The following is a 144,179-nucleotide window of genomic DNA, read 5'->3' on the forward strand; positions in this document are numbered from 1 at the left end:
GATTCTCGAATCTCTAGGGTGTCATATACCTTAAGTTAGTCTCCTTAACAAACAAATGTAGATAACTAGGTTTAAATCCCTCAACAAATGATGAGACAATCTCTTGACAAATAATAGGATAAGGCTAGCCTTCATGTATTGAAAGGTAGCCATAAAGTACCATATGGATTTATCTTGTCACGCCCTAAAAAAATTAATGTGATTGATGTGAGATATATGTAGAAACATACCTCCTCAAAGTCTTGATTAAGGAAAGTTCTAAATTAAGACATTTGACACACCATTAGCCTAATTATATATATATATATATATATAATATTTTACTTTTCATATAAACCAAAAATTTCTTGCTTTTCATAAAAATTTCAACATCTCTCCTAAAAGTAGGATTTCCTAAGATATCTATAAGAGAAGCCTTGCTCCTCAAAAATATATAAACAATAAAACAAAAGAGAATGAGAACCCTAACTATAGTTAATGTGGAGCACTCTAAATCATATTTCTAAAACATACTATATAGATTTTAGAATTTACATAAAAAGGAAAAATATTCTCATAACTGATCTTCGTGTCAATTCAACAATGAACCTAGCAAAAGTCAGTAGATGTACCATATTGAATAACATCCCAACCATAGCATTTTGCAAAATTAAAATGAATAAAATACAATAGTTACATAAATTAAATGAGAAAGCAATTCAATGTAAATAAAGTTGTAATCTTGAAATAAAAGTTCTATATAACTTTAATAACAAGAACATTCAAATCTATAAAAACAAAGTAGCTATAATATTTAATTTTAATAAGTTAAAATGATTAAATAAATAAATATGAACAGCAATATTTACTAAATTAAGATCAGTATGTGAAAAGTTACCAATTAATTGAAAATTCATATATTTTAGGGAATTTATAAGAATAATTTATAAATGTGGACACATGGTCCATGAGGATAAATAACCAAACGCGACTTATGCCACGAAGACATATGTGGATACACAATCCGCGAGAGTAAGTAACTAAATACAGCTTGAGCTCTGAAACAAACGTGGACATACAATCAACAAGGATAATGCTAACCAAATGCAACTTGAAGCCACGAAACAAAAGCAGGTATGAGGCTTAAGAATAACAAACATGAGAATAGAGTTCATAAAAATCAAACTAGCTAGTCGTTGACCCTGGCATGCCAAGGGCTAATAGAATTGCAGTTAGCAATTAGTGTTCTATCTAAAATCTCCTCTAAATCCATTTTCAAACAAGTGAGGAAGTTATCACTATTAAAATACAGTTTCCATTCTTAAAATCAAACTCGCATGAAGAATTTTGAATGTTAAAAACTTGCCAGAATAAAATTTCGTAACGATGTCCATGCTTGCATTTATTGAGAAACTAATATTACTAAAGCTGATAAAATAATTTCATCAATCTTGAAAGTATCCTTTGTAAGGAAAAACATATACACGGCATAATTTAAATATCCTTCAACATCTCTTTACAATTTTTCAAGATAAAAATAATTTAATTAATAAAGTATTAAATACATAATATAATTGCTATTAAATGATCTATGAAAAAAAAATTTTTTTTGAAAAAGAATTTTATTTATAAATTAGTTGAGATACTATTCACCTAGCTCCAATACTAGAGTTCATTTCTTAGGACCTTATTCAAGTCTCCCTTTGTCTAAGCACCCAAATTAGTTAAGGAACAAAGAGCTGAACATGAAGCTTCCTCACCCCAAATCAATGACCATAGACAGGAGAAAGAAGGAGACACTTTGTATGAAGAAAGAGGAAGAAGGATGAGCTATACTAACAAATGCCTAGACAATGCCAATAGAAAAGGAAGAAGAAGGATTCAATAAAGCATAAACAAGGGAATGATGAACTCATGACTTTGACCTTATCAGCAGCAAATCCATGATGAACCAAAACACCAACAACGAACTGGATTATAGAAAAGAAGAACAAAGGAGATGGAGGATAATAGAGCTCTTAGGTTTGAAGCTTCTCTCAATCGCCAGAATATTCTTCTCCCTAAGCGAACTCCTGCCAGATGATCATGCAATGTATGATGCTCACTCATTTCATAATTTCACAATTCAATTAACACATTGGGTTAAAATACTAAACTAACCCTTGTGAGCATTCTTTAATAATTTCTCAATTACTTTTCATTTCAAAACTCTAATACATATTCTCCACATCACATATTCATCACCAACATCTAATTTCAACCTATAATTACATGTGAGAAAACATTCAAAGCTTAACTTTTCTTTTAAGACACAAAAGTGGTAATTCAAATATATTAATTTCACACATGGCATGTCTAACACACATACATAATCACACAAAGTATTCATCCATATCACATCATTTATTTTTTAAATATAGTTCAATTAACAAGAATTTACACTGAATAGATTCTTTCAATTACCTCAAATCTTTGAGAACAAGTTTACCTCTTAATAATTTGCTTCCAAACTTGCTCTCAAGCCAAATATGGTGCACAAGGTGATTAATCAATAATGAATCAAACCCACAATCATTAACATCATTATTCACACAATATAACCTTTTTACTTAAATCTATAAAATATCTAAAGCCCTTATTTCTCATATCTGGGCTTACCCATTAAGTTTATTAGGTTCTATCAATCCTAACTAACAACCATTAAACTCCCATAAGATCATTAATGTCATAACAACCCTCCTAATTAACTCAAATTTAATGTCCTATTTTTGGACATTAATGAAGCTCACCCACCAAAAGCATGTTAAACCCTGAATCATTAGTTTAAATATCTCCAACAACTTCCATTAACTCCATTTGAGTCAATAAGTTTAAATCCATAGTCTATATGGATTGAAAATTATATCTCTTCAGTAAACCTAACCCATAAACTTAAGAAAAATGGGTTAGGAATGAAGAAGGAAAGGTTAGGAGACTTACTCTTTTAAAATGCCTCCACTCTTCTCAAAATTGAAGCTTTAGCAGAGCAAAGTTATAATCCTTCATTTATGAATTGACACTGTCCCTTTTCTATAAAATTTTGACTGTGCGTTATAGCACACACTATCTATGTCACAGCTTATGGCATAGAGTACCCCTATTATGCCAATTTTGTGACAATGCACTGTAACATATGCTTGTTGCGCTGTGACAAATGACATAAAGAGGCTCTCCCTTTCTTTCTCAACCTATTGCATTGTGGCAGACCATATACGCATGGTATAGAACCACATTCCTCTGTTTTTCTCCTTCTTTTAGGCCTACTTGGCCCGTATTCCTTCCTTACCAAGCCTGAATAGTCCCTTAATCTTTTTTAACCATTCTCTGCATCAATTTCACTTAATTAAACTAATTACTTCATTAATAAACTAATGATTAATATTCACAATGTTACTTTTACACTTATCTTCAAACCATTGATTTCCCCATTTTCAAATCTTAAGGGTGTCAAAATGCCCAGCTCATACCAATCCCTATAAGGAGCTAGTGATACAAGGCAATACCTAACCCATACTACTTCCTGAAGGACAATGGCAATATTACACAACCTATATATATTTACACCAATCATTGGGGCCACTCATGGTAAAAGTTAACCATGTGGATTTAAATTCACTATTCTCCCCGAGGTGAACTTCTACCCAAACATGATCATTTTAAAAATACAATCCATTTTCTTTATGCATATTTTCATGACTCATGGTCAACTTTAACGATAATCAACAACATGCTTCTCATTACATCATATCAAACTATTTTAATATCATCATATAGCACATCCACCCACTTTACAATATTTTCTAAAACATAAACATGTAAATTTCATACTAAAATACATTATAAACATTCCACAACACTCATAATCACATACAAAAGCATATACACAAATTTAAGTTTTTGATTACCCCAACTCTTGGTTTACTAACCAAAAGTACTAGTGAATACCAAACAAAGCCACCCACAAGCTCAAATGCCAAGATGACATATCAATCTACACACGAATATGATCATTATCATCAATAGCTAATCTTCATTAATTTACCCTAATCAAGTCTTAACCCAAAATTCCTATCGTGGCCATCAACCATAACCTTCTAGCTTCCATTAGCATAGACTCCCATTAATCTAGTAACCAACATTATATAAATATATTGTCATTAACATAGCTATTTAACTCTAGGATTTGCTCTAAACACATCATTAAAACACTAAATCACCATTAACAACCTAACCTAATGGTTAGATATTTAAAGAAACACTAATGAAGTGATGAAGAGGGTGGGAATAGATGAAAGGTGGGTGGCATGGGTTATGGTATGTGTTAGGTCCATGAGTTTGAGCCTTATTATGTCAAGAAAGAAGATTGGTGATTCGCACATGGAAAGAGGAATAAGGCAAGGAAATCCTATATCTCCTTACATTTTTATCATGACTGCATATGTATTATCATATATGATCTAATGGCATATGGATAGGGGTAAGTTAAAAAGCATCAAATTAGTAAAAAGTTGTCATACTCTCTCATTATTATTCACTGATGATGCATTGATTTTTATTAATTCTAAAAAAAATTAATTGTAGAGTGTTAAAGAAGGTCATTTAAATGTATTGTAAAGCTTCTAGATAGGCTATGAATTTTCATAAATCATGCATTTTCTTTTCTAAGAATGTAACAGATGGTGTGAAGGGGAAGGCATTTGAAGTTTTGGGCATTGCAGCAAATGAGAATCCTAGTAAATACCTAGCTTTGCCAATACTTTAGGGTAACTCTAAGGTAAAAGCTCTAACTTTTTTCAAGAACAAGATGCTGATGAAACTTCAAGGTTGGAAATAGAGGGCTTTAATGCTTGCTGGTAGGGAAATTTTGGTGAAGACTGTGGCTAATGCTATTTCAATTTTTTCAATGTCTTGTCTTTTTACCCCTAAGAAGGTATGTGTTAAGCTTGGTAGTATGGTGTCAAATTTCTAGTGGGGATAAACAGAGAAGGAGGGACGCGTACATTGGAAGGCTGGGAAGCATTTAAGCAAACCGAAGAGCAATGGAAGTATCAGTTTCAATATTTTGGTAGGTTTAACAGAGACTTACTAGCAAGGATAGCTTGGAGATTGATTCAACACATTGATGAGTTGTAGAGCAGGATACTGAAGGGTCTCTATTTTCCTAAGTGTATTTTCTTGAAGCAAAGAAAAGTGCAAGGGCATCATAGGGGTGGACAAGCTTGTCCGAAGGAAGAGAATTGTTTTTGTAGTGGAAAGTATGGCGAGCGGATGAGTCTTTTCTCAAAGCAAGTGGATACGAGTTGCTGATGGTTTTAGTCTTGCAAAAAGGGAATCAACTGATGAAATGAAGAAATTAAGAGTAAAAGCTATTATACAAAATGGGATTGGAAATTTGATAGGGTGAAGAGAGGTTGAAGGAGGAACATAGAGTACTTATAAAGAGTGTGAAATTGCCTGTTTTAGCAAGTGATGATATGTGTATTTGGTTAAAAAGGAAAGATGGTTTCTATTATGTAAGATTGAGTTGTGAGGTGGCAAGTAGTAAGGAGGAGACTACACAAAAAATGGATCCTAAGGGCTCTTATGATATTCCAAAAAGATATGGGATGCAATTTGGAATGTTGAAATACACCCAAAGGTTAATCTTTCTTTATAAAGGGAAATAAAATACCCCAAAGGTTAAGATAAAGGTAGAAACAGTGGATCATATGTTGTTTCTATGCTCATTGGCCAAGCAGTGTTGATAGTGTTCTCCACTTGCTTTGAACTTTGATTTGATTGGTTTATGTAGGATTGACATATGGTTCGAAGGCTGATGGTGGGGTAATGACGGACCTTTTTTTTTTTTTGTGTTGCTTTGTTTGCTATATCTATTGGGAAATCTCAAAAAATTGGATGTCAGTTTATTTTTTAACATAATGATATTAACGTTGTTGATTGTCTATAAAGGTAATCTAATTGGCTAGAGATTATTGGGATGTCGAAGGGAAGAAGAAAAGCATGGTAGGGGAAAAAGAGGATTGAGAGGGTACTGAGACGGAACAAGCCAACTGCAAGTATGGTCAAGCTGAACTTTGATGCTTCTTCTTGTGTTAGCAATAAGAAGTCTTCTGTAAGAGCAATGGCAAGAGATATGAATGGTTTGTTTTTAGGGGGTATGGGCAAAGTGGTGGAAGCAGATTCAGCCTTTATGGTTAAAAGCTTGGCTTTCATTAAGGCTTTGGTGGTCAGGGATAAATTTACAGATAAGGAAGTTGTGATTGAAACTTATTGCCAAGAGTTGCATAGAAGGTTGACTCACTTGGATGGCAAAGGTTGTGAACGATTTTAGTGTTGATGTATTGCAGATTTGTTTCAGGTTATGAAAATTTAGCTCCAAGTGTAACTTGTCTCTTATTGCTTGAGGTGTCAATGAAGTTGTTGACGTGATTATAGCTCATGTAATGAGAGGAATGATTTTGCAAGGATGGCCATCTCCGTCACCACCCTCTTTGGTTCCAATTGTGGTAGAGGACCTTAATGATGATGATGCTTGTTGTCATGATGAAAGATAAAGGTTCTTTTTTTTTTTTTTTATAGTTTTAGTTTTTGTTGTGCAGTTGGTCTTATAAGTTGTATTTTAGGTTTCTTGTATTCTGTTTTATAGGTTATATGGTATGTCTTCTTTGCTTTTACTTTTAGTCTGTTAGTGGATGCAATTCTTTTTTTTTTATATTAATAAAAATTAATTTATTTTACTAAAACAAACAACATGAAGATGAATAAGAAAAATTAAAATAAATTAAAAAATTAAAATTACATTTTGTTTCATCAAATTAAAATATTAAAAAATATTATTAGGTATTAGGTCATGATAAAAAAAATACAATACATATAATACATTTCTTTATACAGATATATATACTCTAAAAGAGTATTCCAATCCTGCTCTTATAACACATGCTGTTCTACCCTTGCCTTTGATCAAATCATTAGATTCTTTTAAAATTTGCAAATTGAAAAAATTTCATATTGGATTAGACATCGATTGAAATGAAGAATAGGACATCACTTTTAAAAGTCACAATTTATGTTTGGTTTTGTTCTCATTTAAAAAAAAATTTGTAAAGCAATTTTTAAAGAATTATTTTTCAAAACAAAGCAAAATGAAAATCAGTAACTACTAGATCATTAACTTTGCTGCTCCTTCTATGCGCGGCAAGCTTTGCGACCAAGGTAGCTCCAACGGAAAAAAACCTAAGAACCAATAGAAAAACAAAACCTTTTTTGGTTAAGTCCTCACTCAATTCCTTACTAGTTGATTATATTAATTTGAAAACAATTTTGGAGTTAAAAAAAAAATAGTCGATAGTTATAGTCACCGGTGATTAATGGTAATAATCTATAATGGTTTATCATAATTAAAGTTAATTTATAATAGTCAAATATAGTGTGTTTTAAAAATAAAAAAATGAAAATAATTCTAAAATGTTTACTTTAAAACAAAAAAATAAAAAATAAGAACAGTTTGAAAACACTGAAATTCAAAATATTTACCCCAACAATGAATAAATTTGTGTCTATTTTGTGTCTATTTCTGTTTTTCTTTCCCATTTCTTATATGTAAAGACCATAATAGTCCCTATATAAATTCTGCGATGGGCTATCCATTATGTTTTTAAAATTTTGTCTGTGTGTATTTTAGTGTGTTATGTGTGTATTCCCAGGCCCAGTTAGTTGAGTCATACAGATAAGTTGGGTTTTTATATATTTTCGTTTTAATTTTTTTAATATAGTTGATTGTATTTTTGTCTTAAAAAAAAAACAAGAAAAGTTAACATTCATGTTACTTGAGTTATAGCTAGAAAATTATCCCGTCCTTTTTGTTATCACATGTAAATGAGAAAACTTTTTAGTAGATATCATTAATAATTTATAATTTATTTTTAAAGTTCTCGGAAAAAAATTTTATTTATAAGATTAATAGCTATAAATTTCATAGACTCCATTATTTGAAACTGTTGAAGTAGGGTCAATTAGACATTAAATCATAAAAAATTCAACAACTAAACAAGTTTGAAATTAAACTTGGGGAAAGAACAATGGGCATGTGAAATGCCTTTATGATATGTCACTTTATGAGAGGTACATGTGGAAATATTATGTGGCTAAGAAATACTTCCTTCATCCCAACTTATAAGATAAGATTATGTATATCAATAAAACACAATAACAACATTTTACAAACTTACTTTTTTAAATTAAAACTATAAAATTTTAAAAATACCTCTACATATTTAATCTTATGTTGCAAAATCATTTCAATTCTCTCTTATTTAATGGATAATATTAAAAAAATATTATTAATAAAGCCAATGGCGGAGCTACGTTGAACCTATCAGGGATATATGTGTAATGTCTATATTGACATTATCAAACTGAACCCACATTTAATACACACATCAATAATTAGGAGCCCTCAAGCTCCTAAATTATGTTAATTCATAAATATTAAAAATATAGAATAATATCTTAAAAATAGTTGGGATTCTAAAAATCTTTTTAAAAACATGTTAAACCTTTAAAATATAAATATTTATACACAATAGAAGCATTTAAGAATGTATAAGCACTATACACTAGAAAAATAGGGGCAAAATAGTCATTTTTATCCAAAATGAACCATACACTACAGTATGTGCTACATCCACCTTAGCATATGGTACAGAGAGCAATTTCAAGTCCCTGTATCATGCGTCGTGGCGCACGTGCTCATAATAACAAAAATGATGTTATAACAACTATTTTGCTTGAATTTCGAACATACGTCATTTTCACATACAACATTCGATTGATGTGATTCAAGCACGTACATGAAGTTTTTCTCACAATCTAACTAATGACACCAACTTCTTCACCTCAATATAATATTTCTTTTAAAAATTAAACATTCAAATGTAAAATAATTACTTTTTATCACTTTTCTATATCCAATTGTCCCAAATCATAACCTGTGTCATTAGCTATCACTGGAGCCTTAATCACATCCAATAGGACATTATTTACTTGATTGAACAATTATAACAACAATCATGAAATTATAATACATTTTGGCCATCCAAATGCCTTGATTTATATTAAAATAGGGCCTTTTTGCACATATGCACACAAAATCATTCATTGGCCAATTTCATATAATATAACCATTCTAAACATATAATCTTGCCCTTGTATTAGTATTTCAACTTTCACAATCACACTTTACATATTTTCACATCTCAAGCCTAGATACATACACACAATCATATAAGTGCAACAAAAAACATATATGCATTCCTATAGTAAACTTCTTGTTATCACATGTATATAAGAAAACTTTTTAGTAAATATCATTAGTAATTTATTTTCTAAAGTTCTCGGAAAAAATTTGTATTTTTAAGATTAATGGCCATAAATTTCATAGACTTCATTATTTTAAACTGTTGAAGTAGCGTCAATTAGATATTAAATCATAGAAAATTCAACAACTAAACAAGTTTGAAATTAAATGCGGGGAAAGAATAATAGGCATGTGAAATGCCTTTACGATGTGTCCCTTAATGAGAGCTACATGAAAATATTATGCAACTAGAAAGTACTTCCCTCATTCCAAATTATAAGATAAGATTATATATACCAATAAAACACAATAATGATACTTTATAAACTTATTTTTTCAAATTTAAACTACAAACTTTTAAAAATATCTTTACATACTTAATCATTATGTTATAATATCATTACAATTCTCTCTCACTTAATGGGTAATATAAGAAAAGTCTTACTAACAAAACCAGTGGCGAAGTCGCATTAAACTTGGTTTTGGGGGGGGGGGGGGGAGATGCACATCAATAATTCAATGTGTGATGAAGGAGAGAGAAATTGGGAGATGCACATCAATAATTCAATGTGTGATGAAGGAGAGAGAAATTTGAAAGAGTTTAAATCTTGATAATCACGCCACATGAGAAAGAAATATGGAATCTACACCTCCTGTGGTTTGCGTGCTTTACTGTGTTTGACAAAAAAGTCACTTAAATTGCAATAATCACATCCTTTCTATTCATTTTACAAAATGCTCTTTATTTTATATTAAAAATGCAAATATTTTTTTTTATGATTAGATTGTGTAAGATTTAAGCTTTTAGATCTTCTATTTTTTTTTATATTCTACATATCTTACACTTATTATTTGCAAGCCACTTAGTCTTTATTCATATCTAAATATATTTGATTTAAATAGGTTTTTTCATGTATACTATATATGTATGTGTTATAACTTAAAAACTAATAAAATTTAAATATAAATTGTAAACTCACTAACTTGAAAATGTCATTATTTATTTTAATTTTACATATATTAAACAAAAAACTTTCACACCAATGTTTTAAATCATTTATTTTTTTATTTCATATTCAATGTTTTTTAAAACATGAAATCATAACTATAAGATATAAAATTAAAATTTTAATTATTAAATTTTATTTTTAAATATTTTTAAATTATATTGCACCTCCTAAGCTGAGATCTTGGCTCCACCACTAAACAAAATCTTATTATTCTAAAATTGTTTTATATTTTGAAATAAAAAAATATTTTCAAAGGTGTTTTATAATTTTATATAGAAGGAATATTATGGCAATTAACAACTTTAGTTAGAGTTGGGAATAAGGGCTAATTGGCCAGACAGGCTACCCACGAAAAATCACTTTTATAAGAGATTGGGCTTAAAAAAAACACTTTTTAGGGAAATTAAATTTTGAAACTCAACTTTGAATAGGCTTTGAAAAAAGGACTTAGACTCAAGTGGTCCATTTAAAGCCTTTTTATTTTACCTCTAAAAAATAAAAGATATGTTTATATTTTAAAATTAAAATTCTATTATTTATTTTTAAATTTTTAAACATTTGTATTTTAAAAGAGAATATGAAATATTATAATTGAAATTTTTTAATTTATAAAACCTAAAAAATTAAAAAATAATAAAAATGAGCTTATGGGCTCTACCCTGAGCCATATGAATAAAAGTCAAACATAAAAAAAAAAAGATTGATTTTAGGATAATTAGGCATATGAGCTTGAGCCGTCCATTTTCAAGCTATATTCTCAATTGGGCTATACATGGGCAAGCTCAAGCTGAGTATTGCCCTAACTCGATATGTAGTTTAAGATAGCCCGATGCGAAGTGTTCAACTTGCTTTGGCTAGGCTAGATAAAATTTTTTAAAAATATTTTTTGGAAAATATATAAATATTTTTGAAAAATATAATTATTATCATTTAAAAATATCTTTACAAAAACTAACGTTAGAATGAAGACTAATTTTTAAAACTTACATATAATTAACAATTGTCAATTATTTCTACATAATATTAACTTCACAAAGACCTGAAAATAATATGGTGTATGATAATTCTTAACCAAAATAATACCATAAAATAAATATTATTTAAAAAAATAAAAAATGGCATATGTTTGAAGCCTGCCCGGAGGAGCCCCAATGGGTTTTGCAAGACCAAGCCAACCAACCATTGAGTCAGTGTGTACAGCCCTAGTCCTCAGATTAGGTTAAGACGCGAGCTCCTTTTTTGCATCTCATTTAATTGTTTATTAAAAAAAACAATTGTTAAGTCTAACATTTGAGGACTATAAAAGGCTGACGTTTCAAGCCGTTTAACGTATCCATACCTATGTAATCGAAAGAGTCTCTTTCTCTTATCTTTCTCCATATTAATGTGGCCTTCTAGGATTCAAACGCAAGTTTAGATTTGAATCGCTTGAAAACTTCTTTTTTTCTGGCAAAAAAAAAAAAAAGTGGTGTGGGACCAATGATTTAAAATTGGACTGAACTGAACGACTAGACCAATCAGACTATCAACCAAAGTCATTCATGACTTCATTTAGACCAAAAAATCATTTTCATAATTAAGTTGGATTGAATTAAAGTTGAGCCACTATGAAGTCATAAATCAGAGTTGACCCATAAACTAAAATGGCTTTCAAAAAATTAGACAGATTTAAACATAATATTAAAAAAAACTTAAAAATTTAAAAAAACTAAAAAAAATTAAAAATTAGATCTTATTAAAAGAAAATTTTATTTTTGAATAATTCACATATATAAAATATGATTTGAGGCCATTTTTTTATAAAAATATTGACAATTATATATACAAACACAGATACTTTTAAGTCTACTTATATATAATTTAACCAAGATACACCTATATTTGATAAGTTATAAAATTATAATTTATAATATTATTAATTTAAAATCATGTTATGTTACTTGATTAACATACCATAAATTTTTTTCTTGTATTTATAATACATTTAATATTATTTTTATTTAAATATTATATTGTTTGTTCGATCATTGATCTAACTAAATTCAATCATATGAACTATAAATTATTGACCTTTTCAGTTCAATATCGAGTCTTATTTTAAAAATATTGGGTGGGACTCTAATTAAGTGTCTTCAATGTAATTTGAACTTGAAATGTTCATTGGCTCTCTTGCTCCCTTTACAGTGTGCCTGTGATTATATTGGTGGGACCCTAAAGCTGAGCACTGTTGATAAGATATTTATTTGATCACAGTGAAAAAGGACAAGAGAATGAGGCCACCAATGGCCCTCAAAAAAGAGGATGAAATTTCCTATGAAGGCATTTCTCAGACCACTTTATCAAAATGCTCAAATAATAGTCAGCCTCTCAACTCGTGAACTTCTTCATTGGACAAACCATCTGTACCTAGCTATCACTATATATCATCCCATAGCATCTCCGTGATAGCCTAAAAATATATGCCTTTGTTTATTTTACATTAAATATTTATTGACTAAATGCTAATCTGTACATTGCAAACAATTATCTGATATCCAACACCATTGAGTCAGATTTAACTATTCTCATACTCAAATAGAGGTATTTTGTGAATTTTTTTGAATCTATAAAATTCGAATCCTTAATTTTACTAATGAAGAATTGAGTCTCTTCCACTTGATCCAACTGCTGTTAATTAAACAATAAAATCTACATTTATGACTTATGAATAGCATGAGGGAGGGATTTAGATTCCCTCCAATCTTCTCTCTCTTTGAATTTAGTCTATGGGTTCAATTTAACAGCGGATTTAGTGCAACAACTAACATAAATATTGTATATACAACTGTTAAACTATAACTCTACCAACCAAGACAATAGACCTATGGAATCAGGAGAAGATAATAATTTTTTTAAATCAGAAAATTTGTGTTTCCTGTGGGAAATAACTATGATATATATCCCTTCACATCTGTAGTGAAAGAGATGGCAACAAATGCTCACAACCACCACATACAGTACGCCGTGATGAACCAACTACCTCCTGGAATGGGCATTGCAAGCATGCCCATCTTCTATTTATTTCCTATCTAACTTCTCTTTTCAATCTCTAAATCCTCCACTTGCCTTTATATACTCACCTTCACTGTTATTCTTCTACCCATCTCAATGGCTTTTGAAAATGATCACCTTCACATCTTTCAATGGCGTTTCATTGAAATAAATCACTCAAACTTCCACTCATACAGCCATGGCATCTTCCTCCTGCTTTTCTTCTTCTCCCTCATCATTCTGATTGTCACATTGTTCCTTCTCGCCCACTTATGTCGCCAGCGCTTCCGAGTCACCTCTCAAGTACCGGCCAGTAGTACACTTCAGTGGGCAAAGTTTGAGATGGAATCAATGGAGAATAAGAGTGTAGGTGACTCGAATGTAGAATGCTGTATATGTTTGAGTGTGTTAAAGGATGTTGCGAAGGTGAAGGTGTTACCAGAATGTGAGCATGCTTATCATTCAGAGTGTGTGGACATGTGGTTAAGTGCAAACCCTAGTTGTCCTCTTTGCAGGGTTTCACTTGATAAATTTATAACTAATAGTGCTATCAACAACAACAACAATGTATGAAGACTTCTTCGGTGTTTTCTGCTATTGACTCTGATAGATTTCTTTTTCATGGGATCAGAGAAAAGAGGTACTGTAATCTGCAATACATACTGTGTCTTGTGTAGTTGTGACCTTTTTGTTTAATTTTTCATGGAAAGGGTAGTTTCCAGCACAGAAGAAAAACAACTACTTCTCCTCGATGAATATTGTAGGAAGTAAAATAATCAAAGATAAACCTCCAAAGAAATGAACTCCCTAGCGACAGAAACAGAGAGAATTATTCTTTTTAACTAATTAAAGTTCGATCCTAAGTTCTATCAGAAATACTAGTCAATGTGAGGAAATTGAACACTCTACACTTATGCCAGATGTCATTTTCATCAATATGGAAAGTGACACATGGATGTGGTTGGGATAAGAGGAAGAACCCTCGTCCCAAAAATTGAGATGTATAAATATTTATCATATCTATATTATCATTATTTAATAATAAATTTCTATTTCCATTTTATCAAAGAATAAAAGAGACATTTTTAACTATATTTTTCCAATTTCACTCTATTATACCTATCATACAATCTCTACTCAATTCCCAACTTTTGTATATGGATTAAATGTACTTGGTCAGGATTTATATCTTGTTGTCAAAATTGGACCAAACCAGTCGGTTCGACCAATCAGTCTAGGAACCGGCCATATATTCAATCCAAACTTGATAAAAACTAGTCAAAAAGTGAATAACGTAAAAACAGTCAAAATCAACTATAACAGGTCAAAACTGGTAAAACCAGTGGAAAATCCCCAAAAGTGATTTCTCTTATTTAAAAAAAAAAACATTTCAATAACCCAACCCAAAGCTATGTTATTTTATGTTTTTGTTTGTCTTTTGGTTGATTTTTCTTTAGTGTTTATATCTTTGATGATTTATTAGTGACTCTGGTCAATTATGGAAGTCTGCACTATGTCATGGGACCATTACTCTCTCCCTAAAAAGCTAGTTCATTAGAATGTATAGCGCACCCGCTTATATAGCCAAGACCCTCCCCAAATCCCTCCGATGTGGAACCTGATAACTCCCCCAACCAATCTGTGACGCCCCCATCACGGGTGGCCCACCAGAAGGGCCCACTGACTGGGCAAACTTGAACCTAGCTCTGATACCACTTTGTCACAAGGTATTACTTTCTCCCCAAAAAGCTAGCTCATTAGGGTGTGCAGCACACCCACTTATATAGCCAGGATCCTCCCCAATTTCCTCCGATGTGGGACCTGACAACTAGCTTGGTTGGATAATTAATCTAGCATACTTGATGAGTTTGGTGATTTATGACAATAAATAGCATTTTAGGTTAAGCAAGTATGAGATTGTATTAATTTAGCATGTATGGGACTAATGTGAGCAAATATTACAAGATATATTCGGACATGTTTGACAATATCCGAATAAATATTACCTACTAAGTTTTTTTTTCACATGTGTTATTTAAAAAATATTGTTTTAATTGATACTGGTCTAACCACGATTCAGTAGACCATTGCTCTGACCATTTCAATACCTTCGGTTTTGACAACATTAAATCTGTCTTTTGTTTCTAAGAGAAATTAACATTTACTATTGGAAAAAAATCCTTCTAGTGTCTTAAAAAAATGCATTTTTTTAAAAAAAAGGTTAATAATTTTAAAACTAGTAACTATTTCTAAGAATGAGTTTTATATATTTTGATAATGTAAGACTTGATAACAACTTTTATCTTTAAGTATATTTATGATTCTTCAGATTTTAAATTAAGCATAACAAAAACTGCTTCTGGGACAAAAGTAAAACTTGGACTATACTTGAGGGACAAATAAAAGTTTCATGTCAAAAATATTGAAAAATTAAATGTGGTTGGTGGTAGGTTTGAGGAATTGCAGAAGTTTGAAAGACATGCAGCATTACGTTTTTCTAGCCTTTAGTTTCCACCATTTTGTCAAAGAAGTTTGCATCATTGCCCATGCTTGTGTGTGACATCGGTCCCAGCCAACCAAAAATTGATATAAACCCAGAAATATTCAATCTTCCTAGCAAAATAAAACCTTCTATGTTTTTAAGCATTAGTGCCTGGTGTATTGTAGATTGATATAAACTGACACCGTTTATTATTGTAGATTATTGTTCCTAAGATCGCATTATGCAACAATATTCATATGTTTTATTTCACTTTACCATATATCCTCTTTTTCTATTTTTTTGCTTTTTGAAAGTTTAAATATCCAGAGCATTACACAGGCAGGTTATTCTAGTATATTATAAAGTAGTTCTGACCAAAAAGAAGCGGGCAAAAAAAAAATGGCTGGAGTTACTTAAATCAAAACAGACATCTCTAGTGTATTTATCAAATTTTGCAAAGTAATTGAGTCTGAAGAATGGAAAAATTATATATAGGTGATTATGATACAAGAGAATTGCTCATCTGCTCATTTCAGTCCATTAGTTTGTATCGTTTCTCTTGGACGCCTGAGACTCCCATTTGTATCTCTATTATCGTATGAAGGGGGACCTGAAATGAGAAAATCTCACATTAGCAACTTTAGTAGCCTCACGGTTCACCAAAAGTGACCACCAATGCTTATCTATACACAAGACAAAACTTAGATATATGTTTACTATCAGAGCTTTCAATTAAGAGACAGAAAATAAATACTTTAAACAACTTACCACAAAAAATCGAGTTTTCTTTTTTTTAAAAAAGTTCCTCATGTTTTCATAAAAAATTTGATAGCAAACTGCTAAAAAATTCCAAGGTTTGTCCAGATAGGAAATAGTGAACTTCAAAATTTTTAACATCCTTATATCATAAATACGGCAATGTCACAAATTCCCACTTCCATTTAGTTTATAACATGTTATAATAAAGTTTCTATAGGAAGCCAATTGGAATAAACGGCTTCTAAATAGTGCATTGATGTGGGGTGCGCACGCGCGCGAGTGCGTGTGTGGTTTACAAGCTTCTAATTTGTTCGTTTGTATGACGCCCCCCATTTGACAATATCAGTCTTCATGCAGAACAATTCTTGTTTCATATTATAAGTCTTTTAAAAAATCCAAAGCAACATTTACTTCAACAATTTTAAACAAGGGGCAAATTTGGTAATGTAATCCCTACTTTAATGTGTTTATTACATTTCTTAGTCAATGTGTAGCAACCTCGAAAGACCTATATTATGAAACAGAGTGTTATTTTTTTTTCCCCAATTTAATTTATGCGTGACCCACACTAACAGGAAATAATTTTGTCTGGACTCCCACGCAATGCAATGCACAAGACGACAAAACTGGTTACAAACAATCATATACTTCATGTTCCTTACACATGTTTTCTATCAATTTAGACATGTGCATCAACTCTGTATTCTTTCTCAATTTAAAAACGATTTCATGCAATAGGAAGGGGACAAAAAGCGCATCTTTTATATGCACTCTCCAAACGAGAATAAGGAAAAGTTACAAATGAACTTCTACAAAAATACACAAGTTACCTCTATGTGAGGAATTTCTTTCAGAGGCCTGTCAGCAAAATAAGCATATAATGCCCTCAAAACTGCCTGTAATGAGACAGCAAGCAGAGAGCATGAAAAATATTACACCACTCAAACACTGAGACCATATCTTAAAAGGACAAGTTTAACATGACACACAACCTGGTGAGATATCACAACAACAGGCGCCCGTTGTCGCTCAAGCTCAATAATTACAGGCTCTAGCCTGCATTACAATCAGAATTGACAAGAGTCGCTATTACATCAAACAAGTTGAATATTGGATTAAAATTAATGCAAGAAGTACAATTATCAACCTTTGAATTACATCCAGATAAGATTCTCCACGGGGATATCGATACCTAAGCTTGTCTTTCTTGCGAGATCTGCAGTTGGAAAATCAAATTATTTCACAAATTTTGAAGAGCATTCTGCTCCGCTTACAAGTTCCTAGCCTGTGCTTCCCTTAACTGATTTATCAGTCACGTTCAACTTAAAAAGTGAGCATCTGTGCTTGCCAATGGGGGAGAGAGTTTACAAATCTATGACATACCCATACTCCTCTGGCATGTTCTTCTTGATCTCTTCATAGGTCATCCCATCACATGCCCCAGCATTTATCTCGTCAAGTGCGCGCCATTGTATCTAACAAACATAAGGATAGTAATCTCTGGAACACCATTAATATATAATTTTGTCCACTTATCTGCTGATAGTTGACATGACTGCATGCGACCATAAACTTAGGTTGATAAGGATGACACTAACCTTGGGAAATCCAACAATTGGGCTTGCGGTCAGAATTGTTCGTTGCAATGTACTAGTCCATATCTGGATCGTCAGTTACACAAACAAAAGTCACTCACCATGGAATTTATGCACACCTTGTTTTACATGCACTCTGTAAGAGTCCCTAATCACACTCCTAATTACAGTCAACATCCAACACATATACAGCTAGTGGTAGAGTCATCCTAAATATTTTAAAACATGCATTAATTCATGTAAATATTTACTGTATAATTCCTTGTGTATTACTGAATAGAACCGAGGTACATATATAGATGAGGGAAGGAGAGGATAATCTGATTCGGATCCCTCAAATCACTGCTATAATATCTAATCTAATAAAGATAAAACTAATTACAGAATATAAAAGGAAAAATAATGTTATTATCTTAAAAAGGAAAAAAACCCTAGGTTTTGTGTTTTGTGGGTCTAAGCCCAGTAAGACTGAAGGCCCACATCCAACAATTCCAACAAGCATCAATGATCCAATGCACAATTCACACTGTAAGCTAGAACATTCCTAGCATATAACTCATATTCATACCTATAATAATCCACCTCAAGCTTAATTACATGGAAAATTGACATATGATCCATAGTCCATTTGATGCATCCATTACTTTATCAAATCCAATCTATACCTTAAAAATAAAGTTCCAAGTATAAAGTTAAAGTGTTTTAAAATAAATAAATAAATAAATAAATGATTAAGAATGAGTAATGGATATTTATTAGCTCCACCACAATTTTTAACATTTGTTCATTTTTGTCCAGTTCATTCCCATTTCTTCAACATTGCTTTGAAGTCTGAACTTGTTTCGTTATCGTTTCCCCTAGAAAATCCCCCTTCCACACCATAAAACAGTATCTCATTTTCAGAAGTGACATCAATCTTATCTATATAGAGAGGTTTTCTTGTAAAAATATCAAAATTAAATATACGATATAACAGCATTATATGCATGCACGATAGATGCATAAATGAGCAAAATATGTACCTTTCCAGTAAAATATTTGGTTGTGTTTTGGTTTTGTATACAATAAACCTCACGAGCTACAAATGCAAGAATGATTTTGAATGAAATGATATCATCTCGTGTAATCACTATATCATTAATGTAAACGATTGAGTTTGCCAGCAAAAGTATGGCAATACAATAGAGAATGATTGACCACATACTGTTTAAAGATTTGATTGTGAAGGGATGGAATTGGGTTGAAGGAGATGGAGGGTCAGCTCATCACAACCATTCTGAAAGGATATTGAATTGGATTAAGGTATATTTTTATCCCTGAATTTTTTTTTTAAAGAGCACTAGGCACCCTATACTAATAGATATGGCAATTTTACCCCTGAAATATTTTTCAAGAAGCAAAAAACCCCTTCTGTTAGTTCATCGTTAATTTTTTCATTTTTTGCTGACATGACATGTGCATAAGACCCACACATAGTGATAGGTAAAACTCTGATTATATCCTTTGTTGTTAATTTGCCTGTGAACCCTTTTTCTAGGAGCACTAACCATCCTAAAGTCTTTTTCTAGAAGCATTGGACATCTTGAAGCCTTGCTAAAATAAAATTTAAGAAATATTGCCAAAATATTAAGTATTTTAATATTTAATAATTTAAATATTATTATCTATAAATATTCATTCAAAATTTATAAATTATTTTTTAAATATTAATAGCTTAAACTAGCTTTTCAAAAATTTATAAATGACTTGTAATAATTTTATATATCAATCATATTTTTAATATTGATTGAGTTCCTTAAATTTTTTAGGTCATTCTCTAAAATTTTTTTAATCAATTGTCTTCTTCCAAAATATTACTATCCAATTTAATATTTTAATATTTTTATATTATATAATTTTGCATTAAAAATGAAAGGAATGAATCTCCAAATTAACGGAGGGATGTTTTTGTCTCATCTCTCTATCATTTTCTTGTTAAGTAACTTTTTTTGTAGCACATCAATGGAATGAGCAATATCTTTCAAATATACATTTTTTGCTAGCATATTGTTGGTCGTGATCTATCATCTTTCTAATTTTACCACTAATACTGCAATGTACAAAGAGTATTAAATTTGAGTAGTGCAATATTTGCTACAAAAGTTACAAAGAATGATCTAAAAATTTAAGAAACTTAACCGATATTAAAAATATAGATAAGTTCTGACAAACACTAAAGGCATAGCAATCTATGCACAGCCTTGAAGAGAAGCTCGGAGATCAATATGTAAAAAAAAAAAAGTCATCTATAAATTTATGAAAAAGCTAATTTGAATTGTTAATATTTAAAAAATAATAATTTATAAATTTTGAATGAATATTTATAAATAATAATATTTAAATTATTAAATATTAAAATACTTAATATTTTGACAATGTTTATTAAATTTTATTTTAACAAGACTTCAGGGTGCTACACACTCCTTGAAAAAGACTTTAAAATGCTTAGCGCTCCTACAAAAAGAGTTTGGAGGCAAATTAGTATCAAAGAACATGGTCAAAGTCTCACCTGTCATTGTATGTGGGCTTCACACACATGCCATGTTGGTAGAAAACAAAAAAATTAACAATTGACTAACAAAAGGGTTTTTTGCTCCTTGAAAAAATAGTTTAAGAGTAAAATTGCCCCATTTATTAGCACAAGATGCCCAAGGCTCCTTAGAAAAAAGTTCAAGAGTAAAAATGCATCTTAACCTTATTGAATTTAGTGAAAGGAATTGATTTGATTGTGAAGGGAAGGTATTGGGTTTTAGGAGATGGAGGTCAATCAGATGGGCCATCACTGGATACGTACACTAGGGTAAGTATACAGCAGTGGCTCATCTTCAATCATTCTGTAAGGATATTGAATTTAATCGTTACAAGGACCCTGTAATTTGTAAATGGGAAGCTTAAACCATATGGTGTTCATGGTGCCCAGTAAATTTGTCCTCCACCTCCTGAAAAAATTTCTTCACTACTACTCATCGAAAACTTATGGAGAAGGAACAAGGCTAACTTGGAATTGCACTACGTAAGCGTATGGTGAATTTGGTAAGAGACAAATGCAAGAATTTTAAAGGGTTTTTGGCTGGTCATATTGCAGAAGGATTGAGCAGCTCTTTTAAGTTAAAAGTTTTCCATTTAACTTTATCAAATTTTCTGCTAGGATAGTTCTTGTTTTTCCATCTTCTTACTCCACTTCTTTCAGTCAATACATATTCAAAAACAGGGATGTTGCTAGCCCACAGTGCAACATAAATGTCACATATAACACTGGCATTAAAAGGAAAAGCACTAGATCCTTGTAAACATGAACTGAAGAGCGTGTGTTTCAAAGGATTTCAAAGGGCCAAACACACACACATACACTCATTGAATCTAAGAAAGAAAAGCTTACAGAAGCAGTCCGTTCTGATTTGAGTCGCTTTCCTACGAAGTTAGCAAGCTTCTTTGCATACAGCTGTCCAGTCTCACTGTTAAAACAAATTGCAGCGTCTTCTAATTAGAAGTTATAAACTTGACAGCACTTTCATTCTAACAAAAAGAATGTCATAAAAAAATAATAAAGAAACATCACTTTAAAGATAGAGGAACTGCAACTGTTTCACTATCCATCTTTCCCATGCAAGATAAAACTCTATTTTAATTTCTGAATGAAGCCACGTTTTAAAGGCCGTTTGTCCTTTTCAATTTTCCTCTTTTCAAAAATGACCGAGTCACTGAACTCAATTGTGCAATAGAGGAACAGCCCAAAAAATAGAGAGAAAAAAATTAGCATATAAGATTCAGCACACAGAAACTTGGTTTATGAGATTTGTTAACGGAGATAAGAGAACTCTAAGTGAGATCACAAACTTATTTATGCAGGCTCTATGAGTCTTTACTAATCATCATAAATTAGGTCAAGTACGAAGGTAGCATGTCCTCAGACCACCGGTAATTGTTCAGACGACCATACAAGTATGCTGGTTCTTCAACTTCCCTTCTGCTGAACCCAACAGGGTTGTCTCGAACACATGGACATCTGACATTGTTCAGACCATCATTCACTATGCTCGGTCCTGTTTCATGGCGCTCCCCTTAATCCATCGTCCATTTGCATAAAGGAGCATGCAATGGTTACCTCTATAGCTTCCATGTTTGGTATTTTAAAATCTAGGGAGAATTACAACTAAGTCCCACATAAGGAAATTAATTACTGCAAGGCTCATTGACAACTACAATTTAGTTCAATTGTCAACGGATCTTACAGTAATTAATTTTCTTGTGTGGGACTTCAATGTAATTATCCCTAAAATCTAACTTGTCAGGTTCTCCGACTATAACCACAAAAGACTAACAGATCCAAACTAACTATATTGGCCACAATTCAAGCTCGGTATCTTTAGGGGATTTTCCCAATCAGATTTACCAAGGGACTTGAGAACGCTTCTTACTGAAGGTAAATATTTCTCTTTTCAAAGATTCCTCTGGTTGTTGGAGGATTCCTGGCCCTTCTATCTCATTTTTCCTCAACCTCTATAAAATAAAAATACAGGAGTAATCCATATTGCAAGCAAGTCCTGACTTGCACACATGAACTACTACCATTCAATTCCACCTATAACAAGAGCATCCACTCTAGAACTTATTCTATGCATTATCATTCTATCATTCTACAGCCGTCTTTTTTTCCCCCTTTTTGAAAAAAATTTTGAAGGAGATAGAAAAAAGACATAGAAGGAAAGAGGAGGATCTGACAGATGGCTATCTCAGTTGTCTTTTCATAGCATGCTCCTTCAACAGATTCCGTTGCTATTTATGCCTTAGGTAGCTGGTGATTTTCAGCTAACTAACTACCAATAAACTAACTAATCTAACATTAACATTTCCAATCAAAAATATATACTTAAGATTTAAGACTTGTCAGAAGGAACTTTTCTAGATGACTTGCTCCAAAATGTGCTTTAGCAAAAGTGCTTGTCAAAGAAGTATGTGTTTAAACTTCAAAATGGAAGGGCATTTTTAAAAATGCTATAGCACTAACTATTTTACCATAACTATTTTGCACTGAGCGTAGGAGATAAATAGGTTGCCACAAATAACTAAGCTCTCCTATAACACAACTTAGTCCATGAGTGAAAAATAAGCAACATTACCCCAAAGTTTTGGATTTCTAGCAATGCCATTAAGTATAAGATAGGAGATAAGTAGTTACTTCTATAATTAAGGGAAGGGATGAGGAAACAACAATCGGAGGACATAGCCTAGATAAAGAAGGATGGTTGTGTTAGGCCCTCAACAGCCAACGTAAAATTTTGTTCAATATTACATGCATATGGACAATAGACATTTTTGTGCTAATGCTAGGTCGTTACTCGTAAGCAATGTGCTACATGGCTTAAGTACAGTGACAAGTGAGCTAGGGCCGCTGCATCTATGCTCGAATATAGTGTTAAATGAGCAAGGTCTACCAAGTTATTCTAGACAAGCGCGGCTAAAGAAGTTAGCTCATTAGAACAAAATCAGATTTGGTACTTGAAATGTTGGGACCTTGACTAGTAAATCCATGGAGGTAGTAGGATTTCTGATTCATAGAAAAATTAATATCTTATACCTACAAGAAACTAAATGGTTTGGTGAACAAGCTAAGGATATATAAGGTTTCAAGCTTTGGTATACTGGGAATGTAGACACACACAATAGGGTGGGTATCATTGTTGATAAGAAGGGGAAAAAGAACGTGGTAAAAGTTAACAGAATTGGAGACAGAATTATTTCCTTAAAAAAGATTGTTGAACGTGAGATTGTCAATATTATTAGCGCTTATGCACCTCAAGCCGGGACAAAAGCTAATCTTAAAGAATTATTTTGCGAAGACTTGGAGGGGTTGATCTAAAGCATACCACATAATGAAAAGATCTTTATTGGAGGAGACTTTAATGGTCATGTCGAGAGGGAGGCAGGTCACTATGCGAGGGTGCATGATGGTTTGGGTTTTTGAGAGCTAAATAATGAAGGCAATATATTCTTAATTTCTCTTTGGCATATGATTTTAAGGTTGCTAATACTTATTTCAAGAAGAGGGATAAGCATCTCATCATTTATAAAAGTGGAGCTTCAAGATCACAGATTGATTTCTTTTTTATAAAGAACACAGATAGAAGACTTTGTAAAAATTGTAAGATAATTCTTGAGGATGCTATAACAACACAACAAAAGATCCTTGTCCTTGATGTGGGTATTATGAGTAAAAACCAAAAGTGTCGACAAGTTATAACTCCAAGAATTGCGTGAGGGAAATTAAAAGTGAAAAGTGAGAAATTTTCAAGAGAAATCTCTTGGCCTAAGAAATTTGGGAGTTTCGAGGAAGTGCTAACCAAAGTACTAAAAACCGAGCTAATCATTGAACTAGCTAAGACACTAGGTGAAGGGTTAAGGATTCAACCGAGGTCAAACCGAAGATCAAACCAGGACCAGACCAGTCCTAATAAAATAACATAATTAATGATAAATAATAATGATAAATTATTTTACTCATTATTAATATTAATTTATTCAATTTTTAATTTTTCTTATTTTTTCCACTTACTTTTGTCCTTTTCGTCTTTGCAAAAACTTACATCACATTTATTGAGAAGTAACCACACCCTCTCTCACCTTCTTTTTCTTTTTCTTCGTCGTTCAATCTTCCCTCCCCTCATTCTTCTTTTTTTCATGTGATTTTCCCTGGCTTCAAAAGCTTGAAAAGTCACCATCACCACTTGCCCTCTCTCTCTTTTTCCCTCTCTTTCTTCGTTACCCTTTGTCTCTTCCCTCCCACATGCTTCCTCCTTCATCTCATTCTCTCTTCCTTAGTTTCTTCAGACCTCATTTTATTTCCCTTCTTCCTTCAGACGTTGAGAAGAGAAGGCAACCAGATAGTTGAGTCACAAACAAAAATGCCAAGAGAACCGGATAGCATAATCGCAGATGAGAATGCAGAAAGTTGATGGAAGATGTAGACAAGTATGCCACATAGAAAGACGAAGGTTGAAGGAAGGAGAGAACGTATAGGTTTGAGAGGATAGTCGAACGACATCATATTTTTTCTGTATTTTTTATTTTTAATTTTTTTAGGCAACCCACCTAACCCATGGGGTTGAGTGGGTTAGTCCGGTTTTTTTTTTTGAGTCACCCAAGTTGACTACCCCTTCAAAAAATGTCAAACCAAACCAGACACATGACCGATTTGCCGGTTTGACCAGCCAGTCGGGTCCGAGTTTGCAAACCATGGTGCTAACATCTTGTGAGAGGATATGGCCATGAAGGTAAGGAAGGTTACAAAAGAAGTTTTGGGAGAATCAAGAAGTTTTGGTCTGAGAGATAAGGAGTCTTAGTGGTGGAATAATAGCGCACAAAAAAAAATTAAGTATAAGAAGGAGTGTTTTAAAGTCATCCATTGATATAATGAAGATGAAAATTGGAAAAGATATCGTATGGCTAAAAAGAAAACTAAGAAGGCAGTGAATGAAGCTCGTTCTAAAGCATTTGAAGAGTTTTATAATGGTCTTAAGACAAAGGATGAAGAATGAAAAATTTATAAGATTGCTAAGAGTAAAGAAAGAAAATTAAGAGATTTAGAATAAGTCATGTGCATAAAGGATGAAGAGAGAAATGTCTTGGTTACAAATGGTGATTTAAAGACAACTAGGAGACATACTTTTCTAAACTTTTCAATGATGGTGGGGGTTTGTCAATTAATGTGGAAGATTTAGTAACTCTTGGAAGAGAACAAAATTTGTCATTTTATTGAAAGATACAAGCTTGAGAAGTAAAGGAAGCTCTTAAGAAAATGACAAATGGTATAGCCTGATTATATCCCTATTCAAAGCGAAAATGTTTGGGTGAAGAAGGGGTGCGGTGGTTAACTAAGTTATTTAATGAGATCTTATAGTCCAAGAAAGTGCCTAACGATTGGATGAGAAGCACCTTAATTCCTATTTACAAAAATAAAGAGATATTCAGAATTATGCTAACTATAAAAGGATTAAACTTATGAATCATATAATGAAATTATGAGAAAGAATGATTGAGCATAGGTTGAGATTGGAAACTAATTTTTCTGAGCATCAATTCAGCTTCATGCCAGGTAGGGCGACTATAGAAGCGATTTATCTATTAAAGGGATTAATGAAAAAGTATCGATACAAAGGTAAAGAATTATATATGGTCTTCATTGATTTGGAAAAATCTTATGATCATACTGAGAGAAGTACTTTGAAAGGTATTGGAAAAGAAGGGTGTCCGGGTTGCCTATATTTGAGCTATATAAGACATGTATGAGGAGGCAATAACTATTATAAGAATGCCTGGCAACAAAACAAAAGACTTTCCTATAAAAGTTGAACTGTATCAAAGATCACCTTTGAGTCTTTATTTGTTTGATCTAGTCTTAGATATTTTGCCTAAGAATATTCAAGAGAAAATCCCAAAATGCATGCTTTTCGCGGATGATATAGTTCTTATTGCAAAGATAAGAGAAGAGATTAATTGTAAATTTGAGTTATAGAAGAGGACATTGAAGTCAAAAGGTTTTCGCCTGAGTAGGAGGAAAATGGAACATCTATATTGTAATTTTGATAAAAGGTCAGTGAATAGTAATTTGGAAGTTAAATTGGGTGATCAGATCATACTTACTAGAAAAGTTTAGATATTTGGAAGCATTTATTCAACATAATGGGGAAATTAATGGAGATATTGTACATAGGATACAAGTTGGATGGTTTAACTGGAGAAAGGATAAAAGAGTTATCTGCAATCGTAAAGTACCTAATAAATTTAAAGAGAAGTTTTATCGAACTATTATAAGACCGATAATATTATATGGTAGTAAATATTGGGCTTTAACAAGACAATAAAAGCATAAAGTTTAAGTAGCAAAAAATGATAATATTGAGATAAATGTGTAGATATCCATGTAAAGACAAAATCCGAAATGAGTACATACAAAAAAAAGTGGGCATCACACCTATTGAAAAAAAATCACAAAAAAAATCATTTGAGGTGATTTGGACATATACAAAGAATACTACAGGAGGCACCTGTGAGGAAAGTGAAACAGATAACTTTAAGCCCTGTCAAGAAGGGTAGAGGAAGGCCAAAGAAAACACTTTTGACAGTTGTTGATCGAGACCTTTTACTTAACAATATTTCTAAAAGCTTAATAAATTATAGAACATAATGGCATCATATAATCCATGTAGCCGATCCCACTTAGTGAGATAAGGCTTGTTGCTGCTACTGCTCATAGGTATCCTCCTATTTGAGGCACTAAATGTAAGTACCTCCCCTAGCAAGGATTCGATCTTTGGTTCACCACGTTATCAAAAACTAACCCCTTTCACTAGACTCGATCCCCATTGATAAATTTGACCTCCCTTTTCAAGAGTAACTGTTGGTTAAACAAAACAAGCAAATGGCTTTGCAAATTTCATTCAGACCACTTCCTTTCAAGCATATACCTCACTGCAGTATCTCCACCGATTCTCCCTCTTACATTGTCCTGGCTTTCTCCATGCCTAGTAAGTAATATGGGGCGTGGTGTAAGGTGTGTATTAACCTGCAACAGATACATGTTTCACAGTAAGAGGTGTGCTTAGTTATTAAAAAGAAATGTGAAGTTATAAAGCAAAAAATTACAAGTGGTTAAAACTCTATATTATGCATCGCATGTTAAGGATTATGAGAAACTTCATTTATTAATTATTCCTGGGACAACATAATCTTTTAACATGTAAAAGAAACTCCTGCCTCGTGAAAATCCAACATTTCCACATTGCCCCCCCATAGAAATGAAAATAAGGGGTTTTGTACCTGTTGCTTGCATTCCTGGACATATTTTAAAAAAACATTCTGCATAACATTTCTAGGAATCTAAAAACATTTCACAAACTGAACACCCCTAGATGAATTATAAACACCTTGAAAAAACTTACCAAGAAGAAAACAATCCGACCAGGAAGGTAGCCACTAATATTGTTCACCTACATCAAAAAAATTGAAATTATAACAAATTGAAATAAAAGACCAAAGGCCATATGTCTTAATGTGAGGAGCAGAAATCAAGCTGATGCCCTTAAATTCATTTCTTCATTCTATAACATTTCAATTGTTAAAGTGCAGCTACCATATGAACGCATTCTGTTATCTGTAAACTGTTGTACAGGCACATAGTCTATATTTAATGCATAAAATACATAACAGGAAAAAAAAATAATCTTACTTGTATTTGCCCCCCATGTCCACTGACCATATCAATCATTTTAATATAAGATCCTTCTTCCACGGGTTCATAAACCTGGCAATAAAAAAATCCAAATTATTTGAGGAAAAGTTCCCTGGAATAATTACAAAACTAAAAGTGCATTTGAAAGACATGCCTTCTCATAATTAACTAGACGGTTTTTAAAGTCTTGCATCCCTGCTTCAAAATCTGGCCTGCAAAAGTATATTAATTAGGTACAATTTCATGGCAATCAAGATAAAGATGTCACTGTTTTTAGAAGAAATTTTTACTCTTCTGCATAGTCAGGACTTTGCTGAATTTTAAGACGTATATTTCTTTCTATTATGTTTACATCATTGCATATTGTTTCCAGAAATATAATCTACAAGAAAAATGTAAAGATGCATCAGAAGAGACCAAGATTATCTGTAAAAATTTCATATAACATATTCTTAACAATGTCCATCTGTGACTGCGGTACCTTGCATCTTCCTTCAGCCAATTTCATCAGCATGTTTCTTCTCTTCTTGGTGCTGTTCGTGGCATCAAATATCCCAACCTAAAATCAAATTTATAGTCATGAAGAAAACAGGAAAGAAAAAATAAGAACAAAAATGTCAACAAGTGAGCTTACTTGACCACCTTCTTGCATCCAAGATATCATATCTTCAAATGCCAAAGCTGCTACCTAGTGGCATTTAATATATTAAAATGATGTCCAGCGAAAGGAAGTGATGTTAACATTACCAGAATCATCCAAGACAAACAAAATGTTTGAAGTGAGAATTTGATCAGGGTAACATGGCCTTGAAATGTTTTAATACATTAATGCCTATCAATATGAATTTTCCATTAGGATTTTGTATTCTACCTTCTAATCCAGAAATATTTTTCATTTGTCAAGTCTTACTGCGCCATTAAATCACCGTTTGATCATTTTCCTAAGTGTTAGAACATGTCAACCAATCTCCCACTGCTTCTTTTCACCTTTCAAATTTTTTGAGTTCTCAGCACTATGCTTAGGTTCCAGTTAAATTCTTCAAACACAAAATATATTATTGACTTATATTCAAGTAACACAGCTGCATGTGTAACAAAGCTAAACTAACAATGGCAGTTTTTTGAAAAGATTGTGGCGTTCTTACCAATTCTTGCATATGTTCATTCTCACTCATGTATCCAAATTAATAAGCATGAGTCAATCATAACATGTATGTGTATATTGCTGACCAAGAACAAAGATACTTTACTAGATGCACAAGATATAAAAATATTGTGAATCAACAATCATAGAAGCACCATGACACTTCCAAGTTCCAACTATGACTAACAAATCAAGGACAATATAACTTTTAATCCTTCATTTTTTCTCAATTATCACTTTAGTTCTTAAACTTTAACTCAGCACAACTCAATCCTTGTAATTTAAAAAGTTAATGAATTATAGGATTAACTGAGTCAAAAAAAAAAATTATTAAGACTGAGTAATTCCAAGTTAAGAAGCTGTAGGGACCGAGTTGTTTTAAGTCAAAGTTAAAAGACTAAATCAATAATTGAAAATAAGTTTAGGGACCAAAAGTTATATTTTTTCCACTAAATTTTGTCCTATACATATGGAAGTTATAGATATTGATCTGCATTGAATTTAATCTTAAACCAACAAACAATTGGCATAAAGTTACCTCATTGCGGGCTTCCATGCCTTCGGGATTGTCAGCACGAAAAAAATCAGCAGACTGCAGTGAAGATTATGACATGCATTAAGAATCACTCGTGAAAACATGACAAACTAGTAAATCGTATGGTTACAATAATAAAGTTACTGAGAAAGGAAAATAAATGGCCTACCGTTCATGAGAGCACGACAGAGAAACATTGAAAATTTTATGCCCCCGGCATATTAAAAAATTGGTCATGCAACAGATATAGAATACATTCTCAAGGACCTCCTTAACTTTTTAGATGAAATGCTTTTATGACCTAGACCCAGTGAGATCTTCTTTAACTTAGAGGTTTAGAGTTCCACCTTTGCGATGCCCATCTTATTGTAAGCTCTTTCATGTGATTAATTAATCAATGGCAAATATATGCATAAGAATGCATAAACCATTTCACCAATAGTCAGAAGTACTTCAGAAGATTAAATTTCACTTATAAGTAATTAAGTGTGTGTTTGATTTTCAGTTTGTGAAAAGTCCATTTGGTGAGAGTTTATTTAATAAAAATCAATTTCATAAAAATCAGTTGTCGTAATAAAATTTGTATTTGGATACATTTTTTTCAAAAGTCAATTTGATACACTGAAAGTTGTTTAAATTATGATAGTGAAATGTGCTTTTACATGTACAATTACTAAAAAAATATTAATTTATGATGATTTGTAATTTTTATTATACAAATATAATAAATTTGAAATATTTAAAAAATGTGATAAAGATTTTAAATAACATAAAATTTGATCTATAACACTAAAAAATTGATCTCTAGTTATTTGTACTTTTTTAATTTATAATTTTAAAAAATGTTATAAAGATTTGTAATTTTTATGATACATTAATGCTAAAAATTAACACGATTAATTATTCAATTTATAATGCTAAAAACTTAATACCTAATTATTATTATTATTGAAATAATAATTATATTTTTAATGAATTAACTATTTTTTAAATAAAAGAATAAGAGATTAAACTTGGGGTAGTACAGTCAAATAACATCTCACTTTTCAAATCTAATTTTCGAAAGCTCCATATTTTAAGTTGGCCAAAAGTACATTCAATAACATCTGGAAAGGACTTTTTAAATGGACTTCTTGAAAAAATATTGGAAATCAAACAACATTTAACTTTTGGAAAGTAAAAAAGCACTCCCGAATGTTAAAAGCTACAAAACCAAACAAACGCTAAATCAAATTTCATGCCAATTGAGTTTACCTGATTAGTTCCATGCTTAAGGCGGCGATACTGTGACAACAAAAAATAAACGAGTGTCACCTTCATATCTGAGATATTTGACAAAGCAAAACCTATTGATCACAAGGAAGAGTCATGTCAAGAATGTCAGCTACCTTCCCAACATTGAAGTGCTTGGTATTGTGACCTAACCAACGAAGATATCTTGTAAGTTTAGCTGCAGTAAAAGTTTTACCTCGAGCAGGCAAACCCACCTAAAGTAAAAGCAACTAGTTAGAACTATTCGTTTCATTTTTTTAATTAAAAAATTACTAAATCCTCCAAAAGGAACGGCACAAAAGAGTAGCAGACCAATCTCACTGTGGATTAGAGATTGCTCAATCTCAAGTTAGAATTATTCGATTTCATGTGTATTCATTTTGTGAATTTGATGAACTACAGAAGGAAAAAACAATAGTTTTGTGAGTCACTTCCATATTCTAACATGCATATAAAACTCCAACTTAAAGGCGGAAGAAAGATAGATGAATAATTGCTAAACCTCATTGAAATTCAGGATAACTACTCATGCTAGTAAGTACCAGGATAATTGCTAAATGTCTATCCTCCTTGGGACCCAGCATCTGGTCAGCCACAGCCGCAGCTGCAACAGCTCCAGCAGCCGCTGGCATTGAATTCTATCAATGAAAAGAAAGAACACGCAAGCAACCATTTGTGAACAAGTTTACTTGACACTACAAAAGTCTGTTCTCTAGCTTTCAATTTGAGGAGGGGGGAGTCAAATACAAGAAATAAAAAAATCATTCATACAAACCTTGGTATCATTATCCAAATTAAGATTGTTCGTGAAAGTAGTTGAGCCAGATTTTACAAGTCTAGGAGACCCAACGCCCCTATCAACAAAATGTCCCCTCTGACCGTCTTGCTTTTGCATTGCCGTAAATGTGCCCACTGACTTGGATTCAACCATTCCAGAGCCTTGACCCACAATAGATGGATCTGGAACAATAATCTCCATCTCCTAGTAGGAACATCAACTTTATTTACATATCCATCACAGTGAAAGGACAGGTTCAAGGATAATTATGACAAGGAATCCTTGCATTGATTTTGTGGATTTTTAGTCAGGTTGTTATCTGTAGCATACACTATAAAGAACTTATAGTCCACCTCAACCAAGGATGAAACAAAAAACAGGAAGTCAAACCTTAAAAGCTGCAGGTCGATCAACTGTAACATCAACATCCCTAATAGAATATGCACTGCTGCCAGACCCAGAAACTGGTGATCTGGGATTCTCCGTCATGTTAGCTGCATATGCAATTGAATTCGCAGAAGTAGAAGGAGCTGGGACAACATAATGCTCAAGATCAAGATCCAGACCCACGAAAGAGCCATTCTGAGCAAAATATTAAAAACAGAATAAAATTCCTTAGTCGAGTGGTCCAGCAACAAGGCAATGTATTAGAAAGAAAAATAATATAAATTTAAAAACAAAGGCTGTATTTATTGAGGACTTGTCACCTGACACTTGACAACAAACCATTTTACATGAAACACTTCATCTCTCACACAGATCAGAAAAAAATGATATTGAACAAAACCAAGATTTGCTGGCCAAAAGTATAAAAAAAGTCCCACCAGAAACATACAACTGACAGTCTACATGTTCATACAAGGTTTTTAGACTCATTTCTTCTATTTTATACATTGCAATGCAAGTAACACTCTGCTTAACAGCTAACAAGGAGGCAAAGAATTAATAGCATTGCTGTGAAGGACTAAATACCACCTAATGCTCTATTGTAGTCTTACCTCACCACCTGTCTGCGGCGCTGAATTTATGCTGACATCAGGAATCCCACGCACATATGAAGGACGAAAGTTTTCCTGATAAGCCCTCCAACTAGCTGCAAGATCAAACGGAGAAACTCTATCTACTTTAACAAATACTTGATACTCAAGAACTTCAGCATTCTCAAGCCTGAACAAAGCAAGCCTGGTATCCTCCTGCAATGCCCCCCTAATCAGCAGGCGGTTTGAACCCTCCTCAACAATACAAGGTGCATTGTTGTGCTTAGGCTTCAAGAGGAACTTGAAATCCAAAGTTTCTGAAAATGACAAAGAAATTGAAGGCATCAGGCTTAATCAGGGGAGAAGCGTTTGATGAGATACTAAAAGACACAAAGACCAGGCTCTCTACTCGTACTGAATCCAACAATGCTACCCTCTCAGAGTAAGAGTACTGTTTCTTATGCTCAATTAATTCAGAAAACTAATGCCACTGTGTACTGTTACATTGAGTTTAATTTTTTTTGAATGCTTTGAGAAAGAAAAACTACGTATCTTGGGAATGGATAATGAGTAATTAATTATTACATCCTAAAGGCGAAGACAAAACCAAAGAAGTATAGAGAAAAAAACCATATAATACCATGATTAGGAGGAACAACAAAGCTTAACTCCCACATTGACACGGATTCGCGTTCCATTGGAAGCTGATTGTGGTACCAAAAAAAACCCAAAACATTTTAGAGCACCAAAATCACAATAATCATCCCCAAAAAAACGTAGAAGTAGGGTTCAAACAAAATTACTGCTCTTGAAGAGTCCCAGGATCCCACAAGCGGAAGAGAACCAAAGACATGAGGGACAAGCTCCCCTGTGAGCTTACGATTCTCCATCTTAAGCGAGACGTAAAGCTGCCCATCTTCATCACTGCCATTAAACTCACCGTCCGTATTCTTGGAAGCACCAGCCCCCATTACACGTAACCAAGAACAAGCAACAACCACTGCCTGCAGTCTCGAGTGTTGATTATTGTGAATATGAGCGAATGTGGACCATATAAAGGCTTTTCTTCTTCTGGTGGTAATGTGTTTGGAAGCATCGATAATTGCTCAGTCCAGCGACTCAGAAACGAGAAGATTTATGGCTCGCTCTTCTGCGAGCTAACGCTATATATCGCTTTGCGTGGGCCCTAGTACTCGCACAAACACGTGTTGTTGATGACGAGTCTTTTTTTTTTTTTTTTCCCTTCTTTTAATTGACTCATTCTTTCTTGAAAAAAAAATCATCCAAGGACCCTGGCGAGTTATAAACTTTAGAATTTTAGCATTTCACTGCATCTCATGTATCTATATAAAAATAAGACTTTTAAAAAAAGACTTAATTATTCCTAAAATTTTGGATGCATAAATAAGTATTTATTTAAGTTTTAACAAGTAATTATACGTAATTAACAATTATCCTTTCGAGACATGAACAAGTAATTATCCTTTTGGACATGAACAGGTTGCAAAAATTGATCACACAAATTTAATTATATAAGTATTGGTCCTTCATAAATAAATAGTCATTCAGATTTTGACAAGTAACCCTATGCAATTAACAATAACTCATTTAGAATAAACAAGTGACAAAAATTGATAGTACAAGAATTAGTCTTGTATAAACAATCATTCATTTGGATATTAACAAATAACCATACATAATTAACAACTCATTCAGAATTAATAAATGATTATCACTAATAGCACATGTTTAATTATATAAGTGTTGATCCTACATAAATAAATATTGATTTGAATTTTGACAACTAACCATATATAATTAACAACTCATTAAATTATTAAATTTTAAGGGTAATTAAGTCTTGTCTCATAAAATTTTATTTTCAAATAGGTACAGTGGGAGTGTAATGAAAATTTATATTTTTAAGGTCTTTCTTTAATTTAAAAACTCTCCAAAAAGTATTGGATTATATTTTCCCTTCTTTTTTAAATACAAGGCCACAATCTAAGTTGTGCAAAACAACAACTAATTAAATCATATGAGAGCTCAAAAGCATCCTATATCCTAAAAGTAGATCATGTAAAATCATTGTGTTAAACATCTCATGATCAATGTGAAAAGTGGGCCGATCCTACATTAACATATAATCTCTTATCTTTTTAATGGGGCCATAAAGAGGGTGATTCAGGAAAAATTCATTGTGAATGAGCGTTATGCTCTCCATTGAATGAGTGAACACACTAACTTTGGGATAATTCTTGTTTCGACAAATTAAAGTGTTAGTCCTTCCAAAATTGCTAGAAATTTTGTTGCCATGCTTGCTTGAAATCCAATCTATTTTGTGAAACCCTTCAACCAACTTTCATGTTCATCCTACATTAGACCACCACAAGCTCTAGCTTCATAAGGAATAATAGAGTCATCAGTGTCCGATCTAGCCCAACAGGTTTAGGAGGGAACCATTTGGAATGAAGATTTCTCTATTTTGGGATCAAATTGTGCATTATTGCTTCCAGGTTAGAGTAATTGATAATATTGAGTGGAAATGAAGGCGATGTCTTTTCTAGAATCATTTTATTTAGCCATTCAACCTTTGGCTTTTATTAGAGTCATACATACTTAAATGTGACAAAATTAACAAACTTTGTGATTTTTTTAAATAAACCCTCCAATGTCCAAAAGTTAACAATTCTGGCTAATCTAGATCAAGTTAGGTCAGAACCTTTTTAAATGCAGGGAGCGATTCCTTGCTCATCTCTTAGATGAGCACCGCATGCTCATCCAAGAGATGAGATCTGAAAAATTTGGACGGTCTAAATTTAAAATATTATTTTATATTAATTTATTAAAATATAAAATTATAAAATAAATTTAATAAATTTTTTAATTTTTCTTATCTAGATTTAATTTAAAAGGTCTAATTTAACATTAAAATTTGTATAATTGAATATTTTAAATTTTTTATATGTACTCTGTACAATCCAAATATTATATCTTAACTATGGATTGTGTAAAGTTCATATAGATAATCGATATAAACTAATTATAAAAATTTTAATATTAAATTAGACCATCTAAATTAAATCTAGATTGAATAAAAAATTTATTAAAATTATTTTATAATTTTTTATTTTAATAAATCAATATAAAATAATATTTTAAATTTAGAAAACTCAGATCTCATCTCTTAGATGAGAATGCAATGCTCATCCAAGAGATGAGCAGGGAAACCGCTCCCTTCAAATGCAAGCTTTACCATCCAATGTTGTTACATTTTTAAAATTTGAATTTGAGTTCTCTGGTTAAAAGGGTACACTCCCTTCCTAGTTGAACCTAACACTTATTACTCTAACTTCACACTTAATTATTAAAAAATTATAGTTATATTCTTAAAATTATTTTAAGAATGTATGTAACTTTCCAATTTGACGGTTATTTATAATTAATAATCATAATAAATTGTTGTCTAGAAATTCAAACAATAACAAATAAAAAGGTGATAAAATTAAAAAAAGTTAATTACTCAAACTTTACTTTATAATAAGGACCAAAAAAAATTTTAAATTTTATCTTTGATTAAAGACCGAATGGAGTATATCATTAGTGTAATTAATTAATGAAAAATGAAATGAAATGTATATTTCAATCATCGTATTAAAACTCAACCAAAATTGGCAAGTTGAATAAGTGAATTGATGAACCAATTTCCTAGCCAATCCACTCAAGAGTTTTGGACGAGGTTGGCCAAACTGGATTTTATTCTTCCCCTCTCATTGTTGAGCATGAAACAACATCATTTCGGTTTCCGAAAAAAAAAAATAGCAATATGTCAAATTTATGCTTTAATAACTTTGTTTTGTTGGATTATATGTGATTTATATTTGAATATTATAGTTATTTACCTTTAGATTAGTAGATTCTTATTTAAATTTTACTTTTTTCTGGGTTATAACTCATATATAAATTTTTGTATATTTTAATTAATTTATATTATTTTAATCATGATTGAGTTTATTTCAGTTCAATAACAATTAGACTGTTGACACTTAAACCATCATCCCAACTTGTTTAATGATCAAGCTTATTTTCAGTAACTTAATTTCAATTATATTTGATTAAGTTGATGAGGAAAAACATAATTTTTGATAATCTTGTGGATACAAAAATATAGTAAAAAATATACTCCTCAATGGATTTGACATGATCATATGCTTTGATGCTATAGTATTTGGTAAACACTAAACACATAAAGTAGTTTTTAGCAATCAAATTTTATGTAATTCTGTTTAAATGGAATTGGTTGGGGTTCATTGACTTAATTCCAACGCGGTATCATGCAAGTGAACAAGAATTTAAAAATGGGAGAAAATTCATAACTATTTTATTTTATATTATTATTGCATTATTATACGTTGTGCTTTTTGATGGTGAAAATGATATGTGTGGCATTATTGAGATCTTAATTCTTAAAAATATGATTTCAATGGGGGCATAAAAAAAACAGCAAAATGCCTTTTTGTTAAGGAATTGGAATTAAATGCATGTAAGGCCAAAAGAAAAAGAAAATAATGTAAACCAGCCGTTGAAGTCTCTTTCGAGAATACTATTTTGATTCAATTTATAAGTCATTTTTAATATATTTTATTAATATTAAGAAAAATATTAAAACTCATTAAATTTGTTTTAAAATTTAATAAGTTCTCAACTTTATCCCTATTAAATATATTTACTTCAATAATATATTTTTTCTCTCCAATATTTAATGGAGAGTAAAAGAGAAAATTTATAATAAAAATTTAATGACGTGACTTATAAATAGGATCAAAAAATTATTATCTCTCTACCTTATAAATGAGACCAGAGGAAGTATGAGATTCAAAAAGGAGGGATTAAAAAAAACAAACAATTAATATTTCCAATTAGTGGGGGATTTCAATCAAGTTTTATTCTAAATAAATATAGAGCGAAGCTCTTCTAAAAATTTCTTCATAATTTAAATATAATACAAATATTTCAATAATTTTTATCCAAAATAATATTGACCAACCAAACACAAATGAAACATCCATTTTTATACCGAACGTAGTGTTCTCTCTACCAAATGTCATTACAATTCCCATTCCACTTGTTCTTCGTTCACATTTTCGTTCCTGTAAACATTCTCCAAAACAAAAAGATTATATATGAAAGAGAATACAGTTCACTAATTCTAAACATTTATATTTCATGGGCTTTTTTTAATAAAAAATTTATGAGCCGTTATAAGTATTTACTAGAGCTTAGATATGTTTTCAGGCTTAAAGAATATTTGTAAAAGTATTTACAAACATTGTTGTCAAATTCTTGAGTTGATTCTTCAATTTTACTGCTTTTATATATATTCATAACTTACAAAATCATATTTATTTGTTCATAAACTTAGATTTAATACAAACTCACTTAAAATTGTGAGTTAACTCTCCAATTTTACCGTTTTTATTTTTATAGCTTACAAAACCATGTCAACTTGCTTATAAACTCAAATTAAATACAAACTTAGTTAAACTCACTACACTTTTTGATATTTTACCAAGTTAAGTGAGTTACGTATATTGTAACATTCCAAAATTTAATCTAAAGGTTAAATTAGTTACTTGAAAGGTTTAATTGGTTAAATGTAGTAAGTAGAGATTAATTAGGGAGTTTGAATGGTCACTTAAGTCTATTGGACCCAATATGGAATTTAAAATATGGTTTAGGAAGTTATTAGGCTGTCTTGACCCTAAATTATTGGGTATAAGTTAGGGTTTCTAAAATGCACCATGCACCACGATGGAAGTGTTGAATTTTAAATTCTGCAGATGTGTTTCAAGTAGTAGAGATTGAAAGGAAAGTTTGAAGTCCAACTGAGAGAGAACGAATAAAGCTCTACTAAGATTTGCCTTTGAAGTCTTTTGAAGGCTTTCTAAGGCTAGTAATACTGTAGGTAAGTTTCTTCCTTCTCCTCTCTTCTTCTTGCGTTTTCTTGGAGTTTCTAGGTTGAGTAAGTATATATATGCTTTTATATATTGAACTTATATGATCATGGATAGGTGAGAGTTTACCCTAATATTAACAAAGAGTATGATTAGAAAATTCACATGGTATGGTTTTCACTAAACTTGCACACAGTAATTAGCATATTTATTTAATACATGTGCTTAGTATTGTCATAAAATATGAGGTATGGCATGGGTCACGTACAATGCTCTATGTTACTGGTCTCTATGAGACTGGTGTGGATCATGCAATTATGATAACCAGTAATTCAAGAAGGGAGAATTTGTGGTCTAAGGTGAGTACAGGAACCTTTAGAGGGCAAGGCTAACCCAATCACTTGGTATGGAACTATATGAGTTAGTAGTCCATAGATTCAGTCAGATGATATAAAGAGAAGAATAAGGCAGTTGCATTTGATCATGCAAACAATAGCTTAATCATGCATTGTGATTAGTATGTGAATTGCCTTATATGATAATTATGCTCTACTTAATGAGAATGCCGCATTTTAATATACTTCAATTAAAATACTTGATTATTGAGACTGTATAATCTTACTCCCATTTATTAACTCTTTTCCAGGAGACAATAAGGTAAAGGGAAAAGAGGAGGCTTCTAAGGTGAATAACTATAGCTTTTAATGTTGTGAAGTCTCTAGTTTTCTCACTTGTGTAACTGAATACTTGATTTGCCAACCCTAGGATTTTTATTGTAACGTGGATTATTTTGTCATTTGCATGTAATCCTATTTGTTCGACTTGGACATTTTGATTGTTGGCCTTTCATGTTTTTAGAGGAAGATCAACTATGGAAATGCGTATTGCTGGGTATTGATGATTAAGATGATATATGATATGATTATGTATGTGTTTAATGCATGTGGAATGAGAATGTTAATGGCTTATAAGGGGACACTTGGTTGTAGTGCTTTTAAAGTAAATGCTTGTTTGGACACCAAGTGTTCCTAGATCCTCATTTGGCATCAGATTGTTAAAAAACCGAAACCATTAACTAGATTATTAAATTATCTACATATGGACACTTAGATCTTCTTAATCGGAGGTTTGATCTTAAAATTAGGTGTCTCAAAAGTTAGAAAATAATTGATGATATCTCTATGCTATATTGTCATGTACATTGCATCGGAAGGCTTGTTTAATTGTGACAAACATGTCGAGGAGGGGTTGATTATGGTGAACATGCCATAATCAATGAAGTGTCTAGTTCACACCTGTTTTAATTTATTTTAACTTTTAAGTGCTCAATTTTTTCTCACATTTTTACAACGTTTTTACTCTAATTTTAAAATTGTTTTGTCAAGGGCCTTTTCTTGTAATGTTCTATATTACTTATTTTGGAGTATCATTTATTCAAAAGCATTTTTATGAAAATGTTTTGGCTAAGGTTGAACCTTATACCTTTATTCTAATTTCTTAATTACATTGATTTGGTTACTTAATAGAGTTTAAGGTAATTAATGACGGAGGTCGTTACATATATATCATGTAAAATTTGGTTCATAGAAGCAATAGGACCTGATTTAAAGAAAAATAAAAACTAATATTAATAAAAACAAGAAAGCAAGAAATACAAAAAAAAAAACAGAGAGCCTGTTTGACAACCTATTCTAGAAACAATTTTTTGTTCTCCAAAATAAAACAAAAAATAAAAATAATTCTTTAGTAATGTATTTTTAAAAAGTGTTTTGAAGAACGAAAAATAAAATATTATTTAAAAAATAGAAAAATGAAAACATCTTTTAAGTATTCTAAAATTATTGTTCTAAGAAATAACAGAGAATGAGAAAAGTAACTATTTTTATTATTATTTTTGTTATCAAAATATATTCTACAAAACACCAGTTCTCAGAACAATAAAATAAAAATATTTTAAATAAGCCCTAATTTTCTCTATTTTGAAATTTTGATGTCGGGTGTGAAATTCTATCAATACAGATAGATTTAATTTCAATAATTTATATTTAAAATACATTTAAATCAAATTATGACCATATTTTAGATTTTAATTATTTAATCATATATTTTTAATGGCTATTTATTAATAGAGATAAATTTTTACAAATTGAAAATTTGAGTATACATTCTTATTATGAATTTACTTTTACTATCAAATTTGACAACTTTGCTTACACATAAAATTATATCATCAACAAGATGATTAAAACTCATCATCTTATAAATTATGAGTTAAAATTAGTATTAACCAAGTCAACTTTTATTAGCTCATTTTATTGGCCTTTTCCTTTGTCATTTCATAGAATATCTTTTCTTTTTAACATTTTAAAGAATATCTACGTACAAAGTGATCATAGTTTGGTAAGAGAGATAATGACGCAAATGGATTTTTTTTTTTTTTTTGAAAGCCTAGATGGACTTCTTAAAGTGAACCCATTAACCATTTAATTATAATAAGACCAATCCTTGATGGATCCATAAAAGCAAACTAACTGGCTATATCTCCTAAAAGTGTTAATAGGACGGGATGAGATTAAGATAATCCTTGCTTGTGTCTTGTTTCAAAAAATGGAACAAAACAATTTTAGCTCATGTTTAGTCCTATCCTAAAGTTAATTCTTTTCTTCTTTTTTTTCTTTGGTTCGACCTATAAAAATGTGGGCTTCACCTCTACAACACAAAACTATAAAAATTTATAACAGTTCAATTCTCAATAAATTTTTTTTAAAAATAAATTATCAATATTGATTCAAATAGTTACAAACAGAAATCTAAACAACAATTTAAGAGTTATATTTAAAATTTTAATATTTTATTTATAATTAGAACTCTTAATTTTATTACTATTAGAATCAATATTTACAATTGATTTTTACAAATTTTTTGTCAGAAATTTAATTGTCATAAATTTATTATTTTAGGAATTCAATGTAATTCTTCAAAAAAAAAAAGTAACATATGTTACCTTGTAATTAACAAGAGGGGACACATTGCCACGTTTTAAAAATATTAAGGGGCAAAAGGGCACAAAAAAAGTTTAAGCTCTCATATATTCATGAACTTATAATTCAAGGGTAAAAAAGTCTTTTTATATATAATTTTCATATTAAGAAAAAGAACTACAAAAAAAAAAGCAGACAATTACAATGATATATAAAAACATAAATTAATCAACAGCGTGGAACATATTGTAAATGATGCAAAAGTGGAATAGATAGATAAAATAGTTGGAAGGTATAGCAGAATGCATGGAGTGACATTATTTAAAAGACACAAAACGTGAGGCAAGCTTGTTTGTCTAGCATGTTAGGTGCTATTTGATGATATATGAGATATACCTTAGCCCAAGTTGTGGCCTCAATTCACTGAAAATTCTATCATCATCTTAGATATTAGATAACACCTTCATGTGATCCGCCTCCTTTTTTGTCCCTCCAGCTTTACAACCCCACCCCCAAAAGGGGGAGCCTTCTTACCTTCTTGTACCGAAAATTTTTTTTTATGAACTTAGTACATTATATCATTCATATTTTATTCAATAAAATTATATCAATTTAATTAAATAAAATTAATAGTATATTTTTATTAAATGGAACGTGGATAGTATGGTGCATCAAATTTTATGTGCTTGTACTCCCTCTAATCCTATTTATAGAGTAAGGAAAAAGAATTTTTTAGTTTTATTTATAAATCATGTCATTAAATTTTCATCACAAATTTTCTCTTTTATCCTTCATTGAATGTTAGAGAGAAAAAATATGTTATTAAAGTATGTATATTTAATAGGAATAAAGTTGAGAACTTACTAAATTTTAAAGCAAAGTTAATGAGTTTTAAGATTTTCCTTAATATTAGTGAAATATGTTAAAAATAATTTATAAATAGGATCAGAATAGTATTGTGTACTCCTTTTAAAAGATTTTTTAGGGTTATATTTTCTACCATCGGCAAAACTTATTTCTTGTGCTTATAAAAAAAGATTTTTTTGAAGTCTTAAATTAAAAAAAAACCTCTTTCTTTAATCTTCATCATGGTTTATATTCATTGAATATATAATAATATCAATAACATGAAATTATTTAAATAATATCTCTCTCTTTTCATTTTTTCAGTTGGTTTCTAATGAGATGGTTTTTTCAGCTTGATTTTCATAATTCATAATATTTGAATTTAGGATTTTGCTTAAAAATTTTCAAGTCATCTTTTTATTGGACTTAACCACCATTAGTATCTCTCATGAATTAATTCTAATATATTGGATTATTACGTAAGTTTATAACCTTAAATATGGCAAAAGTATATATTTGATCCTTTAACTTTATACAAAGTTTTAATTTTGTCTCTTAATTTTATAAAGTATCTTTTTAATTCTTTAATCCTAATACCATTAACTTCATTAAAAAAATGCTGAGATTGCACTTTTAAATCTTGCAGAAAAATTAAAATAATAATATGTTAATCCAATTATTTTTATTTTTTAAAATTAAACTTTGTTAGCTTTTGAGATTTTTTATCAGTATTTAAAATTGTAATGTCATCATTGTCTATTAATAAGACCAATGCTGAGTTATATGATTAAAAAATACTTTATAAAATTAAAGAAGGAAGGTAAAACTTTACACAAAGTTTGAGGCTTGAAGGTGCAATTTTGCCTTTCGAATTAAAGTTGTGTTTTTATATATTCAAAAAATAAATAAAGAAGTTAAATTTTGCATAAAATCCATTTTTTGGCCAAACATAAAATATAATTCTTAGGCATATTAATTTTAAGTTTTATGTAATATGCAACTAAAAAGTAAAAATGAGAAAAAATATGTTTTAATTGAAAAAATAAAATAATAGAAATTAATAAGAAAATTTTTAGTTTGTGTTTGAATTGATATATTTAAATTTTTATTTAAAATTGAAAATATCACATTTCAAATTTATGTATTTAAAATTCTTTATTTAGATAGTGCAAAGAAATGTGAAAGAGAGAGAGAGATTAAAAATAAAAAATTAAAAGTGACAAGCTTATCTTTATTTTTAAATGTGAAAGTGAGAGAGGTAATAATTGCGAAAATGCTAATAGAGCAACAGGGAGTGTTGAAGCGACTAAAATTTTAAAGGGTTAATGAACAAAATAAATTTTGAAGTATGCGTCTTAGACCCTAAATTCTTAAAATATGTAAAAATAAATCTTAAGCTTTCAACTTCATAGCAAAATCAATCCTAACCATTAATTTTTCTAACGTCATTACTATTCATTTGTTAATTAGTACAACAAACCCTGAACTATTACACAAGTAGCATTCTAGACTCTAAACTTTAAAATTTCAAGCAAATTACCCCCAACATTTATGTATAAGAATGTTGACTATTATGTAGATCAAATTAACCTCAGCGTAGCCTGCTGCGGTGAACGCATCATTGGCCATGGTGAACAACCTATAATTTTGTGAAATAACATTTTTTGTCCCTTTTTTTGCAATATTTTCCAAACAATTAGTATTTCATGCCTCCATATACTCTATAACTCTATTTTATTCTTATTTTGAATAATATTTATTTATTTAATGGTGAAAACTTGATATTTTATTTAAAAAGAAGTTTAAGTATTAGATAATTTTATAAATAACGGATGTGAAGTCTGACGTTTTTATCAAAGAATTTAAAACCCAAATTCATTGGTTAATTAAAATCCTCTAATACTTAAACTTCTTTTTTAATGAGATCCTAAGTTTTAACCAAATAAATGAACATTATCTAAAATAAGAATAAATTAGAAGTATAAAATATATGAAAGCATGAGATACCAATCGTTTAGAAAATATTTCAAAAAAAAGAGGTAAAAAATATCATTTCATAAATTATAGATCGTTTGCCATGGCCAATGATGCGTTCACTGCGATAGGCCATGCTGAGTTTAATTTAATTTACATAATAATCAACATGCTATATATAAATGTTGGGGATAATATGCTCGAAATTCAAAGTTTATGATTCAGGACGCTACTTGTGTAATAGTTTAAGATCTGTGGCGCTAATCAACAAAATGAACAATGATGGCATTAGAAAAATTAATGATTAGAGTTTATTATGTTATGAAATTAAAAGTTTAAGATTCATTTTGCACATTTTAAGAGTTTAGAATTCATGACGCTTTTCATACAATACTTCAAAGTTCATTTTGATTATTAACCCAATTTTAAATAATTAGATGTAAAATGAATTTTAAATTATAATGAAGCAAAGATTTAAAATTTTATATATTTTTACACATCCAAATTTTTGAGAATTTAAACTAAATTCAAATTCAAATTCTCATTCATCCTTACCCAACATTACATCATGTTCTGTCAACACCAAAGTGAGTTAAGGCATTTTTAGGCAAGAAATCAGAAAAAGTGAACTAAGGCATATCCCATCTTTTTACCCCAAAAGCAAAAAGCATATCCCATCCATCCAGTTTCCAATAATCCAATTGATGCATGAGTTGCCTTACGCCTTTGGAGGTATATTGATAACTAACTACTAATAGATATAATATAAAATAATTTAAAATTTAAAAATATCAATATAGATAGTAATGCAAGGAAACGTCAGAGGACAAAGTAATGTGGGAAAGTCATCAGTCATTACTTTGTTTTCACTTTTTTAAATATAAAATAGACTCATTTATTTTATATAAAATATATGAATAATGCAAAACTTATTCAAACTTTTATATTTTATGCTAACTATCAAAGGTACACATAAAATGTTAAAAGATGATTTAACAATTTTATTTATATTCTTAACAAAAGAAGATATTTATGATAATACTGTTTTATTATATTATTATTCATGATATTTTTTCATAAAGAGCAACGGCATGATACAGATTTTTATTGTATATCAAACTTACCACATCGCTAACTTGTTCCTTTGTGTTGGTTGTTCATTTGCAAACAGTTTTTTCAGTTGCCAAAGAATTCTCCTGGTTTCAGAGGTTTATATTTTGTCAATAAAGAATTATCATCTGAAAAATTTTACCCTTATAATATATAACAATAAAAATAGAAAGAGAGTGAGGGTAGGATAAAGTAATATATTTAATATGTAAATTCATTTGCAATAAAAAATTAATTTTTAATATGAAGTCACACCAACAATAACACCACAAGCTGCAAATGGTTATTGCTCTTATCTTTCTCAACAGACCCCCCTCGTGTTTCAGCCCATACTCATATCGCCAATCATTTTCACTGTGATCCTCAACCCAATTTCCTATCCTCAGATTTGTCCTCCTCATTTTCAAATATTCCCAACTTATCCCCAATTCTATTCCCTCTTCTACCCTCCTCAAATCAACATATTTCGAACTTGTCCCTTCATCGTCTTCGTGTCCCCTTCCACTTCCCCTGCCACTAATAGTGGTTGAAGAAGCAATAGAGGTTTCTGTGTTCGACGCCAATGCCCTCACCTCCAACCAATCATCTTCCATTTCCCAATTTGCCCTCGACTTTGTAGCTAGTTTGCGGATTCTGTCATTCGCCGAATTTTCATTGTGGATTCTGATTTCTTCTTCGTCTTCTTCCTTGAATTCGTCTGAGTTTATCAAATCGAGGATGCACCGAGGAGACGACTCTGCGAGCTTATTGGGAGGTGTAGACAGCAAGAATGGATGGTGTAGCAGCTGATCACAGCTCCACCGCTCGCTTGGTTCTCTCCTCAGACACCTGCGAAGGAAGTCGCGTCCGAGTTCTGATAATTGACTCGGAAACTCCGGTAACTCGTCGGAGTATCCAATTCGACTGAGCGTGTTAAAGCCTTCCTCGTCCCAGCCTGGCTTCCCGGTGAGCATCTCGATCACCGTGCATCCCAAGGACCACACGTCGGATTCCGGTCCCTGAGACTCCCGCCGAATCACCTCTGGCGCCATCCACAACGGGCTTCCACGTGGCACGATCCCCACCGCCACCGCACCGGAGGAACACTGCTCCACCGCCGAGCCGAAGTCGGCGAGCTTAGCCACGCCGCCATTGAGCCCTACCAGAACGTTCCTCCCCTTGACGTCGCAGTGGACGACGCCCCTCGAGTGAACGTACCTCAGCGCGTTCACCACACACCAGGTGAAGTACCGCAGCACGCGCTCGTCCACGTCAGCAGGCCTCCCACCATTCTTCGGAGATGCTAGGTCAGCGAGGGTGCCACCTGGCAAGTACTCCAAATACAAGTTCCGATACGACGTAGTAGCGTCGTCGCCTAGGACGGTCACCACGTACGGCGACGACAAGCTCCGAAGGATCCGAATCTCATTCTCCAAAGCCACCACCTGACCCGACTGAAGATCCACGGACTTCACGGCGAAAACCCGACCGTCGGATTTACTCACTCCGATAGTCACAGTGCCACACGAGCCCTTACCTATACAACTGCCTCGAACCCAAGAAGCCATTGAAGAATCAGAGTCGCGTAGAGAGCTCATGTTCACCATCTTTGCTGGGTTTTTGAGTTTGATTGCTCGATAATTTTGAAGAGGGCCCAAATGGGACTATATATAAGAAAGAGCGCGTGTCTGGTAAAACGACAACGTTTCGGTGTTTCTTTCTCTCAAGAAAAATAATATTTTTTTAAAATTTTGTAGAATCTGACGTGGAAATTGTTGGGAGAATTGGATAATTAAGAAAAGCGGTGGTGGTGAGGGGTGACGTTGAGGTGGCGATCCGGAGGTGTGGGGGCAGAAAAACCCAAGTGGTGGTGTGTTGGAAATGCTTTTGGCGTGAAATAAATAGAGCTTGTCTCTTTGTAATGCTTATCCATTCTTCAATTTTTTGGAAGTTTTCTCTTTAAATTACAAAAAATGATGGACTAAAAAATTAAACTTGCAGATAGATAATAAGATCTCATACTTCTTAAGTAAGGATAACCTTTCTTTCTTTCTTTTTCATTTTCACAAAAGTATTATTCAAAATATGATTAAACATTAAATATAATCATATCTCCTGAGTTTAAAATTCAGTTCGTCATCTTATGAGAAATTAATTTTTTTAACTAAACCTAAGTCTCTTTATTAGTAAATATATCATTTCTTTTTTTTTAAATTGCTAATATGTATTTTTTTATTGAAAACAATCTTTTAATATATGATCTAACAGGTATTCAAATTTTAGTTTGCCTCATATCCTATTTATTAATTCTATTTAAAAAATTTGATTTACCGTTTTTCTAAAGTAAAGAATAAGATAAAATAATATTTTATGGTCAGTGAAAAAAATAAGGTAAAATGATTGTCAAATCCCGAAGAAATTAATTATAATTCATTTTTCAATAAAATTTTCTTAAAAGGAAATAATAAATATTAATTTAAATAATTATAACTTTAAGTGTTTTAATAATAAATAATATATTTAAATTTAAATTTTAAATATAACTCTTTACAACTATTTAAAAATTTGAATCAATATTTACAATTCATCTCTTAAAAAATTTATCGGGACTGGACTGTAATTAATATTTTTGAAACTTATACTTCCCAAAAAAAAAAAAAAAGGATTTGAAGATGCGGTTCTTTTTTAGTTAAAATTTAAAGAGGCCGGTGTTATTGTAATATTGTTGGGCAAGGTGAGTAAAATAGGATTAGTTGGGTGTTACCTGCAACGTGGCTGAAAATGGTTGGACCACGTTGAAGCATGTACGATTGATAAAGAATTTATTAGACGGTCGTAGGTTTCACATCATATCATTATCATTTATATTTTACTTAATAAAATGTTTATTTCAAAACTCAAAAGTATATTAAATTTCTTTATCCATGGCATTATAAAAAAAATTCAGGTCAAAAACATAAAAAAATAAAAAATTACCCAAATTGTTATTACATTACATTACATTTTTATACTTATATTATTATATAAATAAAGTAGTACTATAATAGTGTTCAACAATTATTCTGGATAAATCTTCTGCACAAAAAATATTTTGTCTAATTTTTTTCCAGATATTACCTGTTTCATATCATAAAAAAAATTAAAAATTTGAAATTAAACCATTGACCCGCGTCTCCAGCCCCACACTAGCCCCACACTGGATATCAAATGGGAAAATAGTTGTGAAAGACCGTTAAAAAAAATTTATATTTTTTATTAATTGTTATTAATTTATAATGAGTTATTATTAAAATTTAAATAAATATTTATTTATAAAAAATTAACTTAAATTAATAAGTATCTATTTTAATTTTGATAATAATTGATTCTTAATTGATATAAAAACTCTCCAGCAGTCCTTAGTTGATATTTTTTTATTTATTTTGAAAAAATAGCAATCAAGAACTGCTAGAGTAAATTTATATCAGTTAAAGATCACTTATTGTTAAAATTTAAATAGATATTTATTAATTTGAATAAGTCTTTTATTAATAAATATTCATTCAAATTTTAATAATAACTCATTTTAAATTAAAAATAGTCCATTTGAATTTTTTTTCATTTGAATTTTGATAACAATTGATCATTAACTGATATAAATTTGCTCTAACAATTCTTGATTCCTATTTTCCCATATTAAATTGGTATTATCATAAAAAATAAATGAATTATTAGTATTATATTATTTGGTAATTTTTTTAAAAAAGTTTTGCCTGCATGTGAATTAGTATAATTTGGTCCCAAAATCTTGTTCGTGTAAAATTCCAACAGTTTGGCGCTTGATTTTTATTTTTCGCGTTATGTGGATGATACTAAAGAAACATGTCATGTTTTAACTTTAAAGGTTGGAAAATGGATAAGATTTAGCTCTAATTGCTTTGCCAAATTTTATCCAAAAAAAAAAAGTAGTTAAAGTATAATCAAATTGGTATTATAACCTTACCCATGTTTAAATCAGCGAGCTGCTTCGCCCATAACGGCACAGCAGCGCATTTAACACTCGAAATAGAATGCTTAATTAATTATCTACGTAATGAATATTTGACTATTGTTGAATTGGTTAAGGTACTGAATCATGAGTTAATAAAAAAAAATTACAGTCAAAATGTGGTCATATTAGTCATGAACAAAACATTTTATTGAATTGATCAAAACTAGTTTAATAATTTATCGATTCAATCAAACAAGTTGATTCAATTTGCAATATTATGTTAATTATATATGTTTTGAGGAACTCATTTGGGATTAAATTGTGATGATGTGTTAACATAATACTGGATGCTTGATCTAATTAGTAAAGAAGTTATATTAGATTAATCAAAAGTTTAAAATTCGATCATTATGTTATGTCCCACGTCAAAAAGGTCATATAAATAAATGTACTGCACATTTTAATAAATTAGCTTTTTTAAAAAAAAAATAATGATCGCATAACAATTAGAAATGCAACAAACATTAGTGATAGAAATTTGGGCCAAAAGGTGCCGACTCAATTCAATTCAAATTAGTTTGAATCTCTATCAAGTCTCATTAATTTAATGTAAGGGAGGTCTAAAATACCGAATGCTGCACGCAAAAAATTACGGCAAAACCAGACAGACATGCCTTTATTTTTGTTAAAAGAAAAAAAATTATTAATTTCTGAGTTTTATAAGTAAGTTTCGTACACGCGAGCGAACTATAAAAGGAAAAGATCACGGGGGTGCGGGTGCATCTAGAAGGATGGTGTCACGCCACGTGGCGGCATGAGAGAAAGTGGAGGCTGAATTGACAAAATGGGATAGAGAAATGGATATAGCATTACGAAAATGGAAAAGGAAAAGAAGAGAATGCTTGTCCACTAACATGACTCTTGGCCATCAAAAATTCCCTCAAGACTAAACAAAGAGAATATGTCTACCTTTCAAAGTGAAAGTGAAATTTTAATATCATAATTAATAGGCATTGATTATAATAAAAGGGACTATATAATTATTTAAACACTAAGATTCCAAATTAAAAATCTTTGTGAATATAAAAAATATTTTTAAAAATAATAAAGATGGAACGTCCATGTGATTATCAATCAATAGAGACTCATGAGTGCTTGGTTTAATTAGTTGAGAGAGTTAAATTAACTTATTTCAATGTTTCAAATTCGAATCTTAAGATATACAATTGTATTAAATAAAAATGCTGAAAATATTTTTAAATTACTCATGAAGTAACTATTGATAATAAGTAATAACAGTTTCACATAGTGAGAGTTTAAATTAATAAGGGTAGGTGATAGTAATATCCTTAGGTTTCGTTTGATAGTGGATGATGGAATAAAAAAAAATTATAAGTCAAGAGTTTAACTTTTTTTTTCAAATGTAAGAAAAAAATAATATATATAATAATTTCTATTATGATTCTTTACCAAATATTATGGTACTAAATAAAATTATAATTATTATAAAAGAGAAATTGATTTTGGGGTTCTTGCAGATATAACTCATATTATAAGATCAAACTAAATAAACAACCTAACTCATATTATGACTGGTTTATTATATTTGTCAACGATATGCCTTTATATATAAATAATAAATCTCTTATAAATTTTTAAATTTTCAATGATAAACTCTTTATATATCAATAATAAGCCTATTATATATCAATATGAATATGCCATACTCTCAAATTAAAGTTTGTCCATATTTTTTTGATACAAGATTTTTTTTTACTAGTGCACCAATTTATCCATTGATTTTTTACTTTGATATAACAATTAAGAAAAAAAAAACGTTTGGTTCAATGATTAAGCTAATTTAATGTACAAAGGACTAAACTAAATGCAATCAAATACAAAAACATAACATGATATAGGTAGATTAAGTAATTTGGGTTAAATCTGAACTCGTCTTAAAAAAGTTAAGGTTGGACTTGATTATATTGACTTTTTTAAGAAAGTAAGATACTTTAAACTCAATTCAAATAAGCTCAATTGCTGAAATTTCTGACTTTATGTGTATATAAAGTTGATAATTTGGCTAAACCCAATAGGCCAGCTTGAACCCGACCAAAAAAAGTTAGGGTCGAATTTAGTTATATAAGATTTTTAAGATGATAAGATATTTCAAACTCAATCTGAATTGAACTTGATTGACCTAATTTATCAACTCTAGATATAGGTGAGGTGTAACATAATAAGATACTATAGTATAAGTTTAAAATAATAAAAAAAAGAAAACAAGATGAGTGGTGTAGAAGTTTGTGGTGGATGATCATAACCAAGTAACTCAAGACTGTTTTAGTACATTGCACTAGCTCAATTACAACGACATACAAAAACTCCACGTATAAAACAAAATTAATTTTTTTAATTAAAAATAAAAAAGGAATAAATTTTGATTGTTGAATACAAGTATTTTCATGAAGAGGGGACCTACAATTTATGCTGCATGGAGATATGACTGTTTTTCTTGGTACATTAAATTTAATAAATAAGTGCTACTTGACTTGGCTTCCACACACACACACACACACACACATATATATATAAAGACGTGGCTGCCACGTGCTGTGCAAGAAAAATAGTGGTGAAGGTCAGGTTGGGTTGAGAGGAATATAATATATAGTACAAAGGAATGTACTATTTTCAGTATAAACTAATTAATTAGTTCAGATTTAAATAAAATTATTCCTTATGCTCTAATATACAAAGTGACTAATCATGACTCGGCATGTGGCTCGAATTATATTTATATATATATATATATATATATATAAAAGAAGAGAATAAGAATAAGAATGAAAAAAAGTGAAATTTTTTCTTAAAAAAATTGACTATATTATTCACAGTGATATATTTAATCTAAAAATTTACCTTCAAACTCCATCAATATTTGGTATGCATTTCACTGCAAGAAAAATGAGATACACCCATAAGGCAAAGTTGACTTAAATTGTAATTAAATTGTCTAACTAGATTACGAGGCGCTTGAATCAATTTATTAGGGATTAATTCAACTTAACTAGAGATTTTGAGTTTAAATCTTGAATATGCATCATCAATTGAATTTTCAGTGAGAATATGCCTCCCAAAGAGATATTCACAAGCTATCGATCATATTAATTTAGATCAAACACTTGGAATACCAGAGCGAAAGCAATAACAAAAAAACGTCTAACCAGACACAAAGTGAAGCAACGATGTGCATTTTCTTAATTAGATATCAACCACAATAAAAAAAATAAGATTATCCAATATCTAGTTATATTAGTCAATTTAATTGAAGATCACTTTTTTAAAGTAATTTTTTTTTCATATATAGGATCCGAATCCCCAATGTTGTGTAAGAAAGATCGAGTCAATTACACTCAATCTAGCTATTATTTTTATCTTCATGTAATAATATTTCACAAACCAAAGAAGCCTCCATGTTAGTTGATAATTCTAAGATAGCGACAACTGAAGGATAAGCTAAGGGGAAAATTACAATTGGGAATTTCATAAGAACATTAATGATAATTTTAAATAATTTTTAAAATTTCAGTAACAGATCATAATCCTCACTTATAATAAATTATCTTTTCTTGATTAATTTAAGATTTACAATGAACTTTTATAAATTTTCAACTAAAATTATAAAAAATTTCATGTTTTATTGATTTCCCAAGCAATAATAAAAAATCACAAGTCACTTACATTTTATAACTAATCCTCGTAAATTTTTAACTAACATTACAAATAATTTTAAATATATTTTATTAATTTCTCAACTTACTATTTGAATTTTTTAATTGCAAATAAAAATTATAATTTATTATTAAAATTTTAATAATTCAGTATCTATTACTATCATCAACGTTCTTGTGGATTTCTATTTGTCATTGTCCTTAGGCTAATTGAATTACGCCCAAATTCCAACGCAACGTACGTGGAATCAGAATGTGATGTATCAAATGGAAGTAGGACCCCTTGAAATTGGAAAGTCAACCATATGATTGACGGGCCATAAGGAAAACACAGACAAAACAAAAACAAAAGGACACTCTTATGATTCACCATATGTTTGTTCTGTGATTGGCTTTGGACATTATTCGACTTTAATGTTTGGTATGATGTCATTCAAGATAATATCCTGTGTAAATAAGTTTGCTAATGCGTTTTCTAACACTGAATAAGAAGAAAAAACGGCAGTAGTTTCAAAGAACATCTATTTTGTATGCACAGAGCATATTGGCTTTAAACTTTAAACTTTATCAATTAGGGCAAAGGTGACACCTAGATTTTTTCCCCCATAACGTAAGATTGCCTATAGAAATACTCAAAATAACTAATAACAAAAATCCTCATATTGATAATAAAATTTAACCTCACAACTTTACGAGTTTAAATCAAATACTTATCAATTAGACTAACTTTTTGTTGGTTATTTCATCACATTCTAGCTAGGCTACATGTTACACCGAAGCAGAGCTCTCAATACACTAGGAATTTTGTTTGTGGATCATAAATCATAATTATAACTTTCTCAACCAAATTACAGTAACTCAAAAAAGACAGTCAAAATCCTTTTGCTTCACCTCACAGGCAGTGTAAAAGCAAAAGGGCATAATGATATTAAATAACTTACTACCTGCAAAATTGCCGTGCTCTGAGCTCGAGATTTATATACATGACCTTGATCAAAAAGGATTTGGATTCCTTACATTAAGTTTTCTTGTATTTTAAGGAATCAAAATTCATTTAGAAAGAACTGACTACTAATCAGCAATTCTTTCAAACTTTATCCCTCCTTCATCCAAGATGGACAAGTGCTTCCTTTTCCTGGATAACTTTTGAAATCCATTTTGCTCATCACTAAATTGTGCAGCTGTTCGAGCCCGTAGTTCCTCCAGGCTCTCGCCTTCCTTTGCTCTCTCTAACACCTGCAAGTTACGCAACAGCCATAAGTTGAATTTTGAGGAACCAAGGGCTTATTGGGGAAATTACTAGAGGAATAAGGGGTAGTTAGGGAATTTGTTAGGAAACCCAATCAGCATCCGTTCGCATGCATAGGGGAAAGATGGGCATGTAATGGAGTGAATCAGTACTTTGTCTATTTTATTTTCTGGGCTTGGAGGAACTACAGAAATTTGGTAGAAGGGGAGAATAATTATGAAATTAAACACTACACAAGTTACTCAGGGAGAGTTTGAATTTCCTAAACGAATAATACAAGGGAACTGACTTGACATAATTCTTCAAATTATATGTAAACACTACACGAGTTACTTATTGTGTCACAGCATCTGTATGGTGTCATATCCGATACATTAGTTAGTATCCCAGCTTCTCGGGGAGAGTTTGTATTTCTAAACAAAAATAGTAAAATCTATAATGTAAATCCACCTACCAGATGCCTGCCGTACAGGTGGGTGCTTGCAAGAGCTTTAAGTGCATTTTGTGCCTCTTGCTGTGTAACATATTCCACAAAAGCAAATCCTCTATGACTTCCAAACTTCATTGGCAACCTTAAGCTCTTAATCTGCATATGAATTAGCAGGAAGCAATGCATAATTGCAACAATCAAGTAACTAAATCATATGAATCTGGTTAAAAATGAGTTGGAATTTCAATTAAACTGAAGCATGCCAAGAGAAAACGGCATACACTGGGGCAGGATTATAAATTGCACGGGAAGCTTATGCCATAATCTTTTCTGACCAAAACTAACCAGTTGGATGCATCAACTGCAGGTTGATATGCTTCTGTAGAACCCCTAGTTTTCCTCTCAGGGAATAGTTGCATTCAATGACATTTTTGTGCAAGTGAAGAGAGGGATTGTTTGCTTAAAATAGTGTAAAATAATACTTCTGATAGCACATACCTGACCGAATGGGCTGAACAACTGTCTCAATTCCTTCTCTGTCGCCTCAAAAGCTACGTTTCTTATGAGTAATTTTGTTGAGCTTTTGCCTTTCTCAACTGTTTTTGGTACTTGCCGGTCCTTAGCATGGCACAGTTGTAAAATAAGTGCATGCCCATCCAAAACAGTCCCCTAAACAAGGAAAAATATCAGCTAGAGTTGGGATCCTGAGATTGTTATGGCATATATAATCTGATATAATCTGAAGAAACCTGTAAATCTCTGCAAACATTTGTAGCAGTCTCCACAGAATCAAACTCAATGAATCCAAATCCCATAGAAACCTGTTTTCCATTTTTCAAATGCTTCTTCACCTGTTAGCAACATCAGCAACAAATTATCATAAGGAGCCAAACATAACAAAGTGTGAAGTTCTACACACCTGGACAAATAAATACCTTGGCACTCAAAATTCTTCCCTCTTTCACGTGTTCACTAAAATGATTCTTCAAACTCTCATCTGATGTCTTAAAGTTGATGTTCTTGACAAATAGAGACCGTGCCTGAAGCAGATAGACTAATCAATAATACAATAATTGAACAAGCAGAACAAATAAGCAGTGGTTGCCAACAATTTCATATTAAATATGATCTCTATTATTTATGGAATATTACTTTACAGCAGCATCACGATGCAAGAATGCTAAGAGAAGACAAAATAAATACATCGCCTAGTTGGTTTCTTTTGATCAACTAGGCTAAATATTTTGTGAATTCCTGTTAAAATCGCATCATTGCTCAGTTGAATAGAGCACATTCGTATAGAATCACAATTATACGGAAAGCAACACTAGTGAAAAAAATCATCCTGTGCTCTCTTGAGGATTAAAAAAAATAATAATAATTCTGTTAGGAACAAAGTCCAGTAGTTACAACTTTTAAGGAATCAAAATTCAGCATTTTCTTTGAGAAAAGGGACAAAGTTAACAAAGATGACTCGTTTAATGCCCACAAGATGCACATGTTTAAGAGTCACAAATTACTTATAATTTATAACTTCACTTAAATACAATGGTTCAACTAAAACGTTAAGACAGATGATGTTAAATTATCCTAAACCACTCTTAAGTATTTGAGATGACACAAATCAAGCAGGTAACAAATAAAGTAGTACAGACCAGAACGGAAAGAAAGAAAAGAATCTGGTTTGCAGGCTTTCAAAGACAACTTTTAGTCAACTAAGTATTTGCTTGACACATCTACATATTCTTACTCAATCCCGCTTTATTCTCATTTGACTATCATAAATTACATAGTACTTCAAATTATTATGATTATAGAACAAATAGCTACCTTTAAGATAATTATGATCTTCAAAAATGTCATCAAATATCAAATTGAATACAATTCTAAGCAAAATATAATTAGGTCATATAATTCCCACTTTCCAAAAGAGTATCTGATTTGAAGATCATAAGATTTGCAGATGCTAAGGCTACACAATAGAAGTATAATACACCACATATGCGTGCATGTTTTAGAAGGGCAATTGTGCAGCCACATGACAATCAGATCGGCTATCAGTAGAACTCCAAAATAAATAAAAAATTACAATTTAACAATTATTCTCCGACAAAAAAAAAAAAACATGTTCCTTGAACACATACAAGTTTTGCGGAATCTACAGATAGTCAAAAGGGAAAAAAATCTAAGAATATTCTCCATTTGAAATCCACGGATGAGTAGGTTGCTAAAAAGTGAGTTTACAGTAAACAAACCAGAACTAAATGTTTACCCGAAAACACAAGCACACAACACATAAAATACTTAAAAAGACACAGCACACCAAACAGGAACAGGAAATTATTGGCAAGAGAATGTAATATGTCAAACCTCAACTCTGTCCTGATCAATCTCCACATCTGATACTCCTTCCAGATGTTGTTCCAATATCACCCGTTTGGCCTCATTTTCACCAATTGGACCATTCTTTTCATTGTTCTCAGATGTTAAACTTTGGCTAAGAACATTCGAAGGAGCCCATTCCAAATACAATGGCGCATCTCTACAATGGATTCAATATTAATCAATGCAATAGATATTCTTCAATAAATCATGATGGAAGAGCCTTTGGTAGAGCTACAATAGTTAGCAAGAACATTGATATTCATATTCACGAATAATATGAAACCCATAACAGCTTAAAATAATAGTTGTTCATTACCCTTAGCAGGATTTTTTAAAAGAAAATAGATAAAATCCTTGCTGTAAAATGCAATTAGAATCACGGTAGCCTAGTGTATGAAGTATGGGTTAGTACAGGTCTGTCCAGCTCATTGTGAGTCAGTAAGTTTAGTCCAGCTCATGGACCATGCATGCATGCACGTGGACTCAATACTCAATAGAAAGTCAAGCTTTAGAGCTCAGTCCACTGACAAATCACAAAATTAAACCTCATAAATGCTACATTTTTTGAGCTTCAAGTATATATATATAACATTATATAAAAGAAAAAACAGAAGGATGTTGCCCATTTTAGTGGATTCATGTATCTCTGAATTATTATAAAGGCAAATATTATGAAGAGCATGATGTTCATTGTAGCCATCTCTATTTGAAATAAAGAGCATAGTAATTTTAATATATACATTACTGATGGCTCTTCTCACTAGGAGAGAATTTAAATCTTACTTGAAACGCTTGTAAGCTAAACCTCTAAAAGCCGCTCGAGCTTCAGCTGGTTCAAGGTAGACAACCTGAAATATTAGCTCCATACAATTAAAAGCTTTACAAAAATAAGAATATCAAATTTTCAAAGACCCAAGAGCTGGAGAAAAATTTCACCAATATCATGCAAGAAACAAATTAGCAAAGTGCATTTCAAGATCATAAAGGTGTAGCAGATTCATTCATTTACTGCAGATAGAGCAATGCTAAGAATCACTGGACCTAGAGATCTATGAGTAAGAGAATTGAAACATTTTTTTAATAAATTAAATAAGAATCAGTGTGACCTTTGTCTCCAAAATACCAAATACGGTATCTAAATAAAATCAAACTAATGACATCATTAAATCTGAAAAACAGACAAGAAAATATCAGAATACCAAGGCCAACGTCTTTGTTGGAGGCAGAATTATTTTGTCCAAACTCCCAAATTTCCCAAACATCTTTGCTAGTTCATTTTCTGAGGAACCATATGGCAAGTTCTTCACTAACAACACATGGTTGCTTCTTTTCACACCAACTTTTTGGCCATTGGCAAATTCCTCCAGAGACTCCACATTCACGCCAGCATTTTTAAGGGCCTTTTTTGTCTCAGCAATCACTTGAGTTTCACCCAAAGCAATACGCACAGCAAGGTCATCAGCTTCTTGGTCGAGTAAATCACTTTTACTTACACCATATTTACGAGCAATGTTTTCAACAACCTATAAGCAAGTAGTTAGGATGTAAAAGGAGATGTCCGACCAGAGATAAAGAAAGAATGGCCAATGGCATTTGCAGAGTAAAATCAACAACAAAAACACAAAGATATGAATGTTGGAAAAAGACAATTTGTTAATTGTTGCCTCTTTCAATGGAAAATAAAAGAAAAAGATCAGGGATAATAGAACTTTTACCACCAAAAAAAAAAAAAAGCATATGATTGCAAGATAGAATGAGAAATTTCTCTCCCTCCACATTAATCTTCTCCCAAAGAAATGGGGATCAACAATATCGTTGAATTTAAAAGATGAAATGGTATAATTACAGTGAAATAGCCAATGAGATTATTAAACATATTTGATATCAAACAAAAGAAAAGGAAAATACGAAGATAAATTTATTCTCGACTACAACACAGGCCAAATTATTAGAACCATCAGTTGCACATTATTTAATGTCAAGCAACATACAGTGTCAGAGCGCATGAACAGACTATTCCATGCTCTGGTATCTCCACTAGCTTCAGCTGCTTTCCGCTCTTCCTCTCTCTGTTTCTTAAAAGTTCTGGAGCCTTGGTCCACTGATGAATTCTTTCTGCAGTATGAAAAGTACTGTTACAATGATGCAAAGAAAACACCTGATCTTCGCACATAAAATATGATAAATGTTTATATTTTCCATACTCCTTGCTGTCTGAAGGTCTTTGCACAGCTGGCAAAACATGCAACAATCTTCCTTGGAAAATTGAATTGTCTAACTCTTCTAGTGCCCTGATAATCAAATGTCTTAACATCAAATAAATCATTGGCGAAACAAATTTATTAATACATGCCAGCTTAAGCATGCATAACCTGAAAGTAGTTTAACAAGAAAAAGAAATGAGTTTTTTTATATTCTGCATCATATGAAGCAATACTAATTGATAGCAGCCGGCTGACATCTAGTAATGTTGTATTTGCCCCTCAGTGACGCTGCCAATGTACCTTTAATTGTTTGAAGAATACATTTTATGTTACAAGAACCCTCCATGTCATTGCAAGTGGAACAATTCGACTACTTAACCTAAATATAGATTTTTTCCTCTCCAACTCAAAAGCTGACCCTAGAATCCAGATTTCAAGATTGCAACGCACACTGTTCATTTGATCATTGAAATATTCATGAAAATCCAAAAACGTGTCCCCTCACTGCACCTGTATTTTACAGGGAAGGTATCATTAGAACCCACTACCAAACTAATCCTCCAAAGATCCACTGAAAACTTACTCCACACATGAAATACCTACTTTACTTTAATGGGGTGACAATTGTTAAATTCAAAATCTATCAAATGTTACAGAACCCCACCCCCCAGGAAATTTTTTACGCACATGAAAAAAGAAAATTAATTATGGCCGTTTGAAACTCAATGATTCCTTTCAATAGGGGCGGTGGGAATTGAATGAACAGGAACCCCACAACATGTTGCCCAGTAGTAAGATTAAAGAATAAAACTTTGAAATAAATGTGAGCCGATTAATTTTCAAGAAACCATGTGTACCTGGCTGCAAATTCTGGAAGCGTGTAAAGAACATAAGCTATCCCTTTGGACCTTTTTGTATCTTTATCAACAACTAGATGAACCTGTGAGACAGTGCCAAACTTACTGAAGTGTTCTTCAAGTTCCTCCTCACTGTGGCACAAAAAAATAGTACAATGAATAAAAGCCAACTTGGAATTACATAAAAGAAGTTACATTTACTTCCAGAGGTTTCCAGCACTTACACCCCCCTCCTTCAAATTTCAATGTACATTACATAGATTCTAAGATTAGTCACACTATTCATAGCTTATAAATAGTGACTTCGAATAAATTTTACAGCCAATGTGTTTTTTTTTTTTTTCCAAATACAGATACTAGCCTGATTCAATGCTATAAAAATCACCACCCAAAGTTAATGCCTTTGAAAAAATTACAACAAGGTTTGTGGGTGTGACTTTAGATTAAGAAAGAAGGAATACCATAGGGTAAGGTTTTAGTATATATTGAAATTGAAAGAGGAGGGGTTGATTGCAGGTCTCAGTATTAGAGAAGGTGAATGCAATTCATTGTATGTAATATCGACATCAAAACTGAATAACAGAAGCATCGAAAATTACGAAGTCACATATTTTATTTGTCAAATTGTGAAAATCATTTTTTCTTTAGAAAATAATTCAATTGATAAATACCCCAAAAAAAAATCAACATGCATACACATGCATAAATGAAAGAAATAAGAAAAGATATATAAATAAGAAGAATTACGAGGCTGTATATGGCAGATTACGGACAAAAAGTCGACGAGATTCAAAAACTCCTTTCTCATCTGCCAAACATGATGAAGGGACCCCTTGCTCAGGTACTTCATCACCAGAAGAATTAGAAGGGCCTCTAGTTTCAATCTTTTCATGGTCATTATCCTCATTAAAGATATCTTCCTGGCCTGACAGGCCTAAGTTTTGAACACCACATGTTCCTTTCGCAGATTTATCATCACAACGTTCATCTTCATCACAATGATTATCATTGTCTTCTTCATTGTCACTGTCATTGCTCACACAGGCATTGTTGTCTTCATCATCATCACCATTTTCAGAATCAGACCACTCTTTTGTCACCCGACTCTTGAAATATTCCATATCTGAAATGGCATCATCATGGACAAGATTGTTGGGTTTCTCAGATTCGTGACTATCTGAGGACCCATCATCTAATGAGCCACTTTCAAGTAACTCGTCATGCGTTGGAACTGAAAGATCCTTGTTTCTGTTCTCACCTATTTTTTGCTTCTCACTAACATTATCCAACATTGATAATGTATCATTTGCCCACAATTTTGTCTTTGCCCAAGGCTGCATAACCTGAAGGAATTCTTGAAGCTGTGGATCATCAAAGTCATTGCTCTCCTTCAAATTCTCTCCACTTCTTTGTGCCTTAGCACTACTTTTATTTTCAGCATCTTTCTTCACACCCTTGATCACTTCTTCCCCTTTCTTCAATGAATGTCGGCTCCATGGACGAGGAATATTTGGATCACCAACTTTTCGAGCCACCTAAAACAGGCAAAATGAGTCATAAATCATCATCTTTCTAATTGAGCACTGCGGGACACATGGTGCATGTCACCAAGTAACACTGCCTCTGCAACTATGCAAGCCAGCAAAACTATTGCATGCAATTCCATTTATTTCCCTTAATAAAACTATCAATATGATATGGACCACAGGAATGCAATTTACTTCTCACTCCAAAAGAGTGCTCTTCTCCATTTCATGTTTTGATAATATAGAGCCCATTTAAGTATGCCTTTCTAGAGGTAAAGGAACTTTTAATCACTGTCAAAAGTACTTTCGTTTGTCAAAACATATGGATGAATTTTTAATAAAACGGAAGAGCACTTAAAAGTCCAAATATAGCCCTTTCCAGACGCTCAAAATTTGGGCTTCTAAAAAGACCGCTGCAAAAGCTAACTCTCAATAACCTAGCTGTGATTACAAGTGTTTATTCTCTATTAAAATATTGAATGACAACCTCAACAAAAGAAAAGGATCTAAAGAAGGAACTTAACTGAAGTAACAAGAGTTTAGGGTTTAGGCTATGGTAAACAGTCTTGATCATTTAGTGACCTCAAAATTTTATAGTATATCAAGTCAAACGTTACCCAAAAAGAGTTTGTGGTGAATCTTTGTGTATTTACACTCAAGAAGGAGTAGGCAGAGGATTTGCGTACATGTATATTCTGAACAACTTTGTTCAAACTTCAAAGCATTTGTTGTTCGGTGTCAATAATAACAAATAAATAAAGGGAGATAAATAAAATGGGTTTTATCCTTCCTTTGCTTATAAACCCAAAAAAGAGGCTTTGGCTCATGCAACACCTCAGCCAGTGACAATGATTGAAATACATTAGCTTGGAACTTGAGGGCAGGGATGCCACTATCTAAAAGTTGGAGCGACCTTCTGTGCAGGTCATGGTAACAATGAGAGAAATTGTGAAAGAGGAAAGGATCGGTCTTGTGTGGTGAAGAAAGTTCTTATCTGCTTTTCACAAAACCAAAAAGCATAATTCATTTCCAGTAGCTTAATTAGTAACCAACACATCCATCACTTTACATCAAAATAACATTTATAATTTAAAAAGCACTTTTTGGTTACCATATCACCAAAAGTAAAATATTTTTTGCTTCTTACAAAAGCACTATAATAAAATCCCTCGTGAAAGTACTTATTGTGGGCCCAAAATGCTTCTAATCATCAAAGCTCACTTAGTTCAAAACATTAACAAAAGAAGAAATCACATCAAAACTAGTAGAAAATATCACACAATTGCCTCCTACGAGCATTGCGCTTCTCTCAAAAGTATTAAATTTATATGTGTCAAATCACCATACTATCTTTCCCAACAATCCTGCCAATGTACTACTTGTATCTTTCAAAAAACCAAAAGATCAATGACACATGGATAAAAAAAAAGTTACAAGGTCAATGGTAAATAATTATTTTCTTATCATTTTGCAATTTCCAAACCACGCACAAAGAATCACAGAAGAAAGTTTTACATTGGTAATATTTTCAATTCCCATATAAGATACTTCCTCTAAATCACAATGTAGGGCATTGGTAACCATATCACAGAGACAGTTTTTGAAAAAAGTTAGATGAAACCTTAATCTCTTGAAAAACGTATTGTGTCTTTCCAATTATACCTTCATTAAATATCCTTTATAAATGCCTTAATAATGACAATTGAAATTCCAATGTATTTTTTTATCAAAGAAAAAAGTAATAAATGAAACAAAGGTATGGTTGAAAAAATAATTACAAAAACTAACAAATGCCCTATATTTTGGACTAAGCAAGTCTTCTAGAAGATGTTCTACATTGTAATCCAAAGGGAGTATTCAAGTAGATTAATAGTTTTGCCAACTATAACAAAAAATAAGTCCGTACAAGAAACTAAAACAGCAAAACCCACCTCACAAGTGATTCTACATGTATCAAGGTAGGATCTATTGAAATATTTTATAGCTTCATTGGCTTCATCCTCTGTACGAAACCCTATAAAACCAAATTGCCGACTCTTACCATCTCTGGTAGGAAAAAGACAAATACTATCAGTAATCCACAATTAAAGACAATATTATAACATTTTAAATTTTAAATATACCAATATCAAAAAAAATCTAAGGTGTTAAAACAATACTTGGTGCGCATAAGCTTGACATCTGTTATTTCTCCTTTCTGTGAAAATAAGTCCCTTAGACGATCCTCTGCAACATATTTTGGTAGATTCTTGACACATATCCTAGACCTGCAAATATTATCATAGCTTAAGCAAGTACTTCCTTTTAAAGCAAAGTAAAACTTATAGCAGAAATTCTATTGAGCTCAATTATATCTTAAAGTACAGTGTCCTTCTTTTAAATGGCAGAAGAATTTTACTACTCGGCAGGAAAAGAAAGGGAATTCCTCATACATTAACAATGAAATATAGAAAGGAGACAGAATTAGCCCAAGAAGTTATACAATCTTTCAACATATGTAGCATAAAAATTTCTCTTAAGGAACCCATGATCAGCATTCTAAGTATACAAGCTTATAATCATATCATAGAAGATTTAAGGCTTTAGCTCTTTCGGAAGACTCAAAAATTGTACTTTAACCGGATACATGCAACACACGCCAGGAAAGTATAGAAGACACACTTTAATAAATCGTAAAAGCTTCTTCCTACTATATAATCTGAAAAATGGATATAAACTAATACTAGCACTTTAGCTGGAAAGATTGAGCCTTATTTGAGAGGGGGGAAGAAACTTATTGATACAAGAGAGAAATACAAAATAGTCTAAAATCAGAGGGCAAGCTATCCTCAACAAAAGAAAAAACATAGTAAACAACTAAGACTCTCCAACTCAAAAGAGCCTTCCAACCCCATTAAAAGTCCACAGAGACAACCCTTAAAAAGTCCATTTGCCGAATACAGTGACATAAAGAGGTCATCAGAATAATCCTCCCGTGAACATGTAGGGGAAAAAAATCTGGTTCACACGACAAACCAGCAAAAAATGCACACTTCCAAAGAAGAGTTGATGTTGCCATTGTCTTTAATCTTCTTACCCACTTAGAAGAGTTGTAACTAAATCCTATTGCCTTAATAATACAATTCAAAGACTCAGTCCCATCACTACCATTAAGATTTCAAGAAAATGATAATGTCGTTATCATGACAGGTAAGAAAATCAGAGATCGGAGCACAATGGAAGGAAGGTGGGCACCCAAAAAAAAAAAAAATCTCAACATCAGCATGTTATTTTGTCATTCTTCTCGTAATAGAAAATTAATGAGGTCACAGTACAAAAGAACATGTGTTGAGATCCCCAGATAGTTATGCATTGACAGTTCAAATGTTACATGTTGAAACAATATAAATCATTTCTAACTTACATATTTTAATATTCTTGCCCCTGGAACTGATAATTCCACTTTGCTCCTGTGAGTAGAAAAAGCAGAGGAGGAATTACTGAAACTAGGCGTCAAGAATATTCAATGTTGTCAAGACTCCAGAGACTAGAAACTTTGACACTTTAAGGCACAGTGCTGGAAATAATAACCAAGTTGTTGATTATTGTATAAAATATAATAGAAAGGAAAATATGCAAGTAAATATGTTTAAGAAAAACTGAAAAACTTAAAAATCATCATGGATTCATGAGAAATTGTTATGTCAGTCTACCTGAACCAATACAGTAAATTTGAAGAAAGAAAATGCATTTTTCCGGGAACGAAAGCTTAATACATCAATTTAAGAACCCCAAGTTGTTTGGAAAAATTGACAACCTTACTCAGTTTAGTCTACCTTGGGATGTTCTGTGATCTTTTCAAAGCAATAATAATAACACAGGGTCGTCTTCACCCAATAGTCAATACAGCCTTGAAACAGTAAAACAAATCATCAAAACTCATTTGATCATCAACCAAAATCTTAGAATCAAGAATACCAACGCAAATCAGTCTCAATATGCTAAAATCGCGGCCCAAAACCTTTTCCAGCCCTTCTTCAAAGCAAACAGAAATAAAACCCCTCTTCTCCCTCTTACAATCACCAGAAAATTCAAAGTGGAAGTACCTATTCAAAGCAAGTTCCTTATCCTTCAAATCTCATCTAATTATATGTTCTAACTCCTCCCTTTTTGCACTCCCAGAAGTTGTCGCAAATAAACACTAAACTCAGCCACTCCTACTGAAAATCACGCTGCACACAATGAACAGAAATAAAAGAAGCTTGAACATATCACGACTACACAGGTACAGCAGAAGAGAAAGTAGGAAGAATAGCCCAAATACCACACCACACTCGCCGAGACAGAGGAGGAAAAAGGTGGAAGATTCGGTGATGTCGAACGCAACGTCGTAGCCCAAGTTCGACCCACGGCCAAGCACACACACGCTCACCGACGAGGGAGGAGAAGAAGAATGACGACGCTGACGCTGAGCAAGGGAAGAAGATCGCGCTGCCAAACCAGCTTCCCGAATACCTCAGTCCTGCGTTACCTTCGCTCAGAGCTCAGCCGACCCTTGGGGAGAAGGTTTTTTTTCATATGAGAAAAGACAAAGTAACCCTTAATAGCTTTTAAATTTTTATCGATTTCGATTTTTATATTTTTTAAATCATTATATAATTCTTTAACGCTTTAAAATACATTTTAAAAATAATTTATAAAGTGTATAAATGATTTAATATATATATAGCTAAATAAAAATAAATTAATTTTTAAATTAGTTTAGTTTTTATAATATAATCACTTATATTATGTTTTGTTCTAAATTATTTTAAATTTTAAATTTTTTTAAATAATTATACTTCTTTTTATTAGTGTCCGTTTGGATAGGAATTAAACAAAATAATCATGATTTTTAAAAAGTGATATTAATTAAAAGTGACGTTGATAAATCATAATTTTTGCTTGGATATTTTTTTAAAAAAATAATTATGAGAATGTTAGTTATGCCTGGATTGTATTTATCAAAATTATGTTTGGATATATAACTACCTAAAAGATATTATTTTTATAAAGTTGTTGAATTTTCTATAATTATTATTATCAAATATAATTTAATAAAAACACAATCTTGATTTTTTGAACATATAAGCACCTCTTAGCATCTTCTACTTAACATGTGACAAAGAATCCAAATCACGATTAATTGAGAATTTTAAAAAACTGCCCAAATAGTACAATTTGGCTTCATAATCACTTATATGAGCTTTCACCACTAAATCAAATAGGCACTTAATTTACATTATTGTCATCAATATTCAGTGATTCATGTCAATAAATTTTAATAATGTAACCTTCTTTATAAAAAGTAAAGGCCAAATCGATAACCAAAATAAATTTAATAAATTAAATTTGACAAACCGAATTGATAACTTAGATAAACTTAAGAAACTAAAACAATCAAGCTAAAAATAAAATAAAATAATTCTTTTGATTCATAGAGGATTCAAACCTAAAATGGTAGGCAACAACTATAAATGTTATTAGTCTTATGTTGTTGCTCATTTTTGATACAGGGCAACCGAATGATAGCTCATGATAATCTAAATTCACATGGTGTGTTATCTCATGAAGAACAACACTAATCAAAATAGCCTCACAATTAAAAAAATTTAATTCATAAATTCAAATTAAGTATATGAAAATACAAAAGATTGAACTGTTTAAATAGACTTCTAAAATCCTAAGTGATGCAAATCCTAGTTAATATAGGATTCCAAATGGATAGATCATATTCTTAATGAATATATGGTATCCTTATTTAAATTTAAAACAGAATAAATTAATTCCCAAGTTTAAATAAAAAAATAACATAAGATAAACTAATTTCCTAAATTTTAAAAAATAACATTAACTAAACTAATTGGACTTGTGGGCCTGAGTATCTTGGGTTAGGCCCAATATGCTGAGAGTTCTTATTTGTTCTTCTAGAACTGCACTTGCCATTAAGGCATTTTGGTCATTTACAACATTCCCTAATTAGTGAATTTAGACTTCTTTCGTCCTCTTAACTTTCGATTTAGTCATTGGTCCTCAAATGCCCTGCAATAGATCAAAGGTACTAAATATTAGATTCTAACTCAATTCATTGATTCCTATCATTCCCTCCCTCTTGAAGGGGATTCATCCTCGAATCACATGTATCAAATAAAGAAAGGTCTGTAACATTGAATGTAGCTGACACATTCCTATAAGAGCTAGGGTGGTCTATCTTGCAAGCATTGTAATTAATTCATTCCGATACTTGAAAAAATCCATCACCTTTTGGATGCAACTTTGTCCTCCTTAAATTTAGAAATCTCCTATGCTTGAAATGTATTCAAACCCAATCTCCAGGTTTAAAGACAACTTTCCCGTACATTTTGTTAGCTTGTTTATCATATTACTCATTTCCCCCCTCAATTGAAGCCTTTACCTCAAAAAGAGAATAAGAGTAGAATATGCATTTAGACTTAAAGTAAGATTATGGCTCAATTTTCTTTCTCCAAGTATATACTTGTGTATTGGGCTTTTAATATAGTGATTTGGACTTCTAACACACATATTATAGTCTCTTGATTATGGATATCTTTACTTAGGCTTTCCTTTACTTGAATGACACGACTTTAGATAACTAGGTGACAAGGGATACCACATAGGACTTTGTTGCCACATATACTATCATCTAAGACTTAATTGTCATGTAGGATGCCATCATGTATGTCACTAGGGATGACTTCTTGGACACTAACAAGGTTGCCACTTAAGATCACATCATTCTCTACCTATTGAAGAAGAGTCATCCTGGACTCTTAAGGATCTGGTAAGCTTGCATATTTACTATCCACTTTGATCAATGCATCATCAAATCCCTATAATGGAGAATCAACACAACTAGAAAAAGAGTGATTAAAAATGTTAGTAGATAAAACTTTCTCAACCTCTCTCTCTTGTTCCTTTTCAACTTTTGGCTCCTTTTCTTCATTTTTCTCTCCTCATTTTCATTCTCTCCTTCTTCTCTCTCTAACTCAAATGCACTTCTTTGAATATTTTCACTCAAGTTACTCTCACTCATATGTTCACTTTTCTCTTCATGTTTTGAGGGGATTTTCTTCATCCACAAGTATGGTACTTGTAATAAGAAAGGATTCATCTCCACATTTATTTTCATGATTTTCAACATTAAACTTTCCTTCCTCCTTTGTTGATTCAACTTATAACTCATTATCAAGGACAATAATAGCCTTGTATTCTATCTCCTTTGAATTGTAGCTAGTTTTTAAAACTTCTCTTTTTTCTCGACTTACTCCTCATCTACTTGAGGTTGCACCTATAGAGAATATATGGTAACTAAAGCTTCACTAGTTGATACACCTTCACCATCATATTTAGACTTAGATTCCTCCTTGGCCATAAGTGTAGAATTAAATTCTTCTCAGGCCTTAGAATCTTTCAATTTAGATGTTGATTTTGAGTTTTGCTAATTAAACATTGAAGGTTTCAATGTTTCTCCTGAAACCTTTTCTCAATTTTGATGGCCTTATGCACGAACTCTTTCTTATCTATAAAGGTGTACATATCCATTTTTTCTTTGATTTCTAGCTTAAGCCCATTTATAATTCAAGCTTCATTATCTTCATGTACTGCAATTCGCATTTTAAGTTGATCATGTTCATGTACGTGCTCCTTTACAGTCATTAAACCTTGGCTAAACAACCATAACCTTCTTTTTAACTCCCTTTAATGGTAATCAAGCACATACTTAATTCTCATATACTTCTTAAGCTTTTTCTAAGACTTTTGAGGTTCTTTGTGTTGAAATCGATACTTCATCAAGACATCTTCCCACCATATTAGTGAATAATCAAAAAATTGATAAATAACGATTTTGACTTGCTTTTTACTAGGTATGTATAGGATTGAAAGATTTGTTTCATTTTACATTCCAATCAGGATATCCATCTAGATTTCGATTACCCTCGAATGGTAGACATTTAACCTTTTGGTTAGAAAAGTCAAATTTGTATTGAGATTTCCTCCACTTGGAATGAACTTCTTCTTCACTATAATCACTATGTTCATCTCCTTGAGAAGCTTTTAATTCTCTAAGTTTTCTTTCAAGTTAAGTAAGCTTCTCATAGATAAACTTAGCACAATCAACTTTAAGTTTTTTGGAAGAGTTTTCCCCTAAACAGGAATACTCATTCATGATATACCTGAAAGGTTAGTGTAGTAAAAAATTTGGATCTCACACACTTGCTCACATGTTTCACTCAAAAAACAAAATGTCACTCATGCTTATCACTCTTTTAATGGGGATTTAAAGACACTTCACTTAAATTTGATTTGGCAAAGTTCTAAGTGAGAAACGATGGTGTGAGATAATAGTTATGATGAAGCTAACATTAAGTTATAAAGGACATGTAAAGATGAGACACGATAAGGTAAATGAGATAGAATAAGATTGGATGAAATATGATAAGATTAGACATGGTGCATAAAATAAGATGAGATAAAAGAAGATATGGTAAATAAGATATAATAAGATTTACCAAATTAAAAAAAATATATCAATTCTATCTTCTATCAAATTGAATCCCTACTCTCTTTCTTTTTTTTTAATTTTAACTTTTTTTCCCCAAATCAACTTTTCTTTTTAACTTTCTTCTTTTTTCAATGTTTTGCACATTTTTTCCCACAGTCTCTCTCCCCTTTCCACCAAACAATGCAAGCTTTTTCTTTTAAAGCATGTTGCCTTTTGTTTCATTCTAAATCTATAAGGAAAGAAATCCAAAAATCAATAACAAATTAAAAGAGTTTTTTTAATAAAAGAATGGAGGAAAAAATATAAATGGATGAAAAAAAAAGGATGAATAATATATGGAAGAAATAATGAACAAATGAGAAAGATGAATATGATAAATAATAAAAAACACAATGAAAATAAATTATATATAAAAGGAAGGTTGAATGAATGAGAAAGATGGATATGGTAAATAATGAAGAACACAACAAAAGAACACGGTGGAAGGATACAACATGAAAAAATAACCAAGGCTCTAAATATCAAATGGTACGGGGCAACTGTAACATTTTAAAACTTCAAATTTGGAAAAATAAATTAATTAAGAGATAAATTAATTAAAAATATGATTAATTTATTTAATTATATTTTTGGGTCATATTTGACTCTAAATTGAGATAGATAAAAGTCGGATCAAATCAGGAGGCATCGAGAGGAGCAAGATCAAGTTGTTGCTCGTTGCATCATGAGCCACAGCTTGCGTGGCGTGTGCTATGGTGCACGGCACAGCAGGCAACTTAAATTTTCAGGAATCATCAAAAATTGACAGATTTTAGAGTGAAAAACCTAAAGCACAAAGGGGGCAACTTTGGACACTGCTAGGACATCAATTTGGGAGAATTTTAAAGATGATTTGATCCTTCAAACTCTTAGGTAAGTTTCCTACCCTTCTCCTCTACCTTTTCATCTCATTTTCCATAAGATTTGGAAGAGTAAAAATTTGGTTTGATGGGATTAAGCCATGAGTCAATGTTTTGAAGGTTTCTATTGACTCTAAAGGTTTAATTTAGGTTTATTGATCTTGGATATGTGGTAATATGAAGCTATTTTGTTGTTTAGTGGAAGTTGGTTCAAGCTTTATCATGATCATGGGATTTTGAAGTGTGATAAGTTAAGATATTGAGTTTTATATTATCATAGAGTAGAAGGAGGCTTAAAGGGATTGTGTAAGCAAATTGTAATCTTAACAAGCCTCTTTGTTAAGAATATGAGTGAGAAGTAAAAGAATTGGAAGGTTATTGATAGCTAATAGTGCTTGTGTTAATTGAAAATTAACATATAGTAGTTGTTATTGTAGATTGTGGTATGGGAAGACTTATCTTGACACAAGAAGAGAATTAGTACCACAGGTAACCCTTTTAGTAACAAAAGGATTGAGGTAACTAGATAATTTACATTGTTTATTACCTTGTATAAGTTATTCTCAAATTGTTTTTCTATGAATTGTTGAGTATATATATATAAATTCTTTAAAGGTTAACTATTTTAGAAAATAAGTGGAGTATTGCTTTGTGAAATTCTATATTTGAAGTAAATGGTAAGATTCTGTTATATTTGTTGAAAAGTTATTTATATATGGTTAAGTGGAGATATGTAGTGAAATGTTGCATATTAGAGGGCGGGAGGTCACCCCAATGGAGATAGTGAAGATTAAGTCCATATGGCATTGTTAGCACCTCGGGACGCCAGGTGTAGCATTTACTCTCCTTAGTGCCCGAAAATAGGTGTGGTGTTGGAGACTTACTCTCCTTAGTACCCAAAAGGGTACGGAGTTGGAGACTATGCTCCTTAGCATCCGTAGGATGCGGTGTTGGAGTAACAACACCCCAATTACTTGTAATAGGGGGAAACAGTAGTTCGGAAGTAGTTTAGGACACCTTGGCCGGGTAGTCCTACCATGGATGGTGAGCTTGGGGATTATACATGTGGTTTGGTTCTGTGAAATAGCCTACTGGTTCGGTCGGGAGTATTGGAGGACCAGACGATTAGGGATTATGCATGCAAATTTGTGGTGATATTATATGATGTGATTATATTACTTATTTTAATTCTTGCTTATAACTTGACTTGCTAATCAATAATGTAGATTATCTTAGTTACTGAGATTTTTATCTCACCCCATGGTTAACATTTTACGAGTGCTACCAGTGAAACTGAGCCAGGAAGGGAATCGGATAGGGGTTAACATATCTGCTACACTCTTTGCAAAGCCCAATTTTGGTTTGAGTGGTGTATATAAACTTGTTATATGATATTATATGTTGTCAACTAGGAATACATATCATTTTGATTGGTTGCACTTATTTCATACTATGTTGTGTATTTTAGCCCAATATTGTATATGAGGTGAATATGTGATAATTTTTGTGGTAATGGGCTAAAATGCTAATACAAGTGTAAGGAATATTTTATCTATGTGGTGACAATGTATTTGCAGTGTATTATGTGGCAATAGAGGCCAAATAGCATATATGATGTTGATTCGGTATTTTAGCCATATTGGGCATAATAGTCATTGAGTGGCTAAATTTTGTGTTTGATATATTTTTATGTGTTTGATTAGTCACTCAAATGTATTTTGGTCCATTAGACTTGGTTCAAGCCTCACAATGGATTAATGGTATTAGTTATGAGTTTTGGGTACTTGGATGGTTGAAAATTTCTTTGAAAAACTGACTTTTGCATCCGAGTGTCTAAAATTCTCATATAGTGTCGGATCGAAACAAAACTTGTACCATTAGTTAGCTTATTGAATAAGCTTTGCGTGGGCATTTGAATTACTCCAATCGAACATTAGATGTGAAAATGGCATGCATTCAAAGTTCGTCCAGAAAAGCTATCATGACAGCATTGCTGTCATGGACAGGTGCTCTGTGGCGCACGGTACAGCGAAAAAACTTATCTTTTTGTGCCACATGCCGCAGCGCACAGACCACGAGCCACGGCACATGAATCAAAACACTCAAAAATGACATTGTTGGCCCTGTTTTGAAGTAGTTTGATTCCCAAAACTTTTCCATGCTTCCAAAGCTTTTATAAATCCTTAAGTTTGAGTTCAAACTATCAATTTAAAGAATTTTTATGGAATCTTAAATATTTCACAATTATTTTTAAAAGATTATTAGTTTTAACCCTTATATGGATAATGTGAGCTTAGGAGCTCCTAATTATGATTGTTTGTTATGATTGTGTGGTGAATTTTGGTAATGTCAAAGTGGACATTACAGCAAGCAAACGATAGCTCATGATAATTCAAAATCCTATGATGTGTTATCTTACAAAGAATAACACTAATCAAATAGTCACACAATTAAAAAATTTAATTCATAAATTCGAATCAAGTACATGAAAAATACAAAAGACTAAACTTTTTAAATGGACTTCTAAAATCCTAAATGATGCAATCCTAGTTAATCTAGGATTCCAAATGAATAGATCATATCCTCAATGGATATATGGTATCCTTATTTAAATTTAAAACAAAATAAACTAATTCCTAAATTTAAATAAAAAATAACATAAGATAAACTAACTTCCTAAATTTTTTTTAAAAACTAACATCAACTAAACTAATTAGACTTGTGGACCTGAGCATCTTGGGTTAGGTCTGACATGCTAAGAATCTTTCTTTAATCTTCTAGAATTCCACTTGCCTTAAGGGTTTCTTGATTATTTAAAATATCCCTAATTAATAAACTTAGGGCTACGTTTATTCTCTTAGCTCTAGATTTAATTATTGGTCCTCCAATGCCCTACAACGAATGAAATGTACTAAATGTTGAATTCCGACTCGTCCCTTGATTCCTATCAAATATGCTTATATTATCAATCTCCTACCCTTTCCACTCTCAACACACCAATCCCCTTGTGAACTTCTTTTTCACCAACCTCAGATTTTCCAATCTCAAAGTACTTGGTTCTCTTTAATATGTTGCTACCCAAACTCACAATCACAGTAGATTTAAATTTGATCCTGAAACTTATCAGTGTGTTTTAAGATTTGGAGTGTTTGTTCTACTATCATTGTTAGAAAAATGTAAATTAACAAGAAAATTTAGCAAGGGATTGTCTATTCCTCTCTAAAATACTAAGTTAGTGAAAGATATTGATTTCGTAGCTTAACTTAAAACTAGCAAAGAAAATAGTGAGAGATTGTCAATCCCTCTCTAAAATAAGACAATTGGCAAGGAACATAGCAAGCGACTGCAATTCCTTTCTAAAATAAAATAATTAGTGAGAGATTTAGTGAGAAATTCTATCTTTAGTTAATTACTGTAAAAAAAATTAACTTTTAACAATGACTTTTAATTATATCTTTAATTTTTTCATTTAAAAATAAAAATTAATTTAAAAAATTAACTAAAATATTCATAATAAAATTATTTAATATTTAATATTTTCTTTATTGTAAGTTTATTTTCATTAATAAAATAATATTTTATTAAAAATATAATATAAAGAATAATTTAAATAAAATATAAATATTTTTAACATATTAATAATTAAAAATAAAATTTAATATGTGTATATGAGTGTATTTTTATAATATATTATTTGATATATTTATGTAGTTAAATAATAAATATTTAATTTTTCATATAATAATTGTAAGTGCCATTCAGTTTAACTGGCAAAGAAGAAGAACACAAGACTTGAAAGGTATGAAGTCAATAGTTCAAGTCTTGACTTTGGCATAAATATTAATAAATATGTGACATGGTAAGGAGCAAGTGATATGGCACAAGGGGGACAATGTATATGCCATGAGTTGTTGCACATGTGACAGGTGATGGGGCATAAGATGTTAGGTGACATGAAGGTTGATGAGGCACGAGATTATTGGTGACATGTCACAAGTTGATGCACACATGGCGAATGATATGGCATCACTATTTTTAAATATAAGCATACTTAATGACGGACTAATCCCTTACTAAAGTTATCAAATTTTGAATAGCATTAACGAAGAATTTAATCCCTCGCTAAAATTAGTGAGCGACTAAATCCCTTGCTAATTAGCAAGAAAAATACAATCTTTTGCTAAATTTAGTAAGCCCTTTTTTAATTACAAATTCAGTGAGGGACAAAATTCCTCACTAAAATGCAATTTAGCTAGGAAAAAACGCATTTAGTGAAGAATTTATCACTCGCTAAATTTCATTTTTCTAGTAGTTATCCTCTCTAATACTTAAAATCCCAACCTTTCATTTTAACTAATGGTTAGAAAAATATTGAAAAAATCACATTTAAGCACCTCTCAAGAAAATTATTCATAGATAAGAATTAACAACAAATCACATTTGAAAGAAAATAACTCATGTTCCCATTTTAACAATACTCTATTCCGTATTGGTATTTGTTTGTCAATAATTTTTTTAAGGGGTTCCTAGATGTGATTCTCCTAATTTTATTTACTTCTCCCAAATGAAGGGATGAGATTTTAAATATCAGTGGAACAAAAAGAAAAATAAACACCCCAAGGCCTATGTTTTTCTTGTTGAATCTGAATATCTCAATTCACATGTATATAATAATATGATAGAATAAAGTAATTCATGCGTACCTGAAGAATCCATGAGTGTTAGAGAAATCTCGATTACCTCGAGTGCAGGCAGGTACACAACCCTCAAGTCCCCAGAGCCTTCAGAGAGTTCAGAGATAATGAAAGTAGAAGAAAATGAGTCGTGTCTTTGTGGTTACCGACTAATCGTCTTATATAGATCAGATCGGTAACCGCCTTATTAAATAATTAAATAATTATATTATCTATTATCTCTGACTCAGTCAGTTAAGAGATAGGAAATAACTGACGGCTACTGGGTTGTGGGTTGGGCCTCTGCCCATTGGGCTCACTTGTGTGGTCCACCTATCACGGTCCACACAAGATCATAAGGACCAATTTATTGGGCTTATTAATTAATGCTAATTCATAAATAATATTCCAACAATCTCCCACTTGAATTGCATTAATTAAGCAAGTTGTATAAACAAGCCGCAAACAAATTCAGAAAATGAAACTCCACAAAATCACTGAATCCTATGGGGAAACAAGTGATATGATATCTCATAATCTGAGTAAAATATGAAATTTTATTTCAAACACAGCTCAGTAAGATAACAACATAAATCACTGATTCCTATGGGGAAACAAGTAACATGCATAGCGTACCACAACAGAATCATTGAATCCTATAGGGATACAAATGATATAGACGCATCTAACTGAACTGAACATAACTCACAGAAGAAAACAAAGCCTAAAGAGAAACTGCAACAAAGAAGGTTCTCAAACTCCCACTAAACTAGGGCATTAAAGGAATTCATAATACCCATACAAGTTACATGATTTTGAAAAACTTCTACAGGTAAGCCCTTAGTCAGTGGATCTGCAAGCATCTGCGTGCCAGGAATGTGTACCACGCGGGTTTGAGACTCAGCAATTTTCTCTTTCACAAACATAAGTTTGATATCAAAATGCTTTGTACGACTAGAATTTCTGTGATTGTTAGCATAGTATACTGCAGATTTGTTATCACAATAAATGGTTAGAGGACGTGATATTGACTCAACTAGGTGCATGCCAGAAATCAATTTCCTCAGCCATATAGCGTGACGTGTAGTCTCAAAGCAAGCAATATACTCAGCTTCCATAGATGAAACTGCCGTAAGTGTCTGTTTCACACTCTTCCAAGAGATAGCTCCTCCAGACAACATGAAAATATAGCCAGTCATGGATTTACGATCATCTAGACAAGAGGTAAAATCTGAATCTGAAAAGCTAACAATCTCAAGATCTTCTGATCCCTTAAAGTCATAATCAGAATACCCAACAACCTCAAGATAATTTGACCTTCTGTAAGTCAACATATGATCCTTTGTACCTTGAAGATACCTCATAACTTTCTTAGCAGCCTTCCAATGATCCAGACCTGGATCATTTAAGTATCAACCTAGCACTCCAATGGCAAAGGCTATATCTGGTCGAGTACACACTTGAACATACATAAAGCTGCCGACAGCAGAAGCGTATGGTATCTTTCTCATTTCAGCCCTCTTCTTATCATCCTTGGGACACTGTGACTTTGACAACAGCTCACCTTTCTGTACAGGAGCAGGTGAAGGAGAACATGAATCCATTTTGAATCTCTTAAGTACCCGCTCAATATAAGTGGCCTGTGATAAACCAAGAATACCACGAGATCTATCACGATGAATTTGTATCCCAAGAACAAAGGAGGCTTCACCCATATCCTTCATGTCAAAATGGCAAGACAATAGGTGCTTTATCTCATTGAGAAAATTTATTGAATTGCTGGCTAATAAGATATCATCAACATAGAGAACAAGAATGGCAAAATTGTTCCCATCAAACTTCTGATAGATGCACTGATCTGAGACATTCTCAACAAAACCGAGAGAGGTGATAACTTCATCAAATTTTAGATACCACTGCCTAGAGGCTTGTTTTAACCCATAGATGGATCTCTTTAATCTGCACACTAGATGTTCTTTACCGGATTCAACAAAACCATCAGGTTGTGTCATGTAGACTTCTTCATACAAATCGCCATTCAAGAATGCAGTCTTGACATCCATCTGGTGAAGATTAAGATCAAGCTATGCAACTAAAGCCATTACCACTCTAAAAGCATCTTTGGTGGATACCGGAGAGAAGGTTTCTATGTAATCAATACCTTCTTTCTGGTTGTAGCCTTTAGCTACAAATCTGGCTTTATATCTATCAATTTCACCCCTAGCTCCTCGTTTTATTTTAAAGACCCACTTGCAACCCACTGGTTTAAACCCCTTTGGTAGCTCTACAAGCTCCCATACGTGATTGCGGTACATAGAGGCAATTTCTTCACTCATAGCCTCCAACCATTCAGAAGAATGCGAGCTAGAAATAGCCTCCTGGTAACACATTGGGTCTAAGCTATCAATAGCATCTGAATCAAATTCCTGCAAATATACCATGTAATCATCTGGAATAGCAGACCTGCGAACCCTTTGGGACCGTCTCGGTTCAACAACCATATCCCTATCACCCTCTAAAGGTGGTTCATCTTGAGCTTCATTCTGATCCACGGCATTATTTCTATCAACATGAGGAGTTGTCAAGATAGGCATAGGCAAAATACTATTTTCGTCATGCAAGGTAATGTGCCTAGGCACAGAGCTCCCACTGTCTAAGGCATCTTCAAAGAAGTAAGCTCGGTCAGATTCAATTACCCTAGTAGTGTGATTTGGACAATAGAATCTGTACCCACGAGATCCGATGCAATAGCCAATAAAGAAACCATGAATAGTTTTAGCATCAAGCTTCATCTGTTGTGGATTGTAAGGTTTTACCTGTGCTTTACAACCCCAAACTCGCATATGTTTCAGCGCAGGAGTCCTTCCAAAATACAACTCATATGGAGTCTTTGGAACTGACTTGCTAGTAGGGGTGTTCACGGGACGGGACGGGATCGGGACACCCCCGTCCTGTGTCCCGTCCCGAAAAAAATATCGGGACTGAATTTTGGTCCCGTGTCCCGTCCCGTCCCGAAAGTCGTCCCGTCCCGTTAAGAGTCGGGACGGGACCGGGACAAGATCGGGACGTCCCGCCGTCCCGATAAATGGAATAATGTGAAAAAAAATCTGAATAATAATGTTTTTTAAAATTTTAAATTATATAATTTATTAAGTTTAAAATCAAAATAACGCAAGTACATAAATAACAATAATTTAAAATCAATTATTGAATTATATTAATCACAACTACATATTATAATAACAAATGTAAGTGATCTTTATGCTATAAGATTAGCAACAACAGGCAAATCAAACACAACATTAAATAATTGTTCTTCTTCTTTAGTGAAGATGTATTAAGCCAATTACTCTTCTAAAAATAAGTAAGAAATATGTTATAAAGAAAATTTATTAAATAGATAGATATAAGAATAAATTATATTAATATAATTAATATATTATAAAGAAAGATATCACCATGTTTACTCCATGCCATTAAAATTATCAATATAAAACAACTTTAGTTTTAAATAAGAATTACAAGTATTAAAATTATAATTGATATAATTAATATAAGTATAGATTATGTTGATATAATTAATATATTTAAAATAAAAAATAATATATATAATATTCGGGACGGGACGGGACGTCCCGATGGTAATCCCGTGTCCCGTCCCGTCCCGCACTCCTTTCTTGTCCCGTCCCGTAAAGTCCCGTCCCGATTATTTTCGGGCCGGGACAAGACCCGTCCCGATATAATCGGGACGATACCGGGCCAATCGGGACGGGTCCGGAATGAACACCCCTACTTGCTAGGAACTTGATTCAAAATATAAACAGCAGTTTTAAGTGCATCACCCCACAAGAATTCCGGCAGTGAAGAGTGACTGATCATGCTCCTAACCATATCCATGAGAGTACGATTTCGCCTTTCTGCAACCCCATTTTGCTGCGGGGTGCCAGGCATAGTATACTGAGCTTCAATGCCATACTCTTGAAGGTACAAAGCAAATGGCCCAGGGTTCCTACCAGTCTCAGTATATCTCCCATAAAATTCTCCTCCTCTATCAGATCTCACACACTTGATCAACTTGCCAGATTTCAATTCGACTGCTGCTTTAAAGGTCTTGAATGCATTAAGGGACTCGCCCTTTTCACGCAAGAGTTCAATCCATCCATGACAAGAGTAATCATCCGTGAAGGTGATGAAATATCTGAAACCACCCATAGCCGGAGGCGTGATAGGTCCACAGATATCAGTATGGATTAGGTCTAAAGTATTTTCAGACCTCTTTGCCCCTTTGGTCCTAGCTCTAGCAGGGAATTTTCCCTTTATACAGTCAACACAAGTCTCAAAATCTGAGAAATCAAGGTCTCATAAGACGCCTTGCTTGATCATGCGTTCCAATCTCTCTCTAGAGATATAACCCAAACGACGATGCCATAACATAGAGGAATTATCATTGGGCCTTTGACGTTTATGCCCAATAGCAGCATTGACATGAAGATTAGGAAGTTCAAGTGACCAATCATTCAATCGATATAAACCATATATCAAGGAAGCGACACCAACATTAATGGAATCAAAACAAATGTCAATTTTCCCATTTCCTTGGAAGAATGAATAGCCACAAATATCCAATGCAGAAGTTGAAATTAAATTCCTCTTCACAGAAGGTATATAAACAACATTGTTCAAATGTAAAACATGACCAGAATTTAAATACAAAGAAATAGTTCCAATGCATTCAACCGATGCCTTGCTCCCTGCTATACCAAAGACTGACCTCTGTGCCTCACTTGGAACCTTCTGGTTTCTTAGCCCCTGTGGAGAATTCACAACATGTACAGTGGCACCAGAATCCAGCCACCATGAGTCAAAGGAAGTTTCAATGGTGTTAGATTCAAAACAAACTAGAGCTAGAGGGGCAGTTTGAAGAGTTGTACCTTCACTTTCTTGTTTGTTCTTCAATTTGAAGTAATTAGCTTTAATGTGACCCGGTTTCTTGCAATAATTGCATAACCCTTTAAAGGGTTTCTTCCTCGATTTCTCACTCTTATCACCATCCTTCTTAAAGGTTGGATTATTAGGTTTTGGGGCATCATGCTTCTTCCCCTTTTTCTTATGTGACCCTCCAGATTTGCTGCTAGAGCCATGGGAAACATAGTTTATGGAGTGAGAGGAATTCTTCTTTATAGCTTCCTCTTCTTGAGTGACTATCGATATCATCTGGTCAACAGACCATTCAGCTTCTTGTGAGTTGTATGAAGTCCTCAAGAATGCGTACTCTGATGGCAGTGATTGAAGAACACGGTAAACCAAGGTGCTTTCACCCAAATCAATCCCATATGACTTAAGCTTGTTATAGTAATGAACAAGCTTCAGAATGTGCTCCCTGACACCAGAAACTCCGTCGTATTGAGTATTGTCAAGAAGTGACAGATAGTAGTTCTTTTGAGTCTTGTCAAGCTTCTTGTATTTGTTACCAATAGCTTTCAAGTACTCCACTGCAGTATCATTTTCAGGAATGCTGTCCCTAATTCCCTTTTCAATTGTGTACTTGATGATCGCTAGACAGATCCGGTTGGACTCACTCCATTGTTTATGGAAGGCTATTTTAGAAGCACTGGACTCGGAAGAGAGATCCGCAGGCTTGGGCTCTCTCAGAGCTAAATCTTTCTCAGAAATGGTCAGATACATATTGAGAGACTCTTTCCAGTCATCATAGTTAGTCCCATTAAGAGCCTTCACAAAGGATAGTTGCGTAAAAGCAAAAACTGAAATCGCAAAATAGAAAATAGGAAATATTAATTATGCGTGCACAACATAATTATAAAACAGAATTCCCAACAAGCGATTATCAATTATGCAACTATAACCATGCACTAAGAGGGCTCATATACCATAAAGATTTAGCTCATACAAAAGTCCATACAAAATAATGCATTAAACATTTCCATACCTATAGGGTACAATAAATATCTAATACATTAAAGGAGTGCTATTAGCCTATTCTCAAAGCCAATCATCAAAATCACATTAATAATGTCATACCTATGGGGTATGTCCATTATCAATGCTACAAGATCCTGAAGATCATCAATAATTTACAAAGTCACAAACTTTATGACTTTAGAACAAAACAAAATAATTTTAAAGTCCTTAAGGTCTTTTGGGAATTAAGGAACAAATTTAGGACTTGAGTGAAATTTTGAAAGGTTATCAGGGGCAAAGGAGTAATTCTGGAAGAGATTTGGGTCAAAATTGAAATTCTGGAAGTTAAGGGACTGAACTGTGATTTCCAGAAATAAATTGGGGCTAATACATAAATACAAGAAATTATGGGCCCAAATAGGTAATTTAAAACTGGGGCCGAAACGCGATTAACAAAAGTTTTTTTTTTTAACCAGGCCCAAATTTCATCTGGGCCCAAAACACGGAAACCGGATCCCTTTCCTTTGCGCCGCCAGCTTCGCCTTTTTTTTTTGGATTTGGGCCCAAACTAAATTGTGGGCCCATAATCCACAGAACCGGATCCTACGACCCGTTCTGGGTCCTCTCCAGCCGCGAGCTGGAAGACGAGGAGGAAGGGGTTGCCGGCGTGCCAACGGTTGCCGGACGCCGGCGAACCCGAAGCTGCCAATTACCACGACGGTGGCAGTTCCACGGCGACGTCGTGAACTTGAAGAGGTGGAGAGAGAACGCCGGCGATGACAGAATCTCCTTTTTTTTTTATTTTTACCGGCGACCTGAACCAGAAATATTTGCAGCAACTGAAGCTGCGTCTTCCCCTGAATGAAGTTGAACGAAATAGAAGCGTTTGGCATTTTTTTTTTAAGACAGCAAAGTGAGCCAGCGACCGCGGAGACGCCAGTAACAACAAAAAAAAAGGCGCAGGGGAAGGATAGATCAAAGAACAGATAATATAATCAAATTTTATATTTGCAACTCTCTCTTGAATATAATAGGATGATGCATATATGAGTATATATGAATCTCATATTCATTCTCATTTTCAATAATATGGATATATATATAAAGAAAGAAAATATATATATATATATATATATCAACATATGAGAGAAATCTCTATCAATGTATCAATATATGCATTAGAAGAATTGAGATATACAAATTTAAAATTCGTTACCAGGCTCTGATGCCACGTGTTGAATCTGAATATCTCAATTCACATGTATATAATAATATGATAGAATAAAGTAATTCATGCGTACCTGAAGAATCCATGAGTGCTAGAGAAATCTCAATTACCTCGAGTGCAGGCAGGTACACAACCCTCAAGTCCCCAGAGCCTTCAGAGAGTTCAGAGATAATGAAAGTAGAAGAAAATGAGTCGTGTCTTTGTGGTTACCGACTAATCGTCTTATATAGATCAGATCAGTAACCGCCTTATTAAATAATTAAATAATTATATTATCTATTATCTCTGACTCAGTTAGTTAAGAGATAGGAAATAACTGACGGCTACTGGGTTGTGGGTTGGGCCTCTGCCCATTGGGCTCACTTGTGTGGTCCACCTATCACGGTCCACACAAGATCATAAGGACCAATTTATTGGGCTTATTAATTAATGCTAATTCATAAATAATATTCCAACATTTCTTTGTTACCCCTCAGGCGCCAAAGGCCATATTTTGCTTGACATCCATTATCGGCAAATATTAATGTCTACTTTGAGTCTTCCTTTTCTTCTTCAAAATCCACCAAGTCTTCATCCATTGCCTTTCTCTTTCTCTCTTCCTCAAGATCAACAACCCTGTGAATAGAGGAGGAAATATATCTTGATATGTTTGCACCAGTGGAATCTCTACACGAGAATGGAATTACGCTTTCGAACTTGATTATGTCTACACAAGAAATGTCACCAAAGAAAAGAGAACGAGAAAATGGAGTTCATGTTCAGTAGATTATGCAGAAAGACTTTACATCTAGTCTCGTGCATTGCATATGTGACTCCCACTCGAGATAGTTTTCATACGTGCATGAAAATGTTTCCTACCCAATTCAAGAAGGGGAATATTACGGACTTGATTTTCTGCTCATCCTGTGATGAGATTTGGATGATCTAAATTTAAAATATTATTATATATTTTTATTTTATACTGATTAAAATAAAAATTATAAAATAATTTTAATAATTTTTTTTATTTTTAATTTGATCTAGATTTAATTTGAATGGTCTAATTTAATATTAAAATTTATATAATTGTTATAGTTCATGTTCTGAATAATCAATATACATTAATTATAAAAATTTTAATATTAAATTGGACCCTCTAAATAAAATATAGACCATATTAAAAATAAAAAATTTATTAAAATTATTTATACTTTTTATAAATTTTTATTTTAATAAATATAATATATAATAATATTTTAAATTTAAACCGCCAAATCTCATTATAGGATGAGCATCCTGTGATGAGCAGGGAAACCAATTCCGGAATATTACACTAACTCTTAATTACGTTTAAGAACCTAGACTTCTTCTACATTCTGTTAAGGTTCCATTTTCTAATTGGGCTTATGTATATGGGCCTGAACCATGTACTTGTCTACATGATTATCGTCGTTCCCTTTTGATTTTGGATCAGCTGGCTTCAAATTTCACTGGTTCACGTTATTATAATGCCTCTGAAAATATTAATATTAATATTAGTAATAAATTGTTCCTGATTATATATATTTGGATAAATATTTGAGAAAATGTATCAAGGTGAATTAATGATTTAGCACGGGCTAAATTTCTAACATGCTTCATTAACCTGTCCTTATGGTGGATAAAATGGTTCAATTAACAAGGGTTTTGAGAAGACTTTGGAAGGAATTAAACTGGGAAAATAAATGAGAATTGGAAAATTAAAGAGAAAAGGGAGAAGAATAGGGGTTTAAAAGAATGCTGAGTATGATAATGGTAAGATTTTAAATTATTTGCATATATGTGTTTAAAATTAAAATATAAAAAATACCCAGATATTCTTGACCGAAACTAAAAAGAAATAGGTGTGCCAATGTATATATATCACACTACAAAATGCAAATCCCAATCTAAGTAGAATGATTTTTTTGAAAAAAACCAAAATATTGAATTAAATCTAAATAAGGATAAAAGATTTAACAATCTAAAAGAAGGATAAAAAAATCTTTTTTCAAAGAATCTACTCATATATGTATTATTAATTTTGGGGGAACTAAGAATCTGCTTTTTTTTTTTGCCAAAGAATTATGTTTGATTTGTATTTTGAATTAAATTTCTAAAACAAAAATCTTATTTGATTAGCTGTTTTCTACATGTCTAGTTTAAAAATTGTTTCCATTTTTTATTTTTAATTACTCACAAGTATCTTATTGGAGACAATCATATTCAAGACATGATTAGCTATAAACGAGTATTCATATATTAGTTTGTCATGTTGTGAGGGACTAGCCCATTCAACTAGACCCAATCCTTATTAAGTAATTAAGCAAATTACCCCTATTTTGAATTAAATTTCTCTATTTTTTAGGGTAATTAAGCAAATTACCCCTATGTCAAGTAACAACATGGATCATAAATTTGTTTATTGTGAAAATTATTTTTTCAACTTTTGAAAACAGTACAATTTGACCCTTATTGTTAACAAAAGTAACCTTTAACGGTCAGTTAACTAGAAAATGACCTCAAAAATTACATAAAATGACCAACATGTTTTCTCTCTTCTTGGATCCTTATTTGTAATTTTTAAATCTTTTATTATAATTTTTAATCCTTTATTGTAACTTGTTGGTCATTTTTTATAATTTTTGATAATCTTTTGTGGCATTTTGTAATTAGTAAATAATTAAAGTTAACTTTTGTTGATAGTAAAGAACAGATTGTATTATTTTTAAAAGTTGAAAAAAAATGTATACAATAAATAAGTTCAACATTTATGATATTACTAGAACTAAAGTTTAAAAGATAATTTACTTACTTACCTATTTTTTGAATACAAGAAAGAAAAAAAAATTAAAAAAAATAGCTATTTTCATTAAGTGTAAAATACAATAACTTTCCTTCTGTTTTGTTTAAATTATAAAGACCTTCTTTCTATTTTCAAAACCTATACATTATTTTAATTGTTAACACTATTAGGAATATTTTGTTAAATATTCTCAAATACTTAATTTTTTATTTGCAATTACGTTAAAAATTTTAACATTTTTATTTTATCCTTATGATCTAATTTTCTACTATCTTTCCCAACTTTAAAAACTTTAAATAATTATGTCAATATTTAAATAAAAATAAAAAATTTATGTTAAAATTAATAAAATAAAAAAATAAATATAAATTATGTTGAGTAATTTATTATATTAAATATTTATTTCATTAATTTTTTTAATTGCATGTTTGAAATATTATTGTGCACAATTTATATATTTAGATTTTAGAAAATGTTACTAAGTAAATACATTTACACAATTAAACATTTAAAATATAAATAAAAAACTTATGCATTAAATTTTTAATTTTAAATGATTTTTAGATAACATTTATATGGATAAATTAGCCCACTAGTTGGAAAAAAATTTGTACCCAAAAAATATAAATTAATTTTTTTAAAAATTGTGGAATGCAACCAATTTACATTGATATACAATGATACATCATTGACAAATATAATAAACTAGTCATAATATAAAATATAATAAATATTGAATTATTTGCTTAGTTTAGTCTTATAACATAGGTTATATTTGCAAAAGCTCCCATTTATATTTAAAAATGGGATATTGTAGTCTAATAAATATAACTTAATGATCAGTTAACAATTAGATGAATGAAAATGAAATGTTAAAAATAGAGAAAATGTTTGTATTTTATAACTATATATAATAGAGGAGGCTCATATAGATTTCTAAACTAGAAAGGAAGAAGATGTAATTAAGGTAAAATAGAGAGGAAGTTGAAGTATTTTACTCTCTCATTAACGATAAAAGTTGTTATTTTGGTGAAAATCAAAGTAGGGAAAGGCAAAGCATAATGCCACGTTATTGCAACCTCTCGTAGCCTTTCGATTTTCCCCACCAAATTTGCCTTGAGTGGCAAGCAAAGACGTGTAAGTTCCATGAACATTAGCCTATTGGCGAACGATACTGTAACAACTTGTTCATCTTTTGGTTGGTAGCTTTGTACACGGTCTCCTCCCGCCACGCACTAGCCCTTCCACTTGGGGGGAACAAGACTCACGTTGCCACGTGTCTGGTTGAAAAGGAAGGAAGAAAAAATTTGAGAGAATTATATACAAGCCTCACACAATACATTTAAATATAACAAATTTATCGATAACTTGTCATTTTTTTATTTAATTATCAATGGACATTAAAATATTTAATTGCATTGTCTGCGATTTCAAAGTAATTCGCTCAAAATATTTTGATTCCCTTATTTGGATGAAAAACCAAAAGGGGAGGACCTCCCCTCTCATTAATTGGAAAAAAAAAAAATAAAATAAAATGGAGCGATCCTTCCCCTCTGCTATACTTTTTGGACCAAATACCATCTCATTAATTAGGGTCTTGTTTGCTAATTAAAAATAAATTAATTAAAGAAATAAAAATAAAAAATAAGATAATCAAAGAGAATCAGTGCTACATTCATAAAGGAGAAAAGTAATTTAATTTATAGAATTAAGAATCATAATTTATAAAATTTTTAGAGAGTGTGATGATTCTTACATTTATAATATACATTAATAAATTTTATTATATTTATTATTAGGGGAAGAGTGATTTAGTTTGTTCTTATCCTAGGTATTTGCTTAGCCAACCTCCAACTCATCAAAATTAAAGGTATTATAATATAATGGTTTGTAATCTCAAGAATAAATGCCTATAACGGATTAAATTATAAGGTATTAATTTATAAGGGCCTAATTCAAAGCAAATAAACGATATGAATTTACTCAAAATTAAGGCAAATTAATGAATTATACGAACTTGAGAATTAATTTTTCCTTTTTTTTTTCTATATCTTGCCTTCCTAAAAATTATTCATACCAAATATAAATTTACCTTAAAAAATAAGCTAATATTTAACTTTTAAAATCTCTCAAAGCAGAGAAAATTACGTTGAGAGAATAACAATTAAAGATTTTGAAAGAATATTAATGTAAAATAAGGAATTTTTTACAACTTGAACTATAACTTTTTAAAATTTTTAACTTGTAATATTTTTTAAAAAATATTTATTGGAAAGTGTCAGGATATTATCTGTATTTTTAATATTGTACTTATTAAAATAAAAATTTATAAGAATTATAAAAAAATTTAATATTAAATTTGGATAGTTAAAAATACATATAAATAGTCCATTTATAAAAAATTAAAAAATAATATTAAATTAAAATATTTAAATTAAATTTATATTATCTAGATTGGTGATTAATAATTTTATCAAAAAATTTATCATTTTTATAAATTTTTATTTTGATGAATATTTAAAAAATCAAAAACTTTAAACTTGTATGAATTTGATCATACTGTCACAACCTATGTTCAAATATAAGAGAACCCACAAGGTTGTAGAATTTTTAAAAACTTCCAAGATAATAGAGAGAATTTCAGAACTTTCAAGAAGGATCCAGTATGTTCTAAAATGTTCTAAAAGCATATAGAATAATCTAAAATTATCTGGAAAGATCTAGAAAGATCTAGAAGTTTCTAAAAAGTTTTAGAAATTTATGGAGGAATGTGAAGATATCTAGAATTTTTTAAAATATTTTAGGATGTTTTAAAATATTCCACACATATTTTGAAGGTTAATTTCTAGAAATATCTTTATAAATATCTAAATATTTATTGTAGATATTTTTATGGAACACTCTAGAGAATAAATGTAAATCGTAGAATTATATTAGTCTCCACCATCCGTTAAGGGGGTGGAAATTTTCTAGAGAAAGTGGGAGGCCTATAAATATTTCCACAATCCTTAATTTGTAAACAATAAGGAAAGTAATCAAAGTTCTAAGCTCTCAAGTTCTCACATCCAAGCTCTCTTCTCTCTTGTGTGAATTTCTAGTTTCTTTACCTACATCTTGAGGGTTCGGCTGACTTAGCAAAGATCAAAAAGTTGATCACATTAAGGCTAGCACGGTTTAAGGAAAAGAAAGTTTTAAGGCCGTGATAAAGTAGTATCAGAGCTAGATCTGAGTTTGCCTAGTCGGTGGGCCCCTCTAGTGGGCCACTCGTGACGGGGACATCACAGATTGATTGGGAGAGTTGTTATGTTTCACATTGAAAAGACTTGAGGAGGGTTTTGGTTATATAAGTGGGTGTGCTACACACTCCATTGAGCCAGCTTGTGAGAGAGAAGGTAATGATACTTTGACCACCCATGGATAGAATGGTGTGGTCCCCTTAGATGGAAGGCGAGAGAGGTATGCACCGCACTTCGATGAGCTAGCTTTTGAAGAGAGAGTAATGGCCTCGTGACAAAGAAGAAGAAGTATCCTTGCAAAAGGAATCCTAAGTACAGGAATCAAGTCAATGACGAGGGCGTCACTAGATTAGGTGGGGAGAATGTCACAACCTATGTTCAAATATAAGAAAACCTATAAGGTTGTAGAATTTTTAAAAACTTTCAGGATAACAGAGAGAATTCCAGAACTTTCAAGAAGGATCCAATATATTATAGAATATTCTAAAAGCATATAGAACAATCTAAAATTATTTAGAGAAATCTAGAAAGATCTAGAAGTTTTTAAAAGGTTCTAGAAATTTATGGAGGAATGTGAAGATATCTCGAATATTCTAGAATATTCTAAAATATTTCACACATATCTTGAAGGTTAGTTTCTAAAAATATCTTTATAAGTATCTAGATATTTATTGTAAATATTTTTATGGAACACTCTAAAGGATAAATGTAAATCGTAGGATTATATTGGTCTCCACCGTCCGTTAAGGAGGTAGGAATTTTCTAAAAAAAGGAGAAGGTCTATAAATATCTCCACAACCCCTCATTTGTAAATAACAAAGAAAATAATTAAAGTTCTAAACTCTCAAGTTTTCTTATCCAAGCTCTCTTCTCTCGTGTTCAAGTTTTCTAATTTCTTTATGTATATCTTGAGGGTTTGGTTGACTTATCAAAGATCAAAAGGTTGATCATGCTAAAGCCAGTACGGTTTAAGAAAAAAGAAATTCTAAGGCTGTGATAATATGCTTTAAAAAGTATATAAAGTATATAAATATTATTGTGTACTTTGAAGATGAAAAGTTTTTTTTTTTTTATTCATCTCCTTCTTCCAAGGCCTAGCCATTCAATAAAAACTCAACTCACCGTCAATACTCTCAACTGCATCCATAACACAGCACTAGGTACGTATCCATAAATTTTATGGCTCAGATTAATATTTATTAACTTGATGGTCCCTATTTCATATTAATATTTATTTTCAGCGTACTCAATTATCATTGTCCCAATTATCTTTAACTGATAGTTATGCTTCATCTCAGTCAAAACAAGACGCAATCCAAGATGGTTGGCTGTATTTCATATCCAATTGATGGCTTCAAGTTTTCTTTTAAAAAATTATAATGACCTGTAAAAAGATTATTGGACATTTGTTACATCCAGCAAATGGGATAACTTCAGCTTGGTGCATCTTTGCCTTCAAGTATACAAAACGCAACCTCAAAAGGTCAAATCTAATCACTCTTTTAAAAAATAAAATTGAAACAAAAAAGTTTGGTTGAATTAGTCTTGAAAACTTTAATGATCACAACAGGTTTCACTTCACAGGGAAGGAACACTTTCAAAGATGCTTTTAGATTAGTCACAATGAATGGCTAAAAAAAAAAAAAAGAAGGCAAAGAATAAAATGAATCACATTAGGTGCTTATTATCGGTCAACAATATGAAAATTTAATCCAAGTTATAATATTGTTAAATTAAATCTCATCCCTCTAAGGAGTAGAAAAAATTACAAAAAATATGGTCAGATATTTACAAAAAGAATTTAGCTATCTAATAATAATAATAACAAATAACATCAGATCACCACCTTCCTCCTTCATCGCCGCCTTCACCATCTTCGTCACCAAATTCTTCTGCAGAATAATCCAACCTTTCTTATTTAAAGCTTCTTCCAGTCAGAGAATAAAAATCCCCAATGGAACGTAGCCCAGATGAATTTCTTCACCTCTTGACTCCAAAACAAAAAACAAAAAAGAAACTCTTTAAATAAAGTGTTCCAATTTTACTAGCATAACACTTATGTCATCACTTGAACCTCGTGAAACGGACAAATCTACAAGCTTCTTACAGGCCATCAATGGACGTGCTATGTTGCTACCCCTAATGCAAAGAGGACGAGCAATATCCACAGCTTCTTGATTAGTAACCTGAAACGAGAATCAAAAGGAAAAACCATTTTTCAGTTAAATAGTTCAGTGGCAATAAACTAATCAGAACATCATAAATTGAATGTTTGAATCTAACACACCTTATCCCACAATCCATCTGAAGCTAATATCAACAAGTCATGTTCAGGTTCAATCCTGAGAACTTTAGTCTCAGGTTCAGCTATCACCCATTGCTTCATGTACCGATCTCCAATTCCTCTAGAAACGGCTAGAGATCCCTGGATCCTCCAGACCCCGTGGCATAAATCAACATAGCCACCCTGAAAACAAAATTCAAACAACAGTTTAAGCTTTTTGAATCGGAAATGGCTGACACGTCCAGAAAAATGCTATATGATATGAATATCAAGTGCTTACAGTGGTCTCAATTCTGTCTTTCTCATCTTCCCTTGAGGGCCTGTGATCAGATGTGAGGGCCTCTGCAACGCCTCCTCGGCTAATAACAGCACGGCAATCGCCGGCGTTAGAAACAACAAGGTTTCCGTTCCTGATCAGTGCTGTTACACAGCAGGAGCCACCATGAACATCCTCTTTTAAGAAATCAGAATCAGTGTTCAGGTACCCATGTTTCACTGCCTCCTCTATGTCATCTTCATCTCTTCTTACCACTTCATCCATGACGTTCTTTTCTAAGTTACGTGCAGCAAATTCAGCAGCTTTTGAACCTCCGTGCCCATCAAATATGCCAAAGAAAGCCTGCCATAATGATACAAACAAATTGGTAAATACAAGAATCTTATAACTTCTACATCCACCTAGCGAAGCAGATTTCTGCAGACTTGAAAATATTAACGCCCAAATGATTAATAGTCGTTCCCAAATTTCTTCACGTTAGCCTTCATGCATATCAGTATAAATTCCACGACTCAACTAAATCAAAATTCCATTAGTCCAACTGGATCTTTATAAATTTTTTCTGTCAGCCTTTTTTGCATCAGTTATTTCTATTAACATAAGATAAAGGACTTAAACTCCTCCTTCGAATTATTAAAAGGTCAATCAAATCTATTAACCTAATTTTCTCCTTCAAAATGACAAGACAGGCAAACATTTCACAATTATTGCTTCAAACGACTAGATCAGGAAGCCAATCTAAAGTCTCAGAGCTTCTTAATTACCTGTTTGGATTGCCCTTGAAGATTGACGGCAGCAGAATAACGATCTTCCATGTACTCTCGCCTTCCTCTCTTACAATACACAGAAAACCCAAATCCCTCAGCCTCTAAAGCATCTCGAGCCACCGAAGCAGACGGCGTTGCCGGAACCCCAAAAGTGAGAGACGAGACCGGAATATCAAGCCTTGTGGGCCTCTTCCTCTTCAAGACGGTACCGTTAGGCGAGGTGGAAGAGGAAGGAGCGGGGGCGGAGGCGGAATTGGAAAGGCTTGAGGAAGGAGGAGGGGGAGGCTTGAGGAGGCGGAGGCGGAAAGGCGATGAAGGAGAAGAAGGCGAAGAAGAGGACGAAGCGGATGCAGAAGGCTTGAGGTGGGACAAGGAGAGAGATAGCGATTCCGGCGAGGAAGTGATGACGGAAGGCTTGTTGCAGAAGAGGGAAGACGACGGAGAGAAGACCGGAGAGTTGGAGAGAGCAACGGAGCACGACATGGCTGAAGCTAAATCTAGAAGAAGAAAAAGAAGAAGAAGAAGAAGAAGAAGAAATTTGGAGAATCAGTCAAAGGCTGGGTTTGAAAGTTGAACGTTGAGGGTGAATGAGTTTGTTGAGAGAGAGAGAAGCGAGAAAAGAGGGAATATATATAGGGAAGGAGTCGTGGTGGGGCCCAGTGGGACCGGGTAGGTTTCGTTCTATTTGCGTGTTCTCCGATACAATGTTGAATCCTTCTTTGACCCTTTTCATTTGATTTGGCCATAGCCTTCTTCCGTCTTTTGCCACCTCCTGCACATGAGGTACGCGTGTAACGTCAACATTATCACAAGTACAAAATTACAAGTAATTAATTTTACGAACCTGGTAAGAATTTACAGCTATTTTTGCGTACATGTGTAATAATTACCTGTATACTGTAAGATTTTAGGACATGTGTAATTTAATATCATTTTAATAATTATTAAATAAAATTCATAATAATATTTTAAGAAATTATAGTAATTCTCTAAATTTTTTTAATAATTTTAATATTAATATTTGATAATATTTACAATGTTTATGTCTACCTGAATTTTTGTCAAATTTGATTTAAATATTGAACATGGCATCTCAATATTTTATGGGGGGAAAAACTGTGAATGTGTATGATTGGAGAACGATTTTCTATACCATCATTTTTTTATTGGACAACCATTTAACGTAAAAAGAAAAAAAAAAGGCACTTTGCACATATTGAAGAAGAATATTTTTTAATAAAAAAAAAGTTAAGATTTGTAGTCCTACATTCAACTTATAAATATACGATAAGCATTTACAAAGAAACATGAGGAAATCACGGAGTGAACAAAGAAGAGAGAACGTAGACTTTCACTTTATACATATTTTCTTTTTTTTAATTTTTATGTCATTAAGAATAATTAATTAAATAAACCATAGTGAAGTGAACGTGGATGTCATAGAAAAAATCAAAGGAAGGATGATGAATAGTAAATGAAAAAATTTAAATTTACTGTAAAAATATTAAATTATCTTCAAAGGAGACAAAAAAAAAATTACCGTGAAGGAGATGAAGTTAAGGTGGACATATTAAAAGAAAAAGAGTGGAAATAGCGGTAAGCTGAGATGAATGAAAGAAGCAGGAAATTGCAAAGACATTTATTTATTTATTAATTTTTTATTAAATAATAAAAAGTAGACGGAACGCAACACGTTATGCGGAAGAAGTTTAATGAAAGTACGTTGAATTTGGATACAGTCTGTTGACTTCGCCACTCGCTTATTGCAGCTACTTTCGTATGCCCTCGTTTGAGGGATAATGATAGTGGAGGATCTAAAACACAGCTTGATATTCGAGAAATATAATCCCTCGTATTTACCAGAAATTCTTGGAGCTGGCTTTCCTGGAAAGAGCATCCGCTTAGGACCCCCATCAAATCTGAACTGTTTAGATTAATTTAAAAAATTCAAATTTAATATTTTTATTTTTTATGGTTATTAAAATAAAAAATTATAAAAATGATAAATTTTTTAAAAACCTTATTACTAATCTGGACAGATTAAATTTAATATTAATGGTTCAAATTTAATATTTAATTTTTTTATAATTTATATAAGTGGATTATTCAAATGTATAGTTTGATATAAAATATTTAACTTGTAATTTTTTAAAAATATTTTTTAACAAATATTTGTACTATTCAAAAGATATCTAGATAACCAATTTATAAAAAATTTTAATATTAGATTTGAATTATTCATATTAAATCTGCACTGTTTAGAGTATATTTGTCTAGATAATCAATTTATAAAAAATTAAATATTAAATTTGAATCATTAATATTAAATCTAGGCTGTCTAGATTGGTGACAAAGTTTTTAAAAAAAATTATCATTTTTATAATTTTTTTTACTTTAATAAAAATAAAAAATAAAATATTAAATCTCAACAGTTCAAATTTGGTGGAGGAACTCAGCAGACGCTCCTCCAAGAAAAGCCTAAGAGAAGCAAAGCTAAGTCCAAAATTCTTATATTGATCAGGTATATTTTATTATTCATATTCTATCTAATAAAAATAATTTATAATGGTAGAAAGTTGTTAGCTTTAATTTCAACACTTTCCTCTTTACGGATGTAACTAAGATCAACAATCCAATCTTAATAAAGAAAATTGTAGCACTCAAGGATCAAAACCCAGTTAGCATAAATGTCAATATTTCTATCTTTGATCGGATTCAAAGTCTCTAATGAGTCACTTCTCAAACTCACATTCCTATGTCCACCGTCCCATGCTCTTCGAAGATAAAAAAAAACAAGCTCAAAGTTCAATTACAAGAGAATCTCCCTGTAGGATTTTAAGCACGAAAGCTTCCAATGGAAATTGATGATTGTCTTTAATCATGCCCTGCGGCTCATATGATTACTAAGACGAGAATAAGCTCCATCGACATGATGAACAATAACCCAACCTTCCTTCAGCATAGTGGGAGTCCTCACATCCTTCACAACACTCCAACCCAGATGTTCATTATATCTCGAAACAATAGCCTTGGCAAAAATTGAAAACTACTTAAAATATGTGGGGGCAACACTAATTTTTACACTTTCTTATAAGTACAAAAAGAAAATTTCTAAAAAAAATTCAAAGGACCAATGAAACTCCCCCTTGCCCCCTTCATACGTCTCAGCTTGGCACTAGCACATATATTTGTTGGGTGCAAGTAGTGGTATTTCTAAAGACTTTGTCATTTCGGTTTAAAGAGGAGCCAGCAAATAATTACAAACTAATCCTCCTAATAGCCTTCAACTTGCCCCACTGTTGCATTAACATTCAAATAGTGCCAATCCAACATATTACAATTGGAAGAACTTGGGAGAAGACTCAATTTGATGATAGAGATCTACAAGGATTTAATTTCCTCACAATCTCAGAGATCTTAAAGAGAATCTTCCACTTCATGGTTATGCCACACATAAGAGGCCAAATCACTCATGCCTCTAATCTTTCTAGCTTCATTAGTCGAAAACTTATTATGAAGAGTTAACCTAAAGAAAGATGTACATTTATAGAGAATGTTTAGTTTTCAAATTTTGTTTCAAATAAGATGAGAATAATCATTATCACCATTAAACATACTATAAGCAAATTTAAGAAAAAAATTACCATGTTTTTCAAACTTTTATTGAATAGCTTCATTTCCATGACGCCTAACAACCTAATTAGATTCCTACATAACTTTTTCCTGACTGTTTCAAATTTCCATCTGCAAACATGACCTCACCCAAGGTCTATCAATATTGGGGAGTAACTCATCTCCACAATAATATTTACTTTTAATAACTTTAATCCACAAAGCATGTTTATTATTTATCAATCCTCATCCCACCTTCATCATAAAAGTCTTATTTTGTAGACTTGTATGATGAATTCCCAAACCACCTCTCTTTTTTCTCTCTTGGCATACCTCATCATCATGGCCATGTAAGCCTTTATGCCATTAAGGCAATTGCCTTAGGCCTCATAAAAAATTATTTACTCCTTTCAATCATATATATAAGATATTTTTAGAAATAATTTTTTGTCCAAAATATAGGGCATATTGTAATAATTAAATTATTTTTTTATTTTATCCATTCTTAATTAGCGTGAAGGTATTTAATGTAGTTATATTATTATTTAAAGTTAAGAATAAAAATAAAAGTATCTATCACTTTTTTATAATATAAAAAAAACTAACTTTTCTTAAAATATATGAAATGGTTAAAAGTATCTTATAATATGGATCGAGGAAAATATATAGGAAACCCATTAATCTTTCTTCTTATAAATTAATTATATTACGATCTTAATTGTAGTGTGATATATTGGGAATTTATGTTATAATATTATTTGTTTTTCTATTAGTAAAATCTTATCACTCATTCATGGGAAAGTCATAAGAAAAAATGATTTTGCATATGATATGAAATTTAAAAAATTATTAAAATGATTTTTTTTTTTTGACAAGCTGCTATTAAAATGAATGTAAAACCTAATCTTAATGAAAGATGTATAATTCATAAATTATAACACACTAACCCTCTATAATAATTTCACCTTAAGTTTCCAATATTCTTCACATAGCCTTAGCTCATCATTCCAAGTTACAAGATAAACTTTCCTTTTCTCATATGTGGATACCCCAAAAGAAATCCTCAAGCACTCTTTTCAACTTCATCACAAGTAGTTAAAGGAATTCCACAAGTTTGCCTGCATGGGGTAAAGTGACGAGTGTGTCTGCACAAGTTTGCAAGTGAAAAAGCATTTTGCTTTCCAGTTGTTGAATCTAGTTTTGACCTTATTCACAACATACTTGGTAGGTATCTTTTTTAACTCTATTATGGTGCAAGGAAATTCTCAGATATTTTTCAAGATATAAAGTACAACTGAAACCCAGCAAATCATTAAGCCGTGTAATTTTTTTTTAAAATTTTTTTATAAGTAACACGAGTGAACCAAACAAAATTTAAATCTTATTAGAAATCTCAAACATCGCCTTTCTTTTTAATTTACAACTGATCCTCAACTATTTATATAATTGTTCTTCAACATTTTATAACTGATTTTCAATCCACTAAGGACCTAAGCCTTTCATTTTATTTTTACGCTTGGTTTTGTTCCTTTAGACATTCTTCAATGTCATTTTCCCTTTATTTAATACATATTGTGGTCTTAATAAAATTGGTCCATCTACTTGATTAAAATACCACCAATATTGAATTTTTCTATAAATATCCTTTTGAGTCTAGAATATATCTTTTTTTTATTACACACGTGTTAATGTATAAGAAATAATTTTTTTAAATACAATTAAATATTAAATGTAAATATATTTTTTGATGAGAATTTAAATCTTAATTCGCATGTTATAAGAAACAAGCATTTTGTTGTTGTTGTTGTTAAACTTAATTCTTTTAATAACCTAAAATCTTTCTTAATTGTTAGAATTTTTGAGTTATAAGTATCCTAAATATAATGTTTCCAAACCACATCTTAGGGAGTCACATCAATTTCATTTTCAATTCGCAGGTTCCACCTTTAAAAAAAAAACGAAAAAATAAAAATAAAAAGTTGAGGGTTCACACGAGAAGATGAAGATGAGTCAAAGCGGGACCCACATATGCGTGGGTTTGGATTGGGAATTGATTGAGAGTTCAGACTTCAGAGTCAGACCGAGAAGTGTTCAAGTTACCGTTGGAGATGAAGGGCAGCGATTGGCACTCCCACTTTCCTCGTTGGCTCCATGACCGTTACGCGAGCCTCTCTCGTGAAATACCAGAAATGCCCTCACCACCACCTTCAGCACTCCTTGTTTCCTTCCTTGATTGCCTCCGTTGCCGTTGCTACCCTCTCTTCCTATTTACCATTAACACCCTCACTCAACTCCCTTTATTACAAACTTACCCAACTTATACATTTTTTTATTTAAAATGGACTATTAATATAAAATTAGGCTAAGTACACTGTTCCTTTAATATTATATTCCCTCTTGTCCTATGATAAAAACATCTTTTAAAAATAATTTTTAATTTAAAATATAAGACAACTAATAATTAAATTATTTTTTTAATTTTAATCCTTCTTAATTAGCTTGAACGTATTTAATATAGTGGTATTATTATTTAAAGTTAAGGGTAAAAATAAAAGTATAAATAACTTTTTCATGATATAAAAAATTAATTTTTTTAATATGCATGAAACAGTTAAAAATATCTCATAATAAAAATTAAGGAGTATAAAATTTGATTTTAGTATCTTAATTTTATAAAGTATTTTTTTAATTTTTTAACCTTACCATCATTAGTTTTTATTAATAAAAATTTTATATATTAAATTTTTAAATATTGACTAGAGATTTTCTGGTGTTGATATATTAAATTTAATTTTTAAAATAATAATAATTAATATAAAAAATAATTATTTGAAATTAATGGTGGTAGGATTAAGAAAGTGCAAAGATATTTTTTTAAATTAAATGACTGAAATCTTCTATAAAATTAGATAAATAAAAATATATTTTAACTTATAAAATTAATATAATTAATCATATTGCTTGTCACTTTTTTAATCTAATTATTTTCTTCTTTTCCTTATAAAAGGCGCTTTTTAAGGCTCATCATATGTGCCTTAAAAAGGTCTGGGTATATGTGCAGAAATAATCAACCATTTGCCTTGTCTTTGAGCACCCGAGTCAAGGCGTGCGAGCCTGGTATACAACATTTGATTTGTCCCAAGATAAAAGAAATTTGAAATTAAAAAAGAAAATGGGAAGAATTTCATTCAAAAGACTAAGGATGTGACATTATTACAAATGAGGTCCAGATAAATCTGAAACTTTATTGTGAGAATTTGAATCTAAATTAAAATTAAAAATATTAGGTAAAATGACTGAAATAACCTTATTAACTTTATATGTTAATTTCTTATAATTACTTGTTAAAATCTTTACTTTGCATGTTACATCTTCAACACTACATAAAAACTTGTCAACTCAATTATCGCACTTCTTTAATGCGTAAGGTTACTTATTAATTCTCTATAGTTACTTATTAAAATATTTATTTTTTATATTAATTTTTTGATATTACTTGATAACTTGTTAACCCAATTACCGTACTTGTTAAACGCATAATGTTACTTATTAATTTTTTATAGTTATTTGTTAAAATATTTACCTTACATGTTAAGAAGGTTATTTCAATCATTTTATCTTACATTTTAATTTGGGTTAAGATATAATTTTATCCCTAAATTTCTCAAGGAGTAATTTTACCCTTATATTGATAAATAAAGTAATTTTATTCCTGAATTATTTTTTTTTAGGAGTGCTAGGCACCTTGTAGAAGGAATTTTTTACTCTTCAAAAAAATAGTTCAAGGGTTTGAGAAAAAATTGAAAGATAAAATTGCACCTTAACCTTTTCAATTTTAGTTTAGGTTTAAATTCCTGTGGTGAAATTTCAAATTTATTTGGGCCTCATTCTTAATAACATCACATCCATGGTCCTTTAATGAAATTCTCCCAATAAAATAACAAATTAACTTTATTTATCAATAAAATATAATCATCTTCATTGAGAATATATTTCTTCTAAAAATACGGTGATGAAAAATGTAACATTTTTATAAAGTTATCAACACTCAATAACTAATGTATTATTTTTTTACATAATATTAAATTAATAAACTAATTTAAAATTTTAAATAATAAATTAAACAATATTCTTTTTTTTTGGCCAAATGAAACAATATTCTATGCTCTATGTTAAAAGATAAATAGTATAAATATGATTTATTTTAATATTTATATTTAAGGTTGAATGCTTCTAATGGCCGTTTTAATCATAATAAATAAATACATAAATAAATTGGAGAGTCAACAATATGAGTTGATTTGGCTAAGGTGCTTTTACGTCTTCATGGATCTCCTCGCCTTGACCATCTCTATCTACGTCCTCACTCACCAAGTACGGCCCTCCTAAGGCCACTCCAATTTTGGACGGCGAGAATTTTCCTTCTTTATTTTGATCTTAAATACTAATTAATCATATTATTCTTTCTTTACTTACAATTAAATATTCACATGGCTTGAATCTTTATATTTTGAATTTGAATTCGGTCTATGATATAAATTCATTTATTTAACAAGTATCTCAATTATAATTATTATATTTTATTCATATTTAAAAATTATTAACATATACTTTTTTAAAAAAATTCAAAATAACTTTTACAGTCAAAACATATTTCACATATATTATTATCTCTAAAAGTTTAAAATTGATTCTTTACATGAGAATCGTATGCCAAAATCTCTTACATATGGCATATGAGAGGCTTATTGAGTGGATATATTTACATTGGATCTAAATCTTTCATCATAATTTTTATCTAAAGGAGAAAAGATTTCATAATTTAAAAAATGCTTAAAAAATTTATAAATTATTCTCCAATAATTTCACCACGTCAATAATATAATTCAAACTATTCAAATTATACTTTTACTTAAAAGTACAGTTTCATAGTTTGACCACCGTCTCCCTTTCCGGCACCTTCTCAGTGTCTCATCTTCCCCTTCACTGCCAAATAAGATGTCACTTTCTTTGAATCGGTTTTATTCTTTCATATTTTTAATTTAATGCCAACACGATAACTTTTTTTTTTACGGATTTTTATAACATTTAAAGTTAACTTTTTATGTTTGATCAAGATGTCAAATATAATGTAATAGCAATAAATTAAATTTGACATCATGCCAAAATTTATGATCATATAATTCTGTCTTTGTTTTTTAATTGAAAGGAATGTATTAAAAATAAAAAGAGATTACAACAAGATAAGTTATCTTATAGGAACACACTTATCATCCACCACCTTTTGGGTAAAAGTAGGGAGATGATCAGAGGTATAAAAACTAACATCTAACTCATGAGACAAAATAATCAACATGAATATTGGAATCTCTACTAACATGATGGATAAATAGACTCCAATCCTTGTTAAAAAAAAACAAACATCTTTAATTACATCTAAAAAAGGGTGTGATTCCTCACATCCTTTAGTAATCAGACTAATAGCATCAATACAATTACATAAAATATTAACATTGTGCAAACCAATATCACCCCAAAGAAGCAAACCATGAATGATACCAAGTAACTCCACAATCACAGGTGGAACAATAGTAAGTTTGTAGCTAAAACCTTTGACCCAATTACTTTGAAAGTCTCAAATGCTCCCATCACATCTACTACTACCACTCAACAACACTGACTCGTCTACTTTGAGTTTTGCAGCATCACTTCTACTTGTAGCTCTTCCTTTAGTGCTTGGTCTCTCATAAATCAATGAAGGTGCAAGCTTATATAGATCTAGATTTGCACAAGTCTTAAAGAAACTAGATCTCACACATTGGTATTCAATTACATTTGTTATATCATCAACTTTTTTATATAATCAACCTAAAGATCCCAACAAATGTAGTCAAAAAGTGATGCCCAATCTACTTTCTTAGTAAAAGTTGCACCCACTTCATGATTAAGGTTTCATTTTATCCATTCCACCCCATTTGAGGTAGTAAAGCCATTCCAATTCTCTTCATTGACACTACTTTCCATCTCTCTAAGGCATTTGGATAGTCCCGGATAAGATGTATCGAATCTTCAATTGCCTTACACCTAAAAGGGCCATTCCCTTCAGTTGCAAGACCTCTCCTCTACCTTTATTTGTACATATGGGTTCTTCCATGAGCAAACAACTGCATAAAGGACTTGATTTTTGTTGATGGCCATCTCCAAATCATCTTCTAGATACTATTTGTACTTCTTCTTATTATACTTGCAGACAAAAAAAAAGCAGATTTAACAGTAAAATAGTTGTCAGTAGACAGTTTCCAAAAGCATTTATCCTCTTCTCTCTCCTCATTGGGTGGAAGGCATGGATCAAGTAGGTTGTCTTTGGCTAAAATCATGAGTAAAACTTTTGGATATCCTAATTACCTTCTCAATCCATATAATCTGAAAATTCTCTCATTCTTATCCACAAGACCTTTACTCTCGATGACCAATTCAATAAGGGGAACACTCATGATTGACTAATTGTCAAACCAAAAGCTCGTAGAGTTGCCGTTTCCAACTCTCTTCCCAATTCCTTCTTTAAATTTATCCCAAACATTATAAATTTCCTTCCAAGTGAATGAAGAGTTATGTCATTTTGTCACAAAGGGCATACTGCTGTTACTACATCCATGTTTTTACTTTAAGACCTTCACCCAAAGAGTGTTTTCATCACAGACAAGGTTTCAACCAAGTTTTATCACAAAAGCTTTATTTATCTTTAAGACTTTAAAACCTTCACCCAAAGATCATGAAATTCTTTAATTTAATGGCATTAGTATGCATAATTAATTTCAATTTATGACTTTTTTTTGATAAAAATCAATTTATGACATTTTTTAAATGTGTATGAAACACATGCTCATGTTCCTCAAAATTTTTTTAAGCAGAACCCTGATTTTTTTTAATTTTATTTACTATAATAATACAACATTTAAATTGTTATACTCATGGATTAAATGTACGATAAATTTTTACGTTAGAAAATAAAAGGTGAGTACTATTATATATTTTATAATTTTTGATCATTTTTCTATCACATTATGACATATTACTGTAAAGGAATTAGAATTTTTTTAATGCCACAGTTGCTGAACACAAAATTGGTTTCTATGCTTCTCCAAATGTAAATGTTGGATTATTATGTGTGTGGATTTAGGGAGGGATATTGTAAAAGCAAAACTCAGGTTTAAAACAAAAAAAAAATGAAAACACACACACAATATATCAATTCTTTTATAGAATTTTTTTAGTTATATAATACAAGTTGACTTTTTTGCATTACTTGTTTAAACTTGTTTTTTTTTTAGAGCTGAATTTTGAAGATCGAGGTATTTTTATACAGAAAGACTTTTAAACTTGTCTCATTTAAGTCTTAAAAAAAATGAGGTTAGGCTACCTATTTATGCCCTATTTAAAATTATCTTTATAAATGAGATATTTTAAATTTTTAAATTAAATTTAGACTTTAGAAGATGAGTTTATACTTTAAAATTAGAATTTATATTACTTATTTTAATTTTTGAACATTATGATATGTATTTAGAAAAAGAATATGAAATATTATAATATATAATTTAAATTTTTTAAAAAATAAAAATAAATAAATAAATAAGGACATACTGCCTATGGGCCTGCTTTAAACCTGATCAATTAGGACCAAACACGAGGAATAGATCAATTTTAAAATAACAGAGTTTGTAGACTTGAGCTCATATATACTAAGTCCATAACAGTTGGGCCCATAATCATAATTACCTCGCTTGCTTGTTTACTGATTCTATGTAGATTCAACATTATTGAATTGCCCAATTAAAACGGGCAAGCCTTTGTATAAAAAAAAAAGAAAATAAAAAATCATCACAAAATAATGTAGAAATTAACATCAAGTCCCAAACCTTTTATTTTAAATATATTTTACGTATAATTATTTAAATATTCTTATTCTATTTATTTTTTTAAAAAATAACCTCTCCAACTATCGCTGGATTCGATCGAATCTTGAGGTTCCTTGAAAAACCCAAACTTTGTCCTCTTCTCTTGAATCCAAAGTGCAGTGGAAGGAGATGTTGATGGGGCTTGCTGGCTTGCTTCTTCCAGCTCCATTACGTTTTTGTATGTCATCGATCTGTGTTTGCATTTTGATTGTCTTTTTTGAATGAAAGCCGCGCAACATTTCTCTGCGAAGGTGATGAAGAAGATGAGGATGAAAGCCATGCCGGAGACACCTGAAGCGGCGGGTGCATCTGATGGTACTTGCGTTGCTGTGATGCCATGCAGTTCCATTTAGTGGCCGAGGATCGTCGGACATGGAGCTTGACCACGACTTGCCTCGATCGGCTCCGACTAGTGATGTTGGACTTCAAGTTCATGGAAATGGAAATGGGAACTTGCCGGTCTGAGCGGGAATTGGAATGGGAATGGGTTTGGAAGAGGGCTTCATGTTCATGGTGGCTATGGAGGAATTGAGGAGGAGAGAGCGGAAGAGAGGCATCACAAGCTGTCTGTCACGGGCCATTACTTTTTGCTCAAAAATTAAATATGCAGCGCACCTATTTATATTTTAAAAATTCATCTCAAATCCTTTTGACATGAGATATGATAACTCTTATGTTCAATTTATAATGCCTCCTCCATCATGGGTGACCTATTGTAATGGCTCGCCAATTGGATAAAATCAAATATAGCTTTGTTATCATTTTGTCACAAAGTTATTTACTTTCTCACCAAAAAGTTAACTTGATGAAGTGTGTAGTACACCCACTTATATAATTAAGATTTTTTCAAATTTTTTAGATATAAGATGTGTAGTACACCCACTTATATAATCAAAATTTTTTTAAATTTTTTGGATATAGGACGTAACATCTAATGGTCTCGATAAAATGATAACTATCTGGCAAGGGATTAATTTAAAAAAAAATAGAATAAAGATAATTTAGTAATTATACATAAAATACATTAGGATAATTTGCACATTTGATAGGGAGATGGAATTCCTACATGGAACGGTACAGTGATTTTTCCTTACAAGGGGTGAGCCTTGATTGAAGTTGAGCCTTAAAAAATGGGAACATTTTTTTGGGCCTTCTCGTCAGAAAGGAGCCCCACCATTGTCTACATTTGATATTATTTTTTTCTATAAAACTTTATATATATATTCATCGTGTACATTGCCTTTGACCCTTGATTGAAATTGAGCCTTAAAAAATGGGTACATTTTTTTGGGCCTTCTCGTTTGAAAATGAATGGAGCCTCACCATTGTCTACGTTTGATATTATTTTTTTTTATAAAACTTTATCATATATATATATATACTCTCTCTATTAAAAATTATAAAATATTTTTTAAAAGGTTGAATATTTAAAAATATAATATATTTTAAATTTTTTAAGATATAGTCATTATCTTTTTTTAAAAATACCTCACTTATTTTAAAATAAAACACATTATTAAATAAAGGTAAATAAAAAAAGATTAAATTAATTTAAAAATAAGTAACTATTTTATTATTGAAAAGTAAAATTTGGTTAACAACGTCTTGTATTTTTTAATCCACGGAGTACATGATATTCTTACCTAATTTAAATTTGAATATCATCAATATTTTTTCACGAGACACTAGACTTGAAGCATTACTTAACCCACAGTAAAGTATAGTTTTATTAGAGTAATGAGGACAAAGAGAAGACTCTTTCTGTCTAAATTACTACATACATAAAAATTGAGATTTATTAATTTTAAATAGGAAACAAATCTACCAAAAAATTTGTGTTGGTTACCATTGTTTACATTGTGCAATGTATTACTGTATATATAATATGTGCCACAAAATTAAACCAAAGCATATATGATGTCCAATTTTTTTCTGAACAAAACAATAATATAATTATTAAAACTTAAAAAGTTATTATGATTATTCTGACCGTTAAGAGTTTTTTTAAATATGTCTCTCAATTATAATGATTATTTTGTTGTACAAATTTAACGTTCCTTTGATTTTTTTTATTTAAGCCATTCATGAAATTGATTTGTTGATGCAACACAAACCATAACACATGTGATAATTGATTCACAATTCTTTCTTTACCAGCTTTAATTCATGATTCAAAAATATTCAAGTTAAACAAGAATAAAATTTCCTAAGTCAATATCATGTTAGAAAAATTCAAACCATTAAAATCCAATCTGAACAGTTTAAAATTGGATCTAGGGTGTCTACTGCCCTCTTATATTGTCTCATAATGTCCAAAATCTTAGTTGTTTATTTCATCTAATGATCATAACAAATTCATTTAATTCCCCCAACTAAAGGGCTAAAATTTTGGTCATTAGAGAAGACAATAAGCACTTCAAATCCTTTAAAATTACATAAAAAATGAAATAAAAAATACACATTTTTTATATGGTTATCTGAATAGGTCAAATTCGAGTATTGTTAAGTTCAATTTAAGATAATTCTACTTGAGGGTTTTTTAATTCACAAAAGCTTGAATTTAAAACCTCATGTTTAAACGATCATAACTCATTCCATTAAGACTAATGCTTTATGTAAAACTCTTTATATGACCAAATCTCAACCATCTAAATATTAGTTTTATAAATTAAAAAAAAGAAGAGGAAGAGAAGATGAGATAATCCAAGCGTGTATAATATGGTGTAGAACATTGCAATCAAATTAGTAAATTAGTCTTAGCAAGACAACTTAGGGGAGGATCATAATTGAAATCCGTGAGAGCGCCTCAAATCTTTCGTTACAGCTGTTAAGTTGCTTTTGGGTATATGGTAATTTGGGATGTGAAGTTTCGAAAGATGACTGAAAACTCAAAAATTATGTAGTTGTTAATTTAAAGTCAGTAATTCAAACTAAATTTAATAAGTTAGCGTAAATCTATTTAAAAAAATTTAAGATCAAGTTTAAAAAAAAGATAATTTTTTTTATGTTCGGGCTTAACTTAAATATCCAAATAAATAATATATAAAATATATTAAATATTAATTAATTCTTTAAGTTTTATGTTATTTTAAACTAAAATACCATATATTTGAATTTTATACATCATTTACGTATTCAAAAAATATATATTTATATTTTTTATAAAATAAAATAATTAACTTTAAAATAAAAATTTTAATTAAAAAATTTTAAAAATAAAATTTAAGTTTTAGAGCCGCTTGAAACCCAAAAAATTCAAGTAAGATTTAATTATTCAAACTTTTTAAAAAATTGGATATATTCAGGCTTGGGCCGAGCCCAAATTCCCACCCATATGTCACAACTTCTATTCAAAAAGAGAAAAAACCATGAAGATTACGGTGCTTTTGGAGACGTCCAGGATAATGGAGAGATTTTTAGAAGAATCCAAGATGTTCAAGAAGAATCTAAAATAATCTAGAGAAATTTAAAAGTTTTTAAAATGTTTTAGAAACTTAGAGAGGGATATGGATATGTCTAAAATATTCTAGAATATTCTAGAAATATTTTACACATATCTTAAAAATTAGTTTAGAAATATTCATATAAATATTTAGATATTTGTTGTAGATATTTTCATGAAATACTCTAGAGGATGAATGTAAATCGTAGGATTAGATTGATTTTCACTGTTCATTAAGGAGGTGAGAATTTTTTTTAAAAAAGAAAGAGGTCTATAAATACTCCCACAATCTCTCATTTGTAAATAATAAAAAAAGCAAGCAAAGCTTTTAAGTTTTTTTATCCAAATTCTTTTCTCTCTAATGTTCAAGTTTTTTAATTTTTTTATTTACATTTTGAAGATTCGATTGATTTAATAAAAATTAAGAGGTTGACTACGCTCAAACTGACACAGCTTAAGGATTGGAGAAATTCTAAAGCTGTAGCGTGTAGTACTTGTTCTTGTGAGGGAAGCAAAGTCCCACATCGACAAGTTCGGGACAGTTCGCACGCGAAACTCATCATAAATAAGGAAGCAAGCGAAAACAAAAAGGCACGCAGTCACGCCGTGAGCACAGAGCGAACTATTCTTTCGCCTTTTACTAAAGAATACCGTGTGCTCGCTGCTCTTAGTGGCATACGCCTATTTTTGGGAGGGTCCTGCCTGTTGGTAGGGTCCTACATTTCAGTCTTTATTTTTAAGATGAATGTTTTTTAAAACTTGTCTTTCAATTATAATGATTATTCTGCTGTACAAGTTGAGGTTCCTTTAATCTTTTCGCTTTTTGGGCCAGAGGTCCTTTAATCTTTTCAAACCAATCATGAGATTCATTTGTTGATGTAACACAAAACCGTAGCGAATGTGATAATTAATTGATGATTCTTTTTTTGTCTATATTAATTCATGATTCAAAAATATTGAAGTTAAACAGGACTGTTTTTTAAATTTAGAGTCAGTAATTCAAACACGTCAGGCTTATTTAGATCGAGCTTATTCAAATTATGTTTAAAATATTTTATATTTTTTAAAAAATTTATATATTCAAACTCAACCCTAACACTTTTAAACTTGTAAACACTTTTAAACTTGTAACTTATTCAACCCGGTCTAAATATCAAACACTTTTTAAAAATATTTTTATTTTTTAAATCAATTTTAATTTTTAAATAATTATGTTAAGCATAAAATATTATTTTAACTTTAAAAGAATAAAGAAAAAAAATAACTTATCAACTTTGTATTTAAATAACTCTGTTAGTGTTTTATTATATTATGTGCAATTTATTCATGGATGTTTCCTTTATTTATAAATTAATATCTTAGTTGTTTAAATATTACTTTTATCATGATCATATATAAATATTTTAATTAAATTATATTATTTTAATTATGATCAAGTTGATCTCAATTCAATTACAGTCAGACTATTAATTTAAAATCATTGCCTCGATTACTTCAAAGTTTAAAATAATTTTTGGATAAATTGTACTTTTTATTTTTAGAAATATGAGAAAAATAGCCATAATTATATTATATAAAACATATAAAACAAAATTATTTACTTATGAGTAAAATATTATTTTTTAAAATTATTTTTTTAACTTGTTATATTGTTTAACCCCTACATACACAGAATATTTACTTTAATTTATTTTTAATTTTTAAACAAATCTCATGTGGATGATAACTAAATAATTATTCAAAATTATTATTTTATTTGTTATGTTTATTTAAGAGTAGAGTCACGAATTCATACAAGCTCAATTTTTTTAAATTTATTTTTACTTTAAAATTAATTATCTTATTTTATAAAAAATATAAAATACATTTTTTGAATGATGTATAGGACTCAAAACTTTTTTTAAAAAAATTGGTCTTAAAATATAAAAATTTAATATTAAAATATATTTTAAATATTATTTTAAGATATTTTATGGATTAAAAATAATAAAAATATAAATATTTTAAAAATAACTATAATAGTGCACTCAAATATATAGTATTTTAGTATAAAATAATATAAAACTTAAAGAATTAATTAATACTTATTATATTTTAAAAATTTTATTTTGGTATTCGAGCCAAGTCCAAATCCGATCAGAGTTAGCCTGAATTTAAAAATTAATTTTTTGGGACGACAGGCTAGCCTAAATTATCAGCTCTACCTACATTGATGTCATGTTAGAAAAATTCAAACTACCAAAATTCAGTATGAATAGTTTAAAATTGGATCTAGGGTGTTTGCTGCCCTCTTATGTTGTCTCGTAATGTCCAAAATCTTAGTTTTTTATTTCAGCTAATGATGAGAACAATTTCATTTAATTCTGCCAAATAAAGGTATAATATTTTGGTCATAAGAGAAGACAAGAAACACTTCAAATCCTTTAAAATTGCAGCATAAATGAAATAAAAATATATTTTTTGGTTATAGCTATCTGAATGAGTTAGATTTGAGCATTATTGAGCCTAATGAGATAGCTCTATCAAAAGGATTTTTTGCATTCACATAGGTTCGAACTTGAGATTTCATATTTAAATAAGCATAACCCTTTCACTATGACTAATGCTTGTTGGTAAAAATTTTTTATATGACCAAATCTCAACCATCTAAATATTAATTTTATGATTAAAAAGGAAGAGGAAGAGGAGATGAGATAATCCAAGCCTGTATAATATAGTGTAGAACATAGCAATCAAATTGGTAAATTAGTCTTGGCAAGACAACTTGGAGGAAGATCATAATTTAGATTTAAAAATAATTGAAGACCGTGGCTGTGAGTGCGGTAATTTGGGGCGTGAAGTTTGGATAGAGGACTGAATAGTCAATACTCGGAAATTAGAGTTATCATTATGTTATGAGCGAAGCAAAGTCCCACATCGGCGAGCTCAGGACAGTTCGCACGCTAAACTCACTATAAATAAGGAAGTAAGCAACACTCCAGAAGCACGCAGCCACGCAGTGAGCACAGAGCGAACTATTCTTTCGCCTTTTACTAAAGAATACCGTGTGCTCGCTGCTCATAGTGGCATACGCCTATTTTTGGGAGGGTCCTGCCTGTTGGTGGGGTCCTACATTTCAGTACCAATTTTAATGTTCGGTTTCTTCGGATGTAATTATGAATTGTGGGAAAAAAATAACCAAGCTAAGATTCTCATGAGATAATATATTTTGTTTTATTTATAAATTATTTTTACCAATTTTATAAGTGAAATTTTAAACATAACTTTGAAGTAAAAGATAAATTAATCATACAATATTATTATTTTTTTCTTACTTTTTAAAAATAATTTACAGATTTTAATTTAAAATAAAATAATTTCATCAACAAATAATTTATAAAGTGAATTAAATTATACTTTTAAAGTGATTTTTATATACTAGATTATAGGAGTATTGAGCAAACGAAATTACATGGTAGACAGAAGCAATGCTGTTCAAGAAACTTTCACCAAAAGTTTCAATGAAAGTTTGGCTTCCGTTTGCCAAAAATTGATAAAAAAATCTTAGATAAGATCAGTTTGATAAAAATTATTTATTGTAATTAAAGCGATTTAGTTTGCCTAACTTTTTTGGTCAGCCTTAGTTTGTCTAATTTGGAAACCAAATTTGCCTTCAATTTCCTCGTCTCACAAGTTATTTTGATATTACTCCAAAAGTAGAAAAGCTGAATATAAATTTCGAAAATAAACAGGCTGATTGTGGTGGAATTTTTAACTAAAGTCAGCAACATAATAGAGAACTAAAATCACTGATCAAATATTACATGTGGTGGAGAATCACTGATAAGAATAAAGAATACAAATCAGTGCATATGATACTGTAATCCAAGTTACACAGAACCAAAAATCTCAAAACTATGGCGACTCCAAACGTACATTGCTTCTATTTTTCTTCACAATCAGATTCAGTAAACTTCCTTTTAAAACCAAGAAGGCTATCATTTAATAAACAGACAATATGCCATCGTCTCAAGAGTCTGGCATCCCCAAAAAACTGAGACCCCTTTCCAACTATGAAAAGCGCATAGACTGGGCCCAACTTAATGACTAGGTCAAGAATACCAAAATGAAAAGGAAAATGAACAGAGCCAATAAGGCCAGTATCATCATGATCTGGCCCTTCGCACCAGCCTTCTTCATCACCATTGCCACCTTTTTCTGCAAGAACAATAAAGGACTAGATTTCACCTCTTCGTAGTTCACATAATAATATCAAAATTCATACTTCCAAGTTCCAAGCAAGTTTCTAGTTTTCATGACAAGCACTGCCAAGTCAAGATTTTCTAGCATAACCATTTTTATCCAGGAATAAAAAACTAGATGCAGAAACTCACCTGGACAAAATCTAGACGATTTGATGTACTGTCCATTTCAGCACCCAGGTCATCAATAATCTTTTCCTGAAACACCAAGATTGACATTTTACCATGAGTGCATGAGGAACTTGTTACAGAAACAAAGTTAGCCTAAAACCATATCAGGGTAGGAACCAAGCAACAACATAACTTTTTCATGTGGACCCTTGAAGCAGGAACAATGTTATATTTTTTTAAAGAAAAGTAGCAAAACAATGGCACTAAAACCCTCTCAAAGCCATTACCTGTGCAAGGAGTTCTTCATGTATTGTGAGCCCAACACCTCCAATTCTTTGTACACTGGCACTAAGCTCATCCAACTCCTCATCTTGTTGCCTATAAGAACCAATGGATAGAATAACAAATCAAAAATAAAGTAGCACAAGGTGGCAGATTGTATTTTCCCAGAAAAGATCTGCATGCCACACAGCTTCCATAAACTCTTGAGCACTTATTTTATGTTTCTTCCCAAGTTAAGATCATCTACCAATGTACGTCCGAAGAAATTCTTTAATGTCTTTAACTCTATTTTTCTTTTCATCCATACAGAAGGAAACTTTCCAGTGGCAATTAAAAAACCTTATCCAGAATAAAACAACATTTTGAAATATTGCTGAAATGATTAAAAATAATATTAGAAATTTACAAATACTTCCCCATTTTCAAATATAAGAGAAAATAACTAATTCATATAGTTTAAGTTGGTTAAGTATAATAATTAAGTCTGATATTAAAAAATTTGGACTTTATTATCCACATAATAAATGAAACAGATTTGTCCAATACAAATAAACATGGACTTAATGAGGGGGAATTTAGAAAAAAATGCGATAAATGCTTGAAATTTGTAGTTCTGCTAATAAATAAAAACAAAAAGACACATGATAGTTTCTCTTATATTTGAAAATGGAAGGAGTAATTGAGAGGGTTATATCTACATCAATTTTGTTTTTGAATTGCACATAAGGATAACTCAATGACAATAACCGCACACAAGAAATGAGTGAACATGTGCAGTGTGCATAAGTACATGCAAGTAATATGTAGCTCACTAGCGTCTTGGAAAGAACAGAGGGGATGAATGGTCCTGTGTAGACAATATAATTCATCAATTTAAGAGGAAAAATAAATAAGGAAGATTTTTATATTAGGTGAAGGGGGAAAATAATAATTTGATTATGAATCAAGCTTGGTCTGATCTTTGCTGGAGAAGTATATAAGTCAGATAAAATATGAAGATAGTGAGCAAGGTTAGAGAAAAGATAAATTTATGATTCAATCTATAAGCATATGAGAGCAAGATAGGAATGAAGTACTTTATTAGAAGCAGCTGTCTATCCGATTCAGATGATATGAAATCATCATTATCATGGGCAGTGTACTGGTTAGATGTGTCAACTTGATGGGAATTGGGGAGCCTCATCAGTTCTCGGTGCATTTCTACATTACCACGGCTTGCCAAATTTGATCCCTTTCCAGTGTCAACTGTTTTCTTCACCGTGCCCACCTAATAATTACTATAATTATTCAGCACATCCCCACATATCTAGCAATAAATTAAGCATGCAAGAAAGAAGAGAGAGAGAGAGAGAGAGGAAGTAAATGTCTAAACGACAAAGTTGATTAAGATACTCAATTAATCATGTTAAATAGGACTTGGGGAATTAAAGGGAGAATTATATACAGGTCTCACACAAAAGGATTAATTACTACAAGATCAATTAACAAGTGAATTAAGGCCATCAACAACACAATGTGTTATTATTTTTCTTAGTTCAGTTGTTAATAGACCTTGTAAAATTAATTCTCTTGTGTGAGATTTTAATATAATTCTCCCAAAAATCTTCAATGCAAATCATGCTTCTAGACAGCAGATTGCTAATGCCAAAGGCCAAAGCCCCAACAATTTTTTGTGGTATATCTCTTTTGTTTAGCCCAAAAAAAGGTTGTAAAAAGGTAAAGTTGGGTTAACCAGTAAGACACAGTTTGCCATGCACAGAATTAACTAGATCTTCTTTCCTCTTCCTAAAGTTAGGAATGCACTATATGTACCTGGGTACGAGCAGTGCTGGTCCATCTCCTGCGATTTTCAAGCTCCGTATCATCAATGCCATACCAAGAAGGATCTCTAGCTGCCACAGAAATTGCTTTGTCCAATTCATCTACCTTACTATCAAAATAACGGCCTTCAGCAGTTGTTGGATAGGTTAGATTGTAAAGGAACAAGCAATAAAGGACAAAGAGAATTCGTTACAATTTAATTTTCATTAGAATAATGGGGTAAGAAGTTCTGAGACGTCAGAGGTTCTAAAATCACTGAAAATTCCAAAATGACGAAAAAGAAGCAGACAAGTATATGCATGATAATAATCCAGCCATTGCAAACATTTATTTTATCATCATCAATTGAAATTAAATAATCTAGCCACAGACTCTGCATGTCAATGAATTTACCTGCCACTCAATGCTTTCGCAACTAGTAAGCAGCTCCTTTGAAAGATTCGCTCGCTCTCCAGCACCAGAAGGAGTACTTTGCCATTGGTGAAAAGTAGATTGCAACTTATCAATCTACGAAGAACATGAAACAAGTCAGAAATCTTAATGAACGTATCCTATCCCACCCAAAATCTAACGCCACCAACAACAAATCTATTCAATTCCAGTCAGTCATTTCTGTTCCAACCCTCTCAAATCGTTACAAATGCTGCACAATGATATAGATCGCAATCGGGATCTCTTTAAATCTCCAAATCAATCACAGCATCCCGATGTAACCATACAAACATCAAAAAACTGATTCAACAATTACATCGACGACTATTTATTATTACCCAATGAAGCAATTAGATTTCGGACACAACCATGTCAACTCACTGATCTCAAGAAATTGGGTTTCAACTTTCGACCTAATTTTCGACGAAAATTTGCAACGACTTTCCCCAGATAAACAGAGAAGAGAAGACCGCATAATTGTAGAATTGAGAAAGAAACTTACAGATTCTTGAATCTCTTCCTTCACAACATAGAATGGATCTTGAGCTAAGGGCATCTTCTAGATGACTCACGCCCGTGACTGGCGATTGCGATCGGACTAACGAAGACGAAGAAGAACGAAGATAAAGCAGGATTGGGGCCGTAACTCGTGATCGGAGTGAAGAACGAAGACGAAGAACGAGGTCGAGCGGACGGACTAAACTGAGAAGTGAGGAGGAGAAGGAGGAGGAGGAGAAGGAGGAGGAGGCTGAGCGTCTCTGATCTGAGCCACGGAGGAAGTCGCCGAACAAGTGAGGTGTGAGGAGGGCAGCGTGCGAAACTAAGGACACGTTTGGTTGTACGAAGCTAAGGCACCGTTTGGTACGCTGGAAGCGTTTGGACGAAAATGCAATTGGAAAAGGAGATTTATATGCGCGCGCGCACACACACACACATATATATATATATCTCTCTCTCTCTCTCTATAAAAAGCCAAGGAAAAACTGTGTAAGGAATAATCAGTTCATGTCGAAACAAATACTTCGGCAACCAAAATTGGATCTACAAAAAATATTTTACTTTTTTTTAATACAAAGATATGGAGGAACTGTGTAAGGAAGATTAAAGTTTAATCATGTTTAAAGTTATAAAACTTATACAATTGAGAGGTAAGTTATCAAAAATAAAAATATCAAAATCATCATAGGATGTTTTGTGAGTAAAAAAATCAACGCATTTATTTATTTTTTTATAAATATGATCAAGGTTAACTTCTCAATCTCTCATGACGAGCTATCTAATATCTTTAATAATTATATAAATAGATGTGTGTTGCAGCAGTTATTGTTAATGAGCGGCTTTCAAAAAATTAAAGTAGACATTTTTACTTTAAATTGTCGCAAAACCAATCAGCGCATCTATATCAGAATCAAGCTGTTGACATGTTTGCGGTGCCGGATTTATTTTCAAAAACTATTTTTCTAATTTAAAAAATAAAAAAATTATTTAGATAAGCATTGTAATTTAAAATATTTTCAAAAATATTCTTTTTTTGCTTTTTTTTAAAAAAGAAAAGAACTATTTTCGTTTTTTATTTTTCAACACTCATTACATTTTGCTATTATATAAACTCTTTTTAACTATGATCAACTATTAATAGAGTTATCAATAAAAGTTGACCTAATTCTTTTAGGCCCTGCTCTTATAACTTATTTATTGGGGGGCCAAACTTATAAACTCTCTCACTCTAAAATCAACATTTTTTTAAATCCTGATCTTCATTGATAGGGCCCAAGGTTGAACCCAAAAACCTGCTTAACTTTTATTTGTTTTTTAATTAAATTTTTTTAACTATACTAATACATACATACATACATACATACATACATACATACATACATATATATATATATATATATAAATTACAAAGTACTTCAATTAGATATCTAAAATGTAAATGTTCATTAGTTCCTATTATCATCAATCCTCTTTCAAAAATAAAACATTTGACTCTCATCTATTTGAAGGTGGTGGTGCTATTTCAACAACCTCACTAATACCTCATTTGATACAAGGGAAGGATTTTCATAGAGGTGAAAGTGAGATAAAAAATATATATTTGGTATAATAATGAAAGAGTTAAACAATTTTACTCTTCTAATTTTATTTAAAACTTACTTCTAACATTTTTACCAAAATTAAAGAGAACTTTAAATCTTATTAACTTTATTTAAAAATTTAAAGCAATTAAATAATACAAGATACAGTTAAATAAATACAATCAGATATCGAAACATAGCAGCCAAAATCTTTCAAAATCCAACCCCTCCTAGTTTAAAAGAGGTAGATGATGAAAGGTGTTGAAAGAATCAGTAGAAGTAACTTTCTAATATAATCACTAATATTTTCAAAAGAGAATTTAAACTAGACATTCCAATCTTCCATGAGAATTCTTCTTGCTTGCAAAAGTATCATCGTACAGCCGGCTATTTGTAGTAAAGTTGCGAGCCAAGGAATTGAAACTCTACAAGATTCATGACCACTTCAATCATTTTACATCCTCTTTCCCAGCACCATTCCAAGCCTTGGATTAATCCTTGAATCATTACAGCACCCCCCCCCCCCCCAATGTATAGTTTGGCACTGTTTTATGAAAGCCTTTATTATTTTCTTGTTGGTTATGGACATTACAATCTCTCCTCTTTCTACTCTGTTTAGCCACTCAATCTAGTAATTTTTTACCTTGGACAGCTTTGTATTAGCTAGTAAATTCAACAACTTTCTCAATTTATCTTTATTAAATATATATACTTTAAAAATAAAATACTATAACATTTAATAAACATAAAAAGGTAAAGATAGACACAATAATATTGAAGTTTCATATAAATAAGACTAAAACAAATCTTCCATTTAAGTGAAAATGATGAAATTGAATTCTTATGGGAATATGATGGAAGTGAATTTCATGATTTTTGATGAAATTGAATTTCTTGGAGAATTGGATTCTTGTGCACCTATAAGCAAATTTCAAAGTTCAACTTTTTCAATTCTAATTCAGTAACTCCAACATATCAAATGAGGCATAACTTTATATTCATCACTTAAAATAAATATTTAACAAATTATATTTTTATCATATATTAATTCAAAATTTTAAGTAAATTATATAAATAAAATTAAAAAAAATATAAGGGAATTAGACCGAGTCTATTTTTGTAGAAATTATAAAGGCCGCCAAGCCTTAAAAGTCTTTTTATCCTAATTTTTTTTTTTTCAAGCCCAATCTTCATAAAATACAGGGCTTAAAAGGATAGCCTTATTAACAACTTGAGACACATGTTATCACATTAACTACTAACAATTACTATTGATTATTTTTTAACTCTAAAATTATTTTCAAATTAATATAATCAAACAAGTTTTGTTTTGTTTTATTTTAAAAAAATTAAAAATTAATTTATAAAATAATTTAAAAAAAAAAACGAGAATAAAATCAAACTAGCCTCGCCCTAAGCTTCCGTTTTTTAACGAGGCATAAAGTATTTAATAGCCAAGGTGTTTCTTTTCCTCCTATTTTAGATAACACTGTGCGATATTATTTTTTAACATTTAGAACATAAACATCAAAGAAATACCGACTTTCCACCCTCTTTCTTTACATCAACAAAGTGGAGAAAGATTAAGATAGGAAAACAATAATTTAATAAATTTCAAATATAATATTAAAAATAAAACTGATAATTTGAGTTAAGTCTGACAAGTTATCCTAAATAAATTAAAAAAATTTTAGGGTTGAACTTAGCAAAATATTAGTGATTTTTTTCTTTTTTAAAAACAAACAAAGCATATTAAATATTAATCAATACTTGAAAATATCTCAAAAATAATATTTAGAACGTTTTAGTTGAGTTTATAATGAGAGTATATTATTATAGATATATTTTTAAAAAAACTTAAAAATATTCACTTAGTCATATTTTTATTATTTTTAATATATAAAATATCTCAAAAATAATATTTAGAACGTATTTTGGTCTTGACTTTTAAACCCACAAAGTAAATTTTACATTTTTTTGATAAAATAAAAATAATTAATTTTAAAATTAAAACTAAAGTTTGCTTAAAAGCAATAAAAAATTGACAATTCAAATATTTGAGCTAACCCAAATAGGCCTTAAGTCTAGTGATATAGGGATTGGACTTGATTATTTGAGATTTTCCTATTTAGGACTTAGGAGGGGTTTTTATGCCATTTTCCCGATTTACCCTCTGTCCTCTCTTCTTTTTAAATAATAAAATAATAATGATATGATGCCTTTCAAGAAAAAATCACCACTCTATACTAAATTACCAAGGGTTGAAGGAAAAAAAATACCTAACAATTTTTTCTCTAAGAGTATCCAGTATTTTTAGGTGAACAAAGGTATAAGAATATTTATGAACTTATTATAATAAATGTAATAATTCCTATTCCATTAAATTTAACTAACTCGTCTGTTAACATTGATCATTAAAAAAAAGAAACAAATATAGGGTGCAAAAATACCTAAAAACTTTTTTCTAAAAGTTTTTAGTATTCTTAAGTTAGTAATAGTGTATAGATACCCATTAATTTGTGTTTTCAGGTGGGCCATGTACTTAAACGTTGATCATTAATTTTTTATTTTATTTTATCTTATTTAGTCAATTTCAATTTTTATCTTAAAAAACTAAGATTATGATATTCAATTTTTTTTATAATTTTAGTTTTATTTTATTAATAATAAAAAATAATTTGGGTATTTTGATTAAACCCATTCAAGTTTAGACTTAGCCCAAATGTCTTCAAGTTTATGCAAAAGGCCCAAATAAACTGAAAATAAAGATTTAATAAAAAAAAACTCTCAAGCTCAATTCTAATATTTTTTGAACTTATTCAGAATGACCTGTTAAACTTGACCCTAACTATCGACTCTAACTTTTTCTAATTCATTAAAATTACTTAACATGATCATAAAATTCTAACATAAAACTTAACAGATTGGGAAACTAACATTTTATAAAACTAATGGGTATTTATGCTCCATTATTGACTTTAGAATATTAGAAGTTCTTTTAAAAAAATTTATAAGTACTTTTACATCTTATGTTTACTTTTTTTTTTAGTAACAATGTTAATGAATGTTAGTCAAATGTAATGAAATAAAACTTGCTGTACTCGTTAAAATAAGCTCATCAATACCTGAACATTTATTTACTCAACGATATTGGGTAGTAATTGAAACAAAAATTCTAAGTATGTTTGGCTTGGAACCCAATTCCTAATAACCCAAGGGCAAAATCTTCAATCTATTTATACAGCTTGCCTTCTTTGCTTCTGCTCTCATCTTTGCCTCCATGGCCTTGACTCAGCAAAGTGTCACTATTTTTATCTTCTTTTTTTTTTTGGTAAAAAGACAAATATATTAACAAAAAAAAATGAAGTCTACAAAGTAAGTGTTAAAATGGGTCTATTAAAATAACTAGAGAGAGCAAAAAAAGGCAAAACATTGGACCACATTTCTAAACAATATAAGCGCTAAAGTCTTGCAGAAGCTTGGAGATGTTTTGGTTCATGATATGTTATTGATTAGAGCAGAAGTGAACCCCTTCGTTATGTCTGATTTTTAAATTTCCTAAACTCACATGATCTTCAAAAAGTTTCAAATAGAAATTTTTAGTCCAAATCAAGAGGTTACGGGCACAAAAAGGTAAGAATAGTTGTAGGGAGATAACTTTAGGTGTGCAAAATAACAATTCGAACCACCTCTCATGATTTAGAGATGAAGAGACAGGATGAAGACGTTTCTTCCTTCTTTTGAAGATGGTAAACTAAATTTTCCACTTTGGAAAATGAAATTGAGTGAGGTTGTCAAAAAAAAAAAAACATGGGAGCTCATTCTTCTTTGGCCCTATAATCTGTAACTATCTTTGCACTACAATCATTATTCCATCTGCATGCAACTTTGAGAAAGAAACATCGTTCATGAAAGTACTGAATAACCTGTGCAACTGGAGTTATCCCATTACATCAAGATAATGAAATGACGAAGGCAAATGCTTCCCAGAGTTTGAATCTCCCAATTTTTAAATCACTATTTTTGTCTGTTCTTTGATTTTCATGGCAGATCTAGATTTCTTCTTCTTGTTTCCCCCCTAATCTCTCTCATCTTCACGATCTTCATCTTTTCTTCTGCCTCTTCCATTGCTTTCCATTTCTTTTTTCAAATCTAATAATCTTGAATTGGTCAACTCATAAAATTGCCTGGTTTTTCCAGCTCATCCTAGTTTGTATATCAGTTTCAGTTGGCCAATTTTTAACTGAATCACTCAACCTCTGATTGACCAGAACCAGTTCCGCTCCCTCAGCATCCCAAGTAGCGCCTTCCAAACCATTCAATTCACATCTGATATCTCATACCTTGCCCCATTATCTTACGTTGAAATAATTTAACTTTAAAAAATAATTCCCACACTTTATTTCACCATTATATTTTCTTTATAATAACGACTCAAGCTATTTTTTTTTCATCTTTTATCATCAAAACTTGTTTTAAAAAGTTAAATAGATCAGACTAAAATTTGAATGAGTCAAACTATAAATCCCTGCTAGACTACAGGTCACTCGCATGCTAAGAGTTTTGCATCTCGCAAAAGAACTTCTACGATTACAAACATGGGAGAAATCTACATCAAAATGGGAAAATTTTACATTCCATGAGGAAACGTTGCATATTTACATATTACAGTAGATGGTCACAAAAGGAAGACACTTGCACATGATGGTCTATTGGTCTAATCTGCAAACACATTACAGTGAAGATACTGGGCACCTTGACATACCTTTAAGCAAGGGCACTTTCATCATTTACTTTCTCGTATTCCTTCAGGGTAAATTTACCAAATATGAATTCGTGGGCAATTTTAACTGAAAAAACATTACTCGTACTTCGTTTTGACAAGCCCAAATTTATACCGGGTGCCTTGTATACGATATTACCACTTAGTTCGTATGTAAATTTAACACCAAAATAATTTGGGCCAAGCCATACCTCGTTCCTTGCACCTATTTCACAGTATGGTTCTCAATTCCCGAAATTCTCGAACACAAAATTAATTAAAATTTGCAGTCTACTAACGTGTCCTGAGATAATGGTATTTTCAAGATTTTGAAAATCAAACCAATCATTAGACCGGACAAAACATTAATTCAAAAGTTAATGATTCGACCGGTCAAACTATTGTTGAGCCAAATAAGATTATTTTAACATTTTTAAATAATACATGTACATATAAACAAGTTCATCCAAAATAAAAAATAATTCTTTACCACGAGGGATTAGCCTTAAAAAGGCAATTTCATATAGAATAAAATGCCAATTTCCTTACCTTAAATCTTCTTCATAGTTTATCAATCTTTACTATTGAGATTATCATTCATTATTAAAAAATAAGATAAAACCAATTTTTAAAATTATTTTTCTTTTTGTTCGCTAATAAGGAGTCAAGGACATGCGCCATGTACATCAAATAATCCAGTTAAAAGAATGACGGGAAAAATTGTGGGGAAGATGATTGTTGTGAAATCCAACGATAGATGAAACCCAACTGCCCATCTTCTCTAAATCCATATAGCAGAGAACACTTTCGGAAGAGTGCATTGAATTGAAGCACAATACCGATACACACAATCTCTGCATCTCAATCTCAATTCAAGACATCAAAAATCCTAAAATTAGAAACTATTAACCATGAAACCATAATTAAAAGCGATCTGCAAAATAAAGCAATCCTTCAAGGACTTTAAGGGACAATAGATGAGATTCTTGAATATACAGGAAGATGAGTGGAGGAGGCAGTTCATGGCAAAACTCTTGCCATGATGATTTCAAATTCAAGATTCAATGACATCCGAATGAAATGACACACGGCTATTTCTGGTAAAAAAAAAATTGTTAACATTCAACTTAACATCAATTAAAGACAAACAATGAATTGTAATATTTTGTCATGTTGAAAGAAAAGATTACAACAAAATGAAGTATAGAACATTAGCTACTCCTGATAGCATAGTTTAAGAACAAAAATAATCTATAACAATTGAAGAACAAGTAGTTTACACTAACAAAAATTGGTTTAATTAGTTGACATTGACTCCAAAACTAAAGTGATTGGTTCAAATTCTGTATGTAAAAACCCTGCGGTTGGGCAATTTGCGAGTGTTGGTTTAATTAGTTGAGATGGAACCCATAACTCAAAGTGATAGGTTCAAATTCTGTACGTATAAACCTTTTCTTTGGGCAATTTGCAAATACTTCTATAAATACTTAAGTTTAGAGACATCACATAACCATGATAAACACCCAAACCCAACTCAACTAAACTTTTGCCTAATAAAAAAAATCAAGGAGTTCCAACCGATTTATTTCTATCGCATCCGCCAAGAGCATAATACAAAATGGGGGCATAACATAGAAACCCACACAGCCCAAGAGCTTCAGACTCAACATCTCAGAATGAAGGTCGACCTCTCACTGTAAATCTCATTACAATCTCAAGGCCGAAAATTTTCATTCTTCTCAAGTACAAATAAACTCAATTCAGGGGAAATTGAATCCCCTAAACTGTGAAATACATCATCAGCATGGAATTTTTTTTCTCATCCACGGCAATACTGCCGTGTTGGAAGGTGTCCTAAGATTTTTCCAATTTCATCACCTGATGCATAATACAATACATACTTTCACAGTGAAAAAGTATATCCTCGCAGGTAAGACAACCAGAGACGAAAGTTAAAAAATTACAAGCATCTTAACTTAACGAGCAATAGTAGGTAGATTCAGGAGCATACAGTAATCGTTTAACTTCACTTAAAAGTATCAGATCAAGTGTTGGATTATTGATTTTGCTTCATCCCCATCTACCGCACACATAATATCGATATTCTCCTCAAGTTATCAGCAAAATCTAAAACACAGAAACATCCAAGTAAATCTGTATCATGGAATCGCAAACAAGGGATCAATCAATAATTACAAAACATAAACCAGTAAAAACAGAAAAAGGGCCTTTTGGCAAAACATATTGTTCCCCGACGTCCTAATACAGCATTAAGATTACAGCACTGGATAGCGAGGGGAACTATATCTAGGCTTCAATTAGGCATTGCATAACACATTTAAAAAACTGTGTAAGCAAAATCAAATTGGGATGTGAAGCCTTATATTAATAAGGAATGGTAAGGTATCTCGTATTATCAGGAATCCCTGGTAAGAAAAGAAAAAAATTAAAATAAGAATGCTGGGAGTGAAATCATATAACTCAGTCCCTTAGATGTTCAATAACGATTGCGATCATAACCGCAAGTCATTACAGGTCTGTAGACTCATCAAAGTTAAATGTAACACACTCCCAGTTAAATCGTTCAAACAACAAGCTCAGAGAGCCAAACAAGAGTGATTTATTTGAAAGAAATATTGCTGCTTCCGTGTTCTCCCAAAACAACATAAGAAAGGTGGTTGAAGGAGAGATTAGACGAAAGCAACACAATTTGCTTTCGCTTCAAGGGAACGAGTCAATTGGGAATTGAAAAAATCCACAATGACCAGATAATGAAGCACAAGTAAGGATTCAATACAACGTTACCGAGAAGATCTGCAAGTATTCCATCGAATTCAGATCAGCGAGGAAGGGAAGGGCAACGAAACCCTAATTTGAGCTGCGAAAGAGCGGCTAGCGATACACGAATGTTGCGAGGCGCCTTAACTTATAATAAGCGGAAGAATGATCGGACGGCTAAGAAGTGATTTGTATATGACTGAGCGGTTCATATTATTCATTCATTCTTAAGCACTGAGAGGCCATCCTAGGTTTAAGGAAGACTCAAGCTTTTGAGGCCCAAAAGAAAAATCAAAACTCAAGCCCAATTGAATGAAGTTTTTTATGTTTTAGTAAAGTCAATAAGCTGAACAAAACCTGACAAAACCAGCCCAAATTCATTTAAAAAAATTTAAGGTTAGGTTTTAAAAAATAAATGTTTTTTATATTCATGTCTATTTAAATTAGTCTCAATAAGTTTGAAAAAATTTGGACTAGACCTGAACCCAAATAAAAAATTATATTTTAAAAAATATATAAAATATAATAAATATTAATTAATTATTTGAATTTTATATTATTTTATATTAAAATACTATATATTTGAGTACATTACTATTTTTATTTTAAAAAAAAATTAAAAATATTTACATCTTCATATTTTCATCATTTTAATCAATAAAATATTTTAAAATAATATTTAAAATATATTTTAATATTAATTTTTATATTTTAACATATACATATTTTTTAAAAAATTTTGAGTCTCATACATTATTTAAATATTCAAAAAAACTTATTTTATATTTTTTATAAAATAAAATAATTAATTTTAAATTAAAAAATTAAATTAAAATAATTTTAAAAATAAAATTTAGGTGTATATGAATTTTTGGGTCTACTACTAGATAAACATAATGAATAAAATAATATCTTTGGATAATTATTTAATTATTATCCACTTCAAACTTAGTTAAAAATTAAGAATAAATTAAAGTGAATAAAAGTCAAAGAAAAAAGTAATTCCAAAAAAAATTCTATTTTTCATATATTTCTAAAAATAAAAAATACAGTTTATCCAAAAATTATTAAAAGTTTTGAACCAATCATCACAATTATTTTAAGTTAATGGTCTAACTATGATTGAATTGAGATTAAGTTGATCATAATTAAAATAATTTAATTTAATTAAAATATATAAAATATTTATATATAACTATGATAAAAGTAATATTTAAACAATTAAAAGATTGATATACAAGTAAAGGAAATATCCATGAATACATTATATATAATACAACAAAGTAGTAATAGAATTATTTAAGTACAAAGTTGATAAGTTATTACTTTTTTATTCATTTAAATTTAAAATAATGTTTTATGCTTTTAAAATTAAAATCAATTTTTATGTTTAACAAAGTTACTTAAAAGTTGAAATTAATTCATAAAAAGAGAAAAATTTTTTAAAAAGTTTTAATTATTCAAGCAAGCCTGAATAAGTTTAAAGCTCGAAAATATAAAAGTTGGGCTCGGTTATATGAGTTTTTTTATTAAGTAAGATACTTTAAATTTAACTCATGTGAATTACTAGCTCTAATTTTTGGTAATGCAACTAATGATATCATATATTACAACAAATCTTTATTTTGATTCATGCCTGAAGCTCAAATTAATGTGGTTCTTTTAGAATAATTTGTTGCATCTATAAATATTACTATTTGTAAATCCAAACTGAATTAGCTAGGTTAACTTATGAATAAGTGATTTGGCTAGTCCGCTCATCTAACTTTAAAGCTCGGTTTTAACTCTGAAAAACTCGATCAACATGATGGATTGGTTAATTCTATTATTTTATTTGTTAGCCTTTTTTAAATTGTGAACTTTACATCAAATTTAAATCCTTTAAATAGTATTTCTAATGTTAAGGGTTGACACTTCTTCCCATCTATATCATTAATTGAGCTCAAGGCTGAACTCAGAAGCTCATTTTTATTTATTTTTATTTTTTAAAAAATTATTTTTACATTATAATATTAAATATTCATTCTTTCAAATGCAAATTATAATGTCCAAAAATTAAAATAATTAATTTAGATCCTACTTTTAAAGTACAAGCAGATATAATTTAAATTATAAATTTAATCAAAAAATTTAAAATATCTCATTTGTTCGGGATAGACATAAATAGGGGCATCAGGATGTAGCTAAAGGCCATTCTTTTATAGTTTAAATGAGTTGGTCTTGAAAACTCTTTTATATAAAAATATTTCAATTTTCAAAACATAAATTCTAAAAAAAAAAAACAGAGCTCTAACTCAATAATTCAATACTATTTTAATGCCTCTTTAACTAAAGCACTAGTGAGTTGGGCTTGTATGAGCCTAATCTTTTTAGACTTAACTCATATGAGCTTAAGCTTATAAGCTTAATTATTGAAAAATAAATTATTTTTTAAAGCTTAGCTTTTATTCAAAGGGCATAGGGCTATACTTGTAAGCTCATTTTTATTACTTTTTTGGATTTTAAAAATTAAAACTAGTTTATATTTATTTTTTAAAACACAAATTATGATGTTTAAAAAATAAAAAATTAGTGTCCTAAAATTTAAATTTAATTTAAAAATTAAAAAATTTTTATTTTTAGGGTAAAATAAAAAAGTGCCACTAGAACCTGAGTCTCTTTTTAAAGCCTATTAGGGCTAGGCTTCAAAATATGATTTTCTCCCTCCACTCTTAAAATGTCTTTTTAAAGTTTGAACCTTTATAAAAATGAGTTTAAATGAATGGCCAACCAATCTAAGCCTATATTATCGACTCTATCTTCAATCTTCTCCCTCCATTCCTATGACTTTTCTTTTACCTGTATGGAAAGCCATGTCAAAACTCTTCACTCCTCTTATATCTTTATAAAATATATTATTTATTTTATAAAAAAAAACCATGTCATAAGTCATAACTTCTTTGTAGTCCCTCCTAATTTTTGCACGAGAACCTAATATTCTAGGCTCGCCTCACCTGAGTTGTGAAGATTTAATGAGACCCAGATTAATTCAAATAAAAACATGAAAGGCATTCTAAGGATGTGCATCCTTGACTACTTATGCTACTACATTTTTAAGATTCAAATTCAAAACTTTTAATTAAAAGAGAACAACATTTGCCAATTAATCCAACTACTTTGAACGTTGCCACTTTGCTCCCCCTGTTCCTCCTTATTTTCTTCTTGGACTATGGATAAATTGATAAACTAAGGAGCAGAAGGTGACGGCAGGATGAGCCGACATCTTCGAAGTAAGGCAATATTTATTTATTTTTAATGCTAGTTTTTCCCAACAAATTTAAGTAACTTTAACTCACATCTCTTGATAAGGACCGACCTAAGGGCAACAAGAGGTGCTTTTCCCCCACACTTCAATCATCCCTTAAAAAAAAATTAAATTTTTACTCAAAAAAATTATAAAATAAATTCCAACCCCAATTTATATTTTATTTTCAACTTGACCCCCTTTAGGTAGTTCCTAGATTAATCCTTGTTTCTCCTCTGACTTAGTTAAAAAACTATGAATTCGCTAGAAGCGAGTTTCAATGTGTTTGCACAAAAAACAAATTTATAAGTAAGTTGACTTAACTTTTCTAGCTGAAACTATAAACTTCACAAACTTGATGAGTTAACTTATGAGTTTGATAATAATATTTTCACCTAATATGACCATAATTGAGTTGATTGTGTGTAATTTTTTAAAGTAGACGTGATCAAATTAATTATATTTGAAACCTTAATTTTGATCAAATCTTGTTGTTAATAAAAGAACTTTATTGGTGAGTGATTTATAAATATTTCTATAAACATTCATTGGGCCTAGAGATATTTTCTGGCCTTAATAATCTCCTAAATCCAACTAGAGGTGAACAAAACTGAATCGAAATTGAAAATCAAATTAAATTGAATCGAATTTTATCTTTTTAATTCGATCTATTCGATTTTTCAGTTTGATTTGATTTTCTTTTAATAAAAATTTTGATGGATCGATTCGATTTGGTCCGAGAATTCAAAAATTAAATAAACCGAATCGACTGAATTATCTATATTTTTCCTTTCATATTTTAAAAAATGTGAATAAATTCTCATCTAGGTGAGTAAGAAATATTTTTTTACTACTTGCAATGATAGTATTTTTTTGATTTAATGTGATGTTCTAATTTTTTATTTCTATAATTTAGTTTTTAGTGCAATAGTACTGAATCTTATTAATTTTCTTATAAATTATGATATAAGATTATTATTGTTTTGTTAGGCCTTCAACATCAAGGGAAAAAAATTGGATAAAAGAATATGTAAACAATTAAATTTCATAGATCCAAATTAAAGCCCATAAATCGAATAAACCGATCAAATCGAATCATTAAAATTCGATTCGATTTTAATTCAGTTCAGTTATATATTTTGATTCTATACAATCTAAATTTTTTATATAATTCGGTCGATTAATTTTAGAGAAATTAAAATCAAACCGATCGAATTGACCGAATGCTTACCCCTAGACCCAACTCCTAATTTTTTTAAGAAAAACTTTAATTTAGAATATTTAAACTTTTTTACACTTTCAAATTATATTATTCTTTTTATAAGGAAAATAGAAAAAATTGTAGTTACTTTTAAATTAATTAATTTAAAATAAAATTTGAACTATTCAAATTGAATCAACTACGTACACACGGTAAGATTTGTTATCGTATTTTGGGTTGCTAAACCGGACGATGGAAAATAACCGTGTATTTTTATATGTTGAGATAAAGCCCATGTTGTCCAAAGACAAAAACCCATATCATTGAGCCCAATTGTTTTAAAAAGTCAATAGAGCCCAAGTCCAATAAGAAAAAGAGAAACGTTTTTGCTGACCCAAAAGGTGCTTTCACATTCATCTATGATTATAATATATGGCAGAAAATTATAATTATAATGAAAAATTAATTATTTGTTTCATGTAGTTTTGAATTATTTATAATTCAGTTCTTAAAATCTAATTAGTTGTAAATTAATTCTTAAAGTTTTGATTCAATTATAACTCAATTATTGAATTTTTGGTTGCTGCAATTCAATTTCTATATGTGATTTTAGCCTTTTAAAATATTGATCCTTTTATTTTGAAAATAAAATTCTAAAAATTAAAATTATGTTGACATTTAGGGATTAATTATAAATTACTAAAAATTTTAATTTGATAGAGATTATAAAGATTTAATCGTTCTAATTTTATTTTTTAAAATATAATGACTAATATTTTAAATAGTTAAAATTATAGGAACTGAGTTATGTCAAGTTAAAGTTTAAGGAATGAGTTAAATCTAATCAAAATTTTAAGAATTCAATTACGACAAGTCAAAATCCAAAACTGAGTAATAACTGAGTTAAAGCTATAAGAATCAAATGATTAATTTTTTCTAATTATAATATAGTATACAAGGCAAGACACATGAAAATGAATTGTTTTTCCATAAGAGTTCTTCCCTATCTCATAGTTTTCAATAATAAATAAACTAAATCACTTAAAAACAATTTATTGTAGCACTTGCATTCAACTCTGATGCCTAGGGAGGGAGGGGTTTGGGAGAGTGAGTTAATTTTGTTTTCTTTGATACCAACTTAATTTTGTTTCCCTTCAAAAGATTTTGACCTTTTTTGTGGTATAAGAATTCACAATCACTCTATGTTACTCGCCCTAACTATGAATATATAAATATATTGTGAATTAGACAAAACCATAAATTTTAAGGACTTCAAATCTGTAATGGACATGGAATTAAAATATTATTCCTTTGATCCTAAATATAAATTTTCTTAACTAATTTATAAATATTAAAAAAATAAATTATTATTTATAATTAATATGTAGATAATTTGTGAATTTTTTTTAAATATCCCTGCTATTTAAAATCAGAATAATGCTTAGAGTTAGTAATTTAGGCCAACATGTCTAAAAAAATTTAAGATTAAGCTTAACAACATAATAATTTTTTGATGTTTGGGTCAATTTGGATAGGTCCAAAAAAAAATTCAGGCCAAGCCCAATCAAGGTTGGGCTTGGCTTGAATATCTGAATAAGAAATTATATTTTAAAAATATATTAAATATTATAAATATTAATTAATTTTTTTAAATTTAAGGTTATTTTATACTAAAATATCACATATTTGAGTCTGTTACTATAGGTATTTTTAAAAAAATTAAAAATATTTATATTATCATATGTTTATTATTTTTATCTATAAGATATTTTAAAATAATATTTAAAATATATTTTAATATTAATTTTTAGATCTTAAGACCCATTTTTAAAATTTTTTGAGTCCTATATATTTTTTAAGTATATATTTTTTATAAAATAAAATAATTAATCTTAAATTAAAAATTTAATTAAAAATAATTTTAAAAATAAAATTCAAATATTTGGGTAGCTTGGGAGAATTTGGGCAGGAACCATTTGAGCTTTTCAAGTAATCGGAGCTATTTGGAGCCTGGTCCACCTAAATTCTGGGATCTTACAACACCCTCAAATAAATCTAATATTTAAAATTGGATAAAGTAGATTAGATTAAAAATTAAAAAAAAAAAAAAGAACAGAAGTAGACAGAAAGAAACAAAATAGTTGGGGAAACGTAGATTAGTTGAATTATTATTAAACTTGGAATAACGCATTATTGGCACTCAGGATGTGAAAAACGCGGTGAGAGTATAGAATTTCTTTTTTTTTTTTGGGAGGCAACAAGTGAGAATATATATAAAAGTAAAACAAACTGAGAAGCGACTTTTGATTCAATTAATTAACCAATTGCGATACTTAATTATGTAATCTCCCCCCAATCAAACTACCTTAGTTTAATTAATTTATCTATCATTTAATCTAATCACTCTCAAGTCTGTAGACATCTCCATCAAATCCTACTCAAAGCCCAATAATTTCACCCATGCCTCCAAGTAAATTAATCAGCAAGAAGCTTATCCACAAGAATCAGTTATATTATTATATAGCTTGTTAACTAATATATTGGGTTGGTTTGTGGAAACTGGAAATTGATTATTATTAGTATTAAAACACATAGTCTTGCATTTAAATATGAATAACTAGCAATGCAAGTCACCAATGATAATTGGGTCAAATAGTAGACTGAATTTTTGTTACTATTAGGAAGTATGCTAAATAATAAGCATAGGTAAATAGGATAAAATAATTAAAAGTTATAAAGAAGTTGGAGAAAATGATAAAAAATGAATGCCACATGAAATTTAACGTGAGAAAACTTTCAATATGAGGGAACAAAAAATTTAAGGGAAACGAGCGAGTAATTTCACTATAAAAAATGAAAATTATAATAATTGTCTTTTTTATATCAGATAGAAAGATAAAATATATATATATATATATATAAAGCTTTTTATCAACTAAAAATATTATTTTGAATAATAATAAATATCTCTTAAAATATTAAATAGAGACATGATAGATTTACTCCAAGATAATATATAAAACTAATCACAAAGGATTATAAAGATTTAAATCATAATCTCAATAGTTACGAGTACAAATTTATTGTACGAAAAAATTCCTTAAACTTATAAATTTTATTTTTTGAATAAGGTTTTTTGATATGAAACCTATAACAATTTACTTCTGTTTGAGAGTTGACATTCCTAGTAGGTCTATTTTTTAACACATTCCTCCTAGTCAAAACTTTCATAGATAGCCCTCTCTTTAAAATTAGCATCTTAATAATAGCACCAAAGTTATGAGTATAAATCAAAAGAGAAAATTCATCTCAAAATATTAGTATGTTGAATGAAAGAGTCTACTACACTTATATAGCTTACTTTTATATATAGTAAGGCTCTTTGACATTAGATCTGTAACAATGTACTCTTATTTGAGAGTCAACATTCCTAACAGATCTACTCTATAACACTTCATTTAGTTTTTTATTGATCAAAACTTTCATGAATAGCCTTTTTTTAAAATCAATCTCTCAATAATAGTGCCAACCAAAATACTAATATCTTAAATGAAAGAGTCTGTTGAATTTATAAATCTCACTATACTATAATCAAACCTCCTAGTATATAACTCGATAATTTTCTTAAATAAAGTGGTAATCCCATGTTATTGTGGGAAAAATAATATTTATGTGTTACTTATTTTACAACCCCTATATTGTGGATTTAACAAACTTCCATCATTTGGTGCTTAATTTTTAAGAATATTTTATCTTAGTCCTATCACAAAATATGTCTTTGGTTTAGTATGGGGAAAAATTACCTAAATTAGGATTGGTTGAAAATACAATATTCTTTTTTAATATCATGTGCAAACCAAAATTATTCTTCTAGTGGGATCCTGCATGCCATTCTCATTTAGTCATCAATGAAGACATCACAAGCCTTCTTTCTTTCTTCCTTTTTTCCTTCTATTTCTTGTTTAGCTTTTGATTCCCTCTTCTTGACTTCTAATACATGGTCCCCACACCATTCCATTTTTTTAAAAAAATAATTTTCCTTTTATTCAAAAAAAGAAAATACAATATTCCAATAACAAGTGGTGAAAAGTCATTTTCTAAAGAGGGATATAATTGGAAGGCAATTCAAAAAAGTTCATGTGTCACACGCAACTTCATCGTGTCGCCGCACGCAATGTGTATATCTGCTTTCAATTTCCATGTCAACAGTGACACAGTGTTATCAGTTATGACAATTATACATATTTTTATCTTTAAAATTTATATGGACCATATCTGCTCTTGAGTATTTTTTTTAAATAATACGTATTCTTATTTTTTTAAAGGTTTTGGAATATTATAAGATCTCATAGTGATTTCAACAAAATTTGATTTCATGCAATACTACTTGGCTGAAAAATATGAAATTTAACTCTTCATGTCAATATACAAAATCTATATAGGTTGTGAAAATATAGAAAAAGACGTGAGAGATTTTCAGAAAATTAAAAGATTTGTATTGGTTATAAAGAAGGCAGAAAAACTTTCATAAAGTTTTAGCAAGACTCACACTGAGTCAACCAGTCTCAGTAATTCATTACTTTTTTTTTAAGGAGATATATGTAAAGTTTTTTAAAAAAGGAGAGGAGACGGATATGACTTCGGTAAAATTGAAGAAATATTTATACTAGCTTATTTTTAATAAAAATTTAATATTTGTAGTTTCATTAAAATTGAATAAATTTTTATTTGATTAATTTTATATGTTCCTATTTTTATTTAAAAAAAAAACACATACACTATCTAAACTTACACCTATTGAGCATTTGACTTCATGAGCCATATATACTACTATATATAATAATTTGGGTTAACCCACCCAATTGAATCAGTAAATGGTTAAATTATAATATTTGACTGATTTAATAAAATATTTTATTTATAACTAATTTGATTATAATTTGATAATAGTTTTGATCGTTAAGTTTTGAGTCAATGTCAGGATCAGTTTAATTTTTAGTATCTTGGTAAAAATTAAAAAAATTTGTTTATAAATGTAAAGAGGATGATATTGCTAATTATTATTATATATAAAAATATCCATAATTGATCATGAGTCATCAATTATCAATTGTTATAATTGAATGCTGAGTAAGCAAATACAAGAAGACAAATTATAACAAGTGATGAATCAATGTACGAAACATGGGAGAAATTATTTTTAAAGTGTTCATTATTGGAAGTTTGGATCTGGAAGAAGAGAATATTCACAAGCTGTTCATTTTCATACTCCATTTTCCTCTCCCCCATATATTGATTTTGAAAATGAAAAATGTTTTCAGAAAATCTGTGTAACTCTTAACAAAGTTCTAAAATTTATATTAATTTTGAAAATAAAATATTTCTATATAATTTTAACAAATATTATTCGTGATCTAAGTAATTTATTCTAATTTGTAATCATATTATGGAGTATATATACTTCTTCCAAGAGGTTTTTTGGACATTTTTCATGTAAATTAAAAAATTATTAAATCACTTCTTTTTGTTCAAAAACATCATAATTTTCCAATTATATTTTTATTAATCAAAATGAATCTCATCCTACCTTATTAAACTACTAAGAAAGCTATTAAAATTATATGAGTAAAAATAAGGGAAACTTAATGAGAAGCCCCACACAAATGTTTAAATTACTTTAAAATATCATAAAGTATACAAATTACTATCAAATCTCAAATTTTATACAATTATAATTTGACAAAGAAAAATTACAAGTTGTCATTTTTTTTTGCTAAATTGTCATTTTTCTTTATTTAGTTATAATTGCACACAATTTAAAATTTGAAAGTATTTTGTACAATTTATGAGATATTTTGGTAATTAAAATCTTTTTAAGGGACCTTAGAGCAATTTTTCTAAAAAATAAAAATTATTTATTATTTTAATTATTAGTCACCTTATAATTTAGAATAATTTTTATTTTTGAAAAGCATCTTTGGGATGAAGGTTGTATATACACAACCACTGATACGCACAAGTTATCGAATGAACCGTTCCGGCGCTGGAAACTAGAATTTCAAAGTTATGACGTGTCATAATAATGAACATTTTAATTTTGCCCTCATGTTAAATGTTCTTAATAGAAATGAGTGACATAAATAATGCCTTTGCAAAGTTAATGGAAGGCCGGTGCTCATCACCATGCTCATCAAGGTCAAAAATAATTTTGAACCTTCATCGTTATTTGATTTCTATCGTTTATTTAAATTAATTTTTTAAATATTTTTTATATTATATTTATTAATATAAAAATTTAAAATTTTAAAATATCTATTCATTATCAATCTGATCAATACATATTTAATCTAATAGTTCAATTTAATATTAAAAAATTTATAATTTTATAATTTAACTATATAGATAAACTCTGTACAATTTAGATATAATTTAAATGAGTTAATTTAATATTAAAAATTTATAAATTTTATAAATTAACCATTTAAATGTACTTTAAATAATCTAAATATAATATTAATTTTTTATATTTTATATTTTAATAAATATAATATTAAAAATATTTAAAAATTAATTTAAATGGACGATAGAAATCAAAGAAGACTAAAATGGATGTTACGTAACACATCTAATTAAACAGTCATACATAATCACATACGAACCAAACACAATTTGGCCTTTAAAACCTCAATCTCATAATAATCAAGGGGCATAGGCATAATCACACACAACAATACCATATTCATCCATACATATACAATGCTACAATAATACCACTTGTACCAATATTTTAGCCTCTTATAACTAGATTCATCATTTACTATATCATAGATCGAAATATATTCGAAACAACATTTTCTCATGCAAGTGACGCTAAAACAATGCATAATCTTAAGTTGGTATAATTTTTAATTTTATAGATAATTCATTGTACAATACTAAAAGGAGAGAGCTATACTAACACAAGCTCCTCAATTCTTGATGATACATTTCTTTCTTTTTCCTCAATCAAAATCTTTATTTATAAAATATAACCATGGAGTGATACAATATCTCAATAATTAAATAATCCAATCTATTCACAAATATACTAGAATAACATGAGTGAGTGAAGTGGGCTAACAATACAATATGACCAAGTTCATATGATTGGATCAACCCAAGCTCACCAATCATGATAGACAGTCTCGACCAAAGACACCTTCACCCATTTTAGACCACAGATTTTCCTTTCTTAAATATTTAAGTGTCGTATACCCAATCTATCTCTAAAATAGTATTGGGACTTTAAAACAATAAGGACTAAGCATCGAGGCTTCCATGATGCTACTGTATCATATGAATTTCATACAATATGCCCTTACAACATGAGGGTGAACTCTTATATTCTCACAATGATCATGCTCATACCATTTCAATCATACCCATAATGCTCATCAATAATACTCATATAACAAGTACTAATATTTTAAATTGTATTCGATTTCATAATCATTTACATATAAACATAAAAAAGAGTTTTAAGAATAGAACACTATTTTAGTTCAATATCACTTCACATAAGTTTTTAAAACATCAACCATGCAAACCTAAATCATAATTTTCATATTAGATTATATACACTTTCACAAAATTCATAACCACTCAAATACATTAGTAAAAGGATTAAATTATTCGGTTATCTCAATTTTTTTTATCATAAAAAGGGTTTCTGTGGCAAATTGGCTATTCCTCAATAGCTCACTAACTTAACAATGCTCGATTAATATTTAATTTACAATATTAAATACTAATAATCAATTTACAACTCTAAATAATACCATTTATATCCTAAATTTGGGTACCCACACACTTAAATTCCCTTTTTAGCAAAATTAACACTATAACACATTCTATTAATTCTGCATAACACCCAAACACTTAGATAACATCAAATCTTCACCTACATTGCTTTCAAAACTCAAATTTCCATTTAGGGTTTGTGTAAACCCTAACTTAAAACTTCAAATCATTATAAAATTCTTAAACCTAAGTTTAAAAACTTGATTTAACTCTCCACAGCTTCATCTAAGCCAATAAGTTCTGTCAAAACCCAAGAAAAAAACAAAATCAACACCTAACACTTCCTAAACCAATAGAAATTTCATGTAAGGAAGAAGGAGAGGAGCTAAGAGACTTACCCAAGTGTGTGGTTACCTCTAATTAGCTTTAAAAAGTGGAACTGTAATAGCCCTAACACTTATCTCCATCACCCTACTAATTCTCTCCATTTTCTCCCTCAATATCCAGCTTGTGTGACTTTTAGATTTAATTTGATTTTTGCACATCTGCCGTGGCGCGTGGAGCATCCACTATGGCGGATGACAGAGTGAAGCCAGAAACAATTTTAGACCTTACTCGGTGCCTAATCCACTTTAACTCCAATCTAGCCTAATAACAAGGCTGTCTAATCATACAATAACCTTATTAGCAATCTGAGAACACCATTAATTCATTAATCACTCAATTTTACTAATTTATTCTTTTTAGCACTTAACAATTCACAAACTCAAATTGAGGATGTTTACAGAGTATATTATGGGAATAGATCCTTCAAAATTAATACTATGTGAATTTAATAAAGTTTTCCCTTTAAAGAAAGATAGACAAGGTTTTATGTGTTTTTTTTTAATTTACCCCATAAGAAAGATAGATACCCATATTCACACGTATGCATACAAACATATCAATGCTGGGTTTGAACCTATGACATTGAAATAGAAAAGATATATAAAAAAAATTAAGGGAAAACTTCACTTGAATTTAAGGATCTAGAAGATTTGCTTCCCTTCTTACTTCAAAGCAACAACATTTCATTCATCACAAATAATGAATAATACACCATCATTCATGATTGGATCGAGTGGAAGGTCTCAATTTTTTTAAGTATATTTGAAGATTCAAACCTTGTAAATTAAAAAAAAACATCTTAGAAAAGGTTATTATAAATTATATATGATAATATTCGAACACAATTTAATAGTGTTAAATGTCTGAATCACCTATTAAGGTTGGGTTAAAGAGAAAAAGTTCAATATTTTTAAGGAATGTTTTGAATACAAGTCTTCTAAGTAAATGAGATCACTTGGGAGAAGTAATTCCTTAATTCAAACTAGTGGGTGGTTATATGATGATTTTGTCAAAAGGTAAAAAAAAAAAAGAACAATTGACTTTGTCTTTGATACATGTGAAATTGGGAATGTTTTATTGTACATAAAAATGTAAGGAATCTTTTTATTCCCCTAATTATTCACTGGTTCCATTCCTATTTGCAAGAGAATTTTGGAATCATAGATTTATGGATTTGGATACAGTAAATAGCCTAAATTAATTTATTTAATGAGTGTCTTAATTACAATCATTAGATTTCATCGATACTTAAGAATTATTAAGATACATTTTCATAAAAAAATTCAAACAAATCTCATAATTATAACACTTTTTATGTAATTTGTCCCTTAAAAAATTGAGATTTCATATTTTTTTAGTAGTATATGACAAAATTCCTTACAATTGTTTTATTAAATCAAATAGTTATTATCATATTACCTAAAACACTCATAGAGTGGGTGGACCTACACTCCTTTTCGAATCAATAAGGTAGATTTGTTTTTTGAAATTGCCATAGTTTTCTCTAAAAAAAAAATGGAGAAAAGCTTTACCATGCCATTTGGATAAACTAACTCCATGTGGCAAAACAAAAAATTAACAAGTATCAATAAAAATCATTTGAATTTATGCTATAAGCTAATTTGGTAGAGTTTGGTCATTTTCTGTAATTTTTTATTCATCTGTCATGAAAATATTGAAATATAAGAAAAATGAATAAGATAAAAGAATATTAAAATGATGAAGATGAGGAAGAGGAGAGAATTTGAGAATAAAGAAGACAAGATAACATAAATGAATAAGAATAACTCATCCTTTACTTTCCAATTTTCTCGTCTTCTTGATCTTCATTATTCTAATTACTCATCTTTTATCTTATTCATTCTTCTTATATTTTGCTTTCTTCCTAACATACTTGAAGTTTATAACTGATAGTACCTACTTTTCTTAGCATAGAGAAAACTAAGTATTTGTTCCTTGTACAAAGCAACGGACATAGTGATTTTTGTTTTTCATAGAGTTGAAGAAATTAGAAATCAAACACTTCAAATTTTCAATTAACTTAATACTCTTAGTTATATAACCAAGGCCAAATGGGCTAATTAACTCCTAAGCTGTAAATTTAAAAATGTGTAGAATTCTAAACTCATTATTTGTACAATGCGCTCATTTAACTTTTAAAAATGAAATAATCTAACCCAAACTATTATTAAAAATTAACTTTGATTATTAGTTGATAAAAAAATATAAAATAACATAATAATTACAGAAATTGACAAAAAAATACAGTAAATGACTCCAAAATTGCAAACAAGGACACAAAAAGTTACAAAAAAAAAGGCCCAAAAAAGTTTTATTGGCATTTTTTGTAATTTTAAGATTCTTTTCTATCATTTTTTAGTTAACTAATGATAAAAATTAATATTTTTTAATGGTAACAGTCAAATTATACCTTTTTTAAAAATTAAAAGGACATATTATATAAATAATGAGTGTAAAGTCATAAATACTCGCGAATCAATTGTTAAAAGTTAACTTGTTTTTTAACCCTATAACGAAACAACCCTTCTTTTTTCATTTGCTTGTCACACCACAGCCTCATCATATAGTACATAAGTGATCAATTCACAAGATCAATAATTTCCCAAGAAATGACTTTTAATTTTTTTAACAAAATTTAATAACAAAGTGCAAAGACAGATGCCAATAAGAATGAAGTTTCATTGAGAAAAAGATAAGCTTAAATAAGTGAGTGTGAAGTACGTAAACTTTAACGTCAACACCAATATCTGTACACGTGGGTTCTTTGGATAAGTTCACCACCATGATGATCCATTCTCTGCCACACCAACACCAAGCCAATTATTCCTTTCATATTATTCCTCACTACTTTCTCTGTCTAGTTTTATAAAATATTTTTGAAGTAATTTAGTATAAAAAATATAAGATATTTTTAAAAAATAAAATTTTATTAATAATAATAATTTTAATATTATTTTTTTTATCATTTTACTCTTTTAATGAATGGTATTTTTGAAAATCTAGAAAAAAGTTGATATTGTAAATTGTATTTAATAAAAATTTTATCAAAAAATATGCTTTATAACTTGAGATGGAAAGAGTAGTTCTCTTTCTAATTCTTATTATAAGATATCTTTTACTACCTTGCTGAAACCAATAAAAGATAGTTATGTAACTAAATTTATTTAAAAATGAAATAAAATTCTAATTTTATTCATATTTTAATGAAAATTTTTTCAAATTTGCAATTACTTCATATGACTTATAATAATTTCATATAGGGGTAATGTTGAAAATGTTTAACTAACACTTAATCAAATAACTTATAACAAGAATTATTCATTTCTTTTAGAATATGCATTATAATAATACAGATTGAAGAAAGTATGTCATTATTTTTATCTTATCATTATTTTTTAGTGTTTTTTTATTCCTAAATAGGTGAGCTTGAATCTGAGCTTCTTTTTCTTCTTCAATCTTATATAGAAGGAATTGAATTCCTTTCATTTATCCTTGCTAGTGTCAATATATAACTCAAATCAAATCATTTAGCTTGTCATGTATAGAGATTGAGGAATAAGCTAGCTAGGATGATGTACTACACGTGTCCTAATTTGTGCCCTTCCTCATGACTCATGAGGGCAATGAGTCTATGAGAATTCCAAGAATTATTTTACCAATTTAAAATTTACAAAATAAAATTTGCGCTATTTTCTATATAAAAGTGTTCTATTTTTAATTAAGTAAACATGCAACGATAGCTTTCTATATTTTGATTGCATTTAATTTTAGTCTTTATGGTTTTATTTCATTGTTCACAATCCTTAATTTGATCCATATATAAGTTATTTTCTATAGCTTTTTTAAAAAAATACACATAAAAATCATGATCTAGTACTAATATTGGAATAAGTTCACTGATTTGTACTTAATTCTATCAATTCCTTTACTGGCATAGAAAAATATGACAATACATGAATAAATTGAGCAGAAGGCTAAAAAAATAAAACAAATGGGGAGAAAGTAAGAAAACCTTAAAACAAGCAACATTACAAGTCGATGACACTTCAAAAGATCATAGGGCTCTTAACTTGAAGTTAGCTTCTCTCCATTTCTTCCCTCACTATTTCTTCTTCATTTTTCATCTCAACAATTGGATCAAATTTTAAATGGTTAGGATTTAATATTTTATAAAATTAATATTAAAATGTGAAATTATAAAAAAATAACTGAATAAATTTAAAATATAAAGACATATAATAAATTTGATCTAAATTACAATTAAAGATTTATGGTTGTAATTAAAAATAAAAAAATTAATTTTACAAAATATTAAAGGAAAAATGACAATAAAATCCCTCTAACATATATAAATGATAATTTAATCTCTCTAAATATCATAATTTCATTGAATCTCTAGAGACTTTTCTGTTATTAATTAATTTATATAAATGACTAAATTATTTTTGTTGAAAATAAAATGATTCATAAGTTTTGTTTAAATAATCACAACTTTTTTCCTTATATTTGCAATAATATAATATCAAATTATAACTTTGCATGTTAAATTCTTAATTTATTGTTACATTATTGTGAATACAAGAAGAAAAGTTGTGATTACTTAAACAAAATTTGTGAATCATTTTATTATCAACAAGAAAAATTTGGTCATTTATATAAATTTATTAATGATAGAAAAGTCTCTAAGAATTTTAGTAAAATTATTACATTTTAAAGAATCAAATTGTCATTTATGTATTTTAAAAAAATTTTATTGTCATTTTTTCAATATTAAATCTAACGATTCAAAATTTTGATCTAATAATTGAGATGCAAAGTGGAGAGAAAAGATATGTAGAGAAGCCAAGTTTGTGTTTTTTTATATCACTAAAGTATATACTCCCTCTATTTAAAAATATAAGACATTTTTAACTAAATCTCATCTCAATAAAGTAGTTATTTGTTTGCAAATTAATCTTAAATTTTTATATTTACTCTTATTTAATAGGGTGTTTCACCCTAAAATAAATATAAAATAATTTATTTAATAAGATATTTTTGAAAAAAAAAGACAATGATTACATATTGAAAGATAAAAAATAACTTACATTTTTTATCATCCAACCCTTCAAAAAATATTTTACATTTTTAAACAGATGAAGCATTAAATTTGACAGTGCTAGATCATGATCTTTATGTGTATTTTTAAAATTATAAAGGCTACCATTATCGACGGATCAAACTAATTACTATGAAGAATAATTATAAATATCAAGACTCAAGACTCACATTGAGTCGCATGTAAATGCATGGAATCCCATATAAGATTCATTACCTGTTTGGATTGACAAAAAAAAATAATTATTGAGGCCAAATAATTGATTTTTCAAAAAATTACCCAAACAGCTAATTAATTTGATAATTGATTATTCAACTTAAATCACATTTTGAAATAAGCTTTGAGATGTTGCTTATAGATTCAATTTTATCATTAAATAATATATTTTACTTCTCAAATAAAGTTTAGCAAATTTAATAATATTAAATATAACTTTATTAATAATTTAATTTGAAAATCAATATCTTTTATGGTAATTTGTATAACTAAAATTAATTTTAATATTCAAATAGATTGCGTTATAACATAATCAATTATAATTAAAAACAATCACATTAATTAATTGTATTTATACTTAATTATATTTAATTAAAATTCAAACAGGCAGACAAGCAACAACAATGGATTGTGTGGTGGTGATGTTGGAGGTTTGGCCAGCGATTCTAGGGATGAAAAGATTATGGCATTACCATTATCAACCTTCACGAAAGCTATCTTTCATAAAATAGTAAAAGAATCTATTCATTCATTAATAATTAATAATAATCACAAACTTATTCCAAATCTCATTGTATGTATATATATACTTATTTATTATGCGACCACTTGGTTCGTAATTTTTTTAATCTAAAAAAACAAAAGTATACATGCATTCTCACCTAGCTAACATCCTCTTGTCTTATTATTGGCTTCACGTAATTTTTATGCCAAAATTTATTTTGATTACGCAACATAACCACAATTAATTAATCGATTCCATGCGCAGTTATTACCCACTATACCTCCCATTAGAATCTAATCGAATATTCAATTATTGTAATTAATTTATTAAAGTATTAAACAAATCATAGGTTATAATCATATATACGTATTAAGGTATGGAATTGACTGGTATTTTTTATTAGAAAATAAAAAAAAGACAAAAGCAGAAATCGTCATACGCCCTAACAAAGATACCAAAAGTCATTAGAAAGACTTGGAAAGGATTATTAATTTTAATTAACTAAGAAGTATTAGTGTCACTTACATATACAAGAAATTAAGTTAATTAATTTAATTATTAATTAATTAATAACTCTATGCAACCTCTAAAAGTCGCTGGTTTAGTTGGATGCGAGGGAAGGAAACCGTGTTCATGCCATGCTCATCTTCCACCACAAAGTAATTAATAATTAAAGTGATTTTGATTAATAACTAATACCCCAAAAAACTTTAGAAAAATTAGTTTTCTTTTTCCCTTTTCTCAATGGGACCTACTATTGATTAATTACGGAAAGAAGTGTTCTTTCCCTTAAAAAATGTATTTAAGAGGTTGGAGGTTCAAAAATTTAAAGCATGTTTAATTTTTTCATATATAATTATTATCTTTTTTTTTTAAAAAATATCCCTGTTAAATAAATTATTTATACTTATTTTATAATAAAATATCTTATTAAACAGTGGCAAACGCATGACTCTGAGCCAGTAGAGGTATAATTATATAAAATTTAAAAATAATAAAAATAATTTAATATTTATAAAATAAATATTTATGTTTGTAAAATAATATTTGAAAAGGAAAAATTAAAATTATATTTTTAAAAAAATATTCTAAATTTTAATATAGTGTACTCAAAATTTAAAAT

The 144,179-nt window shown here is 30.4% G+C and overlaps 6 protein-coding genes, 1 long non-coding RNA gene and 7 other non-coding genes across 20 annotated transcripts; 3 read left to right on the plus strand and 11 right to left on the minus strand.

Annotated features, from left to right (window-relative positions):
- The first annotated feature begins 13,533 nt into the window (after positions 1 to 13,533).
- Positions 13,534 to 15,114, plus strand: LOC129302735 (RING-H2 finger protein ATL66-like). Its single transcript, XM_054941626.1, has 3 exons — positions 13,534 to 13,932; positions 14,048 to 14,056; positions 15,001 to 15,114. The coding sequence occupies exons 1-3, from the start codon at positions 13,534 to 13,536 to the stop codon at positions 15,112 to 15,114; spliced, it is 522 nt and encodes a 173-aa protein (XP_054797601.1).
- Positions 15,115 to 16,311: 1,197 nt separating this feature from the next.
- LOC129303285 (6-phosphofructo-2-kinase/fructose-2,6-bisphosphatase-like) lies at positions 16,312 to 34,339 on the minus strand. The gene is made up of 23 exons (XM_054942502.1): positions 34,029 to 34,339; positions 33,866 to 33,929; positions 33,247 to 33,542; positions 32,639 to 32,830; positions 32,246 to 32,452; positions 32,013 to 32,108; positions 31,587 to 31,685; positions 31,453 to 31,482; positions 30,202 to 30,255; positions 29,154 to 29,207; positions 29,001 to 29,078; positions 28,810 to 28,901; positions 28,674 to 28,731; positions 28,517 to 28,591; positions 28,230 to 28,277; positions 27,756 to 27,853; positions 21,671 to 21,746; positions 18,256 to 18,318; positions 18,041 to 18,132; positions 17,805 to 17,873; positions 17,650 to 17,713; positions 17,488 to 17,553; positions 16,312 to 16,508 (listed from the first exon to the last, which is right to left on the minus strand). Exons 1-23 carry the CDS (start codon positions 34,194 to 34,196, stop codon positions 16,431 to 16,433), a joined length of 2,217 nt encoding a protein of 738 aa, XP_054798477.1. The 5' UTR covers positions 34,197 to 34,339; the 3' UTR covers positions 16,312 to 16,430.
- An 11,846-nt stretch (positions 34,340 to 46,185) lies between these two features.
- On the minus strand, positions 46,186 to 47,694 carry LOC129303790 (mitogen-activated protein kinase kinase kinase 18-like). The gene has a single exon (XM_054943309.1). It carries the CDS (start codon positions 47,674 to 47,676, stop codon positions 46,201 to 46,203), a length of 1,476 nt encoding a protein of 491 aa, XP_054799284.1. The 5' UTR covers positions 47,677 to 47,694; the 3' UTR covers positions 46,186 to 46,200.
- A 6,942-nt stretch (positions 47,695 to 54,636) lies between these two features.
- Positions 54,637 to 66,959, minus strand: LOC129303204 (uncharacterized). 6 transcript variants are annotated; one of them, XM_054942353.1, is made up of 18 exons: positions 66,725 to 66,959; positions 66,507 to 66,632; positions 65,825 to 65,870; positions 64,581 to 64,688; positions 64,353 to 64,467; positions 62,154 to 62,430; positions 61,643 to 62,072; positions 60,896 to 61,027; positions 60,039 to 60,125; positions 59,826 to 59,949; positions 59,034 to 59,357; positions 58,618 to 58,682; positions 57,820 to 57,991; positions 56,385 to 56,489; positions 56,199 to 56,300; positions 55,948 to 56,118; positions 55,474 to 55,605; positions 54,637 to 55,006 (listed from the first exon to the last, which is right to left on the minus strand). In XM_054942353.1, coding segments are annotated over exons 3-18 (2,511 nt in total). In that variant the 5' UTR covers positions 65,827 to 65,870; positions 66,507 to 66,632; positions 66,725 to 66,959; the 3' UTR covers positions 54,637 to 54,841. The 6 variants fall into 6 exon arrangements, with proteins under 6 accessions (XP_054798328.1, XP_054798325.1, XP_054798326.1 ...); XM_054942350.1 differs by having other exon boundaries at positions 61,643 to 62,430; positions 66,730 to 66,959; XM_054942351.1 differs by having other exon boundaries at positions 61,643 to 62,430; positions 66,507 to 66,620.
- Positions 66,960 to 91,377: 24,418 nt separating this feature from the next.
- On the minus strand, positions 91,378 to 93,636 carry LOC129303261 (probable protein phosphatase 2C 25). 2 transcript variants are annotated; one of them, XM_054942457.1, is made up of 5 exons: positions 93,047 to 93,636; positions 92,286 to 92,624; positions 92,009 to 92,188; positions 91,829 to 91,907; positions 91,378 to 91,707 (listed from the first exon to the last, which is right to left on the minus strand). In XM_054942457.1, coding segments are annotated over exons 1-5 (1,086 nt in total). In that variant the 5' UTR covers positions 93,533 to 93,636; the 3' UTR covers positions 91,378 to 91,705. The 2 variants fall into 2 exon arrangements, with proteins under 2 accessions (XP_054798432.1, XP_054798431.1); XM_054942456.1 differs by having other exon boundaries at positions 91,378 to 91,907.
- Positions 93,637 to 108,658: 15,022 nt separating this feature from the next.
- On the plus strand, positions 108,659 to 108,776 carry LOC129304271 (U5 spliceosomal RNA). Its single transcript, XR_008591642.1, has one exon. It is a non-coding gene; the product is annotated as a U5 spliceosomal RNA (small nuclear RNA).
- A 2,274-nt stretch (positions 108,777 to 111,050) lies between these two features.
- On the plus strand, positions 111,051 to 111,168 carry LOC129304270 (U5 spliceosomal RNA). Its single transcript, XR_008591641.1, has one exon. It is a non-coding gene; the product is annotated as a U5 spliceosomal RNA (small nuclear RNA).
- A 670-nt stretch (positions 111,169 to 111,838) lies between these two features.
- LOC129301824 (syntaxin-61) lies at positions 111,839 to 115,842 on the minus strand. The gene is made up of 7 exons (XM_054940425.1): positions 115,451 to 115,842; positions 114,910 to 115,023; positions 114,508 to 114,621; positions 113,772 to 113,962; positions 112,701 to 112,791; positions 112,435 to 112,500; positions 111,839 to 112,258 (listed from the first exon to the last, which is right to left on the minus strand). The coding sequence occupies exons 1-7, from the start codon at positions 115,502 to 115,504 to the stop codon at positions 112,148 to 112,150; spliced, it is 741 nt and encodes a 246-aa protein (XP_054796400.1). The 5' UTR covers positions 115,505 to 115,842; the 3' UTR covers positions 111,839 to 112,147.
- A 6,664-nt stretch (positions 115,843 to 122,506) lies between these two features.
- Positions 122,507 to 122,649, minus strand: LOC129304311 (small nucleolar RNA snoR135). Its single transcript, XR_008591677.1, has one exon. It is a non-coding gene; the product is annotated as a small nucleolar RNA snoR135 (small nucleolar RNA).
- A 683-nt stretch (positions 122,650 to 123,332) lies between these two features.
- Positions 123,333 to 124,725, minus strand: LOC129303290 (uncharacterized). Its single transcript, XR_008591448.1, has 2 exons — positions 124,594 to 124,725; positions 123,333 to 123,915 (listed from the first exon to the last, which is right to left on the minus strand). It is a non-coding gene; the product is annotated as an uncharacterized LOC129303290 (long non-coding RNA).
- LOC129304307 (small nucleolar RNA snoR31/Z110/Z27) lies at positions 123,581 to 123,674 on the minus strand. Its single transcript, XR_008591673.1, has one exon. It is a non-coding gene; the product is annotated as a small nucleolar RNA snoR31/Z110/Z27 (small nucleolar RNA).
- On the minus strand, positions 123,782 to 123,871 carry LOC129304310 (small nucleolar RNA snoR31). The gene has a single exon (XR_008591676.1). It is a non-coding gene; the product is annotated as a small nucleolar RNA snoR31 (small nucleolar RNA).
- On the minus strand, positions 124,028 to 124,170 carry LOC129304267 (small nucleolar RNA snoR136). The gene has a single exon (XR_008591640.1). It is a non-coding gene; the product is annotated as a small nucleolar RNA snoR136 (small nucleolar RNA).
- Positions 124,264 to 124,347, minus strand: LOC129304288 (small nucleolar RNA SNORD25). The gene has a single exon (XR_008591654.1). It is a non-coding gene; the product is annotated as a small nucleolar RNA SNORD25 (small nucleolar RNA).
- Positions 124,726 to 144,179: the final 19,454 nt, after the last annotated feature.

Source organism: Prosopis cineraria, unplaced genomic scaffold, assembly GCF_029017545.1.
Source record: "Prosopis cineraria cultivar Desert tree isolate PC_DT_omini unplaced genomic scaffold, ASM2901754v1 PC2, whole genome shotgun sequence".
Lineage (NCBI taxonomy): Eukaryota > Viridiplantae > Streptophyta > Magnoliopsida > Fabales > Fabaceae > Prosopis > Prosopis cineraria.

Bases quoted from the DNA above. Each gene is read 5' to 3' on its own strand.
- LOC129303790 (XM_054943309.1), bottom strand. From the start codon at position 47,676: ATGGTGAACATGAGCTCTCTACGCGACTCTGATTCTTCAATGGCTTCT.
- LOC129303285 (XM_054942502.1), bottom strand. From the start codon at position 34,196: ATGGGGGCTGGTGCTTCCAAGAATACGGACGGTGAGTTTAATGGCAGT. The intron at 28,902-29,000 runs GTACCGCAGTCA...TTTTTCTTGTAG, and splicing joins TGGCTGAAGGAAGATGCAAG to ATTATATTTCTGGAAACAAT. The intron at 28,278-28,516 runs GTAAGATTATTT...TTTTTGATGTAG, and splicing joins GACATGGGGGGCAAATACAA to GTGAACAATATTAGTGGCTA.
- LOC129303261 (XM_054942456.1), bottom strand. From the start codon at position 93,532: ATGTCGTGCTCCGTTGCTCTCTCCAACTCTCCGGTCTTCTCTCCGTCG. The intron at 92,625-93,046 runs GTAATTAAGAAG...TCATTATGGCAG, and splicing joins TTCAAGGGCAATCCAAACAG to GCTTTCTTTGGCATATTTGA. The intron at 92,189-92,285 runs GTAAGCACTTGA...TTTTGTTTTCAG, and splicing joins AAGACAGAATTGAGACCACT to GGTGGCTATGTTGATTTATG.
- LOC129301824 (XM_054940425.1), bottom strand. From the start codon at position 115,504: ATGCCCTTAGCTCAAGATCCATTCTATGTTGTGAAGGAAGAGATTCAA. The intron at 113,963-114,507 runs GTACATATAGTG...AGTAATTATTAG, and splicing joins CCAGCACTGCTCGTACCCAG to GTGGGCACGGTGAAGAAAAC. The intron at 112,501-112,700 runs GTAATGGCTTTG...TTGGTGTTTCAG, and splicing joins ATGAAGAACTCCTTGCACAG to GAAAAGATTATTGATGACCT.
- LOC129303204 (XM_054942350.1), bottom strand. The intron at 59,950-60,038 runs GTATGGAAAATA...TTCATACTGCAG, and splicing joins AGACCTTCAGACAGCAAGGA to AAAGAATTCATCAGTGGACC. The intron at 58,683-59,033 runs GTATTCTGATAT...CTAATATTTCAG, and splicing joins CAACAAAGACGTTGGCCTTG to GTTGTCTACCTTGAACCAGC.
- LOC129302735 (XM_054941626.1), top strand. From the start codon at position 13,534: ATGGCTTTTGAAAATGATCACCTTCACATCTTTCAATGGCGTTTCATT.